At 49.9% G+C, this 101,274-nt stretch overlaps 1 protein-coding gene across 4 annotated transcripts; it reads left to right on the top strand.

Moving 5' to 3' along the window:
- The first annotated feature begins 11,615 nt into the window (after positions 1-11,615).
- On the top strand, positions 11,616-87,845 carry bnipl (BCL2 interacting protein like). Of its 4 annotated transcripts, none has more exons than XM_085978609.1 (10): positions 11,617-11,870; positions 59,398-59,493; positions 60,472-60,542; positions 63,001-63,207; positions 68,735-68,908; positions 70,916-71,018; positions 74,401-74,532; positions 76,621-76,707; positions 80,650-80,748; positions 84,369-87,845. In XM_085978609.1, the coding sequence occupies exons 1-10, from the start codon at positions 11,782-11,784 to the stop codon at positions 84,406-84,408; spliced, it is 1,098 nt and encodes a 365-aa protein (XP_085834735.1). In that variant the 5' UTR covers positions 11,617-11,781; the 3' UTR covers positions 84,409-87,845. The 4 variants fall into 4 exon arrangements, with proteins under 4 accessions (XP_085834736.1, XP_085834735.1, XP_085834734.1 ...); XM_085978608.1 differs by having other exon boundaries at positions 11,619-11,870; positions 63,001-63,228; XM_085978611.1 differs by lacking the exon at positions 11,617-11,870 and adding an exon at positions 51,761-51,996 and having other exon boundaries at positions 63,001-63,228.
- Positions 87,846-101,274: the final 13,429 nt, after the last annotated feature.

Genomic DNA, 101,274 nt, shown 5'->3' with positions numbered 1-101,274 from the left:
AAACAAAGGTAAGTAAATATTTTCTATCACTTTCCACTCACCTCAGATACTCGCCTCTCCACACTTGCACCCATCACTTACCTTCACAGCGCACTTTTGCCCCCCGCAGACCCACTGCTCGCCTCGGTGACCCTGGCGGGATTTCCCGACGTCGGGAAGCCCGCGCCTCTGGTGGGAAAAATGGGGATAATCCTCTTAACTGCCTGTAATCCCCGTCCCGCCTCCAGGAGACAGGACCCGGCGCGCGTCGGCTACCCGCCTCCTGGGAAGATGGCACGCAGGCGGGATGAGCACCCGCCCCCAGATTCTGCCATTTTCCCGGCAGTTCCGCCTCCCCAGGGCTGGCAAAATCCAGCCCGTTAACTCTGTTTCTCTCTCCACAGATGCTGCCTGAGCTGCTGAGTATTTCCAGCACTTTCTGTTTATGTACTAAAGAAATGCAAGACCTGGGCAAGCTGCTGAACCCGTGAGGAGAGATTGAGTAGATTGGGCCGATTATACTCCCTGGAGTTTAGAAGAATGAGATGCTGAGAGGCTGTTTCCCCCTGGCTGGAGAGTCTAGAACCAGGGGTCACAGTCTCAGGATAAGGGGTCGGCCATTGAGGACTGAGAGGAGAAGACATTTCTTCACTCAGAGGGCGGTGAATCTTTGGAATTCTCTGCCCCAGAGGGCTGTGGAGGCTCAGTCATTGAGTATATTCAAGGCTGAGATCGATAAGAGTTTTAGACTCTAAGGGAAATGAGGGATGTGGAGAGCAGGCAGGAAGGTGGAGTTGAGGTTGAAGATCAGCCATGATCTTATTGAATGGCAGGGCAGGCTCGAGGGGCCAAATGGCCGACTCCTGCTCCTATTTCTTATATTAACCCGTCAGATTATCCTTATATGATCTGGCAACCTTTGGACCAGGCGTGGACAGCTAGTGCCACGGCTATGCTGTACATCAAAGATTGGATCACTGCAAACTCTCAGCCAATGACCGTGAAGCTGTCGGATTGTCGCTGAAAAAAAACCCCAACCGGTTCACTAATGTCCTTTTAGTGAAGGAACCCTGCCGCCCTTACCCAGTCTGGGCCTATATGTGACTTCAGTCCTACACTGGCGTGGTTGACCCTTAACTGCGCACCTCCAATTCTGGCCTCTTGCGCATCCCCCGATTTCCATCGCTCCGCCATTGGCGGCCGTGCCTTCAGCCGCCTGGGGCCCCGAGCTCTGGAATTCCCTCCCTAAACCTCTCCCTCTGCTCCTTTAAGACGCTCCTTAAAACCGGCCTCTTTGACCAAGCATTTGATCACCTGCCCTAATATCTCCTTCTGTGGCTCGGTGTCAAATTTTGTCTGATAATCGCTCCTGTGAAGCACCTTGGGACGTTTTACTACGTTAAAGGTGCTATAGAAATGCAAGCTGTTGTTGTTGAAATGGCCTCGCGAGCCACTCCTTTGTATCAAACCCGCTACAAAAAGCGGACAAGAATAAAACCGGACGGATCTCTGGGCTGCGACCCAGGCAGCGGGTTCGGACACGATGGAGGCAGAGCCCAGTCGATCCTGCAAAGTCATCCGCACTAAACTCCCTAATAGCACCGTGGGGCTGACTCCCAGACCAGACCTTGGGAATCTTCGAGCACTGACTGTCAGCCGGTGGTTCAGGTGGTAGCACGCTCTCGCCTCTGAGTCAGAAGGTTGTGGGTTCACAGTCCCACTCCAGCACAACAATCCAGTCTGACACTCCCAGTGCCAATACTGAGGGAGCGCCGCACTGTCGGAAGGGCAGTACTGAGGGAGCGCCGCACTGTCCGAAGGGCAGTACTGAGGGAGCGCCGCACTGTCGGAGGGGCAGTACTGAGGGAGCGTCGCACTGTCGGAGGGGCGGTACTGAGGGAGCGCCACACTGGCGGAGGGGCAGTACTGAGGGAGCGTCGCACTGTCGGAGGGGCGGTACTGAGGGAGCGCCGCACTGTCTGAGGGAGCGCCGCACTGTCAGAGGGGCAGTACTGAGGGAGCGTCGCACTGTCGGAGGGGGCGGGTACTGAGGGAGCGCCGCACTGTCAGAGGGGCAGTACTGAGGGAGCGCCGCACTGTCGGAGGGGCGGTACTGAGGGAGCGTCGCACTGTCCGAAGGGCAGTACTGAGGGAGCGCCGCACTGTCGGAGGGGCAGTACTGAGGGAGCGTCGCACTGTCGGAGGGGCGGTACTGAGGGAGCGCCACACTGGCGGAGGGGCAGTACTGAGGGAGCGTCGCACTGTCGGAGGGGCGGTACTGAGGGAGCGCCGCACTGTCTGAGGGAGCGCCGCACTGTCGGAGGGGCGGGTACTGAGGGAGCGCCGCACTGTCGGAGGGGCGGGGTACTGAGGGAGCGCCGCACTGTCGGAGGGGCGGTACTGAGGGAGCGCCGCACTGTCGGAGGGGCGGTACTGAGGGAGCGCCGCACTGGCGGAGGGGCGGTACTGAGGGAGCGCCGCACTGTCGGAGGGGCGGTACTGAGGAGCGCCGCACTGTCGGAGGGGCGGTACTGAGGGAGCGCCGCACTGTCGGCGGGGCGGTACTGAGGGAGCGCCGCACTGTCGGAGGGGGGGTACTGAGGGAGCGCCGCACTGTCGGAGGGGCGGTACTGAGGGAGCGCCGCACTGTCGGTACTGAGGGAGCGCCGCACTGTCGGAGGGGCGGTACTGAGGGAGCGCCGCACTGTCGGAGGGGGCGGTACAGAGGGAGCGCCGCACTGTCGGAGGGGCGGGTACTGAGGGAGCGCCGCACTGTCGGAGGGGCGGTACTGAGGGAGCGCCGCACTGTCGGAGGGGCGGTACTGAGGGAGCCCCGCACTGTCGGAGGGGCGGTACTGAGGGAGCGCCGCACTGTCGGAGGGGGCGGTACTGAGGGAGCGCCGCACTGTCGGAGGGGCGGTACTGAGGGAGCGCCGCACTGTCGGAGGGGCAGTACAGAGGGAGCGCCGCACTGTCGGAGGGGCGGTACTGAGGGAGCGCCGCACTGTCGGAGGGGGCGGTACTGAGGGAGCGCTGCACTGTCGGAGGTGCCGTCTTTCGGATGAGGCGTTAAACCGAGGACCCATCTTCCCTCTCAGGCCCCACGGCATTATTTTTCAGAAGAGCAGAGGGCAGTTCCTGGGGCCAATATTTATCCATCAATCAGCATCACTAAAAACAGATGATCGGGTCATTTTTCACATTGCTGTTTGTGGGAGCTTGCTACGCGTCAATTGGCTGCCGCGTTTCCTACATTACAACAGTGACTACACTTCAAAAAAAGTACTTCATTGGCTGTAAAGCGCTTTGGGACGTCCTGAGGTGGTGAAAGGCGCTGGAGAAATGTGAGTCTTTCTTTCTTTTCACTGATTCGAGTCAGCCAGCAGAGGGCTGAATGTTCCACATTTCCAAGGAAGGCTCCATCGCTGAGGGCGGCTCCTTGCAGCCAGCGAGCTGGAGTTTGGCAGCAGACTGGTACAAAAATGCCAAACAGGAAGAGTGGGAACCGCCAAAGAACTGAATTCAGGAAATCGCCACTTGTGTGTCGCCAAAAAAGGAAAAGCAGCGCGTCAAGAAACTGCCAGCGCGCGGAACTTGTTTTTTTCCTCTTCCACGCACTGGGCCAAAGGTGGTGAATCATGCCGGGGACAGGGTTCCATCAGAGACAGGCCCCACTCCCCGCCTCCTAATATCTCCGGCCTAAATAGCCATTCTGCATTGGAGCCGGGACAGTAAATTCAATTATTCTCCTCGCCCTCCACGAGAGGCCATTTGGCCATCGGAATCTGACCCTATGCTTTTGACTCTTTGCCACTCGAGTTGCCACCTCTCCTCCAGGATTGTCTCATCCAAAAGACGGCACCTCGGACAGTGCGGCGCTCCCTCAGTGCTGCCCCCCCGACAGTGCGGCGCTCCCTCAGTACTGCCCATCCGACAGTGCTGCGCTCCCTCAGTACCGCCCTTCTGACAGTGCGGCGCTCCCTCGGTACCGCCCCTCCGACAGTGCGGCGCTCCCTCAGTACTGACCCTCCGACAGTGCGGCGCTCCCTCAGTACCGCCCCTCCGACAGTGCGGCGCTCCCTCAGTACCGACAGTGCGGCGCTCCCTCAGTACCGCCCCTCCGACAGTACGGCGCTCCCTCAGTACAGCCCCTCCGACAGTGCGGCACTCCCTCAGTACCGCCCCTCCGACAGTGCGGCGCTCGCTCAGTACCGCCCCTCCGACAGTGAGGCGCTCCCTCAGTATCGCCCCACCGACAGTGCGGCGCTCCCTCAGTACCGCCCCTCCGACAGTGCGGAGCTCCCTCAGTACTGCCCCTCCGACAGTACGGCGCTCCCTCAGTACTGCCCCTCCGACAGTACGGCGCTCCCTCAGTACTGCCCCTCCGACAGTGCGGTGCTCCCTCAGTACGGCCCCTCCAACAGTGCTGCGCTCCCTCAGTACCGCCCCTCTGACAGTGCGGCGCTCCCTCAGTACTGCCCCTCTGACGGTGCGACACTCCCTCAGTACTGCCCCTCCGACAGTACGGCGCACCCTCAGTACTGCCCCTCCGACAGTGCGGCGCTCCCTCAGTACTGCCCCTCCGACAGTGCTGCGCTCCCTCAGTACCGCCCCTCTGACAGTGCGGCGCTCCCTCAGTACTGCCCCTCTGACGGTGCGACACTCCCTCAGTACTGCCCCTCCGACAGTACGGCGCTCCCTCAGTACTGCCCCTCCGACAGTGCGGCGCTCCCTCAGTACTGCCCCTCCGACAGTGCGGCGCTCCCTCAGTACTGCCCCTCCGACAGTGCTGCGCTCCCTCAGTACCGCCCCTCTGACAGTGCGGCGCTCCCTCAGTACTGCCCCTCCGACGGTGCGACACTCCCTCAGTACTGCCCCTCCGACAGTACGGCGCACCCTCAGTACTGCCCCTCCGACAGTGCGGCGCTCCCTCAGTACTGCCCCTCCGACAGTACGGCGCACCCTCAGTACTGCCCCTCCGACAGTGCGGCGCTCCCTCAGTACTGCCCCTCCGACAGTGCTGCGCTCCCTCAGTACCGCCCCTCTGACAGTGCGGCGCTCCCTCAGTACTGCCCCTCTGACGGTGCGACACTCCCTCAGTACTGCCCCTCCGACAGTACGGCGCTCCCTCAGTACTGCCCCTCTGACAGTGCGGCGTTCCCTCAGTACTGCCCCTCCGACAGTGCGGCGCTCCCTCAGTACTGCCCCTCCGACAGTGCTGCGCTCCCTCAGTACCGCCCCTCTGACAGTGCGGCGCTCCCTCAGTACTGCCCCTCCGACGGTGCGACACTCCCTCAGTACTGCCCCTCCGACAGTGCGGCGCTCCCTCAGTACTGCACTGGGAGTGTCAGCCTGGATTTTTGTGTTCCAGACTCTGGAGTGGGACTCGAACCCACGACCTTTTGACTCAGAGGCGCGAGTGCACCAGATGTTTTATACCTGATCAGTGCTGAAATACTCAGCTAGTCAGACAGCATCTGTGGAACCTAAGAAAGATGAAAAGACTCGCGTTACTCCAGCGCCTTTCATGACCTCACGACGTCCCAAAGCGCTTTACAGCCAACAAAGTACTTTTTGAAGGGTCGTCCTGTTGTAATGTGGGAAACGCGGCAGCCAGTTTGCACACAGCAAGCTCCCACAATCAGCAATGTGATCATCTGATAATCTGTTTTTTGTTATGTTGATTGAGGGATAAATATTGGCCAGGACAGAAGGAGGCCATTCGGCCCATGGTGCCTTTACCGACTCTTTGGTAGCCACTCCTCTTCTCTTGCTCCTGCTCTTTCTCCATAGCCCCGTAAACCTGTTTCCCTTCAAGTATTTATCCAATTAGCCTTTTGAAAGTTATTATTGAATCTGCTCCCACCGCCCTTTCAGGCAGTGCGTTCCAGATCACAACAACTCGCTGCGTAAAAAATGTTTCCTCCTCCCCGACTCTGGTTCTTTTGCCAATCTCCTTAAACCTGGGTATTCTCTGGTTCCCGACCCTCCTGCCACTGGAAGCAGTTTCCAGTGTTACACCCAAATCGTGCGAAAGGCAGGAAACTTACCAATTTAAATAAAACCGTGGTTAACATAGAAACAGAGAAGATAGGAGCATTCGGCCCCTCGAGCCGGCTCCGCCATTCAATGAGATCATGGCTGATCATCCAAATTCAGTACCCTGTCCCTGCCTTCTCCCCATATCCATTGATCCCCTTAGCCTTAAGAAATATATCTAACTCCTTCTTGAATATATTTAATGAATTGGCCTCCACTGCCTTCTGTGGTAGAGAATTCCACAGGTTCACCACTCTCTGGGTGAAGAAATTCCTCCTCATCTCTGTCCTAAATGGCTTACCCCTTATCCTTAGACTGTGACCCCTGGTTCTGGACTCCCCCGCCATCGGGAACATCCTTCCTGCATCTAGTCTGTCTAGTCCTGTTAGAATTTTATAAGTTTCAATGAGATCCCCTCTCATTCTTCTAAACTCCAGCGAATATAAGCCCAATCGACCCAATCTCTCCTCATACGTCATTCCTGCCATCCCAGGTATCAGTCTGGTGAATCTTCGCTGAACTCCTTCCATGGCAAGAACATCCTTCCTCAGATAAGGCGACCAAAACTGCACACAATACTCAAGGCGTGGTCTCACCAAGGCCCTGTACAACTGCAGCAAGACATCCTTGTTCCTGTACTCAAACCCTCTCACTACAAAGGCCAACATACCATTTGCCTTCTTAACCGCCTGCTGCACCTGCATGCTTACCTTCAGCGACTGGTGCACAAGGACACCCAGGTCTCTTTGCACTTCCCCTTCTCCCAATCTATTGCCATTCAGATAATAATCTGCCTTCCTGTTTTTGCCACCAAAGTGGATAACCTCGCATTTCTCCACATTATACTGCATCTGCCATGCTTCTGCCCAATCACCCAACCTGTCCAAATCATACTGGATGCCAGTGCCTGGTACATCGCCCGGTCCTTGCGGTGCCCACTGGTTGCGGAAGGCCTCAAGCGTTTCTGAGGACACCGCGTGCTTCTGTTCCAGGGCCACCCGGGCGCAGTCAAGACCGTGGAAGAGAGGCAGGCTGCCAGAGTGACCCCCCCGACACCACGTCCCGCCATGGGCCTTCCTTACCTAAGGAAGGATATACTTGCCATAGAGGGAGTGCAGCGAAGGTTCACCAGACTGATTCCTGGGATGGCAGGACTGTCGTATGAGGAGAGATTGGGTCGACTAGGCCTGTATTCACTGGAGTTTAGAAGAATGAGAGGGGATCTCATTGAAACGTATAACATTCTGACAGGGCTAGACAGACTGGATGCAGGGAGGATGTTTCCCCTGGCTGGGGGGGGGTCTAGAACGAGGGGTCACAATCTCAGGATAGGGGGTAGGACATTTAGGACTGAGATGAGGAGAAATGTCTTCACTCAGAGGGTGGTGAACCTGTCGAATTCTCTACCACAGAAGGCTGTGGCGGCCAAGTCACTGAATATATTTAAGAAGGAGATATATAGATTTCTAGACACAAAAGGCATCAAGGGGTATGGGGAGAGAGCGGGAATATGGTATTGAGATAGAGGATCAGCCATGATCATATTGAATGGCGGAGCAGGCTCGAAGGGCCGAATGGCCGACTCTTGCTCCTATTTTTCTATGTTTCCCGGGCCACATCTAACCTGGACCTGTGCATGGCTAACAAGAGTTGCATCAGGAGTAGGAATCCCGTGTGTGGCTTTCCCCCCCTCCCTCTCAATTCTGGTCCCCCCTGATGGTTCAGTGGGTAAACACAGCGCACAGAGTCAGATCAGCGCCTGGGCTCAGCACCCTTGGGCGAGAGAGGAGAGGACCAGCAAGGGTTTCAGCCTCCAATCAGTTATCCAGTAATCCCAGCTGGGAAACGGGCCTGTGGGGACGACAGGATCGGGAGTATAAAATTATGAGGGGCCTGGATAGAGCGGATGGGAAGGACCGATTTCCCCTAGCGGAGAGGTCAATAACCAGGGGGCAGAGATTGAAAGTAATTGGGAGAAGGATTAGAGAGGAGTTGAGGCCACAGCTCGAATACTGCGTGCAGTTCTGGTCACCACATTACAGGAAAGATGTGATTGCACTTCGAGAGGGTACAGAGGAGATTTACGAGGATGTTGCCAGGAGTGGAGAATTTTAGCTATGAGGAAAGATTGGACAGGCTGGGGTTGTTTTCTTTGGAAAAGAGGAGGCTGAGGGGAGACCGTGCATAAAATTATGAGGGGACCTAGATAGAATGGATAGGAAGGACCTATTTCCCTTAGCAGAGAGGTTCACAAGCAGGGGGCAGAGATTTAAAGTAATTGGTAGTTGGTTTAGAGATTTGAGGGGAAAGTCCTTCACCCAGAGGGTGGTGGGGGTCTGGAACTCACTGCCTGAAAGGGTGGTCGAGGCAGAAACCCTCATCACATTTAAAAAGTACTTGGATGTGCGCTTGAAGTGCCGGAACCTACAGGGCTACGGACCATGAGCTGGAAAGTGGGATTAGGCCGGATGGCTCTTTTTTGGCCGGCATGGACACGATGGGCCGAATGGCCGTAAATTTCTACGATTCCATGTGTTCCATTCACAGAGCTGCTGGTCACGGAGCAGCGAGTGGGCGGGGAAGGGAATCGCTGCAAAATGTAACAAAGGCAGCAAGAACATGCACGGATTTCTTCTGGGTTACATCACTGCACACGCCCTGTACTGCAGTTATAAACAGGCACATAAACACAACTGTGCCGGCCCCAGCGAGAACTCTGGTCACAGCTTTACAGAGAGTCACAACCTGCCACTCGAATGATACCAGGGGATGAGGGACTTCAGTGATGTGGAGAGACTGGAGAAGCTGGGATTGTTCTCCTTAGAGCAGAGAGAGGTTAAGGGGAGATTTGATAGAGGTGTTCAAAATCATGCGGGGTTTTGATGGAGTAAATAAGGAGAAACTGTTTCCAGTGGCAGGAGGGTCGGTAACCAGAGGACACAGATTGAAGATAATCGGCAAAAGAACCAGAGGAGAGACATGAGGGCTTTTTTTAACGCAACTAGTTGTTGTGATCTGGAACGCGCTGCCTGAAAGGGTGGTGGAAGCAGATTCAATAGTGACTTTCAAAAGGGAATTGGAGAAATACTTGAAAAGGAAAAGAAATTGCAGGGCTGTGGGGAAAGAGCAGGGGGGAGTGGGACTAATTGGAGAGCTCTTTCAAAGAGCCGGCACAGGCACGATGGGCCGAATGGCCTGCTTCTGTGCAGTATCGTTCTCTGATCACATTTTTGATAACACAAAGTACAGCTTGACATGAATCAGTCATTCATGAAAGAAAGACTTATGAAATAATACTGAGTGGCCTACGGGTGGCGCTGTCCAGGGAGTGTATAAATACTCGGGCACGGGCCCAGCTTGCGCAGGACATTCTTTAACAGGAACTAGTGAAGAACACAACTAGACCTCCATGTTGTAAAACAGTTGATTAAAGCTTTGTTTAACGCTTAGACCAAGTGCCTTCACAGCTTGTTTCTTTTAAACTTATTTCTTAGTTGGTTCCAAGCTAGTCGAGCTAACTGAACTGCTCACTACACCTTCAGGCGGTTAAATGTACTTGGGCAAATGAAGGAAGAGTTAGTCAGAGTTCCGGCTCCTACTTGCTGTACAGCGACCACTACTGGACGGTACATGAGAGTGTGTGGAGGCCGAGTGGGGAAAGATTCCAGCTCAGTCGTGATGCTCGCTGTGGTGACGCAGCCAACCCACACATGAGAACTGGTGCGAGAAGCCAGAGGATGTGATTCGTGGCCGTGGAGAAGTAGCAAGCCGTCAGCACCCTCCAAGAGAGGAGGGGATAGAGTTATAAAAAGTACTTGAACTTCGATCCCTGGTCTGGAATAGCTGAAGGAAAAAAATTTGCAGGGCTACGGGGCAAGGGCGGGGGGTTGGTGGTGGGAGTGAGGCTCGCTGAAGTGCTCTTGCAGAGCGCTGGCACGGGCTCGACGGGCCGAATGGCCTCCTTCTGTGCTGTAACCATTCTCTGATTCTATGATCTCGACTGGGGCTACCATTGGTTTCAGCGGGCGAGGAAGGAAAAAGATTAGCCTGATACTATGCCAGTACTCCTGATTGTTATCCAGTGACCCCTGCCGCAAAGTGTGCGGATGTCGAGTGAGGCGAGGAATAGAAAGACTCGCGTTTCTCCAGCGCCTTTCACCACCTCAGGACGTCCCAAAGCGCTTTACAGCCAATGAAGTACTTTTTGAAGTGTAGTCACTGTTGTAATGTGGGAAACGCGGCAGACAATTTGCGCACAGCAAGCTCCCACAAACAGCAATGTGATAATGACCAGATCATCTGTTTTAGTGATGTTGGTTGAGGGATAAATATTGGCCCCAGGACACCGGGGAGAACTCCCCCTGCTCTTCTTCCAATAGTGGCCGTAGGATATTTTACGTCCACCTGAGAGCAGACGGGGCCTCGGTTTAACGTCCCATCCGAAAGGCGGCACCTCCAACAGTGCGGTGCTCCCTCAGTACTGCCCCTCCGACAGTGCAGCACTCCCTCAGTACTGCCCCTCCGACAGTGCAGTGCTCCCTCAGTACTGCCCCTCCGACAGTGCAGCACTCCCTCAGTACCGCCCCTCCGACAGTGCAGCACTCCCTCAGTACCGCCCCTCTGACAGTGTGGCGCTCCCTCAGTACTGCCCCTCCGACAGTGTGGCGCTCCCTCAGTACTGCCCCTCCGACAGTGCGGCGCTCCCTCAGTACTGCTCCTCCGACAGTGTGGCGCTCCCTCAGTACTGCCCCTCCGACAGTGCGGCGCTCCCTCAGTACTGCCCCTCCGACAGTGCGGCGCTCCCTCAGTACTGCCCCTCCGACAGTGTGGCGCTCCCTCAGTACCGCCCCTCCGACAGTGTGGCGCTCCCTCAGTACCGCCCCTCCGACAGTGCGGCGCTCCCTCAGTACTGCCCCTCCGACAGTGCGGCGCTCCCTCAGTACCGCCCCTCCGACAGTGCGGCGCTCCCTCAGTACTGCCCCTCCGACAGTGTGGCGCTCCCTCAGTACCGCCCCTCCGACAGTGCGGCGCTCCCTCAGTACCGCCCCTCCGACAGTGCGGCGCTCCCTCAGTACCGCCCCTCCGACAGTGCGGCGCCCCCTCAGTACCGCCCCTCCGACAGTGCGGCGCTCCCTCAGTACCGCCCCTCCGACAGTGCGGCACTCCCTCAGTACCGCCCCTCCGACAGTGCGGCGCTCCCTCAGTATCGACCCTCCGACAGTGTGGCGCTCCCTCAGTACTGCACTGGGATGTTTGCGCTCAAGCTTCTGGAGCGGGGACTGCGAACCCACGACCATCTGACCCAACGGTGAGAGTGCTACCCTCTAAGCCAGGTCTGACACTTAATCTACACAAATAATGTTATAAGCATTTGTTCCTTTTGTCGACCGACTCTGTAGGGGGGGGGGGGGCGGTTGTCCCTGAGAATATTTACAGAGAAAACCCACTTCTGTGTATATAACAAGGCACCCCTGCCTGGTTTGAACTCGACGGCGTTAGGACCTGGGACATAGCTGCATTGACAAACGTATTTGGTCAGTAAGGTGACGGAGAAAAAATGGGATATGCTGACAATCTGGTTTCTCATTCTGATCCCTCGTCACTGGGGGAGGGCAAGGGGAAGAGGAAGAGGTGGGGAGAGGATAGGAGAGTGAAAAAAATAAGAAGCAGGAAAAGGGGGAATCACATCAACGAGGACTGGGCCGGAGCAGGAACAATTCTTCAACTTTTAGTTTAGTTTTAACGCAGTTTGTAACAAATGTCATGAGTTCGCAGTTGATGAGCAGCAACTCTGAAGAGCGACAAGAGAAAGCCCACAAAGGGAAGGGTGACACAGTGGAGCAGAATGGGAGGTGAGTGCGACGAGCGAGAGAGAGAAATTAACTTTGTAACTTAAATGGGCAACTTTCGAGCTGAAATTGACACGTCAGGTGGGGAAGCAGGAGGCGTTTGTGGTTTAATTTCCCCTTTTTTTTTAAATCGGTCCTCCTCGCATTAACTGATTTAAACTGTTTATTTCAACCTTATTCCTTCAAATAATTGACTTGCTGTCATTGTGTTCTCCAAAGCTCTCTTTCGTTTGTTTCTCCCGTTTTGGAAAGTTGTTGCCGATTCCTTGCAATGTGCAGGAAGCCTGGATGTGTGTGTGTGTGTGTGTGGGGTTTTTCGTCTTGCTGTCATGGGCCTTCCCCACAGCTCCTTAAAGGGCCATTGTCCTCCTTGAGAAGAGTGTCTGATCCTCACTGCTCAACATATGGGCTGTCAGCTGCCTCACTGGGGAGCTGTCCTGTCCCTGGGGGTGGTAAAGGAACAGGGAACATGCATTTTCTACCACCCCCTTTCGCGACCTCGGCACGTCCCAAAGCGCTTTACAGCCAATTAAGAACTTTTTTTGTTGTTGAGGTGTAGCTACTTTTGTAATGTAGGAAACGCGGCAGCCAATTTGTGCACAGCAAGCTCCCACAAGCAGCAATGTGATAATGGCCTAGATCATCTATTTTTAGTGATGTTGATTTAAAGGATAAATATTGGGCCCAGGACACCGGACAGAACTCCCCCCTGCTCTTCTCAGAAATAGTGGCCGTGGGATCTTTTATGTCCACCTGAGGGGGCAGACGGGGGGGGGGGCTTCGTTTAATGTCTGGGTGGGCGTGTGTGCTGTGAGGAGGATGCCGAGAAACTCCAGTACGATTTGGACAGGTTGGGCGATTGGGCAGATGCAGTATAATGTGGATAAATGCGAGGTTATCCACTTCGGTGGCAAAAACAGGAAGGCAGGTTATTAGCTGAACCGCAATAGATTGGGAGAAGGGGAAGTGCGACGAGACCTGGGTGTCCTTGTGCACCAGTCGCTGAAGGTAAGCATGCAGGTGCAGCAGGCGGTTAAGAAGGCAAATGGTATGTTGGCCTTTGTAGCGAGAGGATTCGAGTACAGGAACAAGGATGTCTTGCTGCAGTTGTACAGGGCCTTGGTGAGACCATACCTTGAGTATTGTGTGCAGTTTTGGTCACCTTATCTGAGGAAGGATGTTCTTGCCATGGAGGGAGTGCAGCGAAGATTCACCAGACTGATACCTGGAATGGCAGGAATGACGTATGAGGAGAGATTGGGTCGATTGGGCTTATGCTCGCTGGAGTTTAGAAGAATGAGAGGGGATCTCATTGAAACTTATAAAATTCTAACAGGACTAGATGCAGGAAGGATGTTCCCGATGGCGGGGGAGTCCAGAACCAGGGGTCACAGTCTAAGGATAAGGGGTAAGCCATTTAGGACAGAGATGAGGAGGAATTTCTTCACCCAGAGAGTAAACCTGTGGAATTCTCTACCACAGAAGGCAGTTGAGGCCAATTCATTAAATATATTCAGGAAGGAGTTAGATATATTTCTTAAGGCTAAAGGGATCAAAGGGTATGGGGAGAAAGCAGGGACAGGGGACTGAATTTGGATGATCAGCCATGATCGCATTGAATGGCGGAGCAGGCTCAAGGGGCCGAATGGCCTACTTCTGCTCCTATCTTCTATGTTTCTATGTCTCATTCGAAAGACGGCACCGCCAACGGTGCGGCGCTCCCTCAGCACGGGCACTGGGAGTGTCAGCCTGGGTTTTTATGCTCCAGTCTCTGGAGTGGGACTCGAACCCACAACCTCCTGAGCCAGAGGCGAGAGTGCGACCCACTGTGCCACGGCTGACACCCAGACTAGAAGAGCCCAGGTCTGACTCTCAGGCTGTACTGAGTTAGTTAATCCCAGCTGAGCTGAGGTTTTGGGGGGGGGGGTTATTACAGTTAGCCTCAGCGCCCCTTGATTAGGATGGCGGGGGGGGGAAATCATAGAAATCTACGGCACAGAAGGAGCCCGTTCGGCCCATCGTGTCTGCGCCGGCCAACAAAGAGCCATCCGGCCTAATCCCACTTTCCAGCTCTTGGTCCGTAGCCCTGGAGGTTCCGGCACTTCAGGTGTATATCCAAGTACTTTTTAAATGTGATGAGGGTTTCTGCCTCTCCCACCCTTTCAGGCAGTGAGTTCCAGACCCCCACCACCCTCTGGGTGAAGAAAGTTCTCCTCAACTCCCCTCTAATCCTTCTACCAATTACTTTAAATCTATGTCTCCCTGGTTATTGACCCTTCTGTTAAGAGAAATCGGTCCTTCCTCTCCACTCTATCCAGGCCCCTCATAATTTTATACACCTCAATTAAATCTCCCCTCAGCCTCCTCTGTTCCAAAGAAAACAACCCCAGTCTCCAATCTTTCCTCGTAGCTAAAATTCTCCAGTCCTGGAGTGCAACATCCTGGTAAATCTCCTCTGCACCCACTCCAGTGCGATCACATCCTTCCTGTAATGTGATTAAAAGCCAAGGTCCTTGCTGATGATTGCTGTGCAGTGACTCCTACAACAGGTACAGCTACAGAGAGTCATAAGTCATAGTCATAACGGCACAGAAGGAGGCCATTCGGCCCATCGAGTCTGTGCCGGCTCTCTAGAGCAATCCAGTCAGTCCCATTCCCCCGCTCTATCCCCGTAGCCCTGCAAGTTTATTTCCCTCCAGTGCCTATCCAGTCTCCCCTTGAAAACATCGAGTGTCTCCGCTTCCACCACTTCCGTCGGCAGCGAGTTCCAGGTCCTCACCACTCGCTGCGTAAAATAGTTTTTCCTCACGTTCCACCCCCCCCCCCCCCCCCCCATATCTCTTGCCCAAAAACTTAAATCTGTGTCCCCTAGTCCTTGTACTACTAGTGGGGACAGCCTTTCCCCGTCTAGCCTATCCAAACCCGTCATAATCTTGTACACCTCTATCAAATCACCCCTCAACCTCCTTTGCTCTAGTGAAAACAAATCCAGCTTCTCCAACCTGTCCTTGTAGCTAAGATCCCCCATCCCCGGAACCATTCTGGTAAATCTCCTCTGCACCCTCTCGAGGGCCTCCACATCCTTCCTAAAGTGTGGGGGGATATCGGGGGCAATTCCAGTTAGAGAGAGATATATCCCAGGCCAAATTTTTTTTTAGAGAAACACATTCTTTCCCTCCCCCCAGCCCACGGTGGTTGTGCTTATGCTGATTGTGTACATGAAGGTTGGATGAGGATCGGATCCGGTTTGGTTGTGATGCCATAGAGCATAGAAAAATAGGAGCAGGAGTCGGCCCTTCGAGCCTGCTCCGCCATTCAATATGATCACGGCTGATCCTCTATCTCAATACCATATTCCCGCTCTCTCCCCATACCCCTTGATGCCTTTTGTGTCTAGAAATCTATCTATCTCCTTCTTAAATATATTCAGTGACTTGGCCTCCACAGCCTTCTGTGGTAGAGAATTCCACAGGTTCATCACCCTCTGAGTGAAGAACTTTCTCCTCATCTCAGTCCTAAATGTCCTACCCCGTATCCTGAGACTGTGACCCCTCATTCTAGACCCCCCCCAGCCAGGGGAAACATCCTCCCTGCATCCAGCCTGTCTAGCCCTGTCAGAATTTTATACATTTCAATGAGATCCTCTCTCATTCTTCTAAACTCTGGTGAATACAGGCCTAGTCGACCCAATCGCTCCTCATACGACAGTCCTGCCATCCCAGGAATCAGTCTGGTGAACCTTCGCTGCACTCCCTCTATGGCAAGTATATCCTTTCTTAGGTAAGGAGACCAAAACTGCACACAGTACTCCAGGTGTGGTCTCACCAAGGCCCCGTATAACTGTAGTAAGACATCCTTGCTCCTGTACTCAAATCCTCCACATTTGAATAGTTGAGGTGCCGGAGTTCACGCAGTACCTGTGAACCCCAACAAGGGTCAGCACCTTCAGGAGAAGAGGGCTAGGAAATTGGAGGAGTGCCATCTTATAATGGGACCGAACTCCATTAAGGAATGAAGACTTTTTTTAAGGCCAGTTTATTTACTCTATACAGAAAGAGTTACCTTTCTGGTGGTGAAGAGGTGGGTTAAATTACTTTATTCGCCATTACTAGTCCATGTCCTCAGTACAGGAAACTCTTTGGTATCCGGCACCGACGGGACCGGCGTGTTGCCGGTTGATCAAAAATTCTGGATGACGGAGAGGGTTATCTACCGAAGCTATTTTTAACAAAGAAAAATTAAAAAAATCAAGAAATGTGCAGTATACAGTAATTGGGTACTCACCTACAGAATGTTGTGTTAAATGGATGGTGGAAGATGCTTGATTAAGTACAGTACTGCCAGTTGAGGGTAATGCAATGCAATGACTACCAGCAGCGTGGGAGACACACAGTACCCCTGTAAAATGGCGGATCGGAAGAGACTCCCGGCAGCGCGGGAGAGTCAGACTCCTGTTACAGGGGTATTGAGGTGTTCCGACTCCCGACAGCGCCAAGAAGCCCAGTCGTGGCAGTTTGGAGAACTACCCCCACTGACTAACTCGGCCACCGCGGGAGACTCGGACTCGGCAACATTGCCGGTTATTGAGGTGTTGTTTTCAGAGTGAGAATTAATAGAGAATTCTGGATATTTAGGTGCCGTTTAAACGAGTTTCCTGTACTAGTTTCTCTCACAATTTCAGACTGACTTACATGTAAACAGCTTTTCGATTTAAAATGCTGTCGTGTTTATAGAAACATAGAAGATAGGAGCAGGAGTCGGCCATTCAGTCCCTCGAGCCTGCTCCGCCATTCAATGCGATCATGGCTGATCATCCAAGTTCAGTACCCTGTTCCTGCTTTCTCCCCATATCCCTTGATCCCTTTAGCCTTAAGAAATATATCTAACTCCTTCTTGAATATATTTAATGAATTGGCCTCAACTGCCTTCTGTGGTAGAGAATTCCACAGGTTCACCACTCTCTGGGTGAAGAAATTCCTCCTCATCTCAGTCCTAAATGGCCGACCCCTTATCCTTAGACTGTGACCCCTGGTTCTGGACTCCCCCCAATTATCTCTGTCCCCTCCTCGGGCCCATTGCTCTGTCATTAATAACAGCCTCCGATTATCACAGGAGGAGGCCATTCGGCCCATCGTGCCTGTGCCGGCTCTTTGAAATTCCTATCCAATTAGTCCCGCTCCCCCTCCTGCTCTCTCCCCACAGCCCTGCAATTTTTTTCCTTTTCAAGTATTTCTCCAATCCCCTTTTTGACAGTTACTATTGAATCTGCTTCCACCGCCCTTTCAGGCAGCGCGTTCCAGATCACAACAACTCGCTGCGTTTATAAAAAAAAAAAACATTCTCCTCATCTCCCCCTCTCTAGTTCTTTTGCCAATTATCTTAAATCTGTATCCTCTGGTTACCGACCCTCCTGCCACTGGAAAACAGTTTCTGATCTTCCATGTAGTGCTTTGCATCCAAACCTGATCCTTTTTCACATCTTATGTCCACATATTCCACTGGTCGTGAACAAGCTTTGAGCTCTGGCTAATATTATCACCCTTCTCTGCTCCATTCACACGATCTGTTGTCTCCGTATGGAGCAAAGGTTGAGCTTGGTGACAACTTGTCGTCTCTGTGACTCAGTTCCTCGCTAGGTCGTGCAATTACAAACATACAAAATTGACGGGCAGGAGAAGACTGGCTCGTCCATCAAGCCTGGCCGGAGCATCATTACTAACGGAGCATCCGGCGCAGACTCGATGGGCCGAGTGGCCTCCTTCTGCGCCTTACTGTTCTACGATTCTAACTGAGGCATCGGAGGAAGCTTCTTCGGCAGCACCTCCCAAACCCGCGGCCTCTACCACCCAGAAGGACAAGGGCAGCAGGCATATGGGAGCACCACCGCCTCCAAGTTCCCCTCCAAGTCACACACACCATCCCGACTTGGAAATGTATCGGGCCGTTCCTTCATCGTCGCTGGGTCGAAATCCTGGAACTCCCTAACAGCACTGTGGGAGCAACTTCACCACAAGGGACTGCAGCGGTTCAAGAAGGCGGCTCACCACCACCTTCTCGAGGGGTGGTTAGGGATGGGCAATAAATGCCGGCCTCGCCAGCGATGCCCACATCCCAGGATCGAATTTGTTTTTAAAGTGCGCAAACTCAGCTTCAATATGAGTTGATTTTGGGCAGACTTGGCCGCGCAGTGGGCTAGACACAGATATATAGAAATTACAATAGTATAGTGGTGCCAACATGGAGTGGTTTGAGGCGAATAGCGTAGGGTGCGTTTAAGGGGAAGCCAGATAAACACATGAGGGAGAAAGGAATAGAAGGATCTGCTGATGGGGTGAGATGGAGAGGGGTGGGAGGAGGCTGGTGTGGAGCAGAAACACCGGCACGGAGCAGTCTGGCCGAATGGCCTGTTTCTGTGCTGTACATTTTATAGAACAACATGGAAACCGGCCGTTCGGCCTGACCAGTCTGTATTGGGGTTTATCCTCCACAGGTGTATTCGTCCTAATCCCTGTTCCCATATCCCTTTATTTCCTTTGCCTCCAACCACCTAATCTAACCTGTTCTTAAAATGTTTTTTTTCCACTGCCTCTGACAGGTCCCTTTTACCTCCTGCGACCTGCGTTCAAAATCTCTGGCTTATTTTATATAGTAAAGGCGTGGTGAGAATGAACACAAGAATTAGGAGCGGGAGTAGGCCAAACGGCCCCTCGAACCTGCTCCGCTGTTCAATAAGATCATGAAAGACTTGCATTTCTCCAGCGCCTTTCACAACCACCGGTTGTCTCAAAGCGCTTTACAGCCAATGAAGGACTTTTTGAATTGTAGTCGCTGTTGTAATGTAGGAAATGCCAATTTGCGCACAGCAAGCGCCCACAAACAGCAATGTGATAATAACCAGATACAGGAAACTTTGTGCTATCTGGAGGTGAGCTATCCGGCAATCTGGAGCCACCGGCAAAAATCAGCAGCCGTTTTTTATTCTTTTTGTTTGTTTTTTTTGTTTTTGTTTGAACAGTCAAGCTGTGCAAGGTCTGTAGCTATAGCAACAGCTTCAGCTACAGAGCTTTAGGGCCACACCCGAAGCTGTTGCTAAGCAACACTGTTTGTTGTCAAATACGGGAATAAGAATCTCCGTATCTCTCAACATTAACTCTGGAGAGTACGGAAGTTTTGAGGCAACGGCAGCAGCTCAGTCCCGTGGGTGCCGGATAGCACAAAGTTTCCTGTAATCTGTTTTTGGTGATGTTAATTGAGGGATAAATATTGGCCTCAGGACACCGGGGAGAACTCCCCCTGCTCTTCCAATAGTGGCCGTGGGATCTTTTACGCCCCCCCTGAGAGAGCAGACGGGGCCTCGGGTTTAACGTCTCATCCGAAAGACGGCACCTCCGACAGTGCGGCGCTCCCTCGGGGCCGGCCCTCCGACAGTGCGGCGCGCCCTCGGGGCCGGCCCTCCGACAGTGCGGCGCGCCCTCGGGGCCGGCCCTCCGACAGTGCGGCGCGCCCTCGGGGCCGGCCCTCCGACAGTGCGGCGCGCCCTCGGGGCCGGCCCTCCGACGGCGCGGCGCGCCCTCGGGGGGCCGGCCCTCCGATGGCGCGGCGCGCCCTCGGCACCGCACTGGGGAGTGTCAGCCTAGATTTTTGTGCTCGAGTCTCTGGAGTGGGAGCTCAAACCCACAACCTTCCTGACTCGGAGGCGAGAGAGTGCTACCAACTGAGCCATGGCTGATCTTCGATCTCAACTCCACTTTCCCGCCCTATCCCTTGATTCCCTTATCCTGAGAATGCTGTTAATCTAGTCCCTGTTGGGTAAAAGTGCCCCCAGGACAACACAGCATTAAATCTCCGGAGTGGTCGGTGGGGTTGCCAACGCTCCAGGATTTGAAGTATCATCTCCTGGCCGCTGGTGTGAGCGACCCAGGGGAAAAATCATAGAGGAATTTTTTTTTTTTAAATGTGTTTATTTTATTCATTTTCTTTGAACACTTTCTGTTTAATTAATCATAAAAAATATTGGAGATGGGGGTTAGAAGGCCGATTGAGTGGGGCTGGGCCGGTTGGAGGTCACGTGATGAAATCTCCAGGAATATGTCCCATCAGAGTTGGCAACCTCCGGTGGTCGGTGTGACAAATATACGGAGGCAGTCGGTGGCGCTCTTTTGGGGTAGGGGCTGATGCGTGTTCACAGAAATCACAGAAACCCCACAGTGCAGATAGAGGCCATTTCGGCCCATCGAGCCTGCACCGACACATATCCCACCCGATACCCGTAACCCCACGTATTTAATCCCCCCTAACACTAAGGGTCAATTTTATCATAGCCAATCAACCTAACCCGCACATCTTTTGGACTGTGGGAGGAAACCGGAGCACCCGGAGAAAACCCACGCAAACATGGGGAGACTGTGCAAACTCCACACAGACAGTCACCCGAGGCCGGATTCGAACCCGGGTCCCTGGCGCTGTGAGGCAACAGTGCTAACTGTAGTGTCCGTGTGTAGATAAAGACACTGAAGACAGGAGTTGGTTCATAGGTATTTACTAAGCAAGTCTGGGGGGGGTTCTAAAGGATATACACAATACACAGGCTTATATAGCCCAAGTGGCAATTACCAGCATTACGCACACCTGGGGCTCTTAAAGGCACATACACCACAATTGCTCTTAAAGGCACATACACCACAATTCCTCCCCTTCTAGCTAACTAGTACATCATATTTTAAGTAATTATTAATTACATGTTATATGCAAAATAATATACATTGCTGTATTAATTAATTATAAGTTAGTCTCTCAGGAGGCTTCCTGACTCGGTCCGGATAACGCCTCGGGGGTGTAGTAGTTTCTGGTGGTGTAGTAGGTTCTTCTGGCAAGGCTGATTCGTCTTGAAGGCCAGTGTCGGGTTCATCGGGTTCCAGTATCACCGGATCGGAGGTAGATATGGGTATCTCTACTTCATCGTTAGATGTATAGCGTGGTGGTGTAGGTTGTCCCTTTTCGGATGACTTGATGATTTGGTCAGCATGGCGCCTTATTATGCTTTCTCCGATGTCCACGGTATACATCAGTGGTCCTAGTCGTGTGCAGATAGTTCCAGGCTGCCATTTCTCGGTACGGTAGTCCCGGGCCAAAACCGGTTGGCCTATCTGGAAGGCCCTAATTGGCCTTTCATTCATGCCCTGAAACTGCCGGTTCTCCACGTCCCTTCGGATGTTGGGCTTGACCAAATCCAGCCGGCATCTTAGGTTTCTATTGTAGAACATCATGGCGGGAGTTTGGTTTGTAACCATATGTGTTGCATTCCTATATGCAAATAAGAAGTTATCCACCTTGTGCTGAAGTTTTATGTCTTCATTACCCATGGCCTTTATGGCCTTCTTAAAGGTCTGGACAAACCTTTCAGCCAATCCATTGGTGGCGGGATGGTATGGGGCGGACGTGTAGTGCTTTACCCCATTGTTCTTTAAGAACTTTCTGAATTCTTCGGACACAAATTGCGGTCCATTATCAGAACATATCTGTTCTGGCAGCCCATTCCTGGCAAATATGGTCCTTAATACTGTGATGGTTTTTTCCGTGGTGGTGGAGGACATCTTTATTACCTCCGGCCACTTGGAGTGTGCATCAACTGCGATTAAGAACATTGAGTCCATAAATGGACCAGCAAAGTCGATGTGCACCCTTTGCCAGGGAGATGAGGGCCACTCCCATGGATGTAGAGGGGCCTGTGGCGGAGCATTTTGGACCTTCTGGCATCCTAGGCAGCTCTTGGTCATGTCTTCGATGTCTCCATCGATACCTGGCCACCATACAAACGCCCTAGCTAGGTTCTTCATTTTCACTCCACCCAGATGCCCCTCGTGAAGCTCCTTTAGCACTTTATCCTGGAGTTTGGGTGGAATCACCACTCTGGATCCACACATCAAGGTTCCTCGGCACACTGACAGCTGTTCTCTTCTTTGCGAGAATGCTGGCAACAGTGGTTCGCCATGTGCTGGCCATCCCTTCATTGTTAAATCGTAGACCCGTGAGAGAGTAGGGTCATTTCTGGTCTCCCTTTCAATGGCAGAATTTGTCACCGGTAGACATTCCACTATGGTAGAGTGGAATATCTCTACTGGGTCTATTGTAGGTGCCTCTTCTATTGTTGGCAACGGCAGGCGCGATAAACCGTCAGCATTCCCATGCTGTTTTGACCCTTTGTATTCAATGTTGTATTGGTGTGCCTCTAGAAAAAGGGACCACCTCTGTAGTCTTTGTGCCGTCATAATGGGGACACCTTTCTTAGGGTTGAATATGGAGATGAGGGGTTGATGGTCAGTCAGCAAGGTAAATTTTTGTCCGTGTAGGTAATGGTTGAATTTCTTCACTCCCCATACCAGGCTGAGTGCTTCCCTGTCTATCTGGGAATAGTTACGCTCAGCTGAGTTCAATGAGCGTGACGCAAAAGCTATCGGCCGTTCCGAGCCATCAGGGAATCTATGGGACAATACCGCTCCTATGCCGTAAGGGGATGCATCGCACGCCAGTCTGATTGGTAGTGATGGGTTGTAATGAGCCAAAACTTTCTCGGATGTGATTAAGTCTTTACATTTATGGAAGGCACGTTTACAGTCTTCGTTCCATTTCCAAATCACTCCTGTGTGTAGAAGATCATTAAGAGGGTGTAGAATAGTTGATAAGTTCGGTAAAAATTTATGATAGTAATTTATTAATCCCAGAAATGACCTCAATTGTGAAACATTTTCAGGTGCTGGGGCTTTTATAACTGCTTCAATTTTTTCAGGTGACTTATGCAACCCTTCCTTATTAATTATGTGGCCACAATATGATATCTGATTTCGGAAAAATTCGCACTTGGGGCGATTTGCTCGTAGGCCCCGTTCTTTCAGCCTAGTGAGCACCTGCTCCAAATTGGCAAGGTGCTCGTTGTCGTTTTCTCCTGTTATAAGGATGTCGTCTAGGTAACACTGAGTCCCCGGAATCCCTTGCAGGACTTGCTCCATAGCTCTTTGCCAGATAGCTGGAGCTGATGCTACTCCAAAAACCAGTCGATTGTACTGGTACAGGCCTTTGTGTGTGTTTATTGTGAGATACTTTTTCGAGGTCTCCTCAACCTCCATCTGTAGATATGCCTGTGCCAAGTCAATTTTTGTGAAACGTTTTCCTCCGGATAGTGAGGCGAAAATATCTTCTATCCTCGGAAGAGGATACTGTACCGTGTGAAGGACCGGGTTTACAGTCACCTTAAAGTCGCCACAGATGCGAATTTTTCTCTGTTCCTCAGAGTTATTTTTCAATGCTTTTTTCATGACTGGAACGATGGGTGTTGCCCATTCGCTCCAATCTATTTTGGATAATACGCCTGCCTTTTCCAAATTCTCCAGCTCTGCCTCGACTGCCGGACGTATTGCGTATGGCACCGGTCTTGCCTTAAAAAATTTTGGAATTGCTGCATCTTCCACTTTTATTGAGGCGGTGATGCCTTTCAAGGTTCCTAGTTTCTCTTGAAACACTTCTTTGGCATTGGCCAAGATGTCTTTTAATCGTTCAGGTATGATGTCATCCTTGTTTTTTTCCTTACTGGTCACCGTCAGTGCCTGAATGGAGTGCCAGTCTAAACGTATCTTCCTTATCCATTCACGTCCCAACAACGGTGGACCACCATCTTGTAGAATGTATAAATACAACTTTTGTATTTCTTTGCCGTTGTATACCACAGGCACCTTTATTTTTCCTTTGGGGTATACTTTCTGCCCCGTATATGTTTTTAAGATAATGGATGTGTCTTTTAGAGGTATATGCGAAAATAGCCCCTCGTAATCGCGTCGATTTATTACGGTTAGAGCTGATCCTGTATCTAGCTCCATTTTAACTGGGGACCCTGCTATTATGAGGGTAACCCAAATGGTCTGGTAATCTTCATTGGCAATTACATTATGTAATTTGAGAGAGCTTAGTCTCTTGTTCCCGGAGTCGCTATTGCTCTTCTGATCTTTGGAGCTACTGTCCGTCATCATTTGTACCTTTCTGTGCTTTTCCTTATTGATTCTTTTCCCGTTAGTGGATTTTTTATTTTCAGATTGGCATACACGTGGAATGTGTCCCATCTTTCCGCATCGCCTGCATGCTTTTTCTTTGAACCAGCAATCCCTCTGGTCATGGTTGGATCTGCCGCAGCGATAACATCTCTTGAAACCCCGTGTCATTTCATGGGTGCCGAAGTCCTGTGGCCTTTGCTGTATCTTTGCCGCTCCTATTGCACTGAAAGCCTTGTCCAGTGTTAAATCTTTTCCAGAAGATACCTTTTTTTGTGTTTCTACACTTAGGGGATCGCAGATGAATTTGTCTTGCAGAGAATCTGCCAGTCCTGCCTCGAATTGGCAGTGTAGGGTATCAACAATCTCCTCAAAATTCTTGTCCATCGGTTCGGCTGGAGTGATTAAGTTGCGTAACAGCTTGTATGTTTCTGCGCCCATTAGATCCAGAAGCACTGAAGCTTTTTTTTCATCTTCTATTCCATTTGCGGTGCAAAACACCTCCACTCTTTCTACATATGTGGTCCAATTCTCTATCTTGTTATCAAAAACATCAATATTGCCAAAGTTAGGCTCTGTTTCGTTATCAAAAGCATCAATATTGCCAGACTTAGGCATTTCAAAAAAAAAATATGGCGCTTCCCGCGCTTTTTTTTTTTCTCTCTGTAGCAACGATATGGCGCTTCCTGCGCTTTCCCGCCGCTGCTACCGATAACAACGCTGTTTTACTGTGGTTTCCGTTTATTCACTGTTGGAGACTCGTTCCCGACGGAGGTCTAAACGCTGACCTGCTTGCCGCGCCGGCCGTCTCCCGAGTGCATCCTCCCAGTCCGTTATTGCTTGCCTCCGATTTCGCTGCCTGTCTCAGCTGTAGAGCCCGACACTGGAGCCCCAGCCTGACGCCCAGGAAGGATTAGCGCAGTACCTGCCACTAGCTTGGCCAGCTGGTGAAACCACAGTTTCTGTTACTTCCTTGAGTCTTCTGGACGCTGGAGGAATCGATGTCCTTGAGGTGCTGCCGAATTGCAGGTAAGTCCGTTTCCACTTCGTCGCCACTGTGGTGTCCGTGTGTAGATAAAGACACTGAAGACAGGAGTTGGTTCATAGGTATTTACTAAGCAAGTCTGGGGGGGGTTTCTAAAGGATATACACAATACACAGGCTTATATAGCCCAAGTGGCAATTACCGGCATTACGCACACCTGGGGCTCTTAAAGGCACATACACCACAATTGCTCTTAAAGGCACATACGCCACACTAACCACTATGCCACCGTGCTGCCCGTGTTGTTGGGGTGTAGAGTAGAGGGAGTTCTAATCGGTCTTTAACTCGTGCAGTATCTGCCCTGGAAGTGCTTGATGCCAAGATCGAGTCTGAAATAGGAGAGCGTTCCATTGCCCAGCGCACTCGTCCCTCGCATCACTGAATACACAATTATCGGAGGGGAGGGGGGGTGGTAAAGGTTATGTGTCTCCACCCCTCCCTCAGCCCATCTGCTGCTGGAACCCTCATCCATGCTTTTTCTGCCTCCAGACTCGACGATTCCAACACTCTCATCTGCTGCCCTCCGTAAACTCCAGCTCATCCAGAACTCTGCCCCACCCCACCCCCCCCCCCCCGTGTCATTGAAACTTATAAAATTCTAACAGGACTGGACAGACTAGATGCAGGAAGGATGTTCCCGATGGTCGGGGAGTCCAGAACCAGGGGTCACAGTCTAAGGATAAGGGGTAAGCCATTTAGGACAGAGATGAGGAGGAATTTCTTCACCCAGAGAGTGGTGAACCTGTGGAATTCTCTACCACAGAAGGCAGTAGAGGCCAATTCATTAAATATATTCAAGAAGGAGTTAGATATATTTCTTAAGGCTCAAGGGATATGGGGAGAAGGCAGGGACAGGGTACTGAATTTGGATGATCAGCCATGATCTCATTAAATGGCGGAGCGGGCTCGAGGGGCCGAATGGCCGACTCCTGCTCCTATCTTCTATGTTTCTATGTCCTAACTCTCACCGAGTCCCGTTCACCCATCACCCCGCCCCCCCGTCCTACATTGGCTCCCGGTCCGGCAACACCACGGATTTAAAATTCTCATATAACAACAGAAAACGCTGGAAAAACTCAGCAGGCCAGGGCCGCATCCGTGGAGAGAGAAACAGAGTCAATGTTTTGGGCCGATGACCTTTCGTCAGAACTGAGAAAAAAGCAGGAAATGGAAAGCAAGTTTAGGGGGCTGGGAAAAGGGGGAGAGGATGAAAGAACAAAAGGGAAGGTCAGTGATAGGATAGAAAGCAGGAGAGAAAGAGAGACATTGAGAGATATTAAGAGATATTGAAGGCGAGAGGAGGTGGTAATGGGGCAGGTAAAGGAACGAAGGATGGCTCGAGATGGGGTGTGTTCCTGGGACTAGGGACAGGGTCACTGGCAAGGCTTGGAAGCTAAGCAGAGCCAGGCCTGGTTAGTACCTGGCGGGGTGACCATCAGGGAAGACCAGGTGCAGAAGGTCACGGAAGGAGGGGCGGTTGGTGAGAAGGTCACGGAAGGAGCCCCGGGAGGGGCGGCTGGTGAGCAGGCCCGGGCGTTGGGCTGAAGATTGTCGGACAGGAGGAATGGTGGAAATGGAATGGCGGCGCGCACAGACGCAGCGGCTTTGCTTCTCCCAGGACGGTGCTATTTACGTTTAATGTTAATGTTATTTGTACTGGACTCATGGGAGCTTGCAAGATCACATTTCGTTGTTCATGTACTTGTGCATTGTACAATGACAATAAAGTTGAATTATTATTATTTATTAATTGCGCTGGCAGAATGAAGGGCAGCTGGCCTGTGGGAGGGAAGGAAAAAAAAGAAAATATATATATCTCTATTAGGGGCCGAGGTTATGATCTGAAATTGTTGAACTCGATGTTGAGTCCGGAGGGCTGTAAAGTGCCTAATCGAAAGATGAGGTGCTGTTCCTCGAGCTTACGCTGAGCTTCCGTGGAACAATGCAAGAGGCCGAGGACGGTGAGGTCAGAGTGGGAGTGAAGCGGAGAATTAAAGTGACAGGCGGCCGGAAGCTCGGGGTCACCCTTACGGACTGAACGGAGGTGTTCCGCAAAGCGGTCACCCAATCTGCGTTTGGTCTCCCCAATGTAGAGGAGACCGCATCGTGAGCAGCGAATACAGTATACTAGATTGCTAGAAGTACAAGTAAATCGCTGTTTCACCTGGAAGGGGTGTTTGGGGCCCTGGACAGTGAGAAGGGGGGAGGTATAAGGGCATTATACCTCCCCTCCATTAAAATTCTCATCCTCGTGTTGAAATCGCCTCCCCTCCCCTCCCTGTCCCTGTAACCGCCTACAACCCCACCGAGATCTCTGCGCTCCTCCAATTCCGGCCTCTTGCGCATCCCCCCGATTTCCATCGCTCCACCATTGGCGGCCGTACCTTCAGCCACCTGGGCCCCGAGCTCTGGAATTCCCTCCCTAAACCTCTCCTTTTTTTAAGACACTCCTTAAAACCTCCTCCTGTGACCAAGCTTTTGGTCACCTGTCCTAATCCCTCCTTTTATGTGGCTCGATGTCAAAGTTTCGTTTGATAATCGCTCCTGGGATGTTTTACTGCGTTAAAGGCGCTGTACAAATGCGAGGTGGTGTTGTTGTTGACACGGGGGCTGCATGTAATGGTACAGCAATGGATTCCTGGTCTGAATCAGTAGTCGGTGATGGGGCCTCTGGTCCTGGCTCAGCTCCATCACTTTGAGCGAGGCGGTGTGAACTGGCAGAAATGGACAAGAGCGTGTGGGCAGAGGGAGTTCTGTTCCTGCAGCTCCGAACGTATCTCTTGGTTAAGGAGTGCCATTGAGTCATTGGCTTTGATGTTTCAAAATGATTATTTATATTTCCTGCCCCATTGTCTGTGCGAGCTCCTGGTTAAATGGGATCCACCCTTTTTTAATAGAACCCCAAATTCCAAATGGGATTCCTGTGTGCACGGGGCGGGGGGAACATTTAAAACTTAATTTGTGCTCGTCTCAGCAGATGGAAGCACACTAAGTGGGGAGCACAGTCTGACGGGGGCAGTGCGTCTCGGTGCAACGTTACAGTGACTGTGGGATAGAGAGCTGGTCTTACTGCAGCGTTGCAATGGTCGTGGGCTTCTTCTGTGCGGACGCTGGATACGGGTAGAATTGGGGCCGTGGCCTCCCGTTGTGGAATAGCCTGCCGTCACTGACTGTACGGGGGCCACGCGTCAGTAATAAAGGACTGCCGTTACTGCCTTCAGGAAAGGAGGAGAGAATATAAGAATTAGGAGCAGGAGTAGGCCATACGGCCCCTTCGATCCTGCTCCGCCATTCAGTAAGATCATGGCTGATCTTCGACCTCAACTCCACTTTCCTGTCCGATCTCCATTTCCATTGAGTCCAAAATTCTCTCGATCTCGGCCTTGAATATGCTCAATGATTCAGCATCCACAGCCCTCTGGGGTGGAGAATTCCAAAGATTCACCGCCCTCTGAGTGAAGAAATTCCTCTTCATCTCAGTCCTAAATGGCCGACCCCTTATCCTGAGACTGTGACCCCTGGTTCTAGACACTCCAGCCAGGGGGAAACAACCTCTCAGCATCTACCCTGTCAATCCCCCTCAGAATCTTGTATGTTTCAATGAGATCACCTCCCATTCTTCTAAACTCCAGAGAGTATCGGCCCATTCTACACAATCTCTCCTCATAGGACAGCCCTCTCATCCCAGGAACCAAGCTAGTGAACCTTCGTTGCACCGTCTCTAAGGCAAGTCTATCCTTCCTTAGATAAGGAGACTAAAACTGTGCACGGTACTCCAGGTGTGGTCTCACCAAGGCCCTGTACAATTGTAGCAGGACTTCCCTACTCTTATACTCTCAAGAAAGGCTGGGGGAAAGCGATACGAGTATGATCCTAAATATATGAAGACATTCTGCATTTACACAACTGTTAGTGACCATGTTACTAACTACTCACGATGTTTCCCTGACTAGCTGACTTGTGCTGTGTGATTCGATGGAAGGGGATGTTTTTTTTTTCATTATTCACCTGGCTCGATCAAAATAGGCAATAAACTCGACCTTCAAATTTATCCTTATAGCTTTGATTTTTGTTTCTAGTGCTTTTTAACATGGAAATGAAAGAACGCACATTTATTTTTATATATATATATATAGCGCCTTGCACCACCTCCGGACGTTCCCAAGTCTTCATTACCCGATGTATTGCCCTTATGATTTTTTTCCTAGAGATTAATCTTTAACTTCTGGAAAATTCAGGGCAATTGTGGAGGTGGCAACCCTATTTGTGGCTGGGATTGCCAGTTAGCGCGGCACTGTGGGCAGCTTTGTGCCTGTTGGAAAGTGGATCGCCACCGGCTCACGCCCACCGCGCGTGGACACACCTCCAGCAGAGGGAAGGAGGGAGGGTGAGGGGGGAACAGACAGATCTCGGAGGGTCATAAAGACTGGAGGAGGTTACAGAGATGGGGGGGTGGGGTGGGGTGGGGGCCACGCAGGGATTTGAACGCAACAGTGAGATTTCTAAATTCGAGGTGGTGCCGGACCGGGAGCCAATGTAGGTCAGCGAGACACGGGGCGGGGACTCGGTGCGAGTTAGGACACGGGGCGGAGACTCGGTGCGCGTTAGGACACGGGGCGGGGACTCGGTGCGCGTTAGGACACGGGGCGGGGACTCGGTGCGAGTTAGGACACGGGGCGGGGACTCGGTGCGAGTTAGGACACGGGGCGGGGACTCGGTGCGAGTTAGGACACGGGCGGGGACTCGGTGCGAGTTAGGACACGGGGCGGGGACTCGGTGCGAGTTAGGACACGGGGCGGGGACTCGGTGCACGTTAGGACACGGGGCGGGGACTCGGTGCGAGTTAGGACACGGGGCGGGGACTCGGTGCACGTTAGGACACGGGGCGGGGACTCGGTGCGAGTTAGGACACGGGGCGGGGACTCGGTGCGAGTTAGGACACGGGCGGGGACTCGGTGCGAGTTAGGACACGGGGCGGGGACTCGGTGCGAGTTAGGACACGGGGCGGGGACTCGGTGCACGTTAGGACACGGGGCGGGGACTCGGTGCACGTTAGGACACGGGGCGGGGACTCGGTGCGAGTTAGGACACGGGGCGGGGACTCGGTGCGAGTTAGGACACGGGGCGGGGACTCGGTGCGAGTTAGGACACGGGGCGGGGACTCGGTGCGAGTTAGGACACGGGGCGGGGACTCGGTGCGAGTTAGGACACGGGGCGGGGACTCGGTGCGAGTTAGGACACGGGGCGGGGACTCGGTGCGAGTTAGGACACGGGGCGGGGACTCGGTGCGAGTTAGGACACGGGGCGGGGACTCGGTGCGAGTTAGGACACGGGGCGGGGACTCGGTGCGAGTTAGGACACGGGGCGGGGACTCGGTGCGAGTTAGGACACGGGGCGGGGACTCGGTGCGAGTTAGGACACGGGGGGGGGACTCGGTGCGAGTTAGGACACGGGGGGGGGGGGGGCAGTAGAGTGTTAGATGAGCTGATGGTTACCGAGGGTGCAAGGTGGGAGGGAGGCCAGGAGAGTGTTGGAGTAGTTGAGTCTGGAGGTATTGTTGAATAGTACAGCACAGGAGGAGGCCATTTGGCCCATCGAGTCTGCGCCAGCTATTTCAAAGTCCCACTTCCCACCACCCCCCCCCCCAGTTCTTTCCCCATAGCTCTGCGATTTTTTTTTCTCCTTCAAGTCTTTATTAGGTCGATTAGGCTTATACTCGCTGGAGTTCAGAAGAATGAGAGGGGATCTCATTGAAACTTATAAAATTCTAACAGGACTAGACAGACTAGATGCAGGAAGGATGTTCCCGATGGCGGGGGAGTCCAGAACCAGGGGTCACAGTCTAAGGATAAGGGGTAAGCCATTTAGGACAGAGATGAGGAGGAATTTCTTCACCCAGAGAGTGGTGAACCTGTGGAATTCTCTACCACAGAAGGCAGTGGAGGCCAATTCATTAAATATATTCAAGAAGGAGTTAGATATATTTCTTAAGGCTAAGGGGATCAAGGGATATGGGATCAAGGGATATGGGGAGAAAGCAGGGACAGGGTGCTGAGTTTGGATGATCAGCCATGATCTCATTGAATGGCAGAGCAGGCTCGAGGGGCCGAATGGCCTCCTCCTGCTCCTATCTTCGATGTTTATCCAATTCCCTTTTGAAGGCTACTATTGAATCTGTATCCACTGCCCTATCGGGCAGCGCATTCCAAATCCTAACCACTCGCTGCGTAAAAAAGTTTTTCCTCATGTCGCCTCTGGTTCTTTTGCCAATCACCTTAAATCTGTGCCCTCTGGTTACCGACCCTTCAGCCATTGGAAACAGTTTCTCTTTACCTACTCTGTCAAAACCCCTCATGATTTTTAAACGCCTCTATCAAATCTCCTCTTAGCCTTCTGTGTTCCAAGGTGAACAACCCCGGCTTATCATGTTGATATTTGTTCCCTGACATGAATCAGTCATTCATGAAAGACTTATGAAATAATACTGGGTGGCCTGCGGGTGGCGCTGTCCAGGGAGAGTATAAATACTCAGGCACGGGCCCAGCTTGTGCAGGACATTCTTAACAGGAACTAGTGAAGGACACAACTAGACCTCCATGTTGTAAAACAGTTGATTAAAGCTTTATTTAATGCTTAGACCAAGTGCCTACTAGTTTTCTTACGTCAGTACCCACGCAGTGTTTTTACACTGTGTTACCAAATCAACCCGTTGCTAAGCAAACCATCAGGCTTGGCTTGTGTTAGAGGTTAGTCATCAGGTTTTTTGAGCTTCCTGTAGATGGGAGGTGTCCGGAAATTCCACAGCGTGTTATTGCTAGATTTACTGAGCGATGTTGAGAAAATCACGGTTGATTCTTAAAAGCAAAAACCTTAGCAACGTGTAAATAAGCAGGAATATTGATATCGATTTCATCTGCCTTCTTTTCGACTGCCAGTTTTCTTCACCCCACCCCCGCCCCACACTCTTCTAAAGCTGTTAACTTCTGATTGCGATGCTGGATCCATGCCGTTGTTTGCCCAATTGTCCGTTCTTCCAGTATGAGTCTAATCACCGAGCGTCGGCACGCGAATTGACTCTTCTGGCTCTAGATGAAGGGGATATAGCATGTCTTGAAACCTGGGCATATAGGAAGGGGAGGGACGGTGAGGCACACGGGCACCCCCGATGATGGAGAACTTGTCCCAGACGTTGGAAAGTAGACGTATAAGGTGCTGAAGTTGCGCGTGTGTGTGTGTGTCGGCCGTGGCTCAATGTGTTAGCACTCTCGCCTCTTGAGTCAGAGGGTCCTGGGTTCAAGTCCCCACTCCAGAGACTTGAGCACGGATATCCCGACTGACACTCCCAGTGCCAGTACTGAGGGAGCGCTGCATTGTTGGAGGTGCCGATTTCGGATGAGACGTTAAACAGAGTCTGCCCTCTCGGGTGGGCGTGGAAGATCCTACGGCACTATACGAGACGGAGATCGATAGATTTTTGGTTACTAAGGGAATCAAGGGATGTGGCGATAGTGTGGGATGGTGGAGTTGAGGTCAAAGAACAGCCATGATCTTATTGAATGGCGGAGCAGGCTCGAAGGGCTGTGTGGCCGACTCCTGCTCCTATTTCTCCCTGGCGTCCTGGCCGATATTTATCTCTCGACCTGCATCACTACAACAGATGATCTGGCCATTCCGCTCCTCCCTCCACACACTGGGTCACTGGATAACTATCGGGAGTATCAGGCTAATCTTCTTCCTTCCTCGCCCACTGAAGCCAACGGTAGGCCCAGTCGAGATGAGCTATTTCAGACCAGGGATCGGAGTTCACGTACTTTTTGTATAATTCTATCCCCTCCCCTCTGGGAGGGTGCTGACTGCTTGCTACTTTTCCACGGCCACCAGTCGCATCCTCTGGCATCTCGCACCAGTGGCCAATTTTCAGGTGTGGGTTGGCTGCGTGACCACAGTGGGCATCACAGCGGAGCTGGAATCTGTCCCCTCTCGGCCTCCACGCGCTCTCGTGTACCGTCCGGTAGTGGTCGCTGTACAGCAAGTAGGAGCAGGAACTCTGACCAACTCTTCCTTCTCTCGCCCAAGTACTTTTAACCGCTTGACCTGGGCCAATATTTATCCCTAAACCAAACATCACTTTTTTTTAAAAAAGTCATTATCTCATTGCTGTTTGTGGGATCTTGCTGTGCGCGAATTGTCTACATTGCAACAGTGACCACACTTCAAAAAGTACCTCATTGTCTGTAAAGCGTCCTGAGGTAGTGAAAGGCGCTATATAAAAGCAAAAAAGTGCAACATCCCCACTGACACCTGGGAATCCCTGGCCCAAGACCGCACAAAGTGGAGGAGAAGCATCCGGGAAGGCGCCGAATACCTCGAGTCTCTTCGCCGGGAACAAGCGGAAGCCAAGCGCAAACAGTGGAAGGAGCGCACGTCGACCCAAGCACCCCACCCACCCGCCCCTTCAACCGCCGTCTGCCCCACCTGTGACAGAGACTGTAGGTCCCGCATTGGACTCATCAGTCACCTGAGAACTCATTTCCAGTGTGGAAGCAAGTCATCCTCGGTTCCAAGGGAATGCCCAAGAAGAAGATGATAAAAGCAAATTCATTTCTAGAGGGATAGAATTCAAAAGCAGAAGGGCTATGTTAAACTTGTATCGAACCTTGGTGAGACCACACTTGGGAGTACTGTGCACAGTTCCTGTCTCCATATTATAAAACGAATGTAGAGGCACTTTGAGAAGGTGCAAAAAAGATTTACTAGAATTATACCAAAACTGAGAGGATCAGGAAAGATTGAACAGGCTGGGGCTCTTTTTTTTATAGAAAAGAGAAGGCTGAGGGGTGACCTGATAGAGGTTTTTAAGATTATGAAGGGATTCAATAGGGTAGGTGTAGAGATGATGTTTCCGCTAGTGGGCGAGACCAGAACTAGGAGAGAGTCGCTAATCAATCCAGTAAGGAATTCAGGAGAAACTTCTTTACCCAGAGAGCGGTGAGAATGTGGAACTCGCTACCACAGGGAGTGGTTGAGGTGAATAGTATAGATGCATTTAAGGGGAAGCTGGATAAACACATGAGGGAGAAAGGAATAGAAGGATATGTTGATGGGGTGAGATGGAGAGGGGTGGGAGGAGACTGGTGTGGCGCAGAAACACTGGCACGGAGCAGTTGGGCCGAATGGCCTGTTTCTGGGCTGTAAATGCTATGTAAGTTCTTTCTACTATGCAAGTTGTTTCTATCTAGATAAAGCTGACGTTTAAGTGATGCTAGCAGGGTGCTCCATAACGGCTCATTGACCTGCCATGGTGCGTAACCTTGCGCGGCGCTGAGCTGCACAGTGTGCAGTGACTGCTCACTTTCGAGCCCAGACTGATCCTAAGGGTGGACCTGTGGCTCCAAGGTGAACCTACATTCCCTGCTCATTACAGCCTTTGACTAGAGCACGCCCAAAAGCAGGCTTTCCCAATTGAAAGGAATGCCAGCATGTCGCGCCTTGTCGAACCAGATGCTCGCCAGATTGGAGAACATCTTTCCGATGTGATCACCTCCGCTTTGACGCAAAGGCTTTGCTCTTGGCTATGAGTTTTCTGGTTTTTTTCTCACTTTTTTTTGAATCTCTCTGAAAAGGTAGATGTCGGAAGCTCTGCAGTTTTTCACCAGATGTTTTGTCAAGCATTAAAGGAATAAATGATATTCTGATCATACAATTGTAATTAGGAATTTTTTGAGACGTGCAATGCAGATAAAAGGAAAAAGAGAAAGCTTTGCACCTTTCGTAACCTCAGGACGTCCCAAAGCCAATGACATACCTTTGTAGGCACTGTTGTGATGTAGGAAACGCGGCAGCCAATTTGCGCACAGCAAGCTCCCACAAACAGCAATGTGATAATGACCAGATCATGTTTTAGCGATGTTAGGTGAGGGATAAATATTGGCCTCAGGACACCGGGGAGAACTCCCCCTGCTCTTTTTCAAAATAGTGCCATGGGATGTTTCTGTTCACCTCCGAGAGCAGATGGAAGCCTTGGTTTAACGTCTCATCCAAAAGACGGCACCTCCGACACTGCGGTGCTCCCTCAGTACTGCCCCTCCGACAGTGCGGCGCTCCCTCAGCGCTGCCCCTCCGACAGTGCGGCGCTCCCTCAGAGCTGCCCCTCCGACAGTGCGGCGCTCCCTCAGCGCTGCCCCTCCGACAGTGCGGCGCTCCCTCAGCGCTGCCCCTCCGACAGTGCGGCGCTCCCTCAGTGCTGCCCCTCCGACAGTGCGGCGCTCCCTCAGTGCTGCCCCTCCGACAGTGCGGCGCTCCCTCAGTCTTGCCACTCCGACAGTGCGGCTCTCCCTCAGTACTGCCCCTCCGACAGTGCGGCGCTCCCTCCGCACCGCCCCTCCGACAGTGCGGCGCTCCCTCAGTACTGCCCCTCCGACAGTGCGGCGCTCCCTCAGTACCGCCCCTCTGACAGTGCGGCTCTCCCTCAGTACTGGCGCTCCCTCCGCACTGCCCCTCCGACAGTGCGGCGCTCCCTCCGCACCGCCCCTCCGACAGTGCGGCGCTCCCTCAGTACTGCCCCTCCGACAGTGCGGCGCTCCCTCAGTACTGCCCCTCCGACAGTGCGGCGCTCCCTCCGCACCGCCCCTCCAACAGTGCGGCGCTCCCTCAGCACCGCCCCTCCGACAGTACGGCGCTCCCTCAGTACTGCTCCTGGGTGTGTTGGCCTGAATTTTGTGCTCCAGTCTCTGGAGTGGGACTCGAACCCACGACCTTCGAACTCGGGGATGACTCCGCCACGGCTGAGACCCAGCGAAGTAACACACAACCAAACCCGGTGTCCTGGGGCCAATATTGATCCTTCAATCAACATCACTAAAACAGATTATCCGGTCATTATCACATTGCTGTGTGTGGGAGCTTGCTGCGCACAAATTGGCTGCTGCGTTTCCTCCATTATAACAGTGATCACGCTTCAGAAAGTACTTAATTGGCCGAAAAGCTCTTTGTGACGTCCGGTGGTCGTGAAAGGCGCTGGAGAAATGCAAGTCTTTCTTTCAAAAGGAATGGCTCCTCTATTGAACAGGAAGCCATACAGGAGGTGTGTTGCGTCAGAGGTCACAGGTACAGTACAGATGTTGGAGAGTGATAGGTGTCGTAAAGCAACCCTTTCCGGTCTTGTTATCTGGCAGCCAGTACAAATCTGAAGGGTGAGTAAAATGTCTCGGGAGTAAAGAGAATGTGAGAAACCGGGCCTGGTCCATGTGACGGTGAGCCCGTTTCGCCTTGTTGGGTTTAATGTCGGTGGCATGTTGTAAAACGTTTCACTTCATGAATTAACATGTTATCTCCCTCCAGTCTTCAAACAGTTAAACTTACAAAGCAATGCCCTGTTGTGGAACTGGGCGGAGTACATGAGGCAACCTTGTTTACAGTCTCCAGTTCTCCAATTGAGGGAAGCGATTCTATTTTAAGCTTCCATGGCGTGTTTCGTTTATGCAATAGACCTTTCCGTTTAACCCTTTGTGTTGTATGCTCCTGCACCCCTCCTGTTGCAGTCATATTCTCTGTTCCCTCGTGGGTTTTCTCCTCTTCATTATTGCACTCTCCTTGCTCCTCCTAACCTCATTCCGCTCTCCTCTCCTCGTGTCCCTCTCACCCTCTTTCCTTTTGTAACACTCTTCTTCCTTCCCTCATGGGTGATCTTTTTCCTCCTCGTCTTTGTCCTCATCCCATAGGTCTCCTCTCTCAACTTGTAGCGTTCCCCTCCTCCTCCTCATAGCCTCCTTCCGTGTAACTCCATCCCTATTCCCTTGCCCTCATAACTCCTTCCATGTGGCTCCCTCCCCTCGCTCTTCTTCATCCCTCCTCTTCCCTTTGCAGTTCCCTTTCTCCTCCCTTCCCCTCCTAGCCTCCTCCTCTGCTTTCCTTTACTTGTCCCCTGGCCCCCATGTTAGCCGATATTGTTAACGGTTCTCTCTCCTCCGGTACTGTCCCCCTCCCCTTCAAATCTGCCGTCATCACCCCCTCTCTTCCAAAAAAAACCCAACCCTTGACCCCTCCGTCCTTGCAAACTACCGCCCCATCGCCAACCTCCCTTTCCTCTCCAAAGTCCTTGAACGTGCTGTTGCCTCCAAATCCGTGCCCATCTTTCCCGCAACTCCATGCTTGAATCCCTTCAATCTGGTTTCCGCCCTTGCCACAGTATCGAAACGGCTCTCGTCAAAGTCACAAATGAATATCCTACGTGACGGTTGTCATGAATCTCGCCGTTCGTGTAGAAATGACTCATGAGATAACACTGGGCGGCCAGCTGGTGGCGCCGTCCAAGGAAAGTATAAATACTCGGGCGTGGGCCCAGCTTGCTCGGGACATTTTTGTAACCAGGAACTAGTGATGTAACTAGAACTCGTGGTTGGGAAACAGTTGATTAAAGCCTTGTTTTATACTCGGACCAAGTGCTTAGTAGTTTTCTTACGTCAACGGTGACTGTGGTAAACTGTCCCTCCTCGTCCTTCTCGACTTGTCTGCCGCCTTTGACACGGTTGACCACACCATCCTCCTCCTGACGCCTCGCCTCCATCGCCCAGCTGGGTGGGACTGCCCTCGCCCGGGTTCCATTCTTATCCACCCAGTCGTAGCCAGAGAATCGCCTGCAACGGCTTCTCTTCCCGCTCCCGCACCGTTACCTCTAAGCCGCGCGGTCACGCCGCGCTCTTCAGGTCCCGTGCAGCCGGTGAGCCGGCTTTTAAATTGGGGGGGGAAAAAAACCCACGCACGCACAGGATTTTGAACGGGCTGCGCAGCACGTTAAAGGGGTCGCACTGCCCAAAAAATGATTACAGGGAACACTGCTGTGGAGTCCCCCCGAGGATCCATCCTTGGCCCCCTCCAGAAAACAGGTAGGTGACTGGTTGGTGAGTACTTTCACAAACTTATTCTAAGTAGAATTCAATAATTAAGCTTAATCGTAGTAAATAAAAGGGTATTGTAAGGGTTAAGTCATGGAAGGGCAGCTCGGACCCATGTCATGCTCCTCCTGTGCCATGTGGGAAATCAGGGACACTGTCCCTGACAACTATGTGTGCAGGAAGTGTGTCCAGCTGCAGCTCCTAGCGGACCGCATGGCGGCGCTGGAGCTGCGAATGGACTCACTCTGGAGCATACGCGATGCTGAGGATGTTGTGGATAGCACATTCAGTGAGTTGGTCACACCGCAGGTAAAGGCTAGCTCAGACAGTAAATGGGTGACCAAAAGGCAGGGTAAAGGCAGGAAGGTAGTGCAGGAGTCACCTGCGGTCATCTCCCTCCAAAACAGGTTTACCGTTTTGGGTACTGTTGGGGGAGATGACTTATCAGGGGAAGGCACCAGCAGCCAGGTTCAGGGCACCATGACTGGCTCTGCTGCACAGAAGGGCGGGAAAAAGAGGGATAGGGCTATAGTGATAGGGGATTCAATTGTAAGGGGGATAGATAGGAGTTTCTGTGGCCGAGACCGAGACTCCAAGATGGTATGTTGCCTCCCTGGTGCAAGGGTCAAGGATGTCTCGGAGCGGGTGCAGAGCATTCTGAAGGGGGAGGGGGATCAGCCAGTTGTCGTGGTACATGTAGGTACCAACGATGTAGGTAAAAAGAGGGAGGAGGTCCTACAAGCTGAATTTAGGGAGTTAGGAGCTAAATTGAAAAGTAGGACCTCAAAGGTAGTAATCTCTGGATTGCTACCAGTGCCACGAGCTAATAAGTTTAGAGAGAGTAAGATAGATAAGCTAAATACGTGGCTTGAGCAGTGGTGCAAGGGAGAGGGATTTAAATTCTTGAGGCATTGGAACCAGTTCTTGGGGAGGAGTGACCTGTACCAAGGGGACGGTCTACACCTGAACTGTGAGGGAGCCGATGTCCTCGGGGTAATATTTTCTAGGGCGGTTCGGGAGGATTTAAACTAATTTGGCAGGGGGATGGGAACCTAGGTAGTGGAAAAGAGGGAAGTCATATGAAGTCAGAAATAGATGGTAGAAAGGTGAGAAGCAATAAGCAAAGGAGAGAAACACAAAGGGCCAAACTAATTCATAATGAGAGTGTGAAAAAAGCAAGCCTGAAGGCTTTGTATCTTAATGCTAGAAGCATTAGGAACAAGGTGGATGAATTAGTTGTGGAAATAGAGGTAAACAAGTATGATTTGATTGGGATTACAGAAACGTGGCTGCAGGGTGGGCAAGGCTGGGAACTTAACATCCAGGGATATACAATATTTAGGAAGGATCGGCAAAAAGGTAGGGGAGGTGGGGTAGCATTGCTGGTAAAGGAGGGGATTAATGCAATGGAAAGGAAGGATATTAACTCGGATGAAACGGAATCTGTATGGGTAGAAATTGAGAAATAGCAAGGGGAGGAAAACGTTAGTGGGTGTGATATATAGGCCTCCAAATAGTAATATGGAGGTGAGGGAAGGCATAAAAAGGGAAATTAGAGAAGCGTGCGATAAGAGCACAGCTGTCATCATGGGTGACTTTAATTTACATATTGATTGGACTACCCAAATTAGTAAAAATTCCGAGGAGGAGGAATTCCTGGAATGTTTTCGGGACGGTTATCTGGACCAATATGTCGAGGAGCCGACTCGAGATCAGGCCATTTTAGACTGGGTATTGTGCAATGAGAAGGGACTTATCAGCAATCTTCTTGTACGAGGCCCCTTGGGTCAGAGCGATCATAATATGATCGAGCTCTCAGTCGAGATGGAGAGTGAGGAAATTGAATCAGAGACTAAGGTCCAGAACTTAAATAAAGGGAATTACGAGGGTATGAGACGGGAATTGGGTAAGATTGATTGGGTGGTGTTTCTGGGGGGATTGACAGTGGATAGACAATGGCAAGCATTCAAAGATAGAATGGAAGAATTCCAGAACATGTTTATACCGGTTTGGCATAAAAATAAACCTAAAAAGGTGACTCAACCGTGGATAACGAGGGAAATTAGGGACAGCATAAAATCAAAAAAAAGGGCATATCAACTGGCAAAAAAAAGCACCAGACCGGAAGATTGGGGGCAGTACAGGATACAGCAAAAGAGGACAAAGGGATTAATCAGGAAGGGGAAAATAGAATACGAAAGTAAACTTGCAGCAAACATAAAGACAGACTGCAAAAGCTTTTATCGGTATATCAGGAGGAAAAGACTGGTAAAATCCCAAGTCGGTCCCTTGCAGTCCGATTCGGGAGAATATATAATGGAGAATAAGGAAATGGCAGACCAATTAAACTCATACTTTGGTTCTGTATTCACAAAGGAGGACACAAATAACCTCCCAGGAATATCAGCAAACATAGGGACTAATGAGAGGGAGGAGCTGACAGAAATTAGTATCTCTAGGGATATGGTGTTGGGTAAGTTGAGGGGACTGAAGGCCGACAAATCCCCGGGGCCTGATAAACTACATCCTAGGGTACTTAAGGAGGTGGCCCTGGAGATAGCAGATGCTCTAAGGATCATCTTCCGGAACTCCATTGACTCGGGAACAGTACCCGTGGATTGGAGGGTAGCTAATGTTACCCCAATATTTAAAAAGGGGGGTAGAGAGAAAGCAGGGAATTATAGACCAGTAAGCCTTACATCGGTTGTGGGCAAAATGCTAGAGTCCATTATTAAGGATAAAATAGCGGAGCACTTGACAAATGGGGAAAGGATCGGACAGAGTCAACATGGATTTACAAAGGGTAAATCGTGTTTGACTAATCTGCTGGAATTTTTTGAGGAAGTAACTGGTAAAATAGATGGGGGAGAGCCAGTGGATGTGGTGTACCTTGACTTCCAGAAAGCCTTCGATAAGGTTCCACACAAAAGATTATCATGCAAAATTAAGGCTCATGGGATTGGGGGCAAAGTATTAACGTGGATAGAGAACAGAGAGTTGGAATAAACGGCTCGTTTTCGGAGTGGCAGGCAGTGACCAGCGGGGTGCCGCAAGGATCTGTCCTGGGACCCCAGCTGTTCACAATATATATAAATGATCTGGATCAGGGAATTGGATGCAATATTTCCAAATTCGCTGACGACACTAAACTAGGAGGAGGGGTGGGCTCTGATGAGGATGTCAGGAGGCTACAGTGCGATTTGGACAGGTTGGGGGAATGGGCGGATACGTGGCAGATGCACTATAATGTGGATAAATGCGAGGTTATCCACTTTGGGGGTAAAAACAGGAGGGTAGATTATTATCTAAATGGCAATAGATTGGGAGATGGGGAAGTGCAGAGGGACCTGGGTGTTCTTGTGCACCAGTCACTGAAGGAGAGCATGCAGGTGCAACAGGCGATTAAGAAGGCAAATGGTATGTTGGCCTTCATATCAAGGGGGTTCGAGTATAGGAATAGGGATACCTTACTACAGTTGTACAAGGTGCTGGTGAGACCGCATCTGGAGTATTGTGTACAGTTTTGGTCGCCCCATCTGCGGAAGGATGTTCTTGCCATGGAAAGAGTGCAACGGTGATTCACCAGGCTGATACCTGGAATGGCGGGAATGACCTACGAAGAGAGATTAAATAGTTTGGGCTTGTACTCACTGGAGTTTAGAAGATTGAGAGGGGATCTCATCGAAACATATAAAATTATGGCAGGCCTGGACAGGCTGAATCAGAGAGAATGTTTCCAATGGCCGGGGAGCACAGAACCAGGGGCCACAGTCTAAAAATAGCGGGCAAATCATTTAAAACAGAGATGAGGAAGAATTTCTTCACTCAGAGTGGTGAGCCTGTGGAATTCCCTGCCACAGAGGGCTGTGAAGGCTAATTCAATAAATATTTTCAAGAGAGAATTGGATATATTTCTGAAGGCTAAGGGGATTAAGGGTTACGGAGAAAAGGCGGGGACGGGGTACTGAACTGGTAAGATCAGCTATGATCTCAGACGAAGATCAGCCATGATCTCATTGAATGGCGGAGCAGGCTCGAGGGGCCGAATGGCCTACTCCTGTTCCTATCTCTATGTTTCTATGTTTTCTATTGCTCATCTACGTGCTGCCCCTCGGCGACATCATCCGAAAACACAACGTCAGGTTCCACATGTACGCTGACGACACCCAGCTCTATCTCCACTCACCCCCCCCCCCCCCGACTTCTCTCGACCCCCTCCACGGTCTCTAAATTGTCACACTGCTGGTCCGACATCCGGTCCTGGAAGAAATCTCCTCCAGCTAAATATTGGGGAGACCAACGCCACTGGCTTCAGTCCCCGCCACAAACTCCGTGCCCAAACCACTGACTCCATCCCTCTCCCTGTCCCTCTGTCTGAGACTGAATCCGACTGTTCACAACCTCGGTGTCATAGTTGACCCTGAAATGAGCTTCTGACCACACATCCGCGCGATCCCTGAAACCGCCCACTTCCACCTCCGTAACATCGCCCGTCTCCGCCCCTGCCTCAGCTCATCTGCTGCTGAAACCCTCCTCCATGCCTTTGTTACCTCCAGACTTGACTATTCCTGGCCGGCCTTCCATCTTCCACCCTCCATAAACTTAACCTCATCCAAAACTCTGCTGGCACTGTCGTAACTTGAACCGAGTCCCGTTCGCCCATCACCCCCTGTGCTCGCTGACCTACATTGGCTCCCAGTTGAGCAACGCCTCGATTTTAAAATTCTCATCCTTGTTTTCAAATCCCTCCGTGGCCTCTTCCCCCTCCTTATCTCTGTGACCTCCTCCAGTCCTATAATCCACCCTAGACCTCTGCGCTCCACCTATTCTGGACTTTTGAACGACCCCGATTTCCATCGCTCCACCATTGGCGGCCGTGCCTTCAGCTGCCTGGGCCCCGAGCTCTGGAATTCCCTCCCTAAACCTCTCCGCCTCTCTCTCCTCCTTTAAGATGCTCCTTAAAACCTACCTCTTTGACCAAGCTTTTGGTCATCTACCCTAATATCTCCTTATGTGGCTCGGTGTCGAATTTTGTTTGACGGCTATCCTGTGAAGTGCCTTGGGATTTTATACTACGTATAAATGCAAATTGTTGTTCTTGTTTCTTTTCTGACCTTTGTAAACTAAGGGACTCTGGGTAACTATGCAGCCACAGTCACATGGTGTGAATGGTGTAGTCAAATAATATAACCACAAGCCCTTCAAGAGTTTGACTATACATGGCCACCTTGCTATTGGGTTTTCGGTTACAGGATTATCTTTGAAACCAGCCACCTGTGTGGGCAGTGAAGTCTTTGAGAAGGTCCTCCTTGTGCTGTTATGCTGAATTATTATCTCATCTCGAATATGCTTTGGCGTCATATCGGTGCCTCAGCTTGGTGTCCACCCGTACACAATGCCGTAACAATTGTTAAGAATTAGGATGCGGGGGGCAGCAAAGTTTTGCATGAACTCACGGTTGGAGTAGCCTGTTTAGATTGGCAGTCAAATGCTCGAAGGAGCTGTATCTTGGTATTTGATCGATTTCCTTGCCTGGAAACTCTCTTGAGCAATAAGGCCAAAGCCTTTTCCGCCTCACCCTTGCCTTCAAGACACCTTTGGTGGGGCGTGCATTCTACATTACTTAACGTTTCTCTACGTTCAGCCGGCCCTTAGTCAATCTATCATATTGGCTTGTCTCATTGAATGTGTCTCGTCTCCCTTATGCTCGGAGCCATTTGTGTCATCGGCAGATTGTATTTTACAAGAGGTTAGTGAGCTGCTGTCCAAATGCATGTTCCTGCTCCTCCCTGACTGGAAATTCACAGGCCTAGAAATTGGGTTGAGGCGCCAAAGTGGCGCCAAGTTCGCCTGGGCGCTGATTTTTGCGCCGCGTTCGGAGCATTAACGAACGTCAGAAATTCAGTTTCAGCGCCCCAAGAGGGAGACGGGGCGAGGCTCGAGGTGCTCCGCGTCCCTCTTCGGGCGCTGAAACTGCATATCGCAGCGCAACGTGCCGCAGCGCCACACGCTGCGGCACGGCACGCTGCGGTACTGCAGGCCTTCCTCCCATTGTTAAGGGGGAGGGGCCTGCAACAGCGCGAGCCCCGATCGCGAGTGCCGGCAAAAGAGCCCGGCACCGAGGAGAATTGCCGGGCCCTCGGGGAAACAGCCGGCAATGCCGCGGGGGGGTCAGGAGGCCGGGGACGGAGGTGCTGGCAGGCGGCCGCCCTGCACCTCCACCTTAACTTGCGCCACTGCCGGCCCAGCAAGGCCCCGTGAACCGGGCGCGGGTAGCAAACGGTGCTACAGCGGCGTTCGCTACCAAATATCGCGATCAGGGCGCTGCGCACACCGATGACGTCATCGGTGGCGGCGCAGCGCAACAGGCTAACGCCACCATTAGCGCCCCCGCTGAATATCGCGGGAGGCGCGGCCAGTGGCGCTACAGCCACTGACTGCCCTCTTTAGGCGCTAATAGGTGGCGCTACTCACCCAATTTCTCCCCCACAGTCTCTTACTCCAATTCATTCAGGATCCCAAAACTGTAAGACCCTTTACATTCATCCGACAATCTACAGGCTTTTAAAAACCAAAATTAGTGTCACTCATACAGCGCCTTTCACGACCTTGGGACATCCCAGGGCGTTTTACAGCCAATTAAGTACTTTTTTTGAAGTCGCTGTTGTGATGTAGGGAAATATGAGTTGTATTCCCTAGAATTTAGACGGTTAAAGGGTGATCTGATCGAAGTTTTCAGGATATTAAGGGAAACGGATAGGTAGGTAGAGATAAACTATTTCCGCTGGTTGGGGAGTCTAGGACTAGGGGGCAGAGTCTAAAAGTTAGAGCCAGACCTTTCAGGAGTGAAGTTAGGAAACACTTCTACACACAAAGGATGGTAGAAGTTTGGAACTCTCTTCCGCAAATGACAATTGATGCTGGGTCAATTGTTAATTTTAAATCGGAGATTGAAAGATTGCTGTTAACCAAAGCTGTTGAAGGATACGGGACAAAGGCGGGTAGATGGGAGTTGGATCGTAGATCAAGCCACGATCTCATTGAATGGCGGAACAGGCTCGAGGGGCTGAATGGCCTCCTGCTGTTCCTATGACAGCCATTTTGCGCACAGCAAGCTCCCACAAACAGCAACGTGATAATGACCCGATCATCTGTTTTTAGTGATGTTGGTTGAGGGATGAATATTGGCCCCAGGACACCGGGGAGAACTCCCTCTGCTCTTCTTCCAATAGTGGCCGTGGGATCTTTTATGTCCACCTCGGAGAGAGAGAGAGAGAGAGAGAGAGCAGACGGGGCCTCGGTTTAACGTCTCATCCGAAAGCCGGCACCTCCGACAGTGCTGCGCTCCCTCGGCACTGCACTGGGAGTGTCGGCCTGGATTTTGTGCTCTGCGGGACTTGGCCATTTACCTCGGGTTCTCAAAACAAAAAATGTACTTCTAAGAGTGGAAACAGCAGCAGACCCAATATAAACCTATCAAATTTCTTGTGAAAATACATGCGAGTACCCCTTGGATCGCTGGGTGACCTCCCCAAAGAATTCCTGGGGATTAATGAGGCTTCTAAATCCATGTTGGGCTTTGCTTATGAGGTCTGTGCTCCTTTGGATGGACAAAAGTCCATTTTCAACCCTATTAAAATTCACTTCTGAAACTCGGCAACGCTGAGCTAATCATTATATATATATATATATATATATATTATAACTAATCTTTAATGGTAATGAGACTCTTTTGTGTCAGCCATCGCTCAGTGGGTAGCACTCTCTCGCCTCCGAGTCAGAAAGTTCCAGTCCCTAGAACACAAAAGCTAGGCTGACACTCCAGTGCAGTGCTGCGGGGAATTGCTGCTCTGTCGGAGGTGCCGTCTTTCGGAGGAGACGTTAAACCGAGGCCCCGTCTGCTCTCTCAGGTGGACGTAAAGGATCCCATGGCCGCTATTTCGAAGATGAACAGGGGGAGTTATCCCTGGGGCCAATATTTATCCCTCAATCAACAAAAACACACGATCTGGTCATGATCACATTGCTGTTTGTGGGAGCTTGCTGTGCGCAAATTGGCTGCTGCGTTTCCCACATTACAACAGTGACTACACTTCAAAAAAGCGCTTTGAGAGGTCCGGTGGTCGTGAAAGGCGCTGTAGAAATGCAACTCGCTCTCTTTCTCTCTCGCTCTCTTTTTCTCTCTCGCTCTCTTTCTCTCTCGCTCTCTTTCTCTCTCGCTCTTGCTCTCTCTCGCTCTCTTTCTCTCGCTCTCTTTCTCTCGCTCTCTTTCTCTCGCACTCTCGCGCTCTCTCTCTCTCGCGTTCTCTCGCTCTCTCGCTCTCTCTTTAACAGTTTGCATGCTGCCTGAAGACTGACAGCCCATGGTAAACATTGCTGTGGCAAATTTACGCCCATTGAGGTGTATAAACTTATGAGGGGCCTGGATAGAGCGGACAGGAAGGACCGATTTCCCTGAGCAGAGAGGTCGATAACCAGGGGGCAGAGATTTAAAGTAATTGGGAGAAGGATTAGAGGGGAGTTGAGGAGAACTTTCTTCACCCAGAGGGTGGTGGGGGTCTGGAACTCGCTGCCTAAAAGGGTGGTCGAGGAAGAAACCCTCACCGCGTTTAAAAAGTACTTGGATATGCACTTGAAGCACCGTAACCTCCAGGGCTACGGACCAAGAGCTGGAAAGTGGGATTAGGCTGGTTGGCTATTTTTCGGCTGGCACGGACACGATGGGCCGAGTGGCCTCCTGTGCCGTAAATTTCTATGATTCTATGATGCTATTGGTGATTTGTGTCAAGGGTCCTCTTGGAGAGACGGTCTGCACAGAGCGGGATTGAAACAGAGTGTACTTTAAACAGAGTGTTTTATTTGGAAAGAGTGGAAATTTCTGGTAAGTATTGGGTAAGTAGTAGATGTAAAAAGTGAAATTTAGTTTAACATTTTGATTTTAACCTAGAACTTTAAAAACTGTAGTTAACGGAAGCTGCCTGCCAGGGGCAGTTAACAGTCAGTCAGCTGTAAGTGTTTGTCTTGAATAGGCGCGAATCACCAGGAGCAGGGGCGCTGAGTTAACACTTGTAAATTGGGTGAGGCTCCTAGAGTATAAAAGTACAAGAGTAAGCAGGTCTGCAGAGTACAGAGCGGGACTAAAACGGAGTGTACTTAAACCGAGTGTTTTATTTGGGAATTTGGAAAGAATGGGAATTCAGAGCAGAGAAGGGAAGGAGTTGCTGCTTTTTGCCTACACTACTTGTAGTGCTCTGTGTTACAGATAGATATTTAATTTCAGTACCCATAACTTAATCTAGGTCAAGTAAGTAGTCAAGAAACTACACTGTAAACTAAGTTACCTAATTACAAATGTAATTAAATAAAACAAGGTCATATAGGGATGGCAGTGCAGGTGGTGTGCCGCAACTGCAGCATGTGGGAGTTTGTGGAGAGCATTGTGATCCCGGACAGCCACGTTTGCAGTAAGTGCCTGCAACTTGAGGAACTTCAGCTCAGAGTTGTTGAGCTGGAGTCTGAGGTGCAGACATTGTGGGGCATCAGGGATGGGCAGAGTTACCTGGACACTTTGATCCAGGAGGCAGTTGAGTCACATTCCTTAGGTTAGGTAGTGGTACAGGTCTGGTTAGTGGGTCAGGGACAGGAGGGTGTGACTGCAACTCAGGCAGGTAAGGGGACCCCAGGGGCAGTGCTGGAGGAGCCTCAGCCTTTGCCCTCGTCCAACAGGTATGAGGTTCTTGCTGCCTGTGTGGATGAGGATGGGTGAGCAAGCTGCAGGAAGCCATTCAAGTGGGGGGAGTGAAAGGGAATGTAGTTGTGATAGGGGATAGTATAGTCAGGGGGATAGATACTGTTCTCTGGAGCCGCGACTGAGAGTTCTGAAGGTTGTGTTGCCTGCCCGGCGCCAGGGTTAAAGACATCTCCTCGCGGCTGGAGAAGAACTTGGAGTGGGAGAGGGAGGATCCAGTTGTCGTGGTCCATGTAGGAACCAATGACATAGTTAGAACTAGGAATGAGTTTCTGCTGGGGGAGTTTGAGGAGCTAGGATCCAAATTAAAAAGCAGAACCTCAAAGGTAATAATCTCTGGATTGTTACCTGAGCCACGCGCAAATTGGCATAGGGACAAACAGATTAGAGGTTTAAATGCGTGGCTCAAGAGTGGTGTGAGAGGAAGGGGTTTCAGTTCATGGGGCACTGGCACCAGTACTGGGGAAAGAGGGAGCTGTTCCGTTGGGACGGGCTCCACTTAAACCGGGCTGGGACCTGGCGAACCGAATAACTAGGGCAGTAGACGGGGCTTTAAACTACTGAAGGGGGGGTGGGAGGATTCAGGAAAGAGTAAATTTAAAAGCAGCGAGAGAAATGTTAAGGCTCTAGAGCAGAGCAGAGTTTTGGGTAAAAATAAGCAGAGGGGGTCAGGAAGGGACAGAGAGAGTAACAAAGGTAATAAGGCATCAGTGACTAAGGTGACATCAGGGAAAAATAGAAATAAGTCAAAGCTGAAGACACTATATCTGAATGCGCGAAGCATTCGCAACAAAATAGATGAATTAATAGCACAGATAGAAATGAACAGGTTTGATCTAATAGCCATAACGGAGACGTGGTTGCAAGGTGACCAAGGTTGGGAACTAAATATTCCAGGATATTTAACTTTTAGAAGAGATAGGCAAAATGGGAAAGGAGGAGGGGTAGTCCTGATAATAAAGGATGGGATTAAGACAGTAGAGAGAAAGGATCTTAGCTCCGAAAATCAAGAAGTAGAATCAGTTTGGGTGGAGCTAAGAAACAGCAAGGAGCAGGAAACATTGGTGGGAGTTGTTTATAGGCCCCCAAACAGTAGTTGTAATGTAGGGCAGAGTATAAATCTGGAAATTAGAGGCACATGTAACAAGGGTAATACAGTGATCATGGGGGACTTTAATCTACATATAGACTGGACAAACCAAATTTGCAGTAATAGTGTGGAGGACGAATTCATGGAATGTATGCAAGATAGTTTTCTAGATCAGTATGGTGAGGAACCAACTAGGGAACAGGCTATTTTAGATCTAGTATTGTGCAACGAGAAAGGGTTAATTAATAACCTTGTAGTAAAGGGGCCTTTATGGAAGAGTGACCATAATATGATAGAATTTTATATTGAGTTTGAAAGTGATTTAGTTAAATCCGAAACTAGTGTCTTAAATCTAAACAAACAAAACTACGTAAGTATGAGGGGCGAGATGGCTACGGTAGATTGGGATTAAAAGATATGACGGTAGACAAGCAATGGCTAGCATTTAAGGCCTGCCCGAGATCTATATTGCTCACCTGGTTAAGACGGTGAGTACCTGAGCCTTGCGGATGAGGATGGTGCCAGGCTAGATTGCTCGGTCAGGGTCCGAGTCCGCTGGTCTCGGATGCTGGTAGGAGGGGCACTACAATTGGCCGCAACACCTCCAAGTGGGGAGGGAAGATCAGAACGATTCCTGTTGGAAAGTGATCGTGTGTGGATGTCACTTGGAATCATCCAGCACAGGTGGAGGCCATTCGGCCCATCGTGCCTGTGCCGGCTCTTTGAAAGAGCCGTCCAATTAGTCCCACTCCCCCCCTGCTTTCTCCCCATTGCCCTTCAAAATTTCTCCTTTTCAAGTATTTATCCGGTTCCCTTTTGAAAGTTACTATTGAATCTGCTTCCACCGCCCTTTCTGACAGCGCGTTCCAGATCACAGCAACTCGCTGCGTTTAAAAAAAAAAAAAAAATGTCTCCTTCATCCCCCCTCTGGTTCTTTTGCCAATTATCGTAAATCTGTGTCCTCTGGTTACTGACCCTCCTGCCAGTGGAAACAGTTTCTCCCTATTTACTCTGATCAAAAATCCTTTGTCATTTTGAACACCTCTATTAAATCTCCCCTTAACCTTCTCTGCTCTACCCCAGCTTCTCCAGTCTCTCCACATCACTGAAGTCCCTCATCCCTGGGACCATTCTGGTCAATCTCCTCTGCGCCCTGTCACGATAAGATTGGGCCCAGCTCTCTCGGTCTACTTGAGTGAAGCAGTAAAGGGCGCCTGGCGGTTGTGGAACTCGGCAAGGAGACAACACCTGCAGGGGGATATTGGATAGGAGGAGTCTGGGGAGGGGGAAGCAGGGGTGGTAGAGAGAAAACGGGGAATTATAAGCCTGACATCGGTAGTGGGGAAAATGCTGGAGTCCATTATAAAAGATGTAATAGAGCACTTGGAAAACAGTGACCGGATCGGACAAAGTCAACATGGATTTACAAAAGGTAAATCGTGCTTGACTAATCTACTGGAATTTTTGAGGATGTAACTGGTAGAATAGATAAGGAAGAAACAGTGGATGTGGTGTATTTGGACTTTCAGAAGGCTTTCGATAAGGTACCTCATAAGAGATTAGCATGTAAAGTTAAAGCACATGGGATTGGGGGTAAGGTACTGACTTGGATACAGAACTGGTTGGCAGACAGGAAGCGAAGAGTTGGAATAAATGGGTCTTTTTCCGAGTGGCAGGCAGTGACTAGTGGGGTACCGCAGGGATCGGTGCTAGGACCCCAGCTATTCACAATATATATTAATGATCTAGACGAGATGTAATGTAATATCTCCAAGTTGGCAGACGACACAAAGCTGGGTGGGCGTGTGTGCTGTGAGGAGGATGCCGAGAAACTCCAGTATGATTTGGACAGGTTGGGTGATTGGGCAGATGCAGTATAATGTGGATAAATGCGAGGTTATCCATTTTGGTGGCAAAAACAGGAAGGCAGATTATTATCTGAACGGCAATAGATTGGGAGAAGGGGAAGTGTAACGAGACCTGGGTGTCCTTGTGCACCAGCCGCTGAAGGTAAGCATGCAGGTGCAGCAGGCGGTTAAGAAAGCAAATGGTATGTTGGCCTTCATAGCGAGAGGATTCAAGTACAGGAGCAAGGATGTCTTGCTGCAGTTGTACAGGGCCTTGGTGAGACCACATCTTGAGTATTGTGTGCAGTTTTGGTCGCCTTATCTGAGGAAGGATGTTCTTGCCATGGAGGGAGTGCAGCGAAGATTCACCAGGCTGATACCTGGGATGGCAGGAATGACGTATGAGGAGAGATTGGGTCAATTAGGCTTATACTCGCTGGAGTTTAGAAGAATGAGAGGGGATCTCATTGAAACTTATAAAATTCTAACAGGACTAGACAGACTAGATGCTGGAAGGATGTTCCCGATGGCGGGGGAGTCCAGAACCAGGGGTCACAGTCTAAGGATAAGGGGTAAGCCATTTAGGACAGAGATGAGGAGGAATTTCTTCACCCAGAGAGTGGTGAACCTGTGGAATTCTCTACCACAGAAGGCAGCTGAGGCCAATTCATTAAATATATTCAAGAAGGAGTTAGATATATTTCTTAAGGCTAAAGGGATCAAGGGATATGGGGAGAAAGCAGGGACAGGGTACTGAGCTTGGATGATCAGCCATGATCTCATTAAATGGCCTACTCCTGCTCCTATCTTCTATGTTTCTATGAAGCTAGGAATAGGAGGAGGCCATTCAGCCCCTCAAGCCTGTCCCACCATTCATTGAGATCATGGCTGATCTGTATCTTAACTCCATCCACCCGCCTGAGTTCCGTAACCCTTAATCCCCATACCCAACAAATGTGTATCGCTCTCATTTTTGATATTTGCAATTGGCCCCACAGTTTTTTTTGGAGGGGGGGACGAGTTCCAGATTTCCACCACCCCTTGTGTGAAGAAGTGTTTCCCCGACATCACCCCTGAAGGGCCTGGCTCTGATTTTTAAGGTGGTGCCCCACCCTTGTTCTGGACTCCACCCAGCCACCAGAGGAAATCGTTTCTCTCCATCTACCCAATCAGCTGAGGCCAGGGAGCGAGAGGGGGCTGGCTCTTTCTGCCTTCTGCTCTGAGCTGTCACTGGCAGGTTAAAACCAGGAATTGCGTGCCGGGGGTTGCTCGGGGTAACTGGGCCGATGGGTGTGGCTGTGGTGTACATGCCAAGTCTGCAGGTGAGCTGCGATGTTGTAAACACTCTGCCAGTCTAACTCTGTAGCATGTAGCCAGGCTGCCTAGACGTTCAAGGGGAGAGAGTCGGCACTCTGTATACATCGCGCCCTCTGCCAAACTAGCTGATCAGGCGATACGTTAATTACAAGTAAGTGCCCTTTTAAAAACTATGCACTCTGCACTGTTTGGGTGTGCGGTAACTTTACTTCTAGATTTTTGATGGACCATGTTTTTTTTGGACTAGTTAGGGCGTTGTATTCAAAGGATCAAGTTACATTAGAAAGTAACAATATGTTATGAACTCAGAAAATGTAAATGCAATTGTATTTTTTTTCCTGTTGGCTCCTATCTGCTGTTCCTCTCCCCTTTTAAGTAACATTTCCGTCCTCCAGATGCTTCCTTCCCCCCTCCCCACCCCAAGACTGCTGCAAATGTTGATCGGACATACCCAATGAATGTATCATTGGAGACATTCTCTGAGTTCCTGAGCCACTGTTGCAACGGCTTACTGGCGTACAGTGACCTGCAAAGACATGTTCTGTAGCAGGCGAAAGACCTCCTGGCTCCTGCGGCGAATCATCGGAATAATGCACGTCAAGTAAAGCAGCGGGAGGGGGAAATCTCTGAGTTATTCTAACTGTCTGGCTGTGGCTCAGTGGGTAGCACTCTCGCTCGTCTCTGAGTCAGAAAGTCGTGGGTTCAAGTCCCCACTTGAAAGACTCGCGCCCATAATCCAGGCTGGTGCGCCCAGTGCCAGGACTGAGGGAGCGCCGCACTGTCAGAGGGTCAGTACTGAGGGAGCGCCGCACTGTCGGAGGGGCAGTACTGAGGGAGCGCCGCACTGTCGGAGGGGCAGTACTGAGGGAGCGCCGCACTGTCGGAGGGGCGGTACTGAGGGAGCCCCGCACTGTCGGAGGGGCGGTACTGAGGGAGCCCCGCACTGTCGGAGGGGCGGTACTGAGGGAGCGCTGCACTGTCGGAGGGGCGGTACTGAGGGAGCGCCGCATTGTCGGAGGGGCGGTACTGAGGGAGCGCTGCACTGTCGGAGGGGCGGTACCGAGGGAGCGCCGCACTGTCGGAGTGGCGGTACCGAGGGAGCGCCGCACTGTGGGAGGGGCGGTACCGAGGGAGCGCCGCACTGTCGGAGGGTCGGTACTGAGGGAGTGCCGCACTGTCGGAGGGGCAGTACTGAGGGAGCGCCGCACTGTCGGAGGGGCAGTACTGAGGGAGCGCCGCACTGTCGGAGGGGCAGTACTGAGGGAGCGCCGCACTGTCGGAGGGGCCGTCTTTCGGATGAGACATTAAACCGAGGACCCGTCTGCCCTCTCAGGTGGTCGTAAAAGATCTCACGGCCACTATTGGAAGAGGTGCAGGGGGAGTTCTCCCCGGTGTCCTTGGGCCAATATTTATCCCTCAACCAACATCACTAAAAACAGATGATCTGGTCATTATCACATTGCTGTTTGTGGGAGCTTGCTGTGCGCAAATTGGCTGCCGCATTTCCTACATTACAACGGTGACCACTCTTCAATAAGTACTTCATTGGCTGTAAAGCGCTTTGGGACATCCTGAGGTGGTGAAAGGTGCTATATAGAACCAAGTCTGTCTCTCTTTCAGTTGTGGGACTATTGGGATGGTTGGGGGCTTATGAATTGGGCTGCTCCGACAGCAGCTCTCGGCAGGGGCGGGGGAGGGTGCGTTATGAAAATTCAAGTGCCAGATGCCACTAAAGCAGGGAGCTCATCTTTCATACTGTCTGGTGCTGGGAGTAGCACGTGACACCACTGAGCAGTCCGATGTGCCATTGGCGGCTGACCGCTCATTGAAATCAAGTGGCCTACAGAAAGAAAGAAAGACTTGGATTTCTCCAGCGCCTTTTACGACCACCGGATGTCCCACAGCGCTTTACAGCCAATGAAGTACTTTTTTTGAAGTGTGGTCACTGTTGTAATGTAGGAAACGCGGCAGCCAATTTGCGCACAGCAAGCTCCCACAAACAGCAATGTGATAATGACCAGATCATCTGTTTTTAGTGATGTTGGTTGAGGGATAAATATTGTCCCAGGACACCGGGGAGAACTCCCCCTGCTCTTCTTCCAATAGTGGCCATGGGATCTTTTACGTCCACCTGAGAGGGCAGACAGGGCTTGGTTTAACGTCTCATCCGAAAGACGGCATCTCCAACAGTGCGGCGCTCCCTCAGTACCGCCCTTCCGACAGTGCGGCGCTCCCTCAGTACCGCCCCTCCGACAGTGCGGCGCTCCCTCAGTACCGCCCCTCCGACAGTGCGGCGCTCCCTCAGTACTGCCCCGCCGACAGTGCAGCGCTCCCTCAGTGCTGCCCCTCCGACAGTGTGGCGCTTTCTCAGTACTGCCCCTCCGACAGTGCGGCGCTCCCTCAGTACTGCCCCTCTGACAGTGTGGCGCTTTCTCAGTACTGCCCCTCCGACAGTGCGGCGCTCCCTCAGTACTGCCCCTCCGACAGTGTGGCGCTTTCTCAGTACTGCCCCTCCGACAGTGCGGCGCTCCCTCAGTACTGCCCTTTCGACGGCGCAGTGCTGGAGAGTTGGCCTAGATTTTTGTGTTCAAGACCCTGGAGTGGGGACTTGAACCCACAACCTTCTGGCGCGGAGACGAGGGTGCTACCTGCTAAGCCATGGCAGAAACTTTCTGCGGAAATTTGGTGCAGGTTTACACCCTGGCTACGCAATGCAGGGACGAGTCTTTTTAGAGAAATGTTCCTTTAAGGTTATTGTAGTGGGCCCATTCAAGAGCGCTTATTGGATCTGGAAGTTTTGACCTTCACTCAGGCTGGTTCTGTCGTAATGGACTAATGAGGTGTTAAATTGACCTGTTTTATCTAAACAAGTACAAGGATAAGTGGTAGTCATGCTCTTTAATGTCTCGTGTTGTGTTTGAGGTAGATGTCAGGTTCCAATGTCAGCCATGGCTCAGGTGGTAGCGCTCTCGTCGGAAGGTTGTAGGTTCAAGCCCCACTCCGGAGCGCCGCACTGTCGGAGGGGCGGTACTGAGGGAGCGCCGCACTGTCGGAGGGGCGGTACTGAGGGAGCGCCGCACTGTCGGAGGGGCGGTACTGAGGGAGCGTCGCATTGTCGGAGGGGCGGTACTGAGGGAGCGCTGCACTGTCGGAGGTGCCGTCTTTCGGACGAGACGTTAAACCGAGGCCCCATCTGCCTTTTCAGATGGACGTAAAAGATCCCACAGCCACTATTGGAAGAAGAGCAGGGGGGAGTTCTCCCCGGTGTCCTGGGGCCAATATTTATCCCTCAACCAACATCACTAAAACAGATGATCTGGACATTGGCACATTGGCTGCCGCGCTTCCTACATTACAACAGTGACTACACTTCAAAAAGTACTTCATTGGCTGTAAAGCGCTTTGGGACGTCCTGAGTCGTGAAAGGCGCTATAGAAATGCAAGTCTTTCTTTTTCTAAGATTGCACAAGTGTAGTTGCTTCCAAGTTTCATTTGTGACTCTAAAAGGAATGCTGTATGTGCGCTGTAATATAAATGGCCTGGTCGGGTGTCAACAGTGGCTCGGTGGGTAGCACTCTCGCCTCGGAGTCAGAAGGTCGTGGGTTCGAGTCCCACTCCAGAGACTTGAGCACAAAATCCAGGATGGCACTCCCATTGCCAGTACTGAGGGAGCGCCGCACTGTCGGAGGTGCCGTCTTTCGGATGAGACGTTCAACCCTCTCGGGTCAGATCGTCTGAATGATGTCGTCAGACCCCAACTTTTGAATCTTAATGGGGCGAGATTGTCATGTGCTGACCAGAACTGCCTGTTAATATAAATTGGCGCGAAGACGGTGAGTGGCACGCTGCTGAGATTTTAACCCCCCTCTCCGCCACGGGACCCGTTCTCATCAGGCAGTGGCGGCGGGGGGGGGCGGGTGGTAAAAAATGTGGGCTTTGATGTCTAGACTCCCACAAGACGGGTGGTCACATGTGCGAGAGACACTGAAAGGAAACATGTAGGTGCAGCAAGCAGTTTAGGAAGGCAAATGGTATGTTGGCCTTCATTGCAAAAGGATTTGAGTACAGGAGCAAGGATGTCTTACTACAGTTATACAGGGCCTTGGTGAGACCACACCTTGCGTATTGTGTGCAGTTTTGGTCGCCTTATCTGAGGAAGGATGTTCTTGCCATGGAGGGAGTGCAGCAAAGATTCACCAGACTGATACCTGGGATGGCAGGGATGACATATGAAGAGAGATTGGGTCGATTGGGCTTATACTCGCTGGAGTTTAGAAGAATAAGAGGGGATCTCATTGAAACTTATAAAATTCTAACAGGACTAGATAGACTAGATGCAGGAAGGATGTTCCCGATGGCGGGGGAGTCCAGAACCAGGGGTCACAGTCTAAGGATAAGGGGTAAGCCATTTAGGACTGAGATGAGGAGGAATTTCTTCACCCAGAGAGTGGTGAACCTGCAGAATTCTCTGCCACAGAAGGCAGCGGAGGCCAATTCATTAAATATATTCAAGAAGGAGTTGGATATATTTCTTAAGGCTAAAGGGATCAAGGGATATGGGGAGAAGGCAGGGACAGAGTACTGAGTTTGGATGATCAGCCATGATCTCATTGAATGGCGGAACAGTTGTTAACTTTCAAAAGGGAATTGGAGAAATACTTGAAAAGGAAAAAAAAATTGCAGAGCTGTGGGGAAAGAGCGAGGGGGAGTGGGACTAATTGGAGAGCTCTTTCAAAGAGCCGGCAAAGGCACGATGGGCCGAATGGCCGCCTCCTGTGCTGTGAGATTCTAAGAGGACAGACGGAATGGTTTTGCAAGAAATGGCTCATTTTATTATCAACTGGCCCCAGAGATTAATTCTTTTTTAAAATTTCATGCCTTTAACACCCACAGCTGTAAAAAGCCAACTTGCTCCTGGGCTCCAGTATTGCTTGTTCTGAAAGCTCGCCGCCTTGCTGCACATTTGAGGAGCAATTTCTACATAATTGATGTCCTGTATTTATGTGGAAGCAGTGACTGGAAATCCTTTTCATTCTTGCCCAAAGCTTGCTTTTAGCTTAATTGTTCTACAATGTAAACAAGCTTGGGCCTGTTGCGTTTGTTTAAGAGAGTGAGATAATTTTTTTAACTCCTTGCCAGTGACGCTGAGAGTTGTTTTTATGCACAGGTTGTCCTAAGGACATAAGAACGTACGAAATAGGAGCAGGAGTCGGCCACTCGGCCCCTCGAGCCTGCTCTGCCATTCAATGAGATCATGGCTGATCTTCTACCTCATCTCCACCTTCCCGCACTAACCCCATATCCAAAAATCTATCTGTCTTGACTATACTCAATGACTCAGCATCCACAGCCCTCTGGGGTAGAGAATTCTAAAGATTCACCGCCCTCTGAGTGAAGAAATTCCTCTTCATCTCAGTCCCAAATGGCCGACTTCTTATTCTGAGACTGTGACCCCTGGTTCTAGACTCCCCCCGCCAGGGGGAACATCCTCCCTGCATCTACCCTGTCATGCCCTGTAAGAATTTTATATGTTTCAATGAGCTCCCCTCTCATTCTTCTAAATTCTAGGGAATACAGGCACAGTCTTCTCAATCTCTCCTCATAGGACAACCCCCCCGATCCCAGGAATCAATCTAGTGAACCTTTGCTGCACTCCCTCTAAGGCAAGTATATCCTTCCTTAAGTAAGGAGACCAAAACTGTCAGGAGCCTTGTCTTGCCTATTGGTGCTAATGCACGAGGGGAAAAATTGTACGACACGGTATTTACAGCCCAGAAACAGGCCATCCGGCCCAACTGGTCTGTGCTGGTGTTTTTGCTCGACACGAGCCTCCTCCCACCCCTCTCCATCTCACCCTATCACCATATCCTTCTATTCCTTCCTCTCTCATGTGTTTCTCTATCTTCCCCTTAAATGCATCGACGCTCTTCGCCTCAACCACTCCCTGTGGTAGCGAGTTCCACATTCTCACCACTCTCTGGGTAAAGAAGTTTCTCCTGAATTCCCCATTGGATTTATTAGTGACTATCTTATATTGACGGCCCCTAGTTCTGGTCTCCCCCACAAGTGGAAACATCTTCTCTACATCTACCCTATTGAACCCTTTCATAATCTTAAAGACCTCGATCAGGTCACCCCTCAGCCTTCCCTTTTCTAGAGATGAGCCCCCCCCCGCAGCCAGTTCAGTCTTTCCTGATAGTTATAACTTGTACTTAAGTAAATACATGTCGTGAGCGGCTCGTCCTCCATTATCTGAAGTTGCCACCACGACCATCAGTGCTCACAGGTACTTTCATCTTATACAGCTCACAATATCCTCTCCAGATACAACCCTTGTTTGGCAGGACAGAATCTACTGCTTGGAAATATATTAGCCGGATACCACGGAGAGCTCCCCTGCTCTTCAAAACAGTGGCCGTGGGATCTTTTACGTCCACCTGAACAGGCAGATGGGGCCTCGGTTTAACGTCTCATCCGAAATTCGGCACTCTGACAGTGCGGCACTCCCTCAGTACTGCCCCTCTGACAGTGCGGCGCTCCCTCAGTACTGCCCCTCTGACAGTGCGGCGCTCCCTCAGTACTGCCCCTCCGACAGTGCGGCGCTCCCTCAGTACTGCCCCTCTGACGGTGCGGCGCTCCCTCAGTACTGCCCCTCCGACGGTGCGGCGCTCCCTCAGTACCGCCCCTCCGACGGTGCGGCGCTCCCTCAGTACCGCCCCTCCGACGGTGCGGCGCTCCCTCAGTACCGCCCCTCCGACGGTGCGGCGCTCCCTCAGTACCGCCCCTCCGACGGTGCGGCGCTCCCTCAGTACCGCCCCTCCGACGGTGCGGCGCTCCCTCAGTACCGCCCCTCCGACGGTGCGGCGCTCCCTCAGTACCGCCCCTCCGACGGTGCGGCGCTCCCTCAGTACCGCCCCTCCGACGGTGCGGCGCTCCCTCAGTACCGCCCCTCCGACGGTGCGGCGCTCCCTCAGTACCGCCCCTCCGACGGTGCGGCGCTCCCTCAGTACCGCCCCTCCGACGGTGCGGCGCTCCCTCAGTACCGTCCCTCCGACAGTGCGGAGCTCCCTCAGTACTGCCCCTCCGACGGTGCGGCGCTCCCTCAGTACCGCCCCTCCGACAGTGCGGCGCTCCCTCAGTACTAGACTGGGAGTGTTGGCCTAGATTATGCGCACGAGTCTCTCGGACTGGGGACTCGAACCCACAACCTTCTGACTCGAAGGCGAGAGAGAGTCCTGAGCCGCGGCTGACACGCGCGTTCTATTCAAACACGTTTGTTTCCAACTCTGGCACCAGTTGAGGCATTTTGTGTGTGCATTCACAGCTGATGGAGCAAGGGGAAGGGCTGGTACAATAACGGAAAGAATCTCAGCCTTTCAGTACTGAATCGCAATGAAAAGTTGCATGCACAAGTATGGGAATCTCGGAAATGCAGCAAATCCTTCTTGGAACCGCTGTTGGTAACTGAGACTCGGTTACAAGTCCTGCCGTAAGGGACGTAACTTGAAATGCTTGGCGAACCACGGCCTCACGGTAATCTTTACCCTTCCAGCCTGCAGAAGGAACGGTTGGACTCTTCCATCGCTGCAGGAGTACGGATCGAGGATATGGAACTTCGAGAAGAGTGGCAGGATGAAGAATTTCCAAAGTAAGAGGACGCCTCCTATGCATTTCTACATTGTGGTGGCCTTAAAGGGGGCGTTTTATTTATCTGGATTTGCCACATATTTTAAGCTGAACGTGATGCCGACGCCTTTAATGTGGTTGTTCCATAAAGTAAAAATCTCTTGCAAGTAAAACTGAAAGGGCTCAATTAGGAAGAAAGGTTGCAGACTAGGCTACAACCCCCTTGAGTATAGAAGATTATAGGGCGATCTAATCGAGGTGTTTAAGATGATTAAAGGATTCGATAGGGTAGAGAGAAAGAAACTATTTCCTCTGGTGGTGGGGGGAGACCAGAACAAGGGGGGCGTCACCTTAAAATTAGAGCCAGGCCGTTCAGGGGTGATGTCGTGGAAGCACTTCTTCACACAATGGGTGGTGGAAATCTGAAACTCTCTTCCCCCTAAAAAGCCGTTGAGGCTGGGGCTCAATTGCAAATTCCAGAGCTGAGCTCGATAGATTTGTGTTGGGTGAGGGGATTAAGGGTGTACGGAACCAAGGCGGGTAGATGGAGTTAAGACACAGATCAGCCGTGATCTGATTGAATGGCTTGAACAGGCTTGAAGGGTTGAATGGCCTCCTCCTGTTCCTAAGCATGAACTCCAGGAGTGGTCTTTGAAACGGGGAGGAGTGAGAGAAGGGCAGAGATCCAATAAAGCAGTAGTTATACAACCGCTCTTCCTTTTCAGTTTACTGGTTGGCTGACGAACTGTAATTCCCGGTAGACCGTGATATCCTTTCGCCCCCTATATAGAGAGTTACCAAATCTTGGCCATGGGACATTCAAAGGGGAAAGTATGAAGTAGCAGCCTCAAGCCAGCACAGGCACGGCGGGCCGAATGGCCTCGTTCTGTGCTGTTAGTTTCTACGATTCTCCCTTTCCACACACTCGAAGAAAGCTAGACTTGCATTTATATAGTGCCTTTCACGGCCTCAGGACTGTTTTTTTAATTCCAATTTGTAGGCCTCTTCCAGAAGATAATGATGTCATGACGGAGGATGAGCTGAATGCCAATACAGATGCCGACAGACCCGGTAATTACGTGGGAAATGAAATTCCTAAAGTGTGAATATCAGTACAAACGCGAGAAAGAGAATTCCTACTCGGGAGCCAGCCACCGCCAGGGGTATTTAGTACTGTTCCTTCAGGCCCGTAATGCGTGGCCTATAGTCCTGATCTCATTCCCTCGCTCTTCAAGCCCCACTCTCCCCTGACGTAACTGTGGTTCCTTTACAAAGCCTAGAGACCCTGGGGGAAAAATTCAGTTGTTTGCGCCTCCCGTTAGCACCTTAAGAGGGCGCTAATGGGGCGCAAAGCCACTAGCGCCCGGGCACGGCGATGTCTGCACCGCTCGCAAAATTAACTAACCATTTTGCAGCGGCGCTAAACACTACCGCCGCGATCTCCTGCGCCAGCAGATCGTGACGTCAGTCGAGTGCGCAACGCCCCGTTAGCGCCCCGGACCGGATATTGAGTGGCGCCCCCTGCCTTACCGCCTGCCGCTAGCAACGACAGGTTGAGGGGAGCGTTATGCTGTCAGAAAGGGACTAGGAGAGCGCTATTTAAAGGCGACCGCTTCCTGCCTTTTTTTGTCAGTGACATTTTTGCACCACGCATTCTGAGAGAGAGAGAGAGACTTCTGGAGCGATTCAACGCTGTGTGAAGGAGTTTTGGGGACTGAGCAGCACTTTGCAGGTTTATTTTGATTTGCCCTTCCTTGCTTCGCCAGCGCTCTGAGGTAGCGCCTCACTCCTTGGCCTTTGCACCTTAAGACAGGGGTGAAGCGCCTGATTTAGCGCTCCAATCACCTCCAGGGGCGATAAAAGCCAAGTTTGTTGTCTGAGGCAATAATTAGCGCCAGGCGCTAAACTTTGCGCACGGCCGATAATGGCGCCCCAAACGGGGCGATACCGAATTTCCCCCCCCCCCCCACCCCCAGGTCTCCCCTGGAATGGTGTGCAATTGTAGAAATGATGCATATGAAGAGAAGGCTGAGAAAAGGCAAGCAAGCCCATTGATGCTCATCCTATCCATTAGGTGCTGTAACCTTCCCAATTACTAGTAATGAAGTGAGTCTCTGTGAACTTTTTTTTCATTCGTTCACGGGGTGTGGCCGTCGCTGGCAAGGCCAGCATTTATTGCCCGTCCCCAATTGCCCTTGAGAAGGTGGTGATGAGCTGCCGTGCAGTGCAGTTAGGTTCCACGATTTTGACCCCGCGACTATGAAGGAACGGCAATATATTTCCAAGTCAGGATGGTGTGTGACTTGGTCTACAGCAAACAGTCTACAGAGTCTATTTAAACAGAGCCTCTATGAACTACAGCAAACAGTACTTGTGACCAAAACTACAGCAAACAGTACTCGTGACCAAAACTACAGCAAACGGTACTCGTGACCAAAACTACAGCAAACAGCACTCATGACCAAAACTACAGCAAACAGTACTCGTGACCAAAACTACAGCAAACGGTACTCGTGACCAAAACTACAGCAAACAGCACTCATGACCAAAACTACAGCAAACAGTACTCGTGACCAAAACTACAGCAAACAGTACTCGTGACCAAAACTACAGCAAAGTCTCCCGATAAAAGCGGGCTTAGTTCTTCAGCAAAATGCAGTGAGTGGAGGGTAGTTACAGAATACAAATTCTGTGCGTAAAATCAATCCCAGTCACTTACAACAGCGCGGTCTCCAGGCGTGATTGGCGGGGGGGGGGGGAATTACCCAATCCTCTCCATTCTGGCCAGGACTTCTGGTGTCACTATATGCAGTCTACTAGTGATGCTAACCCCTGGGGCAGGTAAAAAAAACAAACCTGTGGGAAATTTCAGGAAAAACTCTCCTGAATCCCTTGATTATACGAGGCTCCTTGTAATGTTTTAGCTAGTCTAGAGAGAGCTGTAGTCAGCATCAACCTGTGCCCCAAATACTGTACCTGACCTGGGAGGGCTTGATGTTGATGCAAGAATGCTCCGCTTTCCATTCTAGATCCCTTAGAATCACAGAACAGTACAGCACAGAAGGAGGCCATTCGGCCCATCGAATCTGCGCCGGCTCTTTCGAAGAGCAATCCAGTTAGTCCCACTCCTCCGCTCTTTCCGCATATCCCAGCAATTTTTTTTCTCCTTCAAGTATTTATCCAATTCCCTTTTGAAGGCGACTACTGAATCTGTTTCCACCGCCCTATCGGGCACAGCGTTCTAAAATCCTAACCGCTCGTTCCGTAAAAAGATCTTTCCTCATGTCGCCTCTGGTTCTTTTGCCAATCACCTTAAATCTGTGCCCTCTGGTTGTCGACCCTTCAGTTTCTCTTTATTTACTCTGTCTGAACCCTTCAACGCCTCTATCAAATCTCCTCTTGGCCCCTTCTCTGCTCGAAGGAGAACAACCCCAGCATTACCATGTTCATCTCTCTCCTCTCCCTACAAAAGAAAAGTAATTAAAAAAAACTGTTCATCAAAGTTATCTCTTTTTTATTCCCCCTTCAGTGCCGCCAAACACGCTACAACTCTGCGGGAATAAACACAAGAAACGCCTCCTTGCGCCGGCAATCAGTTTGAACCTGGAAGGTAACGAAGAGACGACGCGTTCCGGGGAGAGGACCCCGGATGACCTGGAAGGGGATTCCTACGATATAAACGTAGATGACTTAGAAACTCCTTCAGATAGTGAATCTTTCGAGATGCCGGAGAATGGTAATGAGTTTGAGTGGGAAGGTAAACAAACGAATCAATGCCTGATCAATTCTCTTAATCACGTTTTCTGTACGACTTTCTGCTTTCACCTCTCTCTCTCTCTCTTCCTCCATTCAGGCGTAGTAAAGTGCCGATGTTAGTCAGACTTGTTTTTGTGATGTTAGTAGGCATGGCGCTACCAGTTTCTCCTACATAGAAACATAGAAGATGGGAGCAGGAGTAGGCCATTCGGCCCCTCGAGCCTGTTCCGCCATTTAATGAGATCATGGCTGATCATGCAAATTCAGTACCCTGTCCCTGCTTTCTCCCCATATCCCTTGATCCCCCTTAGCCTTAAGAAATATATCCAACTCCTTCTTGAATATATTTAACGAATTGGCCTCAACTGCCTTCTGCGGTAGAGAATTCCACAGATTCACCACTCTCTGGGTGAAGAAATTCCTCCTCATCTCTGTCCTAAATGGCCGACCCCTTCTCCTGAGACTATGCCCCCTAGTTCTGGACTCTCCAGCCAGGGGGAAACAACCTCTCAGCATCTACCCTGTCAATCCCCTTCAGAATCTTGTATGTTTCAATGAGATCACCTCTCATTCTCCTAAACTCCAGAGAGTATTCCACGGGGAATGTCCGGCAGATGCCATGTTCTCTACTTCAACCACTGCAGCTGGGGACTAGGAGACGCACACCTTACAACAATGTGCAAAGCAATAATCTGTGCGACAGTGCAGTCAGTTCCTTGTATTTTCTCCCCGGCCTTTTAACTGTGCTGGGTCTGGGGAGAGCAGCTCCCAAAATGGAAACACGCTGCTGCGTACGGGCGAGATTTTGAGCACTGTAAAGGGGCGCCTGGTCAATGCACAACATTTTCGATCGCAGTGAGCTTGAGTCCCGATGCTAATTTGTGACCAGATATAATGGAGTCAGCAACTTTGCTCCGAGCACAGCCAGAAAATTGGGAGACCCGGGGACACCTATTGTCGCTGCTGGCGGATTTACATGGCCAGTAGGTTTAGAACCATCGACTGATTGGGGGTGGTGTATTGGGCACCTATTTCGCACCAGTCCTGAAGGAGTGAGCAAGATGCTACCAGACCTTTATCAATGTTCCAGACACACAAACGACCCAAGGACTGTTGGGGCACTGATTCCCTCCTGTGTGCGCGCGTGTCGGGGTGTGTGTGTCTCAGCCGTGGCTCAGTGGGTAGCTCTCTCTCGCCTCCGAGTCTGAAGGTTGTGGGTTCGAGCCCCCACTCCAGAGACTTGAGCCCATAATCCAGGCTGACACTCCCAGTGCCAGTACTGAGGGAGCGCCGCACTGTCGGAGGGGCGGTACTGAGGGAGCGCCACACTGTCGGAGGGGCAGTACTGAGGGAGCGCCGCACTGTCGGAGGGGCAGTACTGAGGGAGCGCCGCACTGTCGGAGGGGCTGTACTGAGGGAGCGCCGCACTGTTGGAGGGGCGGTACTGAGGGAGCGCCGCACTGTCGGAGGGGCAGTACTGAGGGAGCACCGCACTGTCGGAGGGGCTGTACTGAGGGAGCGCTGCATTGTCGGAGGGGCGGTACTGAGGGAGCGCTGCATTGTCGGACGCGCTGTCTTTCGGATGAGACGTTAAACCGAGGCTCCGTCTGCCCTCTCTGATGGATGTAAAATATCCCACGGCCACTATTGGAAGGAGAACAGGGGGAGTTCACCCCGGTGTCCTGGGTCAATATTTATCTCTCAACCAACATCACTAAAAACAGATGACCTGGTCGTTATGACATTGTTGTTTGTGGGAGCTTGCTGTGTGCAAATTGGCTGCCGCTTTTCCTACATTGCAACAGTGACAGTACTTCATCGGCTGTAAAGCGCTTTGGGACGTCTAGATGTCGTGAAAGGCACTGTAGGAATCCAAGTTCTTTCCTTTTGTTACCACCCCACCCCCAGTATTATTTTTGCACAAATTAAAACAATCCACTAGTCATGGAAGCCTGTCTTGCCACTGGTCCGATTTCCTCCCCTGCTCTCTGACATATTGCGAGGTACGATGCCCTGCATGGCAGCACCCTTCAAGCAAGAGCCAAGACAGTGAGCATCAGTAAAGCTGTTCACCGTGGGCAATCAGAGCTGGTCTGCACATTTGTCACTGGATTTGTGGCAGGAATTCTGGTTGACTCCTCTCTCCGCCCTTCTGGCAAGCTGAGGCCCAATTACAGCAACCGTACCAGCCAGCTGAGATCAGGCAACTCAACACTGTGATCACAGATCATACCTGGAACTATCCTTGGAATTCTCTACCCCACAGGGCTGTGGAGGCTCAGTCGTTGAGTATATTCAAGGCTGAGATCGAGAGATTTTTGGACTCGAGGGATATGGGGATCGGGCGGGAAGGTGGAGCTGAGGTCGAAGATCAGCCACGATCTGACTGAATGGCGGAGCAGGCTCGAGGGGCCGTATGGCCGACTCCTGCTCCTGTTCTTATGGGACCTTCTCAGTCTCTCTCGTCAGTACCTGCCAGGTAGTACAATCATCCACTGAGCCATGAGGGGGCGGAGGCTGGGGGCTGCAGTTTTGGATGAACTCGCGACTGACCAAGCGGTAAAAAGAGGGGCGAGCAGAGAATAATGGCAGCTTTTTATTTCGCATTCGGTCACAAAATCTTCCTTGTGATTCAAACTTCATCGGCGCAGGCCACGTCTAAACAACTATCGTCGTTTTTTTTCTTGAGCCGGGCCAATATTTATCCCCTCAACCGACGTCACTAAAACAGATGATCTTGTTTGCTGTTTGTGGGAGCGTGCTGTGCACAAATTACAGCAGCGACTACACTTCAAAAAAAAAAAGTACTTGATTGGCTGTAAAGCGCTTTGGGACGTCCTGTGGACGTGCGAGGCGCTGGATAAATGCAGGTTCTTTCTTTCTTAGTAGATAGTGCACGTGCGGAGGCCGGTTTTGGTCCTAGCTGGTCACCAGCTGGTACCACCCAACTGAAGCTTGGTACTTGAAGCAATGTAGGGCATGAAGTGAAGATTATACGGGAGTGACATTTGGGGGAAGAGGGAAAAAAAACGGTGAGAGATGCACGTATGTTCACTTACACATCCCAGGTAAAACGATTTGATGCATTCTGCCCCACCCCATTTTAAGCTTATGACTGCGTCCGCTTAATGCAGATTCGGACTTGTTGATTTGTGGACTGATTTTTGTCACTTTCAATGCGCCAACAGTGATTTCTTTGCATGCACAGCCAATCGAAAGCGCTCTTGCGTGTATCAGCCGTGCCCCGGCCAATCAAAAGCATTCTTGCACACAGCACCCTTTGTGACATCTGATTACTTCCTGTGATCGTCTAATTGATATTTGTTGAACTTGAAATTGATTTTGATTCTTGCCATTGCGTGCTATTTCAATAGTTATTTATTCTATGAATTGAAAAATAATTTTGTATTTTGAAAAATATATAATTCAACTTTTTATCCTTCAACTGGTCTTGTAATGACTGTTTCTACTCCCCCACTACCAGCATTTTTAAAAACTTGAGTGACTGCTGCCAATGAACTGGAAGCTGTGCAGAAGCGTCTGCACATAAATCTGTGGTGGTTTAATTATTAATGCATAATAATATCGTAATATCGCATAAATCTGTGGAGCACTGGGTTGGTTTCATAAGAACATAAGAATTAGGAGCAGGAGTCGGCCTTTCGCCCCCTTGAGCCTCCTCCGCCATTCAATAAGATCGTGGCTGATCTTCGACCTCAACTCCACTTTCCCGCACTACCCCCATATCCCTTGATTCCCTTAAGATTCAAAAATCTATCGATCTCTGACTTGAATATACTCAATGACTGAGCATCCACAGCCCTCTGGGGTAGAGAATTCCAAAGATTCACCACCCTCGGAGTGAAGAAATTCCTCCGCATCTCAGTCCTCAATGGCCGACCCTTATTCTGAGACTGTGACCCCTGGTTCTAGACTCCCCAGCCAGGGGAAACATCCTCCCTGCATCTACCCTGTCAAGCCCTGTAAGAATTTTGTATGTTTCAATGAGATCCCCTCTCATTCTTCTAAACTCCAGAGAATATAGGCCTAGTCTACTCAATCTCTCCTCATAGGACAATCCCCCCATCCCAGGAATCAGTCTGGTGAACCTTCGCTGCACTCCCTCTATGGCAAGTATATCCTTCCTTAGGTAAGGAGACCAAAGCTGTACACAGTACTCCAGGTGTGGTCTCACCAGGGCCCTATATAATTGCCCTAAGACGTCTTTACTCTTATACTCAAATCCTCTTGTAATAAAGGCCAACATACCATTTGCTTTCCCAATTGCTTGCTGTACCTGCATGTTAACTTTCAGTGATTCGTGTACAAGAACACCCAGGTCCCTCTGAACACCAACATTTCCCAATATCTCGCCATTTAAAAAACTCTCTGCTTTTCTAGTTTTCCTACCAAAAGTGGATAACTTCACATTTCTCCACATTATATTCCATTTGCCATGTTCTTGCCCACTCACTATGTATAATAATTTCGCGGGGGGGATGAAGGGTTGCTGGAGATTTATTTGTTTGGAGCGCGAGCTCAGTGTGAAGGGAAAGGAGAAGAAAATTATTAAAAATTGTATGTAATTTTTCGCGGTGCAGATTTCCGTTTCCTGACGCGACTCTGTTTGGCAGTAGCGAGGTCTTTTAACCCCCCCTCCCCTTCCTTTCTCTCTGGGAGTGCTCCCTTTGTGATGGTGATTGTTATAAATCTCATCATCATGAAGAAACTACTCATGAAATAACACTGGACGGCCAGCTGGTGGCGCCGTCCAAGGAGTATAAATACTCGAGCGTGGGCCCCAGCTTGCTCAGGGACATTTTGTAAGACAGGAACTAGTGAAGTACAACTAGACCGCCATGTTCTGAAACAAGTTGATTAAAGCCTTGCTTTATACTCGAACCAAGTGCGTAGTGAGTTTTATTACGTTAGTGATGATATCTTCTTTTCAGTTAGCGGACAACCAAGAAAAAGCTGAAACTGTGCACGAGCAAGCAATCATTTTGTTGGCAGCAGTCGCGATCATTTAAAAAAAAATGCCCTTTACCTTCATTATCCGCGTGTCAAATTTATCGGGAAGCATTTCCCCGGGAGCTGGGGGCGGGTTGGGGAGAGCAGCAGGAGTCGAGATGTCCAAGCCAGGAGAGCAGTGGCGATCGGGGACCAGACTTGGCTCGGGTTGCATGCTCAAACCTACCTGCCTGCCAAGCCATCCTGCCCGACGAGACGCACATCCCTCAGGATGTGCCCGCGTTAAAATGGTTGCAGTGGAGGAGTAATGTACAAGAAGGACAAAAAGAGTAATTTTATTTTGCTCAAAATGTGGTTGGTACTGTCACGTTTCATGCAGAGGAAGTCCTGCATAGGACATTTGCAAGTATGGTATTGGTGCAGCGTATCGTATGCGAGTTGACTAAGGATTCGTCAGATCCTTATTCTGCGTCCTCGCTCTCTCTCTCTGGGGCTAAACGCTGCTGTCTTGTCCTTTTTTTTTCTTATCTGGACAGATGATCTGCCACGGGTGTATCGCTCGCTATCCGATACGGAGAGCTTCCAGGGGCACGTAACGGATGAAGAGACGGAAGACGGCAAGCTGTGGAGGGTCTTCCACATCGGGGAGCAGGAGTATCGGGTGGACTTGACTGCCGTGGATCCGTACAAGGCGGTTGTCTCTCACGGAGGTGAGGCTCCTGCTTTGAGGACAGGTTTGATTTGAAAAGTACCTCTGAACTGGCTAAACCTGCAAGCCGAAGGTTGCTGTCTCTCACGGGGTGAGGTGCAGGAGGCAATAGTTTACAAAAATTAACACCGCACCTTGAGTATTGTGTGCAGTTTTGGTCGCCTTATCTGAGGAAGGATGTTCCTGCCATGGAGGGAGTGCAGCGAAGATTCACCAGACTGATACCTGGGATGGCAGGAATGACGTATGAGGAGAGATTGGGTCGATTGGGCTTATACTCACTGGAGTTTAGCAGAATGAGAGGGGATCTCATTGAAACTTATAAAATTCTGACAGGACTGGACAGACTGGATGCAGGAAGGATGTTCCTGATGGCGGGGGAGTCCAGAACCAGGGGTCACAGTCTAAGGATAAGTGGTAAGCCATTTAGGACAGAGATGAGGAGGAATTTCTTCACCCAGAGAGTGGTGAACCTGTGGAATTCTCTACCACAGAAGGCAGTGAAGGCCAATTCATTAAATATATTCAAGAAGGAGTTAGATATATTTCTTAAGGCTCTAGGGATCAAGGGATATGGAGAGAAAGCAGGGACAGGGTACTGAGTTTGGATGATCAGCCATGATCTCATTGAATGGCGGAACAGGCTTGAGGGGCTGAATGGCCTCCTCCTGCTCCTATCTTCTATGTTTCTATGTTAAACTGCTGTGTATTTTTGGATGCATTTTTGTTGAATTTCCATTTTTTTCCCTCAGTCAAGGGATATGGGGATCAGGCGGGAAGGTGGAGTTGAGGTGGAAGATTAGCCATGATCTTACTGAATGGTGGAGCGGGCTCGAGGGGCTGTAGGGCCGACTCCTGCTCCTATTTCTTATGTTCTCCCTCTCCTAAAACTGCTGGTTTGTTCTGGCGTGCACATCCGTGGTTATTAGCCACTCGCCATGTGTGAGCCGAGACAGTTGAGCGTTGATGGGCTATTCGACTGTTGAAGGTATCACAGCCAAGCCTGATCTTTGTTCTCACTCAGTGTCCGCACGCTTGCACTTTCTAGCAGGATTTAGTGATTAAGTTAGGATCTTTTACCAATGGTTTCAAATCGAAGACCTCCGGTTATTGACCCACTCACCAGAGGGAATTGTTTTTTCTCCGTCTACTCTATCCAAACCCCTCATCATCTTGAAAACCTCCATCCGGTCACCTCTTGACCTTCTCTGTTCCAAGGAGAAGAGTCCTAACTAGAAGTCCCTTGTTATAAATCTCATCATCATAAAGAAACTACTCACGAAATAACACTGGACGGCCAGCTGGTGGCGCCGTCCAAGGAGTATAAATACTCGGGCGTGGGCCCAGCTTGCTCAGGGACATTTTGTAAGACAAGGAACTAGTGAAGTACAACTAGACCTCCATGTTTTGAAACAAGTTGATTTAAAGTCTTGCTTTATACTCAAACCAAGTGTGTACAGGAAACTTTCGATTTACCAGCACCTAAATAACCGGAAATCTCAGTTAACCGGCAAAATTCAGGAGTAGGTTCAGGTAACTTTTATTACTTGCCTTGCCCCATGTGTTGCTGTGCAAGGGTGTGGCTGCAGCTGTTGCTAAGCTACAGAGACGCTTGCAACTTGTGGCCATTGTTTTGAACCTGTTGCTAAGCAACAGGGTTTGTTGCTTTATACGGAGCTTTTGGCTCCGTATCTTTTACTATAGCGCTCGGTGATCCGGAATTTTTGATGAACCGGCACCACGTCGGTCCCGTCCGTGCCGGATTAAAAAAAAGTTTCCTGGAGTGAGTTTTATTACGCCATCCCTCATCCCTGGTAACATTCTGGTGAACCTCCTCTGCACCCTCTCCAAGGCCTTTACATCTTTCCTGAAGTGTGCGGTGCCCAGAACTGTCCACAACACTCCAGCTGAGGCCTAACCAGTGATTTTATAAAGTTCTATCCAAAGTGGACGGGGTGGGGAAAGGCGAGGGATCTGACCAGATAAGTAATCTTTTTCTTTCTTTCAGGTTGCTTTGGCGAGAGTTTAACTGCAATCATTGTGTTCTCCTCGTGCTACTTGCCTGAGAGTAGTCGCCCTGACTATGAGAATGTAATGGAAAATCTCTTTAGGTAATGACCAGAGTCTTTTAAAATCCTGATTTTCCTCTTCTTCAGTTTTGATTGCTTGCCTTTGACGTGATGTTACCTAAGAACATAAGACAGTAGGAGCAGGAGTCGGCCATTCGGCCCCTTCGAGCCTGCTCTGCCATTCACTAAGATCATGGCTGATCTTCGACCTCATCTCCACTTTCCTGCACTATCCCCATATCCCTTAACATTCATAAATTTATCGATCTCTGTCTTGAATATACTCAACGACTGAGCCTCCACAGCCCTCTGTGGTAGAGAATTCCACAGGTTCACCACCCTCTGGGTGAAGAAATTCCTCCTCATCTCAGTCCTAAATGGCTTACCCCTTATCCTTAGACTGTGACCCCGGGTTCTGGACTCCCCCGCCATCGGGAACAGCCTTCCTGCATCCAGTCTGTCCAGTCCTGTTAGAATTTTATAAGTTTCAATGAGATCCCCTCTCATTCTTCTAAACTCCAGCGAGTATAAGCCCAATCGACCCAATCTCTCCTCATACGTCATTCCTGCCATCCCAGGTATCAGTCTGGTGAATCTTCGCTGCACTCCCTCCATGGCAAGAACAGGAGGGAGACCGTTCAGCCCCTCGAGCCTGCTCCGCCATTCAGTCAGATCACGGCTGATCTGTATCTTAACTCCATCGACCCGCCTTGCTTCCGTAACCCTTAATCCCCATACCCAACAAATCTATCGATCTCGGTTTTGAAATTTCCAATTGATCCCCCCAGCCTCAACAGCTTTTTGGGGGAGAGAGTTCCAGATTTCCACCCCCCTTTGTGTGAAGAAGTGCTTCCTGACATCACCCCTGAACGGCCTGGCTCTAATTTTAAGGTTACGCCCCCTTGTTCTGGACTCCCCCCCCCCCCCCCCCCCCCCCCCCACCAGAGGAAATAGTTTACGTAAGAACATAAGACAGTAGGAGCAGGAGTTGGTCATTTGGCTCCTCGAGCCTGCTCCGCCATTCAATAAGATCATGGCTGATCTTCGACCTTATCTCCACTTTCCTGCACTAGCCCCATATCCCTTAACATTCATAAATTTATCGATCTCTACCTTGAATATACTCAACGACTGAGCCTCCACAGCCCTCTGGGGCAGAGAATTCCAAAGATTCACCACCCTCTGAGTGAAGAAATTTCTCCTCATCTCGGTCCTCAATGGCCAACCTCCAATTGCCGCTAAACTGTCCATGTTACGAAGAAGGGCGAGACGTGGGGGGGGGTGGTGGGGAAATACAAATATTACACTGATGCAGTCAAGGGCATGCCGAAATAAATTTTGTTTCAATCTACTTCCTTGTGAGCACTAGTCAACAGCATAAAAGCATTCATAGTTCAGCCAGTCTTTCTTGGTGATGAGCAGTGAGGGAAATGGAGGAGGCCATTCAGCCCCTCGAGCCTGTTCTGCCATTCAGTTCGATCATGGCGGATCTGTATCTTAACTCCGCTTACCCGCCTTGGTTCCTTATCCCTTAATACCCTTGCCTAACAAAAATCTATCGATCTCAGTCTTGACATTTTCAATTGACACCCCCCACCCCCCAGCCTCAGCAGATTTTTGGGGGAGATAGTTCCAGATTTCCACCCCCCTTTGTGTGAAGAAGTGCTTCCCGACATCACCCCTGAACGGCCTGGCTCTACTTTTAAGGTTACGCCCCCTTTTACTGGACTCCCCCCGCCCCCCACCAGAGGAAATAGTTTCCCTTGATCTACCCTATCGAATCCTTTAATCGTCTTAAACACCTCGATTAGATCACCCCTTAATCTTCTATACTCGGAGCCTAGTCTAAGCAACCTTTCCTTCTAATTTAGCCCTTTTAGTTTTACTTGCAAGAGATTATTAATTTATGGAACAACCACTTTAAAGGGGTCGGCATCACGTTGAACTTTCACTCAGAAATACGTGGCGATTCCAGATAAACAAAATGTCCCCTTTAAGGCTACCACAATGTCGAAATGCATAGAAGGCGTCCTCGTACTTTGGAAGCTCTTCATCCTGCTACTCTTCTCGGAGTTCCATATCCTCGATCCGTACTCCTGCAGAGTTCGGGGAGTCCAACCGTTCCTTCTGCAGGCTGGAAGAGTAAAGATTACCGTGAGGCAGTGGTTCGCCAACTGTAGGGGGTGGGGGGGGTCACATGCAGATCAAAAGGAGGGAGGAGTACGACAGCATTTCGAGTTACGTCTCTAATGGCAGGACTTATAAATGACCTTGGTTACCAACAGCAGATCCAAGAAGGATTTGCTGTACTTCCATGGTTCCCATACTTGTGCCCTTTGTTCTGGACTCCTCCACGAGGAAATAGTTTCTCTCTATCTACAGTTGTTTCCCCCTGGCTGCAGAGTCTAGAGCTGAAGGTCATAGTCTCAGGATAAGGGGTCGGCCATTTAGGACTGAGATGAGGAGGAATTTCTTCACTCAGAGGGTGGTGAATCTTTGGAATTCTCTGCCCCAGAGGGCTGTGGAGGCTCAGTCGTTGAGTCTATTCAAGGCTGAGATCGAGACCTGGGTGTCCTTGTGCACCAGTCGCTGAAGGTAAGCATGCAGGTGCAGCAGGCGGTTAAGAAGGCAAATGGTATGTTGGCCTTCGTAGCGAGAGGATTCGAGTACAGGAGCAAGGATGTCTTGCTGCAGTTGTACAGGGCCTTGGTGAGACCACGCCTTGAGTATTGTGTGCAGTTTTGGTCGCCTTATCTGAGGAAGGATGTTCTTGCCATGCAGGGAGTGCAGCGAAGATTCACCAGGCTGATACCTGGGAAGGCAGGAATGACGTATGAGGAGAGATTGGGTCGATTGGGCTTATATTCGCTGGAGTTTAGAAGAATGAGAGGGGATCTCATTGAAACTTATAAAATTCTAACAGGACTAGACAGACTAGATGCAGGAAGGATGTTCCCAATGGCGGGGGAGTCCAGAACCAGGGGTCACAGTCTAAGGATAAGGGGTAAGCCATTTAGGACAGCGATGAGGAGGAATTTCTTCACCCAGAGAGTGGTGAACCTGTGGAATTCTCTACCACAGAAGGCAGTTGAGGCCAATTCATTAAATATATTCAAGAAGGAGTTGGATATATTTCTTAAGGCTAAAGGGATATGGGGAGAAGGCAGGAACAGGGTACTGAATTTGGATGATCAGCCATGATCTCATTAAATGGCGGAGCAGGCTCGAGGAGCCGAATGGCCTACTCCTGCTCCTAATTCTTATGTTCTTATTCCGCATTTAACTTGAGTGAACTGAAAGCACTAAATGCTGGGTGGCAAAAATGGGGGCGGGGGGGGAATTATAATTTTCAGCACTGGCTTCCTTTACCTTGATGAGTATAAAGATTCGATAGAGAGATGACAATAGTGTTCTGTCCCCTCAGGTATGTTATTGGGACTCTGGAATTGTTGGTGGCTGAAAATTATATTATTGTCTATTTAAACGGTGCCACAACTCGCAACAGGGTGCCATCAATCAGCTGGTTGAAGCAGTGTTACCAGACCATTGACCGGAGGTAAGCTTTTTGTTGCCAGAATCAGTTAAGAACAGACTGATGTGATCAGAAAACCAATGTGAGTTTCAAAAAGAAAGGAGTTCCTCGGAAAGGGAATAAAGGGCTATTAGTTCTAGATTCCTGGTATCCATTGTCCAGAAACTTAACTGGATCAGCCACATAAATACTGTGACTACAAGAGCAGGTCAGAGGTTGGGTATTCTGCGGGGAGTGACTCACTGCCTGACTCCCCAAAGCCTTTCCACCATCTACAAGGCACAAGTCAGGAGTGTGATGGAATACTCTCCACTTGCCTGGATGAGTGCAGCTCCAACAACACTCAGGAAGCTCGACACCATCCAGGACAAAGCAGCCCGCTTGATTGGCACCCCATCCACCACCTTAACCATTCGCTCCCTCCACCACCGGTGCACCGTGGCTGCAGTGTGTACCATCTACAAGATGCACTGCAGCAACTCGCCAAGGCTTCTTCAGCAGCACCTCCCAAACCCACGGCCTCTTCCACCTAGAAGGACAAGGGCAGCAGGCGCATGGGAACACCATCACCTCCAAGTTCCCCTCCAAGTCACACACCATCCTGACTTGGAAATATATCGGCTGTTCCTTCATCGTCGCTGGGTCAAAATCCTGGACACTCCCTCCCTATCCCACAATACTGAGGCCATGCTGAAGAAGGCACACCAGCGCCTCTACCCTCAACGGTGCCTGAGGAAATGCGGCATAAGCACACAGTGGCTTGTGGACTTTTACCGCGGCACCATAGAGAGTGTCCTGACGGGTGGTGTCAATGTGTGGTACGGTAACACCACTGCACAGGACAGGAAAGCCATCCAGAGGGTTGTGAGGACGGCAGAAAAGATCATCGGGTGTGCACTTCCGTCCATCGAGGAGATCTTCCAGACCAGGTGTCGGAACAAGGCCCGCTCCATCATCCAGGACCCCAATCACCCTGGGCACGAACTGTTCTCCCTCCTGCGGTCCGGCCGTCGGTACCGCAGCATCCGAACCAGGACCAGCAGGTTCAAGAACAGTTTCTACCCACAGGCAGTGCGCCTACTGCACTGCTAACCGCACTGCCCCACATATCGTAGTCACATTCTCCCCCCCCCACCCTGGAACTATATCACATGAACCGTGAGCGCACAGGAACATTCTTGATCACTGGACTGTGTGCACATAGGACTCTTGTACCTCAACCTTAACTTATAACTTAATAACTTATAACTCATTTGTACATTGCACACTGCATTTTAACTTATACAAATATATATATTATACTTATACTACCATATACTTATATTATATTATTATTACTTCCAGTGGTAATAGAGGCTTTTTGCACAATTCATCATATCCTGCAACTTGGACTGTCATTGCTATACTTATTTGCTTATTTTTTCTATATTTATACTTGTTTTTACTTTTGCTTTTTATATTTTTACTTATATTGTGGGAGGGAGTGGGGAGTAAGCATTCCATTGTACCAGTTACATATGGCAATAAAATAATCTTGAATCTTGAATCCTAACAGCACTGTGGGAGCACCTTCACCACACAGACTGCAGCGGTTCAAGAGGACGGCTCACCACAACCATCTCGAGGGCAATTAGGGATGGGCAATAAATGCTGGCGTTGCCAGCGACGCCCACATCCCATCAACAAATTTTTAAAATCCTGATCGGAGGCTTTGGAAGGGGGCGGCTAGATGGGCCATTGGTCGTCTACCTGAAACGTTACTATATTGGAAAGTAGGGAGATGGGGTCGCGGCAGTTTGTAGTTCTCGTTTTATTGATTGCTCTGGGGAAATGGGGTTGACTTTATTAGTTTGAGAAATCAAAGTCAAGAGTCTGGGCCTGTGAATCAGGAAGTGGTGGCTCCGTGATATCAGGTTGGAAAGGATTGCAGATGAAATGAATAGTAGACAGAGAGAAGTAAGGAGTTACAATCTGAGGTTTGGGGAATGAATGAAATGATACAGCGAATCTTTTTGATAATGGTTTTAAGAATAAGCATTAGATAAATTCACCCATTAGCAGATTTGTTCCTGAAATTAATGATTCCTTTTCAAAACTTACTTTCCTCAATAGGTTACGGAAAAACTTGAAATCTCTCATTGTGGTCCATCCATCGTGGTTCATTAAGGTGATATTAGCTATTACCCGGCCTTTTATAAGGTAAGAGACCTTTCTTTTACCCCACTCATTCTCTCTTGATTACAAAGGGTTTGAAGTATAAGAGTAAAGAAGTCTTACTGCAATAATATAGGGCCTTGGTGAGACCACACCTGGAGTATTGTGTACAGTTTTGGTCTCCTTACCTAAGGAAGGATATACTTGCCATAGAGGGAGTGCGACGAAGGTTCACCAGACTGATTCCTGGGATGGCGGGATTGCCCTATGAGGAGAGATTGAGTAGAGTAGGCCTATATGCAGGAAGGATGTTCCCGATGGCCGGGGAGTCCAGAACCAGGGGTCACATTCTAAGGATAAGGGGTAAGCCATTTAGGACTGAGATGAGGAGGAATTTCTTCACCCAGAGAGTGGTGAACCTGTGGAATTCTCTACCACAGAAGGCAGTTGAGGCCAATTCATTAAATATATTCAAGAAGGAGTTAGATATATTTCTTAAGGCTAAAGGGATCAAGGGATATGGGGAGAAGGCAGGGACAGGGTACTGAATTTGGATGATCAGCCATGATCTCATTGAATGGCGGAGCAGGCTCGAGGGGCCGAATGGCCTACTCCTGCTCCTATCTTCTATGTTTCTATGTATATTCCCTAGAGTTTAGAAGAATGAGAGGTGAACTTATTGAAATATATAAAATTCATAAGGGGCTTGACAGGTTAGATGCTGGGAATATGTTTCCCCTGGCTGGGGAGTCCAGATCTCGGGGGTCACAGTCTCAGAATATGGAGTCGACCATTTAGGACTGAGATGAGGAGAAATTTCTTCACTCAGAGGGTTTGGAATTCTCTACCCCAGAGAGCTGTGGCTGCTCAGTCGTTGAGTATTTTCAAGACAGAGGTAGATACTAAGGGAATCGCGAGATATGGGGATAGTGCGGGAAGGTGGAGTTGAGGTAGAAGATCAGCCATGATCTTATTGAATGGCGGAGCAGGCTCGAGGGGCCGAGTGGACTACTCCTGCTCCTATTTCTTATGTTAATGGCCTCCCACAGTGTATGGGAACCCATTGCCACTCTGGGGTAAGGGCAGGATGAGAGAGGATTGGTTTTTATTTGTGTCAATGAGTTGCATAAGAACATAAAATCCAGAGCGAGAAAAGACCATTTGTCCCAACGCGCCTCTTCCAACCAGAGTCCGGTATGATCACTCTAGCATGGGCTTCGCTCCCATATCACCTGTTGATCACCTGCCGAGCTTCTTCTACCTTCCCTTGAGCGGGAAAAGAAAATCTATTAATATCTCTTTAGACCCTCAGTCCCCATCATTGTGTGCAATGATGTTAGTTGTGTCTGCTGTGGCTCAGTGGGTAGCACTCTCACTGTGGTTCAGAATGTGAGAAGTCACACAACACCAGGTTATAGTCCAACAGCTTTATTTGAAATCACAAGCTTTCGGAGCGCTGCTCCTTCGTCAGGTGAAGTGAAGAGAAGCATACAGGCACAGCATATATAGTCAGAGAACACTGCCAGATGATTACAGGTAATCTTTCTACCTGCCCTTTATCACACCTCGGCAGAGAGATAATCACAGCAATCAAAGGTGTGAATGGTGTCCAAACAGACCAAATGACCTGTTTGGACACCATTCACACCTTTGATTGCTGTGATTATCTCTCTGCCGAGGTGTGATGAAGGGCAGTTAGAAAGATTACCTGTAATCATCTGGCAGTTTTCTCTGACTATATATGCTGTGCCTGTATGCTTCTCTTCACTTCACCTGATGAAGGAGCAGCGCTCCGAAAGCTTGTGATTTCAAATAAAGCTGTTGGACTATAACCTGGTGTTGTGTGACTTCTCACTTTTGTCCACCCCAGTCCAACACTGGCATCTCCTCATCATGTGGTTCAGAAGGTGGTGGGTTCAAGTCCCACTCCAGATACTTGAGCACAAAAATCTAGGCTGATGCTCCCAGTGAGCGCTGCACTGCCCGAGGTGCCGTCCTTCGGATGAAATGTCAAACCAAAGTCCCGTCTGCCCTCTCGGGTGGACTTAACAGATTCCGCGGCCACTATTTCGAAGAAAAGCGGGGTGGGGGGGGGGGCGTTCTCCCCGGTGTTCTGGCCACCATTTATCCCTCAATCAACATCACTAAACACATGATCTGGTTCTTGCCTCATTGCTGTTTGTGGGAGCTTGCTGTGTGCAAATTGGCTGCTGCGTTTCCTACATTACAATAGTGGCTACACTTCAAAAAAAGTACTTTATTGGCTGTGAAGCACGTTGGGACGTCCTGAGGTCGTGAAAGGCGCTGGAGAAATGCTAGTTCGTTCGTTCGTTCTTTTAATGGAGAGGGTTTAGAGGCCGGTGTTCTTTACGAGCAGCTAGTTACAGAACAGCAGTGGAGATGAGTTGAGTGCGGTTCACCCATCCGTCTCCTCAGACCAGGATTGTACTTAACCCGGGGAAATCTTAGACGAGAACAGAGAGAGAAAAATGTACAAAACCAATCTGTATAAAGAAAGACTTGCATTTCCACAGCGCCTTTCACGACCACCGGACGTCCCAAAGCGCTTCACAGCCAATGAAGAACTTTTTTGACACAAAAAGAAAACACTGCAGATGCTGGAAATCTGAAATAAAAACAGAAAATGTTGGAAATACTCAGCAGGCTGGGGGAGCATCTGTGGAGAGAGAAACAGAGTTTAACGTTTCAGGTCGACGACCTTTCGTCCGAACCGGAAAAAAGCAGGAAAGGGAACAGATTTTTAAGCAAGTGTAGGGGCAGGAAAGGGGGGAGGGGATGAAAGAACAAAAGGGAAGGTCTGTGATAGGATAGAAGGCAGGAGAGGTTAAGAGACATTAAGAGATATTCAAGGCGAGAGGAGATGGTAATGGGACAGGTTAAGAAACAAAAGATGGCTCTAGATGAGGTGTGAATTGCGCTGGCGGAATGGAAGACAGCTGCCCTGTGGGAGAGAAGAAAAGAAAACACAAAAAAAATATATATAATAGGGGCAGAGGTTAGGATCTGAAATTGTTGAACTCGATGTCGAGTCCGGAAGGCTATAAAGTGCCTAATCGGAAGATGAGGTGCTGTTCCTCGAGGGTACTGGTGAGGCCACACCTGGAATACTGCGTGCAGTTTTGGTTTCCATATTTAAGAAAAGATATACTTGCTCTCGAGGCGGTTCAGAGAAGGTTCACTCGGTTGATTCCGGAGATGAGGGGGTTGACGTATGAGGAAAGGTTGAGTAGGTTGGGCCTCTACTCATTGGAGTTCAGAAGAATGAGAGGCGATCTTATCGAAACATATAAGATTGTGAGGGGGCTTGATCGGGTGGATGCAGGGAGGATGTTTCCACTGATGGGTGAGACTAGAACTAGGGGGTATAATCTTAGAATAAGGGGCTGCCCTTTCAAAACTGAGATGAGGAGAAACTTCTTCACTCAGAGGGTAGTAAATCTATGGAATTTGCTACCCCAGAGAGCTGTGGAAGCTGCGATATTAAATAAATTTAAAACAGAGATAGACATTTTCCTAGCAGATTAGGGGTTACGGGGAGAGGGCAGGGAAGTGGACGTGTGTCTAGGTTTGGATCAGCCATGATCCTATTGAATGGCGGAGCAGGCCCGAGGGGACGTATGGCCTACTCCTGCTCCTACTTTTTATGTTCTTACGTTGAGCTTCAGTGGAACAGTGCAAGAGGCCGAGAACGTTTTTGAAGTGTTGTAAAGATCACTGCATTACAACAGTGACTTTACTTCAGAAGTACTTTAATTGGCTGTAAAGCACTTTGGGACATCCTGCGGTTGAGGACGGCGCTGTAGAAATGCAAGTTCGTTCTCTTGTTCTCTCTCTGCAGAAAGCAGGACGCGATTTCAGGGCTATAGAGATAAATTGCAAGAGGCCTTGATTATGTCCGCCCATGTTTTGGTTATTTACCTGCCTGACGCCGGGTGCTAACGTGCTGCTCTTTCTGTCCCTGCGCAGCTCGAAATTCAGTAGAAAAGTCCGCTTTGTAAGTAGCCTTCAGGAGCTGTCGCAGTTAATTCCCATGCAACATGTACATATTCCACAATGCATTAAAGAGTAAGTATAGCTGAAATTGCAATGCAATTTAATTTTTATGATTATATTCCTTATTTGTTGTGACGTAAGAAAACTACTCGGTACTTGGTCTGGGTATTAAACAAGGCTTTAATCAACTGTTTTACAACATGGAGATCTAGTGGTGTCCTTCACTAGTTCCTGTTAAAGAATGTCCTGAGCAAGCTGGGCCCATGCCCAAGTATTTATACTCTCCCTGGACAGCGCCACCAGCAGGCTGCCCAGTATTATTACAGAAGTCATTTTCACATGAAACACAAGATTCATGTCATGTTGTATTTTTACTCTTAAAGCAGCTGGCGCCATCAGTGGGCAAGGAGCTAATACAGGAAATTTTGGTTTATCCGGAGGTTGTATGTCCGGAAACCTTGATCTACCGGCAGAAATCAGGAGCCGTTGTTAGGTTTTTTTTCTTCTCGTGGCTTTTTTTTTTTCCAACAGTCAGGCTCTGCAAAGTCTCTCTGAAGCTGTTGCTAAGCTACAGAGACGCTTCCAAGGTACGGGCCGACTGTTTAGAAGCTGTTGCTAAGCAACAGTGTTTGTTGCCAGATACGGAGCTGCAAACCTCCGTATGCTTCAACATTAACGCTGGTATGTCCGGCAGTTTTGATAGATCGGCAACAGCTCGGTCCCTTCGGTGCCGGATATAACAAAGTTTCCTGTAATGGGATTAATGTGGCCTCTGCTCAGCTTTTCTCTGACTGCAGAAAAACTAGAAATTTTCAAATCGTGAATGTGTTCAAACGCCAGTTTGTGGGAGGACAGTGGGTATGTGGATTGGTACTAGCTCCTTTCACCCAGAATTCTTAACGATAATTTTGCTTTGGCTCGTGTTCGAATCCAGGCCGCGGTCTGCTCTGCACAGAAAGCCACCCAAGATGTCCTGGGTCGTACTGAGCTATGCAGACTGGGGAGGTCCCCGGTTCGATTCCCAGTCACTGCGGAGATAGGTGATCTTGGCTAGGCATTTGGGCTTGAGGCTAGCTCACCAGAAGGTTTCAATATCAGTCAGGGTTCCCGCTGTTGGTTGCTTTCCATTAATCTTGAGTATTGTGTGCAGTTTTGGTCGCCTTATCTGAGGAAGGATGTTCTTGCCATGGTGGGAGTGCAGCGAAGATTCACCAGACTGATACCTGGGATGGCAGGAATGACGTATGAGGAGAGATTGGGTCGATTGGGCTTGTACTCGCTGGAGTTTAGAAGAATGAGAGGGGATCTCAGTGAAACTTATAAAATTCTAACAGGACTAGACAGACTAGATGCAGGAAGGATGTTCCCGATGGTCGGGGAGTCCAGAACCAGGGGTCACAGTCTAAGGATAAGGGGTAAGCCATTTAGGACAGAGATGAGGAAGAATTTCTTCACCCAGAGAGTGGTGAACCTGTGGAATTCTCTACCACAGAAGGCAGTTGAGGCCAATTCATTAAATATATTCAAGAAGGAGTTGGATATATTTCTTGAGGCTAAAGGGATATGGGGAGAAGGCAGGGACAGGGTACTGAATTTGGATGATCAGCCATGATTGCATTGAATGACGGAGCAGGCTCGAGGGGCCGAATGGCCGACTCCTGCTCCTATTTCTTATGTTCTTATTTGTTCTTGGGATGTGGGCAATACTAAAAGAGGACCCATCTCTAAATGCCGAGAGCACTGAGTCAACCACGTAATGTGGAACTGCAGTCACGTGTAGGCCAGACTGGGTAGGTGTGTGAGGTTCCCCTTCCCTGAAGGACATTAGTGAACCAGTTGGGTTTTTACGTCAATCTGGTAGGTATCTGGCACCATCACACGCATTACCAGATTTAAACAAATTCCATTTCTCAATTTGTCACAACAGCAGCTTATTTTTATATCGTGCCTTTAACGTCATAAAACGTCCCAAGGTGCTTCACAGGAGTTTATTTTCAAAATTTGACACCGAGCCATATTAAGGAGATGTAAGGACAGGTGACCGAAAGCTTGGTCGAAGAGGTCGGTTTTAAGGAGCGTCTTAAAGGAGGAGAGAGAGGCGGAGAGGTTTAGGGAGGGAATTCCAGAGCTTAGGATCTAGGCGGCTGAAGGCACGGCTGCTAATGGTGGAGCGATGGAAATCGGGGTTGTTCAAAAGGCCAGAATAGGCTGAGCGCAGAGGTCTAGGGGGGATTATAGGACTGGAGGAGATTACAGAGAAACATAGAAGATAGGAGCAGGAGTCGGCCATTCGGCCCCTCGAGCCTGCTCCGCCATTTAATGAGATCATGGCGGCCGTGCCTTCAGCTGCCTGGGCCCCGAGCTCTGGAATTCCCTCCCTAAACCGCTCTGCCTCGGTACCTCACTCTCTCCTCCTTTTTAAGACACTCCTTAAACTCTACCTCTTGTCCTAATACCTCATGTGGCTCGGTGTCAAATTTTGTTTGATAATCGCTCCGGTGAAGCGCCTTGGGGACGTTTTACAACGTTTAAAGGCGCTATATAAATGCAAGTTGTTAAATTGGCGTAAAGTAGATTTCAAAGCAGATCTTGGATTTAAAACACTCTACTCAACAGGTGATCAATGTTTGGAATAATCTTGAGTTAAAAGTTTTATCGGGTTGCTTAGTGTAGTTGAAGACATGAGGGGAATTTAACATGTACAGGTAGACTATCCTTTATCCGAACTTCCGAAAACCGAAAACCTCTAAAAACCTAAAGTTTTTTCGTTCAGCGTAAGTCGTGCGCACGACATGATCAGAGTGGCGCACGACTTACGCTGAGCAGGGCAGAGGGTCACAGAGTTCCCTCCTGGGTAGGAGATTTCAGGCCGAGCCGGGCAGTGTGAAGGAGGTACCGGGAGAGTGAACCCAACAATACAGCAGCCGGTCCGATAGCTGCAGCAGCCCGTCCGATATTCTTTTCTCCCACCGACCCGACCCGACCCGCGGCCCGTCCGATATTCTTTTCTCTTCCCCCCCCTACCCCCCCCCCCCCCCCGGACCCGACCCGACCTCCGACCCGTCCGATATTCTTTTCTCTCCACCCCCCCCCCCTGACCCAACCCCCGACCCGTCCGATATTCTTTTCTCCTGACCCGACCCGAACCGCGGCCCATCCGATATTCTTTTCTCCCCCCGGACCCCCGACACCCCCCCACCGACCCCGAAACCCCCCCCCCCCCCCGACCCCGACCTGAACCGCGGCCCGTCCGATATTCTTTTCTCCCCCCGGACCCCCGCCCGACCCCGGACCCCCACCGACCCCGAAACCCCCCCCGACCCCGACCTGAACCACGGCCCGTCCGATATTCTTTTCTCTCCCCCACCCGACCTGATTTGCGGGCCAGCTTAGTAGGAGTCAGCCGATATCCGGCTTTCCAGAGAAGCAGGAAGGGGAATGAGACACGGAACAGTCGCAAGAGTTAGCCTGAACTTTTAAAATTTATATTAAATACAAATTTCCCAGTCTTATAATAATACCTTCTGAAATCCGAAAACCGAAACTCAGCTGGTCCCAAGGCTTTCGGATAAGGGATAGTGTACCTGTAGTTGAATGCTCGACGGAGGGAGTTAGAGAACTAAGATACAATGAGCCAAATGGCCTTGAATTTTTCTTATTATTATTTATAACCTTTTTTCTTCCCTTAACAGGCTGGATGAAGGGTTAAATGGAAATTCAGAAACCTTCTAGAAGTCTGTTTTGTGTTTGTGTGTGTGGAATTCTACTGGACTGCTATCTATCGAATGTGGAAAAGACATTTTCTGAATAGCAACTACAAGTAAACTTGCGCACCTCACGTTTAAAAAAAAAAAAAAAAAAAAAAATTTCAAGACCAGTGCTGCAGGATCTGTACTGCTTAAAGTAAATTTTCCTCCGCCGCACTCTTAACAGCATACTGTAAATATCTGAGCAAAGCCTTGATCATTTAATGACTAAACCATACAGGCCAGAGGTGATGGGTTCATTTGTGGACAGTGGGTGAGGACAGGCTTGAAATCTTGCGATGGCGCCCACAGTCGAACAGCTTAACGCTCGTTGTGTAACGTCGGACAGGAAGGATGGCGGCTTGGGTGAAGGGAGTTGGCGGTGCCAGTGGGAGTGTTTATCGCCTTCGAATTTGGTCCCCCCAAGCTTTGCCCGCTTTCTCTGAGCTTTTTCCGCTGGATACTCTGAACGGACAGTGTGAGCTGTGTGGGGGGGGGGGGTGGGGGTTTGACGGCTCGTGATGTTGCCGATGAACACCGTCAACAGCCAAGGGTAAATTTACTAATGATGCCCAGGGTCGACGCATGGAATGTGCTTCTGGTAGTAAAGTATGTGGGGTAGCTGTGATGGGGATGTTTTTTTTACTGTGTTAACTCGCTTGGATTGAATGTCTGTCCTCTGTGTCTGTCTCGTGATCTTGTCGCTGGTTCATTGACTGGAGAAACGAATCTAATTCCGACTAAAAATCAGAAGGTTATATATTCGAGAATTGTGATCTGTTAACATAGAAACATAGAAGATAGGAGCAGGAGTAGGCCATTCGGCCCCGCAAGCCTGCTCCGCCATTTAATAAGATCATGGCTGATCATCCAAATTCAGTACCCTGTCCCTGCTTTCTCCCCATATCCCTTGATCCCTTTAGCCTTAAGAAATATATCTAACTCCTTCTTGAATATATTTAATGAATTGGCCTCCACTGCCTTCTGTGGCAGAGAATTCCACAGGTTCACCACTCTCTGGGTGAAGAAATTCCTCCTCATCTCTGTCCTAAATGGCTTACCCCTTATCCTTAAACTGTGACCCCTGGTTCTGGACTCCCCGACCATCGGGAACATCCTTCCTGCATCTAGTCTGTCTAGTCCTGTTAGAATTTTATAAGTTTCAATGAGATCCCCTCTCATTCTTCTAAACTCCAGCAAGTATAAGCCCAATCGACCCAATCTCTCCTCATACTTCATTCCTGCCATCCCAGGTATCAGTCTGATTAACTCTGTCTACCTGGAAAGTTTTGCTGTTTCGGTAACTTATATTGGAGGAGGGAGAGAGTTTACTTTAAGTCCACTCCCAAGCCAATGTGGGTCTTTTGAGCAAGTTAAATCGATATCCAGAATATATGCTCTACATTTATTGCCAAAATTTGTGTCTCCCTTTCTTTAGGGGGTTTCAACCACTAATCATTATAATTTCTTAACGAGAAACTGCAATTGTGAGAATCTGTAAGGGTTGGGTGGCCTCAATGGGCAGACCACTACTTCCTAACCAACTGGGGTTTTGAGCGTAAGCTACCTGTTGGCTTATGGACGTGTTTTGCCAGTGGCAGGGAAGGTATTCGGCATCTGGATAGAGGCAGGGCCAATATTGATCCCTCAACCAACATAACAAAAAAAAGAGATGATCTGGTCATTATCACATTGCTGTTTGTGGGAGCTTGCTGTGCGCAAATTGGCTGCCGCCTGTCCCACACTACAACAGTGACTCCACTTCAAAAAGCACTTCATTGACTGTAAAGCGCTTTGAGACGTCCGGTGGTCGTGAAAGGCGCTGGAGAAATGCAAGTCTTTCTTTCAGGGAGAGAAAATTTGACTCTGTCGACTGTCTCACCTCCCCCGCCCCCCCCAAACGTGTTCCATCACATTGCCTCCTGATCGCGGCAGTCTCGTTAACAGCAATTGCAGAGAATTCTGAGCCCTTTATCATTCCCCCCCCCCCCCCCCCACCCCACCTTTATACTGAAAGAATTCATATTGAGATAATAAGCCTCAGGAAAAAGGAGAAAGCCATTTATATTTTTTTTTAAAGATATATATTATTTGGAAAGTCATGGGGGAGTGCTTTTTATTCAGAGCACTTCAGCATTTTTTTTTTAAAAAGCACAAACATTTGTTTAAAAAAGCTTGACTTTTTTTTTGAAAACGTCAAATTTCTCATCTGAATGAAGAGACCTCTCGAACATACGATAAATGACGGGCAGGGAAAGTCATACTGGTCCACCTAGCCTATGATTCCCTATACGTCACAATCCGTGCACTCCCTCCCTACCCGGAGCCATATAACGTCCTGGGAGAGACGGAGGGGGTTGGGGGGTTGGGAAAACGATTAAAAAACCCAGGCCAAATAGGAAGGGTGGGGGGGCGGTGGGGGGAGAAACAGGAAAATTCCTCTCCGATTCCCCCCCGAGATGACTGAAACTAGTCCAGGAGATCACTCTGGTCCCAAGTTGGCTCTTCATGCCTCCAGGTCGCTTGGGTGATCTCGCTGGGCAGGAGTTTCTGGAATCCAGTGATTACAGGAAACTTTTTTTTTTATCCGGCACCGACGGGACCGACGTGGTGCCGGTTCATCAAAAATTCCGGATAACCGAAAGCTATAGTAAAAGATACGGAGAGCTGAGAGCTCCGTATAAAGCAACAAACCCTGTTGCTTAGCAACAGGTCCAGAACAATGGCCACAAGTTGCAAGCGTCTCTGTAACTTAGCAACAGCTGCAGCCACACCCTTGCACAGCAACAGATGGAGGAAGGCAAGTAATAAAACTTACCTGAACCTACTCCTGAATTTTGCCGGTTAACCGAGAATTCTGGTTATTTAGGTGCCGGTAAATCGAAAGTTTCCTGTACAGTGGTGTTGGGGGGGGGGCGAGAGTCATGACTTCACAACCTGCCCAAAACCCAGGAAAAGAAATTGGGCGACAGTTTCTCTCTTTTTAAGCAAACAATAGGGGAGAGTACGTTGAACAAGAAATTCTCTTCCCTCCTTTCCGTACTTTAAGTACCCAGTTTTGGGGACGTGCATGCATTTCCTGGGTTACTGTCTGTATAATCCTTTCGTTGCTACCAGCAAGTATATTTAAAGAAATGAAAGTAAGTTGTGTTTTTTTTTAAAAGAAGCATTATTTTGTTATTGAAAGCATTTTTCACTTTAATGAGGAACTGAAAGAGTTGCATGTCAATATTAAACTGCTCTAATACTGTGCTAGTGATAGAAATTCTCTATATCAACGGAATTAAGGACTCTTGGAAAAAGTTGGAGTAATAAATGTCACAATTGTTAATCCTGTAGTGTAAATGTTAGCACAGTGTTCCCGCGAGTCTTATTTAGTATGTTGGCGCCAATGCATTATAATATAAATTGTACTTAAGCCAATATGCTTTAATGTTTGTGTGATACATTTCTTGTGTGTGTCTGCTCTGAATTCTACAAATTGCAATCGTCAGTGTTTCACCCTCGCATTACGCAGCGCGCTCCGCACACAACCAGACACTGAGGGCGCCGATCTTGCCAGCCCTGGGGAGGCGGGACTGCCGGGAAAATGGCACAATCTGGGGGCGGGTGCCCATCCCGCCCCCAACCTGCCTGCGTGCCATCTTCCCAGGAGGTGGGTAACCGACCCGCGCCGGGTCCCGTCTCCTGGGGGCAGGAAGGGGATTACAGCCACTTAACTGTCTGTTAACAGGTCGTTAACAGGCAGATAAGAGGATTATCCCCATCTTACCCACACAAGTGCGGGCTTCCCGAAGGCTGCGAACCCCGCCAGGGTCACCGAGGCGAGCAGTGGGTCTGCGGGAGGGGTGCAAAAGTGCGCTGTGAAGCTAAGTGATGGGTGCAAGTGTAGAGAGGTGAGTATGTGAGGTAAGTGGAAAGTGTTAGAAAAAGTTTCCTTACCTTTGTTTCTTCCTGCAGGCTTCAATCGTTAGGGATGCGGAGAGTCTCGCACCTCCGCGGCAGAGATGACAGATGGCCGCTGCATTTTCCAATGCAACAACCATCTAATTTCTGCTCACGAAAGAGGTTTGATGAGTCTTGAATACTATAATTCATCAAACTACAGAGAATGTCAGTGTTTGACAGCTTCACAGAGCCGTCAAACGATGACAATTCATCTGTCAAAAACTTCTGACAGATGAAATGTCATACGCTGACGTTCTCTGTAATCGGCTTCCCCTTAATTGGCCTGCTGAGCCCGCTGGGCGGGCTTAACAAGGTCAATCAAAGGAAAATAGCGTGGGGTTGGCCAGAAGTCGATGGAGGCGGGACTGAAACCCGACAAGTGGGAGTCCCGCCTCCAAAAGCTCCCCATTGGCAAAGTCCAGCCCCGAGGTTGCCTACTATTGGGTTCAGCCTGGGTGAGCAGCTGGGAAGGGGGTGGAATCCATGCCTGATGCACAGACGTTTCCGCGGAGCAGGGGCAGCATAGAATCATCGAATAGTACAGCACAGAGGGCGGCCCATCGAGTCTGCGCCGGCTCTTTCAAAGAGCAATCCAGTCAGTCCCCACCGCTCTTTCCCCAGATCCCTGCAATTTTTTCTCCTTGAAGTATTTATCCAATTCCCTTTTGAAGGCTGCTATTGAATCTGTATCCACCGCCCTATCAAGCAGCGCATTCCAAATCCTAACCACTCGTTGCGTAAAAAAAAATTCCCTCATGTCGCCTCTGGTTGTTTGGCCCATCACCTTAAATCTGTGTCCTCTGGTTATCGACCCTTCAGCCATTGGAAACAGTTTCTCTTTATCTACTCTATCCAAACCCCTCACGATTTTCAACACCTCTATCAAATCTCCTCTTAACCTTCTCTGCTCTAAGGAGAACAACCCCAGCTTCTCCAGTCTATCCACGCAACTGTAATCCCTCATCCCCTGGTACCATTCTGGTAAATCTCCTCCGCACCCTCTCCAAAGCCCTTCACGCCCTTCCTAAAGTGCGGTGCCCAGAATTGGACACAATACTCCAGCTGGGGCCGAACTAGTGTTTTATAAAGGCTTAGCATAACTACCTGGCTTAATAGGGTGGCTTTGGTTGAAAATTGCCAAGTTGTTGGAAGAAACTGCCATTGTAGTGCACAGCAGGTTAAGTCTATTTTGTGATGTAGGATGGTGAGCTAATTCAGGATTCTCTTTACCGCGACCAATCTCTTGCCCTGCACCTCCTGGCCATTTTAACGAGTCCTGCTACCGCTGTGCCCTGGCCAATATTTATCCCTCAACCAACATCACCGATTATCTGGTCATGATCACACTGCTGTTTGCGGGAGCTTGCTGTGCGCAAATTAGCTGCCGAGTTTTCTACATTACTACGGTGACTACACTTCAAAAACAGTACTTCATTGGCTGTAAAGCGCTTTGGGACGTCCTGAGGTCGTGAAAGGTGCCAGCAAGTGCCGATGCCAATAGGTTTCTCGCAGTTCATTACCTAGAATTGCTCCACCACAAACACTTCGCTCTAGAGCTGTGCGGCTCAAAATGGCCTCTCCAGACACAACCCACATTGGCAAGGACAAAATCTAGAATTGTTCTTCTGGGTTTTTACAGTTCAAGCGGTCAACACACAAACCTTTCTCTCAGGCTACCGTTACTGTGTGAGCACACTTCGAAAGCCAACAGTTAAAGAAAGACTTGCATTTCTATAGCGCCTTTTACGACCACCAAACGTCCCAAAGCGCTTTACAGCCAATGAAGTACTTTTGAGCTGTAGTCACTGTTGTAATATAGGAAACGCGGCAGCCAATTTGCACACAGCAAGCTCCTACAAACAGCAATGTGATAATGACCAGATCATTTGTTTTTAGTGATGTTGATTGAGGGATAAATATTGGCCCCAGGACACCGGGGAGAACTGCCCCCCCCCCCCCCCGGCTCTTATTCGAAATGGTGCCATGGGATCTTTTACGTCCACCTGAGAGGTAAGATAGGGCCTCGGTTTAACATCTCATCCGAAAGGCGGCCCCTCCGACAGTGCGGCGCTCCCTCAGTACCGCCCCTCCGACAGTGCGGCGCTCCCTCAGTACCGCCCCTCCGACAGTGCGGCGCTCCCTCAGTACCGCCCCTCCGACAGTGCGGCGCTCCCTCAGTACCGCCCCTCCGACAGTGCGGCGCTCCCTCAGTACCGCCCCTCCGACAGTGCGGCGCTCCCTCAGTACCGCCCCTCCGACAGTGCGGCGCTCCCTCAGTACCGCCCCTCCGACAGTGCGGCGCTCCCTCAGTACCGCCCCTCCGACAGTGCGGCGCTCCCTCAGTACCGCCCCTCCGACAGTGCGGCGCTCCCTCAGTACCGCCCCTCCGACAGTGCGGCGCTCCCTCAGTACTGCCCCTCCGACAGTGCGGCGCTCCCTCAGTACTGCCCCTCCGACAGTGCGGCGCTCCCTCAGTACCGCCCCTCCGACAGTGCAGCGCTCCCTCAGTACCGCCCCTCCGACAGTGCGGCGCTCCCTCAGTACCGCCCCTCCGACAGTGCGGCGCTCCCTCAGTACCGCCCCTCCGACAGTGCGGCGCTCCCTCAGTACCGCCCCTCCGACAGTGCGGCGCTCCCTCAGTACCGCCCCTCCGACAGTGCGGCACTCCCTCAGTACTGCCCCTCCGACAGTGCGGCGCTCCCTCAGTACTGCACTGGGAGTGTCAGCCTAGATTTTTATGCTCAAGTCTCTGGAGTGGGACTCGAAACCCACAACCTTCTGATTCAGAGGTGAGAGAGTGCTACCCACTGAGCCACAGCTGACGCAATTAAATGTAACTCTGTTCCAAATCCTCTTGGTGATCAGAACAATCTTGAGACTTAACAGCGTGCTGTCTGCACAAGCGCTACAACTGGCTGGGATGCTAGACAGAAGCATTTTGATTTTTCACCATCCCTATCAACTTGCAATCAAATAACTGCTTTAATTTGCAGACTTGTTAAGGTGGTGAAGAATGTTGCTGTTCCTTCCAATGTGTTTTGGTGGGAAGCTGTTTCTTGTATACGACTGTCCTCACAGTTTGCATTACCTATCTCAACCATGCCAGTTGGGGTAAGTGAAGGTTTTGCGCCTTCCCCTTCATGGAGGGAGGCTTTCTTTAGACACCTCCTAGTGGCTGGTTACAGATTGTAACAGATCTTAGTGGGCAGGTTGATGTGCTGTGTTCCATGGTCTGGGACTCAAGGCCACGGTCGCACTTCGGCTCGTCCTTCATCTTCCACTTGCGGAGCAGGTGGCCGCATCGTCCGGGTTGTGTTGAGCGCTGTCCGCTGTCTCCGAGGGAGGTGGAAGCCAGGCACCTCTGCTGTTGGGTCAGTGATGAGGTGCTGCTGCTTTATGTTGCATGCATCCCACGATTCCGCCCATCTGGATAGAGGGCCGATACCAGTTGCGTGAATATTGGCTGCTGTTTCCCAGGACGGCCAGCGCAATTTTAAGCACTTTCGGGGTGGGGTTTTCGCAAGTCCTTGTGAATGGAAAGATCTGTTGCAGGAGGAACCTCAGGAGGCCAAACTAGACACCCATTATAAGCGGTTCCCATCCTACGAAACAACAACGGATTGGAACCGGTCACTGTTCTAACCTCTTGGTCAAGCAATATAAGGAACATTACTACATCCCAATATGGAACGGTTACGGATGCCAGATATACTCTTGTACCTTCACTCTCAAAAACTGGGCTCATCTCTCTTAGCTGTTTCATTTTATGGGTGATTTGAATTACACTTGGCACCATATCCCTAAGATGTTCATATTTATACCACATATTGGATAAGTATTAAAAATAATAAAGCATGTAAATACTAACCAAGTCCAAACAACATCAGTTGTAGAATTATTTTGCCAATGTTTCTTTCTTGCATACCTATCCTCTATGATAGCTCCATTTAGCGGGAAATTAATGTGAAATACTGTTCTTGTCAAGGTGATTGTTATGTCCGTGAATAATTGAGACACGGACAGCAGGAGTGAACAAAGTAAGTCTTTACTGGTGGAAGTCAATAGTGAAAACTAAAAACACAGAGGCTCAACAGCGCCTTTTATACAGGGGTGGTCACTGCCGGTACTGCAGTCTGAGACCAGTTACTCTCTTAAAGGTACATACACAACAATTCCTCCCCTTTTAGATAAACAGTACATAACATTCATTTAACAACTAAATGATAACTAATTACAATCACAATTACTGTTGCTAGATACATTGGTTAAGTTTAAGCAATTATAAGTTCAGTCTTTGAGGAGGCTTCCTGATTCTGTCTGGATAACGCCTCTTTGGGGTATCGGGTTCTTCTGGCAAGGTTGAGTCGGGATCAATGTCGTTGTGTGGTTCATCTGCTTCCAATATTACCGGTTCTGCGGTAGCTGCAATTGGAACGTCGATTTCATTACCAGGTGTATCAGATCGTGGTGTGGAGTTGACGTTTTCCCGTGACTCTAGAATCTGGTCAGCATGGCGTCTTACAATGCTCTCCCCAACGTCCACGGTATACATGAGAGGTCCTTGTCATGTACAAATCGTTCCTGGCTGCCATTTCTCAGTGCGGTAGTCCCGGGCCAAAACTGGTTGACCTATCTTAAAACTCCTGGTCGGCCTTTCATTCATATTCTGAAACTGCCTGTTCTCCACATCTCTTCGGACGTTTGGCTTAACCAAATCCAAGCGGCATCGTAGTCTTCGATTGAAGGGTAAGACGGTACATGACCAGTGGTGTACATTTAAGGAGTTATTTTACAACTTCCAAAAAAAATATATTCCACTGAGGAAAAAAGGGTGTAAAAGAAAAGATAGCCATCCGTGGCTAAGTAAAGTAATTAAGGATAGTATCCGACTAAAAACAAGGGCATATAAGGTAGCCAAATCTAGTGGGAGGATGGAAGATTGGGAAGTCTTTAAAAGACAGCAAAAAATAACAAAAAGATTGATTAAGAAAGGGAAGATAGATTATGAAAGTAAATTAGCAAAATATATAAAAACAGACAGTAAAAGTTTCTATAGTTATATAAAAAGAAAAAGGGTGGCTAAAGTAAATGTTGGTCCCTTAGAGGATGAGACCGGGAAATTAATGGTGGGAAACATGGAGATGGCAAAAACACTGAACAATTACTTTGTATCAGTCTTTACAGTAGAGGACACTAAGAATATCCCAACACTGGACAAACAGGGGGCTCTAGGGGGGGAGGAACTAAATACAATTAAAATCACTAAGGAAGTGGTACTTGGTAAAATAATGGGACTCAAGGCGGATAAATCCCCTGGACCTGATGGCTTGCATCCCAGGGTCTTGAGGGAAGTAGCGGTAGGGATTGTGGATGCATTGGTAATAATTTTCCAAAACTCACTGGACTCAGCAAAGGTCCCGGCAGATTGGAAAACTGCTAATGTAACACCATTATTTAAAAAGGGTAGTAGGCAGAAGGCTGGAAACTATAGACCTGTTAGCCTAACATCTGTGGTTGGTAAAATGTTAGAGTCCATTATTAAGGAGACAGTAACGGGACATTTGGATAAACACAATTTAATAGGGCAAACTCAGCATGGTTTCATGAAGGGGAAGTCATGTTTAACAAATTTGCTTGAGTTTTTTGAGGAAGTAACATACAGGGTGGATAAAGGGGAACCAGTGGACGTAGTGTATTTAGACTTCCAAAAGGCATTTGATAAGGTGCCACACAAAAGATTATTGCTCAAGATAAAAAATCACGGGATTGGGGGTAATATTCTGGCATGGGTGGAGGATTGGCTCTCTAACAGAAAGCAGAGAGTTGGGATAAATGGTTCGTTCTCAGATTGGCAACCAGTAACTAGTGGTGTTCCGCAGGGGTCAGTGCTGGGTCCCCAACTCTTTACAATCTATATTAACGATTTGGAGGAAGGGACCGAGTGTAACATATCAAAGTTTGCAGATGATACAAAGATGGGACGGAAAGTAGTGAGTGAGGAGGACATAAAAAACCTGCAAAGGGACATAGACAGGCTAAGTAAGTGGGCAGAGATTTGGCAGATGGAATACAATACTGGAAAGTGTGAAGTTATGCACTTTGGCAGGAAAAATCAGAGAGCAAGTTATTATCTTAATGGCAAGAAACTGGAAAGTACTGTAGTACAAAGGGATCTGGGGGTCCTGGTGCACGAAACTCAAAAAGTTAGTATGCAGGTGCAGCAAGTGATCAAGAAGGCCAATGGAATGTTGGCTTTTATTGCTAGGGGGTTGGAATATAAAAACAGGGAGGTATTGCTGCAGTTGTACAAGGTATTGGTGAGGCCGCACCTGGAATACTGCATACAGTTTTGGTGTCCATACTTAAGAAAAGACATACTTGCTCTCGAGTCAGTACAAAGAAGGTTCACTCGGTTAATCCCGGGGATGAGGGGGTGGTCATATGAGGAGAGGTTGAGTAGATTGGGACTCTACTCATTGGAGTTCAGAAGAATGAGAGGCGATCTTATTGAAACATATAAGATTGTGAAGGGGCTTGATCGGGTGGATGCGGTGAGGATGTTCCCAATGATGGGTGAAACTAGAACTAGGGGGCATAATCTTAAAATAAGGGGCTGCTCATTCAAAACTGAGATGAGGAGAAACTTCTTCACTCAGAGGGTGGTAGGTTTGTGGAATTTGCTGCCCCAGAAAGCTGTGGAAGCTACATCATTAAATAAATTTAAAACAGAAATAGATAGTTTCCTAGAAGTAAAGGGAATAAAGGGTTACGGGGAGCGGGCAGGAAATTGGACATGAGTCTGGGTTCAGAATGGTCATGGCCCTGTGGGTAGTGGAGCGGGCCCAGGGGCCGTGTAGCCTTGTTCTGCTCCTACCGTGTTCTAATTCTGTTAGATTTCAGGAGATGGTTTTATTCCTGTTCCTGGCTGGGGTGGAGATCGTCTTTACAGAAGGTAAGTACTGTAGAAAATATAGGGACAGAGTGATCTCCTGGAAGAATTTCGATCGCCTAGATGGGTCGGAGAGGAATTTCCCAGATTTTTTTCTCCCAAATTGGCCATTGGGTCTTTATCTGGTTTTTCGCCTCTCCCGGGAGATCACATGGGTTCGGGTGGATGCAGAGTGATAGAAGATTTGAGGTTAGGATCAGATCAGCCATGATCTTATTGAATGGTGGAGCAGGCTCGAGGGGCCGATTGGCCTACTCCTGCTCCTATTTCTTATGTTCTTATGTTCTTATGAAGAACATCATGGCTGGAGTTTGGTTGGTAACCGCATGTGTCGCATTCCGGTAGGCAAACAAGAAGTTGTCCACCTTGTGTTGTAGGGGTATATCTTCATTACACATTGCCTTGATAGCCTTCTTGAATGTTTGGACAAACCTCTCGGCCAATCCATTAGTGGCTGGATGATATGGGGTAGATGTGTAATGCTTAACACCATTGTTCTTTAAGAACCTCCGGAACTCTTCAGACACAAACTGTGGTCCATTGTCAGAGCAAATCTGTTCAGGCAGCCCATTCCTGGCGAATATGGTTCGTAAAACTGTGATAGTTTTTTCCGTGGTGGTTGAGGACATTTTTATTACCACTGGCCACGTTGAATGTGCATCCACCACAATTAAAAACATCGAGTCCATGAAGGGACCAGCAAAATCAATGTGCACCCTTTGCCATGGAGATGAGGGCCACTCCCATGGATGCAGAGGAGCTTGTGGTGGGGCGTTTTGGACCTTCTGGCATCCTGCACAGCTCTTGGTCATCTCTTCGATTTCTCTATCGATTCCCGGCCACCACACAAACGCTCTGGCTAAGCTCTTCATTTTTACCCCACCCAGATGACCCTCATGAAGCTCATTGAGCACTCTATCCGTCAACTTAGGTGGAATTACTACTCTGGATCCACACATCAAGGTTCCTCTGCACACTGACAGCTGTTCTCTTCTCGGCGAGAATGCTGGCAGCAGTGGTTCGCCATGTGCTGGCCATCCCTTCACCATTAAATCATAGACCCGTGATAGTGTCGGGTCATTCCGTGTTTCCTTTTCTATGTTTGCATTCGTCACAGGGAGACATTCGACTATGGTCGAGTGGAATAACTCCATTGGATCCACTGCAAGGTCGTCTTCTTCCACCGTCGGCAACGGTAGACGTGACAATCCATCAGCATTTCCATGCTGTTTAGTTCCTTTGTACTCAAAGTCATATTGGTGTGCCCCTAGGAAAAGGGACCATCTCTGCAGCCGTTGTGCTGTCATTATCGGTACGCCCTTCTGAGGGTTGAAAATGGAGACAAGAGGTTGATGATCGGTTAGTAGAGTAAATTTTTGACCGTGCAGGTAGTGATTGAACTTCTTCACCCCCCACACTAGGCTGAGGGCCTCTCTGTCAATCTGGGCGTAGTTACGCTCGGCAGAAGTTAACGAGCGTGACGCAAAAGCTATCGGCCTCTCTAAACCATCAAAGAATTTATGTGACAGTACCGCCCCAATGCCGTAGGGAGACGCATCACACGCCAGCCTGATTGGCAGTGCTGGGTTGTAGTGAGCCAATACTTCCCTTGAAGTGATTAAGTCCTTACTCTTCTGAAAAGCACGCTTACAATCATCGCTCCATTTCCATGCTACCACCGTTCGTAGCAGGGCGTTCAGTGGGTGCAGAATTGTCGACAAATTCGGCAAAAACTTATGATAGTAATTCACCAATCCGAGGAATGACCTCAGTTGCGACACATTTTCAGGCGCTGGGGCCTTAACAACCGCTTCAATTTTGTCAGGGGACTTATGTAACCCCTCTTCATCAATCACGTGGCCACAATACGATATCTGTTTCTTAAAAAATTCGCACTTGGGGCGGTTGGCTCGCAGCCCATGTTCCTGTAGTCTAGTGAGCACCTGTTCTAGGTTGTTAAGGTGTTCACTGTCATCCTCACCTGTTACAAGGATGTCGTCCAAGTAACACTGAGTCCCCGGAATCCCTTGCAGGACTTGTTCCATTGCTCTTTGCCATATCGCCGGAGCCAATGCTACTCCGAATACCAATCGATGATACTGGTAAAGACCTTTGTGAGTGTTTATCGTGAGATACTTCCTAGAGGACTCCTCAACCTCCATCTGCAAATATGCTTGTGCTAGGTCAATTTTTGTAAAACGCTTCCCTCCAGACAGTGAGGCGAATATGTCTTCTATCCTTGGAAGAGGATATTGTACTGTGTGAAGGACCGGGTTCACCGTCACCTTGAAATCCCCACAGATGCGAATCTTCCTTGGCTCCCCGGACTTATTGCTTAACATTTTCTTCATGACAGGAACGATGGGTGTCGCCCACTCGCTCCAGTCAACCTTAGACAACACGCCCGCCTTGTCCAGATTCTCCAGCTCTGCCTCGACGGCTGGGCGAATTGCATATGGTACCAGTCTTGCTTTGAAAAACTTGGGAACTGCATTCTCTTCTATTTTTATCGAGGCGGTTACGCCTTTAAGCGTGCCCAGTTCTTGTTGAAATACCTCTTTGGCGTTAGCTAAGATTGTTGACAATCGTCCAGGAGTGACGTCTTCATCTTTTTTACCGTCCACCATCATTGCATGAATGGAGTGCCAATCTAAGTTTATCTTCCTGATCCATTCCCGTCCCAATAACGGTGGTCCACCATTTGGCAGTATGTAGAGATACAATTTCCGTATTTTCTTGCCGTTGTATTCGACAGGCACCCTTATTTTTCCTCTGGGGTATACTTTTTGCCCTGTATACGTCGTCAAGACGATGGATGTCTCTCTCAAGGGTATGTGTGAAAATAGCCGCTCGTAGTCTCGTCGATTCATGACAGTTAGCGCTGATCCTGTATCCAATTCCATTTTAACTTGGGACCCTGCTATCGTGAGGGTGACCCAAATGGTTCGGTGATCCTCTTTTGCGATTACATTGTGAAGTTTGAGACAGCTTAGTCTCCTGTTCCCGGATTCACTATCGCTCATCTGGTCTTCGGAACTACTGTCCGTCATCTTTTGTACTTTCTTGTACGGTTCCTTAGTAGCCTTTTTGTTGTCGCTGGTCTTCTTCCCAGACCTGCAAACTCGTGCAATGTGTCCCATCTTCCCGCATTGTCTGCATATTTTGTCTTTGGACCAGCAGTCCTTCTGGTCATGGTTAGTTCTGCCGCAGCGATAACATTTTGCAAATCCCCGTGTCATTTCGTGGGTGCCGTATTCCTGTGGTTTTTGTTGAATTTCTGCAGCTCCCCTGGCTGCTGCTTCATACGATACTGCCACGCTGAAAGCCTTATCTAGCGTCAGCTCTTTTTCTGAGAGTAACTTCTTCTATGTTCCTTCACTCAGGAGTCCACAGACAAATTTGTCCCGTAGGGTATCTGCCAGTCCTGCTCCGAACTGGCAGTGCTTTGATAGCTTGCGTAGTTCCGTAAGATACTCAGCATTGCTCTCATCTTTGTGCTGAGTTCTCCTGTGGAATTTAAATCTTTCTGCTATCAACAGTGGTGCAAGGCTTAAGTGTTCCTGTAGGACAGCAACAATTTCATTAAAACTCTTCACCTTCGGTTTGGCTGGAGTAATCAGGTCCCGCAATAGGCCGTACGTTCTAGCACCCATTAAGTTTAGCAATATCGATGCCTTTTTCCCCTCCGCTATTTCGTTTGCCTCGAAATATACCTCGACTCTTTCCACATATGTGGTCCAGTCCTCTATTGTATTATCAAAAGCAGTGATACAGCCAGTCTTCGGCATCTTGCAAATCTAAAATGGCGCCTCCCGCGCTTTGCCTTCTTCCCCGATTTAACAAAATGGCGCCTCCCGTGCTTTGCTTTCTTCCCCGCTGTTGTTAGCGCTGCTTTCCACGGTTTCTTGCGCGTTTAATATTTATTTTTTTCTTCTTTTATTATTTTCCCGTTGTGGAGCGGACCCTCTGGGACACTTCCCTCCCTCTTCTTAGGTCCGAACGCTGCCCGGCTCCGAAGCACCGGCCGCGCCCTGTGTGCTCCACCCTCTCTCTCTTTGCTTCCCGACTCGCTGCCCAGCCCCGTTGAAAAGCTACCCGATCGAGCTTCAGCCCGCCGCAGCCCAGGAAGGATCAGTGCACTACCTGCCACCAGCCCGATTAGCTGGGAAACCACAGACCGAGGAACCAAGCCTGGCTCTGGACAGTCTCTCCTGCAAGTTTCCAATCCGACGATTTGGAGGGCGGTTGCCCACGGTCGACGCCCGTTTCTCGAGTTTCTTTGGATTTTATTTTTTTTCTTTTTAATTTTTTTTCTTTCTTCTGGCTTCGACCTTCAATAACGTCGTCTGAGGTGCTGCCGAGTTGCAGGTAAGTTCGTTTCTTACTCGTCGCCAGTGTTACGTCCGTGAATAATTGAGACACGGACAGCAGGAGTGAACAAAGTAAGTCTTTACTGGTGGAAGTCAATAGTGAAAACTAAAAACACAGAGGCTCAATAGCGCCTTTTATACAGGGGTGGTCACTGCCGGTACTGCAGTCTGAGACCAGTTATTCGCTTAAAGGTACATACACAACAGTGATACTTGAGAATTTTATTATTGTTCTCTGCCTCTCCCCACCCTCCATCTTCACTGCCACTGTGGGACAGCATATTGTAATTGGGAAAATCTCTGTCGAACCATTCAGCCCGTCACATTGCTGTTTGTGGGATCTTGCTGTGCACAAATTGGCTTTTTTTTTAATTCGTTCATGGGGTGTGGGCGTCGCTGGTAAGGATGGCATTTATTGCCCATCCTTAATTGCCCTTGAGGTGGTGAACCGCCGCCTTGAACCGCTGCAGTCCGTGTGGTGAAGGGACTCCTACAGTGCTGTTAGGGAGGGAGTTCCAGGATTTTCACCCAGCAACAATGAAGGAACGGCCGATATATTTCTAAGTCAGGATGGTGTGTGACTTGGAGGTGGTGGTGTTCCCATGCGCCTGCCGCCCTTGTCCTTCTAGGTGGTAGAGGGTGTGGGAGGTGCCGTCGAAGAAGCCTTGGCGAGTTGCTGCAGTGCATCTCGTAGATGGTAAATCAGGGTTGTATCCCCTGGAATTTAGCAGGTTAAGGGGTGACTTGATCGAAGTTTTCAAGATAGTAACGGGGAACAGCTAGGGTTAGAGGGGATGCTGGGATTACATAGAAACATAGAAGATAGGAGCAGGAGTAGGTCATTCGGCCCCTCGAGCCTGCTCCGCCATTCAATGAGATCATGGCTGATCATCCAAATTCAGTACCCTGTCCCTGCCTTCTCTCTATATCCCTTTAGCCTTAAGAAATATATCTAACTCCTTCTTGAATATATTTAATGAATTGGCCTCTACTGCCTTCTGTGGTAGAGAATTCCACAGGTTCACCACTCTCTGGGTGAAGAAATTCCTCCTCATCTCTGTCCTAAATGGCTTACCCCTTATCCTTAGACTGTGACCCCTGGTTCTGGACTCCCCGACCATCGGGAACAGCCTTCCTGCATCTAGTCTGTCCAGTCCTGTTAGAATTTTATAAGTTTCAATCAGATCCCCTCTCATTCTTCTAAACTCCAGCGAGTATAAGCCCAATCGACCCAATCTCCTCATACGTCATTCCTGCCATCCCTGCTATCAGCCTGGTGAATCTTCGCTGCACTCCCTCCATGGCAAGAACATCCTTCCTCAGTTAAGGTGACCAAAACTGCACACAATACTCAAGATGTGGTCTCACCAAGGCCCTGTACAACTGCAGCAAGACATCCTTGTTCCTGTACTCAAAACCCTCTCGCTACGAAGGCCAACATACCATTTGCCTTCTTAACCGCCTGCTGCACCTGCATGTTTACCTTCAGCGACTGGTGCACAAGGACACCCAGGTCTCGTTGCACTTCCCCTTCTCCCAATCTATTGCCATTCAGATAATAATCTGCCTTCCTGTTTTTGCCACC

The sequence above is a fragment of the Somniosus microcephalus genome, unplaced genomic scaffold, assembly GCF_052327205.1.
Source record: "Somniosus microcephalus isolate GS21.2 unplaced genomic scaffold, FLI_Smic_1.0 unresolved_chr7, whole genome shotgun sequence".
Taxonomy (NCBI): domain Eukaryota; kingdom Metazoa; phylum Chordata; class Chondrichthyes; order Squaliformes; family Somniosidae; genus Somniosus; species Somniosus microcephalus.
This window is presented reverse-complemented; position numbering and strand designations above follow the sequence as displayed.

Coding starts and splice junctions, on each gene's coding strand:
- bnipl (XM_085978608.1), top strand. CDS start 11,782: ATGAGTTCGCAGTTGATGAGCAGCAACTCTGAAGAGCGACAAGAGAAA. Junction 71,019..74,400: donor GTAATGGAAAATCTCTTTAG/GTAATGACCAGA, acceptor CTGTCCCCTCAG/GTATGTTATTGGGACTCTGG. Junction 76,708..80,649: donor ATTACCCGGCCTTTTATAAG/GTAAGAGACCTT, acceptor GTCCCTGCGCAG/CTCGAAATTCAGTAGAAAAG.